Source organism: Tachypleus tridentatus, chromosome 8, assembly GCF_004210375.1.
Source record: "Tachypleus tridentatus isolate NWPU-2018 chromosome 8, ASM421037v1, whole genome shotgun sequence".
Classification (NCBI taxonomy): Eukaryota; Metazoa; Arthropoda; class Merostomata; order Xiphosura; family Limulidae; genus Tachypleus; species Tachypleus tridentatus.
The window spans coordinates 94,069,001-94,213,179 of NC_134832.1; the positions used below are offsets into that span (position 1 = coordinate 94,069,001).

Here is a 144,179-nt window from a genome sequence, read left to right on the forward strand (position 1 = left end):
AATGTGCTAATACCATTTGCCTTTAAAAAAACTATCCTTAGCAAGACCATTTGCATACAGCACCTTAGTAATACAGTTCTATAGAACCTTGATAACAGCATCTCCCTATAGTAACAGGCCCTCTGGTAACAAACTATGATGTCACTACCGACTTTCGTCACTTAACAACCCAGTCTGTGGTAAATAACACTCTAACTATGATGTCGCCCCTACTTTTATCCCCAGAAACCCACACTCTGGTGAATAACTACAATATTACGTGAAATTTACCAGCAATGCACCCTCTAGTGGAATTTCATAAAACCATAGCTTCATCGCCCTCTGATGTCACCTTATTGCACTATGATGTCATCGTATTGCCTCAGGCAGACAGTTAGCACGAGCATCTGGGATACTTTTTAACTACATACTGTGCATTCAGAAAAGCTAAGACACTTATAACCTTAGTATTCTACAAATGTAACTATATTTCACAAGTATGTTTTTCTCTGCATTTGTTGTCTTAGCTCAGCAGACAACACATTATCCCTCGTACTGAAGACGACTCCAACTCCTACTTTAATAGTGTATAAATATTTACAGTTCAAATGAAGCCTACAATATGCATATGATAAAAATCATCACTAGTAGAACTAACCAACTTGTACTTTGTGACTAGTGTGAAGTTTTGGAATTTTGATATATCCAATTGTGTAGCAGTCAGATTCCCTCTCCTCTGAACCAAGAATGTTGTCTCACATTGACTGACTGCCACAAATGATGGGTGAGGAGCGGAGTCGATGACATCCTTGAAGTAGCACCAGGTGACGTAGGTGGGAGAAATGATGTCATAGTTCCTGCCTGTCTCACACAGTTAATAAGAGCAGTGTCACTATAAGAGGACGATGTTACTGGGCACAATGTTTCTATAGATAGACGGAATTGCTATGGACAGTGTTTCTATTGGCAGATTGTGTTACGAAAGATAGCGTTCCCATATGTGGATGGTATTACTAATGACACTGTTTCTATAGGCAGTTTTTACTATAGGCAGGTGATATTAAGATTAGACTGAGAGTTCAATAGAATGTTGACCTCGTCTTAGGTTGTCTCAATTTGAGATTATGTCATCAACATTGTAGTTTTTAATTCAAGATTTATTACATGTACTAAAAGTTGCAGTTGGTAATACTGATCGTGTTTTCACTTTATAATTAATTAAAATCAAAGTTCTGAAGGCTTTACATGTAAAACCAATATTTTATCAAGACAACTATTGTAACATAATTTGTATTACATTTGTCATGCAAAAAGGATTTTATCGCACAAGTTGTCTTGTCCTGAAAGGTCTTTTTCGCACCAAACATTTTGTTTTTATAACTAACATCATTATTTGAGCAAGACAGCTACTTTATTACTCAGTAGCCATTCGTACATTTTATGATTTTTAAGTATCTATTGAGTGTATATTTAACATACTTTAGCATATCATTATAGTTTTAGCTTCTTTACTTAATCTGCTTGTTATACGTTTTTGCATTTTGTGTCATTTTATATGTAAAACAATCATTGCTTATTCATTAGTTTATATTTCCATGGCCTGGCATGGCCAAGCGCGTAAGGCGTGCGACTCGTAATCCGAGGGTCGCGGGTTTGCGCCCGCGTCGCGCCAAACATGCTCGCCCTCCCAGCCGTGGGAGCGTTATAATGTAACGGTCAATCACACTATTCGTTAGTAAAAGAGCAGCCCAAGAATTAGCGGTGGGTGGTGATGACTAGCTGCCTTCCCTCTAGTCTTACACTGCTAAATTAGGGACGGCTAGCACAGATAGCTCTCGAGTAGCTTTGTGCGAAATTCCAAATCAAACAAACAAACAAATTATATTTCCATAATTAATATATTCTGTAATATACACTGTTATATATATTCACCCTCAAAAGGACGTTTATTCAAAAATTTAATGACTATAAAATTATTTAAATTTCATCATTAGTTTACTTGTTTGTTTGTTTTGGAATTTCGCACAAAGCTACTCGAGGGCTATCTGTGCCAGCCGTCCCTAATTTAGCAGTGTAAGACTAGAGGGAAGGCAGCTAGTCATCACCACCCACCGCCAACTCTTGGGCTACTCTTTTACCAACGAATAGAGGGATTGACCGTCACATTATAACGCCCCCACGCCTGAAAGGGCGAGCATGTTTGGTGTGACGGGGATTCGAATATGCATATTAGCTTTTATGTCACAATTGTAGTTATGAATACATATATAGTTTTGTATCACTATGTAGAGTGAAAGACCCAGTAAACTATGTTTACTGAATTTTTTTTAAATCCAGTTTTAAGTTAACAAAATTGAATTTTTTTTTGGCACGAAATAGAAAATGTCGTACACTAACTTTTGTTTGGTTTTAAATTATGTTCATTTGTGCTATTTTAAAAAATACATTGATTCTCTGGTAAATGAAAAAGATTAGTTGTTATCCTGAACTGAAAAACATACAGCAATATAATTTCTGATATGTTAAGAAACATTTAAATGAATATATGTATATTCGAATGTTTATATAATAAAATTATAATCTATTACATTTATGTAAGCATACTTTGTATTTCAAGTATCTTGTTCAACTTTGGTATGCACATCACACTTTAGTCACCTCTTATTTGAAAGTCGACTTGTAAACTTTAACTTATCAGTGGTCTTAAAGTTCGAAAACCAAGATACACTAATTGGTGTTTTAGCCTTAAATTCAAGAACAAGTCAGCTTCATCAACATGCCATCAGGTGTAATGTATCAGATTAAATTAGCAATGAAGTGTCCGCAATGTTTGGAGTTTGTACGTATGACATTTCTCTGGTATACTTTTAATATTTACCACAAACAGAAGCGAAAACACTAATACTTTTAATGGAGATCTGTCAGCATATACATAAAGATTTGTGAAAATATCTGCAAAAGAATAAAAATATCGGTTTAATTTCTAAGATAGTAATGGTTCAGCATAACTATTTACATATATTCTTTAAAACTGAACTTTAGTGGAAAAGATTTATAAATCGACTTGTAAACTAATGGGCCCGGCATGGCCAAGCGTGTTAAGGCGTGCGACTCGTAATCTGAGGTCGCGGGTTCGCATCCCGGTCGTGCCAAACATGCTCGCCCTCCCAGCCGTGGGGGCGTTATAATGTGACGGTCAATCCCGCTATTCGTTGGTAAAAGAGTAGCCCAAGAGTTGGCGGTGGGTGGTGATGACTAGCTGCCTTCCCTCTAGTCTTACACTGCTAAATTAGGGACGGCTGGCACAGATAGCCCTCGAGTAGCTTTGTGCGAAATTCAGAAACAAACAAACAAACAAGATACCTTAAACTCATTATTTACATTTCTAACAATTATGTTTAACCACCCACCTTTCTTTATTTCACAGTTGTTGTTGAGTTGGGTTTCAAAAGCAATAATATAAAGTCTACCTTTTCATCAACTTACTTTGTAAAATACTGTCGAAAATGTATTTTTTGCATATTTTACATTTTCTTTCATTTATATATTATGAACGTGAAAGGATGATGATGAATGATGCATTATTTGTCAGGTTTTTACGTACATGTAGAAAAATTTCTTTATAGTATTTCTTTTTTATCAGCATAAGTAGACTGAAATATATTATATATGTGTGTGTGTGTGTATACACAATTAATAACAGACAACAATGTTATTTGTTAAAATAATGAATATGACTGATATAAAACAATACTATAGAGAAGAAATACGTAAATTAGTAATGCATTTTTTCGAATATCTACAGAAAGTGTAGAATATAATTTTTTATTTTTACAATAAAAATACGTAAACGTAACTATTTATGCAGATTCTTTAAAACTAACCTTTAGCGGAATTATTATATAGACTGATTTATAAACCTAAATGTGAAGTTTAAGTTTATTTGAACTATTTAGAGATTTAAATAAAAATAATTGTTAAATATATACAAATGTTTAAGTTAATATGAGCATCATGCTTCAGATGGTTTAAGAATAGTGTGAGTGTTAAACTGAGTTATTTTTGAAGCGATAGTTTATCAGAAGAATGGTTTTGTAACTGTATACGAATCATAGGTTTTGTGGTTCAACTGACGTGAGTTAACGCTTGTTGTATTATTGCGTCTTGCTACTGCAACCTTTTATGTTTGTCTCAATGTTTTGATTGAGTAATATTGTATCAGAATGTTCTAGGCCTCGTTCAAACTACAAATATGCGTTTAAAGTGTAGTTTGAGATATAATTACTTATATATATGTATATAGCTAAATCTAGACAACATAATGCTGAGTTTAGCCATTAAGAGCATACAATGTCGATGTTTAAAGTAAAATTGTCATTGAGTGTATTGTAATAGCAGAATAGAGAAGAATAATTCGTCTTGTCAATTGTGTTGTAAAGTGACTGAGCCAGCCTGTGTGGATTTTGGACGAAAAAAAGACGATTATTTAAATCTCCGGATAAAATGTGATAATTAACCATGTAACAAACATTTGTATATACATTTGATGTGTTTTGATAAATTATTTTAAAACAGATGGACTGTGTAATGTTTGTTTCTTGCTAAAATTTATCGTCAACAAGTTATAGACACATATTGTAACGAATCTAGCCACTCATGCATAAAAACCCGACAATAATATGCTGAACTTGGTAATCTTGTATGATATATAGAATAGTCTTGTGCCTTCAGATGTCTTGAGGGTCACGGGTTCAAACCCTAGTTCCATCAAATATGCCCTCCCTTTCATATTGGTAAAAGCGTGGTCTAAGAGTTGGCAGTGATTGGTAATGGCTAGATGCCTTTCCACTAGTCATTTACTGACAGATTAGGGGACAAATGGTGTTGATAGCCCTCATGCAGCTTTGAGCGAAAATCAAAACAAATCAATCACATGCAAGTCGTATGTGCTAAGTTTCAAAAATAGTTTCTGATTGCTAAATTCTGAATGAGTGACGTATGCAATCTACTGAGTGCTATTTTGAATTCAAACTATTTGTATACTTACCCATAATGAACATTTTAAACCAAGTAACAGTTTCGTTCGTTTCGAATTTTCACGCAAAATTACACGAGGGCTATCTGCGCTAGCAGTCTCTAATTTAGCAGTGAAAGATAGAGGGAAGGCAGCCAGTCATTACCACCTACCACAAACTTTTGAGCTACTCTTTTTATCAAAAAATAATTTTTGCTTGTTTGTTTTGAATGGAGCACAAAGCTACAATACAGGTATCGAAACCCAGTTTCTCGCGGCGTGAGTCTGCAGACATATCACTGTACCATTGAGGAGCCAAAGAATAGCGAGATTGATAGCCACATTATAATACTTTCACTGCTGAAACAGTGGCACATCAAACAGCATGTTTGATGGGACGGAGATTCGAACCCGTGACCCACAGATTACAAATCGAGCGCACTAACCATCTTCATATGCCAGACCCATAAAAGTTTGGGTTTATCAAAAAATTTTCACTTAACAGCTGAATTTTGTTGTTGTTGTTGTTGTTTTTTAGTAAGAATAACGTGAAGTAACTTTGTGAAACTGATTCATTAAATGGAAAACAAAGTTTCATGACAAATATTTTAAATGCGGTAATACCAAAAAACATTTTTAATACAGACGTTTCGGTACTTCCTTAAATTTTATCACCAGCGTTATTATACTTCAAAAAATAATTCATGATATTCGAACCACAAAAACAATATTAGCGTTGAATGAATTTTCGTATTCGGAAGTTTGGGAAGAACAAATTTAAACGCTAACAGTATTATGGAATGTACGATAAATCGTGCAGTATGCACATATATATAAATATGATAGTACTGTCTGCTGTGTGTTGTATGTCTGTGTTTAATTAATGACATTTTTAAGAAAACAATTATAAGAACTTAAAGATGGAAATTTTTGTTGGGTCTCAGATTAGAAAATTGGCTTCGAATGAATAGTTCGAAAGGACAATGAAAATGTACCTTTAACCTAAAGATGACCTAGAAAGGTCGATACATTGTTCTCTGCTTATCAATAAAAATGTTAATACCCATACCAGCCGTTCTGAGATACATTTTTATTTCAATTGGTTTCTCGTCATCAACAAAGGACAATGAGGAAAGTTAAAAAAAAAAAAGGATTAACTTTAAATACATTATTGACAATTTTTTCTAGAAAACAACAAGAAACCTCATTACGAAAATATTGTCAATAACACGCTTGATAAATTAAAAAATTAGGGTATAATATAAGCTTAAAAGTCCATTTCTTACACTCACATGTTGATTATTTCCTTGAAAATCTCGGTGCTGTCAGTGAGAATAAGAGGAAAGGTTTCTTGAAGAAGTTGAGGAAATGGATAGAAAGTATTAAGGAAATAAAACATCAGCCTGATGGCTGATTACTGTTGGTCATTGAAATGAGATGCTCCAGACATAATATATAAATATTACAATATGTAGTTTTGAGACTAAAATACGTTGATTTCACGCACCCACAAAATCGATGTGAATGAGGATGCATGTTCGTTGGACACAAACACTCTTCTAGTACAGTGGTATGTCTTCGGATTTACAATACTAAAATCAGGCGTTCAACTCCTCTCGGTGGGCTCAGCAGGGAGTCCGATGTGGTTTTGCTATGAGAAAACACACACACACGTTTAAAATTAATGATTTTTTCTTTTTTTCATTTGTGTGTAATTTTGTGTTAACAAATACAATAATAAAAACATTTTTTTTGTGGTAAACGAAATAATAATTTTACTTAAATGATAGTTTATTTTTTCCTTCCCGATTTGTAAAAAATCCTTACGTGATAGAAAACAAAGAATATTATTTTCAAAATTTGCGTGCCTAAATTATGGAAAATTATTAAAAACAAAAACATGTTTTATGAAGTTTAAATTCGCAGACCTATGGATTTGTTACATTTTCTTTTTCGATTCCAAGCCGTGGACTCAGCATATAGCCTGATGTATTATAAGAAAACACAAATACACTTTTTGTGTTTAGTTTTAAAGCTGATGATGGAATTTGAAGAAATACTGAAATTTTGATAACTAAAGTTTTTTTTTGGTTTCACAGTTTTTCTGATAATTCTTATATCTAATATCTATTCTAATATATAAATATTAGGTTACTAATATGATGTGTGGTATTATCGAACTTGAGTGACGTACTGAACTCGTTATTTGGAATGAGGGTATTATATCAAATGTCAGTAGTAAGAGGAATTCTGAATGTACGAGTAACTTGAGAGACAGTGGGTTGTGTTATACATTAGTTATCTGTATTCTTTTGAAAGAACTGCTTGTTTTTATTGAAGGTTATGTTCCACTTCCAGTAGGATTAATTTTACATTAGGTTTTTTTTTTTTTTTTTTGCAACTTAAGCAGTCTTGGTTCATTTGTCCTCTAAATAAGTTAGGTTTAGTCTTGAATGAGTGCAATGCTTGTACTTTTTTAAGTCCAGAGTTTCACCCATACGTTGTAGACTTAGTACATTGAGTTTAACATTTTCATGTAGTTGCATTGTTGCAGACGTTAACAATGCATATACCCTGTATTTTGTAAGACAATTAAATATTTATTTTTCTTAAAGAGGTACTAACTTATTTATCAAATATGTTTTCTAATGTGACTAGGTACAACATTATAAGACAAAGATAAAAAATATAACGTACGCTCAAACTTGCAAAGTTAAATCTTGCAGGGTGGCCCGTAAGTCCTTACCTATCCATATGTTATTATGTTATATTCAATTATGCATGTATCATAAATTTTCTTTTTTTTTCACAGAAATATGGCCGATTAAGCCCATTTACACTTGAAGAACGTATTGTGCATAATATTAGGCAGTGAGAATGAGGGACAGCAGACAGATACACTGGATGCATAAGATATATGGATGGGTAGGGACTTACGGGCCACCCTATAGATCTGTGATTACCTAAACTGGCCTGCCTATATAATGTATTTTTATAACTGTCACTATATTATATGTAATGAACCACCTGAATGTTATTAATAAATTCTTTAAATTTTGAATTTGCTCTCATGATTTGGGGCAAATATATGAAACTTATACCTGAGTATTTTTTGTTCTTAGAAGTTATAATACAGTGTTAGCTTGATGAGGCTTTTCATCTGAGTGTAGTCAAAAATTCATTTTGATATTCTTTGGATCTGTATTTCAAGAAATTTGTCTTTCTCACTACTTGTCTGTGTGGGCCTAATCAATATTTCTGAACTTAATCTCCCATCAGCATCATTATAAGTAGCAGCTGTAATATCATTGTATGGTTTCTTGTTAACATCATCTATCTGATAAAGAAACATATAAAAATGCCAGTTTAAAACATTTTACCCTTGACATGCTGATTGTAACCCATGTAAATTCAACTTCTTGATTATTGTGTTTAATGTCAACAGTTCAAACAGGCTGCAGCTCATCCCCAGTGTTGATGACTGCTCCACATCTTTCTAAAAGTTCATATTTGCAATGCAAGTAAAGCATCTGTGAACATAAAACATTAATCACTTAGTTCATTAACATAGCCCATTAGACTAACATCCACTGATAACCACTATGCTTTGGAACTATAATGTTTTTAAACATGAGAGCTTTTGATACAATGATATACAAGAAAAATATAAATGATAAGAATACACTATTAAATGCCAGAACTATTATCAATTATAAGCTGATAAAAGTCCCTTTGGTTGATGCAGCAGATAGCCCAATGTGGCTTTGCTATAAGAAAATACACAAGCTGATAAAAGTAGCTAAACCATATGACTGATTGCACATTAAATGTTTATAACAGATTGGTCAGATGTTATTTTGCATCAAAAATAACCTTACAAGATTTTAACAGTGCTCTTACAGAATTTTCTTGCTAAAGTATTCTAAGATGATATAGGAAGAAAGTTGAATTTTTGGAAATGGTAACTAAGATGATACATGACTTGGATATGTTGTCATATGAAGGAAGATCAAGGTCTCTGAAATGTTCTGTTAATAAAATAAAAGTTAGAATGGAATCTGATTGAAGTGTTTAAGATTGGCAAAAAAATATTATTTTTTTTAATTACTGGTAAAACTAGGGGATACAAATAACTTGACAGTTTTGGAGTTATCTTCAACTGAGTTTAATTTTCTAATGGTTGTCCTTTGGAGTAGGTTGCCTTAAAATGTGGGAGATGCAATAAGTGTGAGGGAGTTTAAGGTAATGCTTGATTAATATTTAACTGATAAGGACTGGCTTTGAATTTTTGTTTTTATTTTAAAGTTTGTCTCAGTAAATGGAATTGTTGACCTTAAATTACACATTATATAAAATAAACACCAGGTGGCCCACCAAGAAAACATTTAATCCAGTGGTATCTCCATATTAACCCTTTCACAATGGATTACAGGTCAAAGGCCATGCCATTGCATTTGTTGACTTGCATTCAAAATTTTACTGAACTACTATTTTATGAATGCATGTCAAAAAGTGTGATATCAAATTGTAGATTATAATTGAAACTGTAATGTTGTATATGAGGTAATTTCTTAATTTAAAAGTAAATATTAAAATAACATTTAAATCTGGATTTTAGTGAGTCACATGGTACATTGAATGCAGCACCATTTAAAATTAGTTTGTGATGTCGAAATACTTAGTAACTTTGTCATATTTTCAAAATATTGTCATGCATATAAAATGAATGCCCTGAAACGAGTATAATGTATCTGGCTCTCTAACTGATCTAGAAATGGCTTAAATCAGCATTTTCTAAAGTAAATGCCCTTTTCATCATACAATAATTCAAAATTAAGCATTTAAGTATATTTTATATTAATTAAAATAAAAAGTAATTACTCTAATGTAGCATTTTTAATGTCTGTATATTTATATATCATCACTTCAGTCATTCTTTTGCCCATTTTAAAAATACCATATTTATTAACGGGATAACATGGATGACAGATGTTTGGGAAATACTGTTTTCTATAATGTGCTTGGTAAAGCACACAAAGGAAGGGAAATGTAAAATTGTAATTGTAATCTATTAACAAATGTTTGAGAGAATTCATGACAGTTTTTGAAAACAGTATGTCCTGTGAAGGGCATGGCATGTAATCTTCACATTATTGCTTTATCTCCATAAAGCACACTGTGTTTATGCTAGTTGAAGTTTAGGCTGAAAGTATGTTTATGTGTGAAACTTCATGAAAAGTTAAGAGGTTATATAAGAGTAAAACAAAATTGAGAATTATCAATTTGAAGTAAAAAGTGTCATGTAGATTGAATAATATTGAGAATTTATATAAATATTTATTTTTGAAATTTAGAAATTAAATTCTATATAATGTTAAACTGTAATTATTATTTATTGTTATAAAGTGATAAATATGTAGTTTAGTTCAATTTTGAAGGTAATTTTAAAGAGATTGTGATGTACATTTAAAATCACCAGTACTCAGAAGGTTAAAATTGGACTCAGTACAGATTGCACTAGTCCTTCTGCTCGCTTTGTCTTAATTCAAATATTCCATCCTTAATTAAAAGTTTTATTTCTTTCTCTTACAACATTTCATTTACCCTTCTTCACTGGTGTTCTGTAATGACCAATAAGCAATGAAAGAATTATTTCTGCTTCAGTCTCACCCTTACTGGTCCCACTGTAAGCAAGTACTAGATCTCTTAGCTAAACAGCCAATTTGGGAAAAATCTGAGAATTTCATGGTTATGGCTATGGTATCAGATTGTTAGGCTGTCCCACTTTACAGTAAACTTAGAAATGCTAGTGGTTATTTTTAAGAAATGTGACAAACTTTCTGCAATTTTTTAAAGACTGGCATGTGAGAAACTAACCAGAAGCTCAAATAACATGAAAAAGATTTTATTTTGCCAGTTCTCTCAAATTTCATTAATTTAAGGGATCAAAATTCATATATTTTTTCCAACTGAAAATGTTGTAACATCATTCATTTATTCGCAAGCTCTTTTAAGTCACCTGATGAAAGCAGTTCAAAATCTAAAAAACAAAGAAGTTTATTTCTTTAACATTTAGGCATGCTTGAATGTTGTAGTAACTATGAAGGCCTTAGGAAGAGACCATACTAATTTGTCCATTACTACTTAGAAATAATGATTTTCTTGTACAGTTACTAACAAAAATACTTAAGTGAACACACTAACCAATTAACTCTAAGATTATTTTGTTTCCATATTGCCTTAATTATCTATTTTAATAATCTGAATTAGAATATACTAGAGAACTTGACATAAAATGTTTGACACATTTAACAAGATCTAGATTTTTCTGATTTCAATGTAGAATATTCTAGGCTACTTCCAGAAAAACTAATTGATCTTAATATCATATGCTCTTTAGTTGATAAGAGTGTGGTTATTCAGGTATTAATTGGCCTATTCCAGTTAATTTATTTTCATGGATGATAATCAGCATATGATGAACTTCATGTTTTGATTGCTCTAACAGTGGATTTGAATCAACTGTGACATGCTGCATTTGTTGTTGCTGTATTTCAGAGATTATGTAATGGGATTGTAAAGAGGTGTAACTGCACTTTGATGAAAATCATCATTAAATTTTAATTTTTAACACTAAGTACTACATATATATATATGTGCATCGTGTGTGTGTGTGTAATGAATAGAATATTTGTTTTTACATTTTTAATCTGTGAATTATCAGTCTTTCATATTTTAATATATATCTTCATTTAGAGGAGGTTTGTGGATTTATGTTTGGTATGTCTAAGAGACTGGAATTTTTTATTATCTTACATTTAAACCATGCTGTGGTGAGTTAGATATTAGAACCAATATAAGTAAAATTATTTGTTTTATTTTTAATATCAGAATTTCACAAGTTTAAAACTTTTGATACTTTTGGTTGGAACTAATATTTAGTTTACGAAATCTTAAAATGACACTGTCATTTTGATTTTTCTACAGTTTAAATTGTTTGACAGATAGTAGTTTGTGACAAGAAGTATCAAATCAACAGAACAGACAAAACAATGGCATCAGTAGTGCAGAATTCTGAGAAATTTGGTAAGGTTTTGTTTAACTGAAGTTTTACATTTAAATTAATTTGCATAGAAAGATGTAAAACAGGCCACTCATCTGAGAACTTTCTAAATGATGTTTTGTCAGGTCTTATCAATACTGTTCATCAGGTTTTTCTCTCTCTTTTCCAAAGTTCTCATTATGAAAAAAAAAAGAGTTCCAAGTTAAGATATCCTTTTTCATGCTGCAAACATTGACAAAAAAGAAGGGAAAGTCATAAATTCAAAATGTAAGTGTTGCTCTTATAAGTTTTAAATATGGCTGTAATTAGGAATTAGATGGAGAAATGGTTTTCCTTTTTATTATACAATTATATAATGGGAACTGAATCCAATATCAGGGTGGCCATAAATCAGGGAAGTCAGTGAAGTTCTCACACACGTGTTTAGCTATGGTACTTATGAGTATATTTCAACATAATATTGGTCATTCACTTTGTGTTATTTTATCTGGTTACAATTATCTAATTTATTATATGTGATGATAGGTTGGATCATGTACCCTTTTATAGATAAAACTGCAGCATTTTACTCTCCACCATCAAGTGATAGTTTTGTTTTTAAGATGTTGTTTTGTAGTAGAATAGTGGTAAAAAAGTCCATTCTGAAATCTTTATTAAACCTTTTAACCATATCACAGCCAGAATGGTGATAATTAGTTACATTTGTGAGGAAAAATTGAAATCTTTGTCTTGTACAGTTGCATATACAGGTCTGGAAAACCTGTAATTTTGCCTATGAAAACAAGAATCAAAACTTTAAAAAATTGGCCACCCTGAATATATACAGTGTATGAAATATTGGGAATGCATTAACAAATAAATAAAGTGTGAAAAAAGTACCCTAGAAAAAAAATGAAACAAGTTTGCAAGTTTAAGAGAAGTGAGAGTACCACATTCTTCCACTTCACTACTGGTTTCAGTTTGTCTCTATCCTTATAAATCTGTAAAGACCAGAGGTGTTCCATGCTTTTACATTTTGTAATGAAATGAGAAATTTTTAACTTTATTCGTTGGTTTCATATTAATACCTCGGTGTGTTTATGGTTTGATTTTTATTAGATAATTTTACTGTGTGTGTTTTAAATTATAGTGTATAGTTCCTGATCTTGTGTGGTATTTACTTGGAGAATTTTTCCGCTACCTGCTGCACTTTTATTTAATGAAATTGAAGTTTTCTTTACATTAAGAAAATGCGCATGGAATTAGGTATGTACAATTCACAGAGATTCTACCATTCAGAAAACTGGCTCTTTTGCTGCAAAATTAAAATGTGTATTTTAAAGCTTTTGGAATGAGCCACAGATGTTATATGTTGAATAGAAAAGTAACAAGCATGTTAAGTTAATGTACAGTTTTCTAATTATTAATTTTCTCTTAAGGAGAGTGAATGCTTTTATTAATGCTTTTTGTCTTATAATTTCACTAAAGATTTCCTAAAACTGTATCCCAACTAATAAATATGGGAGGCAAATTCTGCTAGCTTTAAAAATAAAAAATAGTGTTTTTATGCATTCTTAATCTTCCTAATTTATAACTTTTTTAATTATTTTAAGTTAGGTTTTGAATTTTAAACCCTTAACTATGAAATCTCTGAAGTTTTCAAGACTGAAAGGAGATAAGATTATAACACATTAATTTAACACTTGTCTGAACTCTGAAAAGCTTTCTCTGAAAGCACGTCAATTTTCAAACTTTTCAGAGCAGACTTGAGGAATGAAACCATGATTATAAAAAAAATAATAATAACTAATCACGCTCCAAAAACTTTATTTCAAACCTTATATTTCATGCTACACATTTTTCAAAGCTTACAGTCACATACAATACAAACTTAATTATAGGAGTTTTAAAAATTACAACTTGATTCCTGTTTTTATTTTAAACTCTTGAGCAAATTCAAAGATATTTGACTCCTTGTATTCATCAGAGAAGTAATACAACTTGAATTCATTAGTAGTTAGTTGTTTTTTTGTTTTGTAGCTACAATCTTGGAAGTAAACCCTATTCTGAGCCTTGACTTGTCTGACAAATTACATTCTACATAAATATATAGTTCTTTTCTTTTTTACCAGAGGTAAAAATGAATGAAAAATCTATGACATAGAGGCCTGATGCATTCTTCAATTCTCTGTACTGTCTACTGTGGACTGTAATTTTTCCTATTCAAGGTTCATCAGCACAGCTATATGGTGATGTAAAACAGATTCAAAACCCCATAAATCACACTGTTCTCCAAAGTCAGTAGTTTCATATATTGACCTTATAACCATAGTTAGCCAGGTTTTCTAATAAAATATCTTCCTAATATTTTTCAAGTAATAAAATTATACCTTTTATAAACAGTTGGTTTATATCCTTATCATAGATTACTTTAACCTCCTAAATTTCTTGAGCCAGAGGGCCCAATAGGTTTATTTGCCTCCGTTTTATAGGATTTCTCTCCTGTTTCTCATTCTCCTGCTTCTTATCAACATCTCTCCTCTTAAAGGGCTGACTGTCATTAATCACACAAGTGACTTACTTTTGTAGTCACCCATGGCTATGATCCAGTGAGGTCTTGGCTCTCCCTCTGTGCACTCTTATGAACTCCCTTTGCAGATGATCTTTGGTTCAGACAAGTGCTTTTCCATGAACTTTTTTTTTTTCCAACTCAACCTCTCTCTTTTTTCTTCTCCAGCTTTCTTTCCACTTCCAGTCCATGTTCTACCTTGGCACCTAGAGAAGCCTTTTAAGGATTACGAACACTATAAATCTGGTCCTCAACTTCTCTTAGGAATTCACTCCCAAAGAAATGAGAAGTCAGTGATCTCTTGTTATTGAATCAATTTCATCTGAGATTTTTGTTCTCTCCTTGGTCCACTTTGTCTATCTGCTCATCACTTTCTCTGATTCATTCACACAAATTGGACTTTCAATTTCAGTGCCTTCTCTTTGGGTATGCTTTTCCACTACAATATAGATGGCTAACATATTCTTGCTGCCAAAGGAGTTTCTCTGACTGCAATCACCACCCTCATCCTTTGGAAGGTGTTTTATTTGGATTGGTTAGTCAAGTTCTACAAATCTGTTTTGACCCCCACTTAGTATATGGCTCATCTAAGAGTCGTTTTTAACTTTGGTGCAAGTTTGGCTCAGCCGTCTTCATTCAAGACCTGGTGCTTTTAGTTATAAAAGTTATTTCTCCTGCTGTTTATGCTTTTGAGAACTCAAATTTGATTCTCATGTTCCAATTTATTTGTTGGTCTGTCATGTTAGAGCATTGAACCTGGTAGTATATTGACTATCTCACTTGAACTGGATCCTTTCCAAGGAGTTGTCTCTCCATCATCTGGTCTTTCTGTGGATTTTTGTCCACAATTTTTGAGTCCTCTGATTGATACCTTTGCAACTTTCACCATCATGGAAGCTTCCTCATTTTACTGGTTACCAATCCTGTATTCTGTTGCTCTATCAGTAGATGCCTTAAACCAGAATTAAGCCAACCTTTTTAAGTCTGTTTTCTTATTTGACATTTTTTTCCAACATTTTATCTTATATCTACAACATCTCTTGCTGGATTCTTCCCATTACTCTTTGGTGAGCTCAGTTGTGATTTCCACTTAGACAGTTTTAAGATTTCAAAGTTACATTTGAAATTCATGATAACATACAAACAAAAGGTTTGGAAGCAAGCAGATTTGCCTACAAAATATGAAAAGTGTTGATTAGTTGCAGTCCAGCATGGCCTGGTGATTAGGGTTCTTGACTTGCAACCTGCAGGTTGTTGATTTATATCCCTGTCACAAAACATGCTCACTATTTCAATAATGAGGATATTATAAATAATGGTCAATTTCACTGTTTATTGGTGAAAGAGTAGCCTATGATTGGAGGTGGGTGGTGTTGACTAGATGCCTTCCCTATAATCTGTTACTGCTAAATTGGGGTTAGCTAGTGCACATGACCTTGTGTAGCTTTGTGCAAAATTCATAACAAAAAACACTTGCTTAGTTATTTTTATGGTTTCAACAAATATGTGGCTAAAGTTCTGAATGTCCTTGAAACAATGTTGAGAATACATAATCTTGCATATAATTCTTCAATCTCCTGCTTTCCACTTGTATCAGAAGGACATACATAAGTTCTGCTTTCTCACCTTAATCCAAATTTGTTTCCTATTCATGAGAAGCATGCCAGTAAGAACTGACTAAAATTTTAAAATCTTGTTGTTTTTTTTTTGATCATTGTTCATCTTTAAGGTTACCAGTTAATAATTTTTTACTCTCCTGCTTTACTTTCATCATTTAATTTTCAGCCAGTGTCTGTGTCATTTGTTTCTTTCTTTTGAATACCCTAACATCAGAGTAAATGAGGTGGGTCATTTTTATCTGTTTATTGACTCTGTTTTATTCCAGATAACTTTCCTGTCCAAACTTTTCAAGGGATGCCTCAAATCATACATTTATTTATGGTAACCTTTGGTTCAACAGATACTTTAATCTTGTCATGTACTTTCTGTTTTTTCTCTTCTTTCTGAGTTCTGAATCAAGAAGTCTTGGATAAGCTTCTGAAAGGAGTAGTAGAAAGTGTTTATCTTGTTTCTCCAGAGTTTTAATTCCACATCTTTATAGCAAAAAAAAAAAGTTTTGAGACCTGTCTCAACTCAATTTTTACCTGGATATACCTCATTTCAAAATGGGAAGGATGTGGATAATATGGATCTACCATCATTAAGGCCATTGGATGATAAAGTAGATGTACAGAATGCTATCTACATGTTCATCCATTTCATTATGTTATTTTATTTTCATTTAGGCCACTGGGGAGTCATTTATCATTTCATTACCCTTCTCTTTGGTTTAGCTTCAGCTTCATGTTTCTTTGTTGATTAGTCAAAGCATTTGTTATTTTTCTCCATTACTTAATTATTCATTTCCATTTTTACATGGATAATTGGTTTAGTTTGACCCTTCCATTAATTTCTTACACTAACTCATTTGACCACTCAACTGACTACATATCTTGATAGATCCACAGCTCCTCATTCCATTTGGTACCAAAATAGTATTTCTTCCATCTGAGATTTTGGATTCATGTAGTTCAAGAAATACCTAGACCATCTCCTATTGTTTTGCAAGTCTGTGAGTCTTATGCTCACTCTGCTCTTTTCCCATACCAATCATCAAAGACATTTCTTTGTTTTGGAGATGATGCCCTCAATTCACAAAGTGATTCACTTACGACATGCTCACATGATTTACCTCCAATGAAACTTTCATGCTTAGTGATGTCTGACATAGGCATGTTATTACAACAGCATAATCTTTTTTTTCTTCTTTCTTCTAGCCTTCAATTTTTTACAGATGCCTTTCTCGAGAATTGGAATACCATGTTGGCAAATACAAAGCTGTCCTATCTACACCATCGGATGCAATGGAAATCATCATTCCCTTTTCTTGCCATTATTCAAAGGCCTCTTCCAAACCTTTTGTCTTTAGCAACTCCAAATTCCTAGGCTTTGTCCTAAATGTTACTTGGGTTTAATATTATTTTTCTTTGATTTGCCTTTCTTTGAAACCTTTGTTACTTGTTTACTTTAACATTTTATTTATTACTGGTATGAGATAGAAAATATTCTGATATCTATACAGTCAATGCTTTTCCTACCTCATTTTGTGAGAAAGCTTTTTCACTGTACACTGTTCGTACCCTCCTACCTAAAAATTTGGCTGTGAGAGAAGATAACTTCTGTGTTTCACGTGGTATATTACTTCAACTGATTGTCATCATTCAGAAGAACACTTATGTCTTGTCAGTGCTTTTTTTTATGCTCTGAGTCTCAGAAGGTTTCCAAAATGGTAAAAGTTGGTTTTGCCTTGAATATTTTGTACTTGGTGCTTTAACAAATAAATTTGTAAGGTTGATCCATTCTCCTCAAGAAAATTCCTGTCCATCTTGTTATTGAATTTATACAACATCTCACTGAAATTCACCCATTGATGAAGTCTTTAGCATCCCAGTTGCAGTACCATTCTGGATTAATACATTAAAGTTTTATTTACATCATTTTGCTTTAGGTTATGATTCTTTAATCCAGTTTCAAATCTCAAACAGGGGAACCATTCTCTGATACCTGTTTCATTAACATATGGGACCACATCTCTTGTTTGTGGTAACCTGGATATTGCTATAAGGCCCAATAGCCATTTGAACCATATTTATAGAGATATCTATAATATCTGTGGATATTTGATAAAATAATGGTCTTATACTATGAGGCTTTTTGTTTCAAAGGATTTGTCCAGTAAGTGTCTTCACATGGTACATACACCTTTCTAATTAACTTTGTTCTGGTGCTTGATGAAAAGTTGATGCCCTTCAGATGTGATCAAAGAATATCATTTAGTTTCTGATGATGATTTTATTGACCACAGTGAACATTGTTTTTATGCTTGTTATATTTGGGTTCTAGAACAATAGATAAGACTCTCACATTGCAAGCAGTGTAGAGAAATCTATAGCCAGTGGTTGTCAACATTTTAAGCATAACAAAATGTGATTGAACTGCAGTGAAAATGATTCACTTACTTAAAAGTACATATGTTTTGTGTGAAAGTCTGTATATGGTGGATAAAAATGGATGTTATTTTCAGATTCAGCATACAGAAATTACTGTAGAACATGCAGAAATCTCAAGATAATAAAACTATTGCAGGCCTGTGTTACCAGTACACTCTTCCAAGGATGTTCCACTGCAGGTACAAAACAATACATTGTGAATGTGATTCTGATCATATGTGACCACACCTGAAGATGTAATGGTTCCATGGGTAAATGCATACTGCCTGAACTCACATTTTAGATATTATTATGAAGGTGGAGAACTATCCCTGCTTAAAAGAATGCATTATTGAATGTTCTTATTCATTCTAGTCTTATGAGTCTGATCAGTACTACTTGTTTTCACATTAATTCTGTCCATTGAACCTACCCTAATACTGGATTCCCTTGAACTTTGCTTGATGACAGCTTTAATTGTTGTGGTCTAGGTTGTTACATTCCTGTCTAATAACTCAAATTTTGGTGATTCAGTATTTCTTAAGACTTTCTCTAGTTCTGTCCTCCCTCTAAGCATGGATATTCTGTTTGTTTGTTTTTTGTGTGTGTTTGAGAGGTCATTCTGTCCATTTTGAATGTAACATTTTTAGAATTAAAACAAAATGTATTTCCTCCCAGCTTCCCAAATTTGGGAGATAAATGTGGTTTTTCATTATGACTGCTACTATGAAATCTGGTTTAGGCTTGGAAAGTAGGGCTTACAGTATGTACCATCCTCCTGATGTACATACAGTAAGTTATACGAAAAATCGAAATATGATGTATGGGCAAGTTGATCTTTGCTCTGCACTTTATCAAGGATGTGTCTTTAGACACATTTTTCTTGACACAATAAAAACAATTGAACAAGGCTTCTTATTTTAGAGGTAAAGACAAATGATTTTTAATCTTAACATAAAAATCTCTTTACACTTGGAGCAGTAACTATTTTGACTCCATATATTAAAACATTAATTTTTAGCAAAGGTATGTTATTATAGTTCTGATTTTTTTCTGTACAAAAGACTTACAATGTTCGCTGAAAGTTTGCCAAATTTTGTGAAGATACATAAATTGTATCAGATGATGCACAATATAATTGTATCATGGCTTCACAATATGATACTCATACTGGATCACTGTATTGTGACACCCCTAGTAAATACTTATTTGAAAACCTTTTAATTCTAAAAATGTAAAATTTGATATTGAGTTTTTCTACTATAACATTTTTTAGAAAAATAAATTAAATGTGTGTGTGTGGATTTATTTTATTTTACTTAAATATAGTTGGTTTTATATAAACACTTTCTAAATTAATGATATAAAGTAATATCTTTTGTTCAATGGTTTTACATATGATCAGAGTGATGAGAGCTATTATGAGATCAAAATTCATATGAGGTATGTTTAGCTTATTTTGAGTTATCAAGAACAAATTTATTGAAGAAATTTCCTGTTCTGATCTATTTTATTATAAATGACGTGCTGAATTACACACCATTTTTAAGCTGTAAAGCGTATTGTTGAATTTTGTTTATAATTAGACAATAAACATCCAAGTATAAAATTTCCAGCTGAGTCTAATTATGTGATTAGGTGGATAGTTTTTTATGTGTAACCATCATAACAGTTTTGAGGTACGTGTATCATAAATCAACTTTTTTAGGTTACGTACTCATTCATATTTAATTTTGTAGAAGCATTAGTTAATGGTGCTTATAGGATGGTGGGCAGTTCTACTTTGTTCCATAAGTAATTAAATGTTTGAAACTCTGTGAGCTTAACAGTTGTAAATCTCAACAACATGTGGCTCTTTATTTAAAAATTATTGTTGCTGCAGGAAGAAATATGTAGATCCATCAACAGGTGGTTTATCAACACAGTAAAATCTCATAACACATCTCATAATTGCTTGCATTATTACCATTGTAGCTGAGTATGAGAAGCATGTTTGGATTAATTAGAATCTGTGCATTGAAAATCTGAAGACTTCATTGGATCAGTAAAATTAATCCTACAAAAACACTTCTTAAACTTGTAAACTTGTGTTAATTCCCCTTTTGAAATGTCATAGGCTGCTAAAAAAATTCTCACAAAAAACCCATCACATGGAGGAAAAGCAGAAACTTGTACATAAAGCTTCAGAAAAATGCGTTTTCATTAAGAATTTTATTTCAATAAGTATAATGATCTCACACAGAATAAAGCAAATAGTTTATTTGGAATTAGCTTGATCACAAGATAAGAGTCTTGTAACTATAATATCTGTTTTAAAAATAGCTTTAGTGAAAAACTCATTTTGAAAATTTTGTGTGTAAGCTTGAAGCAGATTTTTAAATTAATGAATTGTAAACTTTTTATTGCATTAGACTTTATGTTAATTGCATTTCCTGTTAATATATTTCAATACATAATGTAGAGATGATGAAAATATTGATGTGTAACATATTTTCATCATAATCTGCTTAATTTATATGTGATATTGAAACAGTATTCTACAAGACAAGAAATTTGTAAAACTTTTTAATGTTAATAATGTAATAATGACAGTAAAATAATTGAGTGTATTTATTACAATGATTTATTTCGTTCAATTTGAAATTAATGCATCCACTGTGATTAATATTTGGTATCTGAACAATGCCAATGATGATTTAAGCTTTGACATTCATACATCAAATTTGAATGTCTGAGAAAAAGAGAATAAATTAATGATAATTTTCTTCAGGCAATGAAATTTTTACTGACAAATTACAATAAAGTGCAAGAAAGCTAATTACTTTAATTAAGGCAAGTGAAAGGCTTTACAGTGTATTTTTTGCAGCATTATAATTTGTTTAAATGAAAATCAATGTGCTGTATCCAAGTGTATTGCTATAAATGAAGCAAGATGTAATTTTCTTCATGATGTCTTTATTTTTAAACTCTTAAGGTCAAACCTGAGACAAACTAACTTTTTTCTCTATAGAAATATTCTAGATAACCATCACATAATTTGTTTTTCCAGAATGTATTTTTTGTAAACTTAAAGAAGATAATGTGTTCCACTATGGTAAAATATTTCACAGAGAGAAGTTTTCCTTACACTACTACTGTATGGTAAGTTTTATCTTTTAATTTCAGTTAATTTGAGTAAAGAAATTTCTACAACCCAGTGGCTCAGTAATCATCAAGAATGCTTGATGTATTTACTTTCAAATCTGAAAAAAAAGAAAAAAATATGACAACCATATGAAAAATATGAAACTAACCATTTTATCTTTAGGACTTTTTAGTTTTGTGTTTCACAAAAGTTTACAGAAAACACTATCATCATTCATAATTTATTTCCACAAGTAAATTGCTACTATTTTCACTAATCTTCTGTTGTTTTAGGTTGACCTCATTAAAGAATGTTTGAGGTTTTTACTTATTTACAAGCAAATGGTCCAGTATGTCAGTGTTACCAAGTTGAAAAAATGTTTTTTTTTTAATTCAGTATGCATCACTAGTTGTTAATTTCAGTCAGATTGAGGTTTTGTTCATGAGAGATTTGTTCTTATCAGGATATAGTAATAATGTGTTTTATTGGCCATTGAAAAACTGGTATTGGATGATATGAGAAAAGTTAAATGTGATCTAGAATGTGGTTACCAGTTTAGTTTTTATGATGCTGTGATATTTTATATTTAGATATGTCATAACTTTTAAGTTGTTTTTAACTAATGTTTAATAATTGCCTTGTAGTGACACACGTGCCATTTGCTTGCATTTAGTTACATTTTGATGTGAATGCAGTAACTTCTAAGATTTTCAGATACAAAAGCAAGAATCTTAGCCTTCATGTTTATTTTATTTACTTCTTAATAATGCTTTCACACAAAATACATCCAGTTTCCACATGTGCTGTGATAATATTGTAGGTTTGAATAAGAAACTTTATAGATAGCAACAAGGCTTCTGTCAATGAACACCAACTAATCCACTTTTTACCACTGCTTAATAATAACAATACTATTTTTAAACAAACTGTGCATGAATTGAATTATAAAGAGTTCACATTGTATACAGGTGATAAACTAATGTAACAATGTATTTAATGTTGTGTATGCATATAGAGAACAAAACGGGAGTATAATATTTTATAAATAATAAAATTAACCCCTTCACCCAGGTATTCTTTACTATGCATGACAGAAAGTTTCAGTATCTTATATTCAAAATTTGTTAAACTACTATTTATTTATATTATACCTATTAATATGGTATGAACACTTACCAAAAATCCATATTTTAATAGTATAGAAGTTTTAAGTTCTTAACTCTCTAAGGAAGTATTTTTAAAATATTGAACATGTAATGTTACACAGTAACACATTTTCTCTAGGCATCTTCTCTATTTTATCCACCACCCTTTCTGAATGTATAAAATTAGACAGATTGCTCCCTATATCATTATTGCTCAAACAAACCATAATTTTTATGACTTTCAACTTTGTTGGTTACAGAGCTATAAGTAGGAAATCACATCCCTCCTGACACACCTACATGTTGTACTCTTTTTCAGACTGTAATAACCCTTTCATGACAAGCTCTGTATATTATACACAAGTTCATCTACACATTTGCACACATTAAATATTTGCACTATAACATTTCATACAGCAAGTGTATCTTCACAAAGTTAGGTGGACTACTAGAAAAGATTACAAGTTTTTGTACACAATGAAATAAGATTTTTTAATGAAATATTTTTTCTAAAGATTTGTTTGTGAAAATAGAATGTGTTTTGTAACTAATCTGAGTGTAGAGTGATTTCATGTTATGATTAATAAAACTGTTCTTCATCCCAAAATTCTCATATTATTTACATAATCTTAAAAACCTCCTAAATACATTTCAGATATTTGTTTTCAGTAAGATTTTATATTCTTTGATGGATTGTTTAAGCAGAGTATTCATGATGAAACTTTGTAGAATGGATGGCAACTGCCTATTGTGGAGACACAAGTGTGGAGGATGACGGTTTGAAAGCCTTCTGCCTTTCATCTTCAAGTCAGTGTGTATATGTAGTTGTCTGTCTTTTATAGTGTTCTTGTGGATTGTGGAGAGCATGTTATGATTGATTGGATTATCACTGTTTCTGATTGGAAGAAAGATTTCCTGCAGATTCAACCAATGGAAGTCGCAGGTTACTCACCTCTAATCTGGAATTTCTGTTTCGTGAATGTTCAATAGTGTTAATATAAAATGATTTTTTTTATTTTTCTTGTTTTCCAGAATTTGTCTGTGTTGATGATTCTAGTTTTTTCCAGTTTATTATGTGTCCAGTTGATGTGACATGCTCTACAATGGCTGAATTTTGTGTTTTCATGAGTCTTACAGTATCTTTATGTTCTTTTATTCTTGTCATGAGTTTTCTTCCTGTTTCTCCAATGTATGTATCATTGCAGGAACACAGAATTTCATAGAAGATGAACAAAATGGAAAAGATAGTGAGAAAATAGAAATTCCTACTTTATATCAAGTGTTAAGTTAAATGAATACTATCAAATTGTATGCAAAAATGAAGGGAGAAAATGAACTTTATGAAAAGGTCATACAATTGGCATTTTCTTTTAACCGCATGAGAAAGCCCATTAAAAAAACAAAATAGTTGAAATTGGACACTTTCTTCAAATAAATTTGATTAAGATTTTGTGTACTAATGTATATTTTTGTTCTTATTCTAATAAATATAGCATAAACAGTATAATAACTGTATTTACAAACATCTTACTTCCCTTGAGTCAAGCAAGTATAATGTTCTGCTCAAAATTTATATATAATTTAGGAAATGCATGTTCACTGTCTAAGCTGGAAATTTTACTCGGTCCCGTGCAATTCTGCCTTAGACAGGTTTTACTGTATATTATTTTTTATTATATTAACCTTCCAGTCATGCATAGCTAACATTAGATTGCTTGCACTGATGTGATGCACGTACACTTGTATCAAGTCTTCCCTGTCTAAGCTGTATTTTAGGGGACTAGTATTTTGTAATATACAGTCACTTATCAGTTATTGTGTGTATAGATTACTACTATTTAGAAATAAATTATTAAACATACTTTACTTAAAATGTAGAACAATAAATCAAGAAGTAAAGCAAACAGTTGTCTCTTCTTGCTATGACATGTGAATTCAGTTGCTGCTGGACATGGAAGATATCAAATATAGAAAAAAAATTATTTTAGGTTTTATATATACAGTTGAATAACCAGAACATCATAAGTAAGTATAATGATACCATATAATTCCAATATAATTTATTAAGCTTAGTAACTAAATGTATTTAGATTTTAAAATATTAAACTTCAAGCACTCTAAAGACACAACCTACCACCTTGAAATTTTGGTTCTGAAGAATTTGGTAGCCTTTTCACAGATTAAAGTGGCTGAAAAAACAACTAGGGGGGCATTCTGAGTTGCCAATTAGTCATTCACATTCATATTTTGAAGTGTATATAAGGGACTGATTTCAAAAATGGAAAAAAGTGAATGGGACAACTGCATTTTATTCAGTACATAAGCCATATTTCTGCAAAATAAAAAAGATATGAGGTTCTTATTTTATATTCTAGCTTGTTAATATTAGTAATTTAAGTTCCTAATTGGTACAAAACTACTGGCTTAGTATTTTAACATCAGAAACATCTAATTTCAAATAGAGCTGCATTCAACATACCTTGTAACTTATGGTATAAAATCTATATTTAGGTATGTGCTTTTAATATTTACTTTTAAATTAAGAAATTTACTCACACATAGTATTAAAGTTTGAATTATAATCTGCAATTTGATTCCAAACTTATTGACATAAATTCCTGAAATAGTTCAATAAAATTTTAAATGTAAGTCAACAAACAGCATAAAATGGCCTTTGATGCATGATCCATTGCCAAAGGGTTACTAGTTCTCTTTTGTTTATTTATATATTACCTAAAACCAATAAAAAGTCAATGTTTTCATCTATCAAATGATGTATAAAAATGTGTTATGAACATCAGTTTCAGTCAGATAATAAGCTTCATTTCTGTGGGAAAATTACAGCTTGCTACGATGAATAATAAGAAAGCTAGAAGTATTTTGGAAGATAGGAGAAATTGTTTTTTGCATGATATAAGACTATGTTCTTTGGTGTATTATTTAACTGAACAACAATTATTTACTGTGCTACAACAATAAGTATAAATATATAGGCTTAGATATAATTGACAGCAAGAAAAAAGAAAATTGGGTAAGTAATTTATTTCATTTTTTCATATTTATTCTTTATTATTCTAAACATTACTAAAATGCACAAATAGGGCTATTTGTAGGTTAGTTAAGATTATATTGCATAAAATAATAATATAATGATGTTTCATGAGGCATTTGAGCAAACAGTGCATGGGTGATGGAATTCAATAGCATAATGTGAATTGCACAGGCCCCAGTAACTTGTAACTTATTATGGTGCAGTAGTGGTTAGACAAGGTTCACGTATTTGTTATATTATTCTGAAATGATTACTACCTCCACTCACAATTACAGCTGTTCTTTACTTGACTACCATCTAATGTGCAAATTCTTGCTTGTTATTAATCTTGAAACTTCTTAATTCCACATGTATACTACATGTTTTAGCTGTGTTTAAGCATGCAAATCAGTATGTGACATTCCTCCACTAATAGGAGTTCAAAAGACCTTTCTTTCACATCTGACTTCATCTATACAGTTGAACTCAATCTTTACTTCTCAGTTTGGAATAATGGTATTAAAACCTAGTGCTTGATTTCACATATTATTTTTCCTTTAGCAGATTTTGAACATATTTAAGTACTGTTTATAATCTACCATTAAGTTGGATTTTTTTATTTGATTGTGAATTTCATTTCTCACTCAGTTACCAGTAGTCAGTCAGTATTTTATAATTCACTATTTAATATTTTGCCTACATTGGCTATGAATGGCATCAACATTCAACAGCTCATGACAGTGGCTGCAGATGTGGCATTATCAGCTGAGGAAGGGTTGGCCATAGTTTGTAGGGAGATAGCTTCTTTTATACATACCAATCTACAAGTAATTCTTCCATTATCTGAGGAGTTAGATCGGGGCAATACAGACTTGAACAGTTCCACCCTACTCTCTCACTCCTTCCTTTATTGTGCAAGCATGTTTTCAGTCTTTTGAAATACCTAGACCTCAGTCACCATTTCTTAGACTTGATGTCATAAGTGTTTTGTCCTGTTTTTTTCATGTCATTTGATCCTTCCCCTTATTATTTGCAGTATGTAGTTCCAAGGTTTTGTTTTTCTCTTTTGTCTGATATTGTGGTCAGTGCCAAATGTTTTGTAAAAAAATTATGTGCAGGAGTTAGTATACTTTGACCCTACATACTGAGGGGCTCATGCTCTTATATATCATTGTTCATCAAACTTTTAGATCACATGATTTTTTAGGGCTCTCCCTTTTCCCTGTATCTCTTTTTTCATCAAGAGTGCCATTGAACAGATTTCTCTTGTGCTTTTAAGATTGAAATACACAATTTTTAATGTACTACAACCATTAATATAAAATACATAGGCTTAGGTGTAATCGACAGCAAAAAAAAAGGGGGGTGAATAATATATTTGAAATCATTTTATAAAATAAGAAGGGTAATTGTGTTCTTGGTGGTTATATAAAGTTCATCAAATTGACCAGTCCTGTTTTGAACTGGTTAGAGAAAATTACAGAAGAAATAGGTTTTTAGTGGAAAAAAATATTTGAAATGTATTTAGTTTTTTTATACAGTATACAAAGGAAAATGTGATTTTTGAGATGAAGAAAAGTATTTGTCTTTACATGAAAATCAATTTGCACATGGAACTGTTCAAAACAAAACTCAATACATTCATGTACAAATCTTTTAGTGTATAAAAAATATTTCACTAACATTTTTTGTTTGTTTGTGAAAGACTTGCAATGTTTACTGAAAGACATATTTTGTGAAGATATACACACATTATTAAGAGTTAGTAGCATCAAATCTTTTATCTTTGAATGAGCACAAAGAGGTCATGTGGTCAGTCAAATGGACTGAGCCTACATTAAGAGAGTCAAAATTAAGTTTTTTTATTGTTGTTTTTTCATAATATTTAAAATCAAGTTAAACAGTTTGATGTAATTAACAGCTATGTTTAAGGTAGATTTTTACTTTAAACAGCTTTTTTCCAGTGGATTAGTCCAGAGAGGGAAGACTGATAAAGATGGAATTCTTGGGTTTCTTCCTGGTGATATTTTACGAGAAGTTAGAAGAGGAAAGAGATTGGTATAATATTCTCTATTTTTAATTTCCTTGATGCAATTTAGGTAATGTCTTATTATTCTGTAGGACTGTTATTTTAAGCATGTTTGTTTGCTGAGTAGTAGACAGATCTTTTTCTCCAGTTTGATTTTTGTTGTAAATATATATTACATAATAATGACAATATCAAGTTTAAGTAAAGGACATCAACATATAATTTAGAAAAAACAATAATAAAATGTGATAACTTGTATCTGTCTAGTTAAATCAGTTTTAGATTAGAAGCCAAAGCAACAAAATCAACTGCAGCTGCCAGTCTGTAACTTTGAAGCTCTTTGTGGTATTGGGTATTAATCACTTGCATCAAAAACGTATTCATAATGTTACCTTTCTGCAGAAGAAAGAGCTGTTACATCATAACACTACTATGCAGATTTTTACACTTACTACAAACCTAAGAATGTGCTCCTGTTGTTATCATACTTTAATGAAACTTTTGCTTGAATGATAATGAAAAAACGTTTTTTATTATGCAATGTGCAATCCTGAAGTTCACAAAATTTTATCTTGTGTGCATGTAGATATGTAATAGAGGTCAGGATTTTCTTATTTTCCCCCATTTCCTGTCATGGAGAACTTTATTTTTCTCCATTCTCATGATGCAGATATGACATTGTGAAACATCATGCACAGATAAATGCACTGGTGCCATTTATGTGTCCACGTAAATACTTTTTTAGGGTGTGTCATGTATCATGTGTCACCAAAATTGTCATGTATGCTCATTAGGTCTGTGGAGAAATACACAGATATTTTCAGTTTTGCATTTTGTGGTCTTTATGGGGTTTTTTGCCACTACTTCACCCCTGTTGGTGGATCTTCACCAAATTTGGCATGAAGATTTGTTGGGTCTATGAGAGAGATATTCAAATGTACAGTTTCACATTTTGTGATTTTATATATATATAAAGGAAACAACTTTTCATGTCTTAAAATAACCTTTTATTAATCAAGAATATACATAACTTTTATCTAGAATACAAGAAGTACCCCAGCTAGTTTATACTGATGTGTATTGCATCAAGCTATGTAATCATTATTAAGTTATAGCCTTCCACCATTTGGAGGGCAGCACATTCTTCAGCTACACTAGTTTCTCTTCAGCATGTTCAAGTATGTTTCATTTTCAAATGAAGGTATTATTTGTATTGATTTTGTTCTTTAACTGTCAGTTAAATCTTATTATATTATTCATATTGTTTGTACTTAAATATTTATATTGTCAACTCAACTTACTATTACTTACATTGAAAAATAATCTTTTTATGATTTTGATGATAAATTCCCAAATCCACATTTCTTCTATCTTCTGAGGTGCTGTTTCAATGATAACTGCAAGCATTCTGACAGTTGAAATTGCCACCATCATGCTTCAAGTGATAAGTTTTATTCTGCCTTTTTCTTCTCAAATTCAAGTTCCTTGACCTTCTTTTTCTGTTGCTTTTGATGACCCTGCCTTATGTTTTGATGATTTTGACCAATTGTTCCCATCATCTATCTTTGTTTCTAGTTCTTTTCTTCTTTATGATAAACAATCTACTTTTGTCATTTGTTGCTTTGATTACCCAAGAATGTGACATTCTTTTCCAGATGTATTTTATGATCCTCAGGCTAATTTGCTGTATTAACCTCTTCTTCCTGATTATCCCTTTTTTCTTCTAGCATTCATGTTCTCATTAGTATTTTTTGTCACAGTTTCAAACTAACCCCAACAGCCCCATAATCTATGGCTTCTGAATTTCTGTTTTCCAGGAACAAGTTTTTCTACTCTCCTTTAGATTAGTCCCTTGAAACTGCCACTTCTTATAATTTGCCTCTTATTTGTCTTCAGTTTGCTTTTCTTCATCTCTCTCACTGTTTTTCTACATTTCAGCTTTTATCAGAGGACCTTCATCACACTGGTGATACTTTCACACTATGGACATTTTCTCCTACCTGTTTGTCACCTTTCATTTAATCTCTCTCTCTTTCTTTTTTGTTTTAGTGCAGTGTTGCTATTGACTAACTGTTTTGTTTCTGGGATCTGCTTGATTGAGATGCCTTACCTTTATTGGTTGCCTCTCTCACTCTTATCTTAGAGACCTCTGTGGCTCATTTCCTTCAAGACAAGCTTTCTGTGGGTATTCCTTACACTCTGGAAACTCAAACAGCAGGTGCTCATCATCAGCAGTCTTATCTGACTACTTTAGTCTTTTAAATCTCTTAATCCAGAGTGCTCAGTAGGTTTCTTTGCCTCAGGAGTCTTACAGGATTGATTCTTCTCCTAGTTCTTTTCATGTCTGTCCTTCTTTTGAAGGGTTAGATGTCATTGATCACTGTGAGATCTTGGCTCTCCCTCTTTGCACACGTATGATCTCCTTTCACAGATGATCCTTGGGTCACATAAATGCTTTCTCGTAGACTTGCCTTGTTTTTTCATACTCATCCTCTTTTTCTTTTTTCCAGTTGTCTTTTCACCTTCAGTTCCTCTTCTCCCTTGGCACCTAGTGAAGGCTGTGTCTCTTTTAAGGATTATGAACACTATCAAACTGGTTCTCAACCCCACTCAGGAATTTCCTCCCAAGAAGGTAGACTCGTGTCCTGTTAGAGCTCTCTTATTATAGAACCAATTTCTTGTCATTCCTTGACTTGGTACGAGATGTGCGTGTTCTCTACATAGTCAAGTTTGTCTATCTGCTTATCACTTCCTCTGATTTATCCACATAAATTTGATTTTTCAGCTTTAGTCCCTTCTCTTTGGGTCACCATTTCCACTGCAGTATAGACCTATTCTTGCTGCCAAAGGAGTTCTTATGACTGCAACCACTCTCCTCCTTTGGAAGGTGGTTTTTTTGGATTGGTTAGTCAAGCTTTTCAAATATCTTGACCTCCACTTATATATGGCTCACCTGAGAGTCTTTTTTTAACTTTGGTGAGAGTTTGGATCAGCCATCTGCTTCTGACGTAAATATCATGTACTTCTGGTTATAAAAGTTATTTCTCCTACTGTTTATGCTTTTGGGGACTGAAACTTGAGTCTCTTGTTCCTCTCCTACTATATATATGTAGTAACTCAGTTGATCTCACATGACACTAAACCATCCCTCTTTCTCACCTGATCTAGACCTGCATTTATCCACTAATGCCTCACTTTCTTTGGAAGAGGAGCAGTTATAGATACCTTATGCAGGGATTGATCTAGTCTCTTCATATCAACATCGTCAAACTGATTGCTGCTTCTCAAGCGTGCAATCATCTTTGGTCTGATTATATTGTGATGACCTGTTTAGATACACTGTGTTACAATTGACAAGGAAATGCTCAATATTGAGATCTCTGCTTTCTATCCCTGAATTTTCTTTTTTATTATCCCATAACTACCAGATTTGGTTGTTGGTCTGTCGTGTGGGAGCATTGAACCTGGTGGAAGATTGAATGGTGGACTGAATTGTTTCCATGGAGTTGTATTTCTATCTTCTTCTAGTCTTTCAGTAGATTTTTTTTCCCAATTTTGGAGTCATCTTACTGATCCCTTTACAACTCCTCCTGCCACCAGTCTTTCTCTTTTACTGATCACCAATCCTATATTCTGTTACTCTAGCAGTAAGTATTAACTATTTTGTTATTGTTTCTTTTCACAGCTCACCCTTTTCCATTATCATATGTACCATATTATTTTGAATTTAAGACATGCCTCACTTTTAAACAAAGATTTTCAGGAAAATATGTTTTAAAAGAGTTTACTAACAAATCAGAAATGTTAATAATGCATTTAAAATAAAATATACAGGAAATGTAAAATTTTAATTATGGTAATTTTTCTTCTTTCTGTATTTAATCAGAATGCTACTCTGATGTTTCTTCTTACTTGCTTATATTCCAAAGTTGAAGCATCTTCATCACTTGATTCACTATTGTCCCAAAGAATGCCATCTTGCATTCCATCTTCTGCACTGAATAAACAATGTTTTAAAAACAATTTTCCAATAATATTGTCTGACACTTCTTTTAAAATCCACTCCACTATTGTTGATGCTGAAGCCCTTTTTTATTTTGCCATTCAGTGTCAAAGCATGATTGTCTTTCAAAGACTTCAGCCAAGCATCACAATGCTTGCAGATATGATCCTTCAATGGCTTGTTAATGGACATATCAAGAGGTTGTAACTGACCTGTCATTCTGACAGGAATTATAACTAGATCAGTGTTTTTGTTCCTTAACCTACTCTTGATTTTATTGGTGAGATGGCCATAAAATGCATTCAATACAAACATGCTCTATTACTTTAATAATGTACCAGGTCGATATTCCCATACACATCCCACCCACTCTCCCATTAACTCTGATGTTATCCATGAATTTTTTGTGCACGAACTATTACATCTTTGCAAAAATTTTCTTTTGGCAATGTTTTTTTTCTGTTTAATATGACATAGAGTGGTAATTCATTTCCATCTGAAGTTACACATAGCATGACACTAACTCTTAACTTTTCATAACCAGTGGTTTTGATTGTCTTCTGTTTTTCTCCTTTGGCATTTACAGTATAGTTGTGTAGTATGTCAAAGAATCTGCCGTTTAATCTGCATTACCGATTTGATTTAGGGAATATTGATTCCTTTGGTGTAGACCAATAACATAGCATTGGTATTCAGTAAGTTTTGTTTAAAAAATCTGACAGGAATTTATGACTAATTGTTGCCTTTGTTGTAATAATAAATTTTTGACACCAGCTGTGACTAGCCTTGAAAGAAATACCACTATTTCCTGTACATTCTTTTGCTTTTTGCATTAAGACTTTTCCCATTACAGGCAGTCATTTATTTTGTAACTGTTTGAAATACATTAAAACGATGACATCAGTTTCAGAATATCTTCCTTTTCTTGTGCCAGAAAATTATTTTATACTTTTCTTGCAAGGAAAGAACTTGGTTTTCATACCACACCAAAAACATACATTTGCCACTTTTTACCAGCTGTACGATACCCAATCTGTTCAGGGCACAAAATAACTTTAAAATTCTGCATCATATATAAAATGCTTTTTCGTGGGTAAAAAACGCAATAAGAATAAAAACAATAAAATAGCGTCTGAATAAGAGGAAGGTCAGACAGAGACTGAGGATAGTGATAACCAACTACATTGTTAGAGGCACTGACATCGGCAAATTTGACATTTTATGTGTGTTTTTTAGTTTTTCTAAGCTAAGTTCTTTTGAAAATATAGTCCAATCTGTTGGTTAATGCATAATTTTTTCAGAAATTTTGTTTGTGAAACTTTTGAAGAGTGAAAAATAAACCTGGAATTTAAGGTGCACCTTAATTTTCAGTTCGGGAAAGTGCGATAAAAATGTGCATCTTAAATTCAAAGAAATATGGTATATATTAATGTATACATGATAGAGGTAATGTAATCCAACAACTAACTGGTGATGCTTCACAGGGAATATTTATCTTTTTCAAAATCTGCATGAAGAAAGAGTGGTACAGAAAGTGTTGATTCATCTGCCCCTGATCCATGCCCTGTGTTGAGATGTTTGTTGTTCTTTTGCAAGAGTGTGTTAGCAGTGTACAAAGAAATGTATGTATATATTATCTGCCAGGTCATGCCTGCCTGGTACCTGAAGGCTTTAAATAAAGACAACCCATTCCACAATATTACAATGTTGAATCTATGCAAATAAGTGGTGTGTTGTTAAGTTATTCAGCTAGCAGAGAATGGAAGGGAGAACCCTGTTTTCTCTCATCTCAGGCCACTGAGAAGACTTCATTGGATCAATGTAATATCATTGGTGAGGTAAAAGCTCTTTATTATGCAGAGAAATGCACAGCTACCTGAAATAGATATTCAAGTAAGAACAACATTAATTAAAATGCTTCAAACTGCATTCAAAAATAAAAATGTTAATGGCCTTACAAAAAATACTTCTAAACACTGTTTTAAAATAAAAACCCCTCGGTGTGAATTCCGGTACAAGGTGAGGGGACCTCCCAGGGAAGGTTCTGTTCTGTCTGGTTACCTTCTCTGTGATCTAAACATCCACCCACGTGTTTGCCGTGCGTGGCGACCCATGAAGAGGAGGAGAGGATCCTGGTGGTTGAGGGGTCCTACCCCTAACACATCACTTTGGCCTTGAATTCCTGTAGACGGGCAGCCTTTGGGTGGCCCCCCTTGGGTCAATTGGCTAGTCCACTTGGGCTAGAGTCAACCAAGTACCAGTGTTGGAAGTTCTTAAAGGGTATTGTGGACATTGTGCCTGATGCTGGTGTTTGGGTATAGTGCTCACAAAACCCTGGTGTTGCTGCATTGTCCTTGCATGACATTGTAGTACATCCCATTATACGGCTCTATGGTGGAGTGGGGTCAGTGGGTACCGAAATTTTTCTTTTTTCCTATGGATCCTCCTTCAAAAAATTTAAATAAAATAGTGAAAAAACAGTCAATATGTAAACGACCACATCTTGAAGACTCTGAGCTGCAATCTTCAACAGCTGTAACACACGTACCTCATTTTCTTATATTACATTCTCTTTCAGAAAAACCTTTAGGGCAAATGTCCCCTTTTTTATTCAGAATGAACTAAAGGGTCTTGCTGGCTCTCCAAAGTCAGTAAAGAAGCTTCGATCTGTAGACATATTAGTTGAAACATCCACAACCCTACACAGTGAACTCCTCTTGAATTCAACGGCAATTGGGGATATACCTATTGAGGTTACCCCTCATGCTACCTTGAATTCATCACGAGGAGTTATTGTTGAAAGGGTTTTGAAGAACATCCCCGAGTCAGAGATTCTCGCTGGTCTCTCCAATCAAGGAGTTTCTGCAGTGAGGCGCATCTCCACTTATAAAGATGGAGTTACACTGCCAACAAATACCCTCGTTTTGACATTTACATCATCACATGCACCTGCCACCATCAAAGCAGGTTATCTAATTTGCAGGGTACAGCCATACATTCCAAACCCTCTTCAATGTTTCCAATGTCAGAAGTTTGGCTACTCAAAGACATCATGTCGTGGTTCCCTGACATGTGCTCGTTGTGGTGGCAAGGACCACGATGCCTGTGAATGCGACATGGACCCACATTGCGTCAACTGCAATGGTTCTCACCCTTCCTACTTTCGTTCTTGCCCAAAATGGTTGGAGGAAAAAGAGGTGCAGCATTTTAAAACGACTTATAACATTAGTTATCCTGAGGCTTGGAAATTGCTTCCCGCCACTCCATCTGGGACATATGCTGCTGCACTTCCTTCCACAACTACAGTGGGAGTGCAGACAGATCTATCTGTGCCTCCAAGAGAATCATTTTCAAAACAAATGAAAAGCCTTTTGACCTCCATGGTTAAAAGGTTGATGAATCGACTTCCACACCCATCTCTGTTCTTTCCATACAGTCTTCAGTCACTGGAATCCCCTTTCAATAACAAAGACATGCCCAATCAACCCAGGGCAGGATCCATGGAGGTTGAAAGACCTCCTCTGACTAAGGACAGTAAAGAAAAGACTTTCATATCTCGTGTCAGTCGTCGAACAAGAGATATATTGAGCGGCAACTACAAACTGCCCTCAATCGTGTATTTAAGTGGACTATGGGGAATAGCTTTAATTTTTCTCTCTCTAAAACCGTTTGCATGCACTTTTGCTGCCAATGGGGTATTCATCCTGATCCTGATCTTCATATCAGTGAAGTTTTACTGCCAGTGGTTCCTGAGACTTATCTTTGACCGTAAGCTGACCTTTATACCACACTTAAAGCAGCTACGGGTCAAATGCACAAGAGCACTGAAAATTTTCCGTGTCCTCTCTACTGCCAGTTGGGGAGCAGATCGATGTTCTATGTTAAAGGTATATCGTGTTCTTATTCGATCAAAACTCGACTATGGATCAATGGTCTATGGCTCTTAAAGATGCTAGACCCCATTCATCACCAAAGACTTCAACTCTGCACTGGGGCTTTCTGCACCTCTCCAGTTCAAAGCTTATACGTTGAATCTCTGCACCTTCTCCGTTTGCAACTTTTTTTACTATATTCTTTGAAATTTCGTTCCCTACCAAATCATCCCACCTGGGGATGCGTTTTCCTTCCTCAGTGGGCCGTACTTTTTAAGAACAGACGATCTGCCATTGCTCCTTTTGGCCTTCGCATCCAGGCCAAATTATTACAGCCCCAAAATGTGACCTTTCTTTCAGTCACCTGAAAAAGACAGATACTTCAGATTGGAAGTACCGTCTTTTGTTTAATGAACATCTTTCAAACAATCATTCCATTCCAATTTATACAGATGATTCCAAATTCGGTAATTCATTGTGCTCTACTATGGTTTCCTGCAGTTCAGTGGTTGAGCGCAAAATCCCTTCTACAGCTTCTGTGTTTGCTGCTGAACTGTACGCCATATCTCTTGCCCTGGATCATATTGAAGCTGAGCAGTGCTCCAACTGCACTATTTATACTGACTCGCTTAGTTCTCTACTGGCCCAGGAATCGCTACATGTTGGCTCACACCCTGTTCTCGCTGATATTCAAAACCGACTGGCCTATTTCTCATTAACTGCTACTTCTATCCAGTTTTTTCTGGATACCAGGCCATGTTGGTATTCACGAGAACGAGCTTGCAGACACGGCAGCTAAATCTATCTGCTCAGGCACTATTACCCCTGTGCCTTTTCCGTACATGGACTATGGTCCTGTATTCAAGGCTCGGCTCCATGCCAGCTGGCAGTCCACTTGGAGTGAGCAATGCAACAACAAGCTTTTTCAGATAAAACCCTATATTGGGTTTTGGCCATCTAGCTTCCGTAAGGTTCGGGTGGAGGAAGTTGTTCTAACTAGACTATGCATTGGTCACAGTTTTTTAACTCATCATTTTCTTTTATCTGGAACTGTTGCACCAGTGTGTAGTTTGTGTATCACTCAAATCACTATAAGCCACATTTTAGTTTCTTGCCATCGTTACGACTCTCAACGACGGCACTATTTTAAACATGTTTTTTCCCAGGGTTTATCTGTAACATTGGACAGTATTATTGGTGATGGTGACACTGTCCACCTTGATAAAGTTTTTAGTTTTTTAATGGCCATTAATCTTTTTAATCTCATTTAAGTGTTGGATATTTATTCACTACACCTTTTTAATTGTGGTTCCCTTTTCAAAGTTTCCATCTCTTTAGTTCAATTTGAAATTGGAAAATGGCCAGAACATTAAATAACTCGACACCAGGACTGGAAAGGCCAACTTCAGGCGACTAATGCTGCTGTTTGAACTTCCTGTTAGTCGTCCTGGCGAGTTATTATTACAATTTTGCTGCATGTCTTTTAACACTTTTATTGCATTACCTTCTGGTACTGGCCATAATGACACATAACCCAGAACCAGGACTGGAAAGACCAACTACAGGTGACTGATGGTGGTTCTGGTACTTGCCTGTTAGTCTTCCTGGCAGGTTATGATCATTACCATTCTGCTACAAGAAGTCCTTTACAACTTTATAGACTGGATGTTTTATGGAATTTTCTGTTTTTAATTGCTGTTTTGTTTTTACCTTCATTTACTTTTACAAATTTTACTATATTTACTTTACTTTTACCTTTTTACTGGACATTTGGCTACTCATTATTACGATTTTGCTATATGTCTTTTAAAACTTCTATTATTTTACATTTTGATAATGGCTGCTATGACACATAACCCGGAACCAGGACTAGAAAGGCCAACTTCAGGTGACTGATGGTGGTTCTTGAACTTACCTGTTAGTCTTCTTGGCAGGTTATGATCATTACCATTTTTCTAGAATAAGTACTTTACAGCTTTTTTTACTCTGCTTTCTCTCTTAACAGTGTAAACTAGGTGTCAATATTGGTTTTATGCTTTTTCTGTTTTTCAATGATGTTTTGTTTTACCTTCATTTCTTTTTCTGTATTTTACTACATTTAATTTGTTTTTACCTTATTACCAGACGTTTGGCACAAATAGCCTAGCTGCTTTGTGCCATAAAACACTAACTCAATCAATCAATTTAAAATAAATAATATTTGGCAGCATAACTGTAGTAATATTTGTTCTTTTCCACAAATTCAAAGCTATAATTATAGCAAATTTGTGTCATTAGTGAAAATATAAATTCATTGTAGTTTTGCGTAAAATATAATAGAGCAAGATGCTAGTAAGCTTCTTATTTGGAATACTTTTATTTTGCAAGAAATGCTCTTATTGCCGGAAATGTGGAGCTACTGTAGGCTGTTGCTACAATAAGTGCAGGAAAGTATTTCATTTTCCATGTGGTCTCCAGAATGGTTCTCTGAGTCAGTTTTTTGGAAGATTTAAGTGAGTTTTCTTTCATTATAATAGAAATAAATAAGGCCTAGTTCAAGGTAATTAGGAAATATATTCATTGTTAACAAATTTCATAATTTTATTTCCATTAATTAGAAATTGAAAGACAACTTCCCAGAAATGTTAAAAAAAACTTTTATGTTCACTTCAAGGATACTTTAATCATAATTTATGGAAAAAACAAATTTCTATCTTTAATCATGTGTGGAATAAAACTGGAAAGGATTTGAAGTTGACATTATGTCATCCAAGGTTATTGAAATAAAATCATTTATGTCTACAAAACCTGTCAATTCACAAGGGTTGCCATTGATTTCCTTGTTTGGAATTAATCTTAATATATATATATATATATATATGTGTGTGTGTGTGTGCAAAATAGTTTTCAAAAATACAATACCAACAGATAGTGGCAAGCAAATAAAACTTTTCAATCACATGTCTATTGGTAGAATCAAAGTTTACGTCATTATATCTTTTACAGAGGTATCTTCAAAATTTTCATTAAGCAACTTTATTATCAACATATGTCAACAAACTTGGCATTTAAACATATTTTACTGTTCAAATGTTAATATTATATAAATTTTAATTTCTTAATTATGACCTGATGGTTAGGGTGCTTGACTTCTGACATGCAGGTTGTATGTCTGAATCTCATAACTGAACAATACTCACTTTTTCAGCAGTGGGGACATTATAATGTGATAGTCAATTTCACTTTTGGTGGCAGTGGGTGATGTTGACTAGATGTCATTCCTGTAGTCTATCACTTTTAAATTAAATACAGCGAGTGCATATAACCCTTAAGTAGCTTTGCACAAAATTAAGAAAAAACAAAAATAGTTTATTAATTTCAAAGAAATATAGTTAAATAAATTCTAAGTTATTACTTCTTACCTATCATGTAAGACTTATTTGCATCAACTTTTTCAATGAAGATTCTCTCTCCACCACTGTATAATCTAAATTTTCCACAAACTTGCATACACATGGAATAGACATCCTTAAACTAATGTACCCATTGGTAAGTTTTAAAGCTCTTGCTTTGTGAGATATATATACAGTAAAATGAAACATATGCGACACTCTTTCTAACACATCCTGTCATTCAGAAAATGTCAGTAAGTCTCTCTTATATTTCCTATTGTATAGATTTTGATTTTCTGAATGGGGACAAAGTTAGGTGTCATTTACATATTTGCTTTTTAAAAGTCTACTATTAGTTTCATTGTTTACTAGTGTTAGAGTTCTATGTGATCAGTTGTCAAAATTATTTAACCCCTTTATAACTTAGCTAGAAAGCCATTTAAATTATAATAGTTTTAGGACACTTGACCTTTAATCTTTAAAATGTGGTTTTTCTTAGCTGTGTTTCAGAGGACTAATATTTTGTAACATACATTATTACTATTTAGAAATAAGTTATTAAAGTTGTTTTTATTAAAACATAGAATGGTAAATAAAGCAAACAATTCTCTTCTTGCCAGGACCTTTGTATTGGTTGCTGCTTGACGTATGTTGCTAAACCTTTCAAAATTTCACACATGGAGAATGTTAAACAAATTCATTATTTGTAGGTTTTATATATGCAGTTGAATAATCAAAACATAATAAACTGCTATATTGATTCCATAGAATTCCACTATAACTTACCAAGCTTAGTAACCAAGCTGTGTTTTGGTCTAAAAAGTATGAAATTTCCAGCAGACTAAAGACACAATCTACCTACTTGAAATCTTAGTTCAAAAAGACAAAATAGCCTCCTAACACAGGAAAATGGCTGGAAATCCACTAAGGGGCTTTTTAAGCTTTTGATGGGTTACTCAAGTCATATATTGAAGTGAGTGTTTATAAGGGACAATTTTCAAAAATGGGGCCCAGTGTGTTTGATTCAGTACATAAGCTATATATCAGCAAACAGAAAAGATGTAAAGTTCTTATTTTATATTCTAGTTTGTCAGTAGTGGTAATTTAAGTTTCTAATTCATGAAAAACCACAGGCTTGATATTTTGACATCACAAAAACTAATTTAAACTATTGCTTCATTCAAAATTCCATGTGACACACAAAAATTGATGTTTAACTGTGTATTTTTAACATTTACTTTAAAATTTTGAAATTGGATAATTTACACTAAAATTTGGATTATAATCTACAGTTTGATACCAAACTTGACATAAATTCATGAAACAGTAATTCAATAAAATTTGGAATTGAAGTTTAAAAAGGTTGGTTAGTTTGACTGAACTTGAATTCCATGTCAGAGTAGAGAAAATAGCAGGTAAAATATAAGGTTTTACTGAAAACACTGTTGATGTTCATTTAGAATGTTCTTGAGATTATACAAATGAAATATGAAGACTGTAAAGAGAAAATAATAAGTATTTTGAACATGAACTTCACCTTGCACTCAGATTGATTTAGTAAAGACTTCATAAATTCAAAGACCTATCCTTAGTATAAATATCAAATAACTATGAAAGCATACAAACTTTTAGGTTGAATTTACAAAGTATATTTTTCATGTACAACAGACTTATGGTTTACTTAGAGCTTGCCAAATATCATAAAAGTACACTTTGTTAATTCAAGTTAATAGTTTGTACGTTTACTTGGTTGTTAATCAAGAGTTAAGAATTCGTATTGACCATCCATTTTTACTAATGTATGCAAATACCAAATTTCTTATTTTAGTTTTAAATTGGATTTTGGAATAGAACTTAGTACTTTTATGTAGTAGGTGCTAAATTTTGATGGTACACAACAAATCATATTGACTAGTATAAATTCAATGAGAATAATGTTTTAAATTTTTGTTATTGGTTTGTTAAATTCTCCTATCAAAAGTTGAATGTTTCTTCTTGTTACTGTGGATTGTAGCTCGTATTGTGAGGAACATCGTCCTAGACAGAAAGTGTGGGAGGAGAATGGAAAGCAGTCTAAAGGATCTGAATTGATGTGCCCTATATGTTTATACCCTGTGAAAAACAGAGATTCTAATTATGTACTGATAGCTCCTTGTTGCAAATCTTCGTGGTTTCATCGAAACTGTTTGCAGGTAAGAAGTGTGGCACATTTATTAAATTATATAATTTTCTTAACTAAAATTTAGGCAAGTATTACAGTATTAATTATTTCTCCAACAAAGTCTTGGAGACTTTGTTCAGTCTTGGGTTCTTTACCTGAACAAAGACATCAAATTGTTGGAGAAGTTTACTAGAATTGTGCTTGAGATTGAGATGTTTTCATATGAAGAGAGCCCAAAAACCCTCAAATTGTTTTCTTTTTGAAAAAAGAAGAGCTAGGAGGGGATCTAATTGACGTGTTTAAGATTTTAAAGGGAATTGATAGTGTTGATGCATGTTTTTTTTCATATTTAACAGTGAGAACAGTGTAACTAGGGGGCACAAGTATATATTTTGACAGGGTATGAATCATCTTCAATTTAGGTTAACTACAATCTTGGAACTTGTACCTTTTTCCAAATAAAATTGCTTAACTTTATTTTTTATTGGTTGGGTGGCTGTTAATTCTTTACTCAGTTTTTGTTTACTTCAAATATTCAATTTAGAACACAGTAACATCCACAAACAATGCAATGTCCTGTACATAATTTAACTGACTTTGCAATTCAGCTATATCTGGATTCAAATTAAATCTTTAACAACTTGGGCAACTTAGTGATAGCAAAGAACGAAATTTTAGACAATATTTCATAAAGCAAATTCAAATGAGATAGCTTTATAAGTAATCTAATAAGTTTTTTGGCTATAAATAAACTAACAGTAAATATAAGAAAAAAATTATTGCAATTTTTTTAAGAGACAGGATGTGATAAGAGAGCATGGCATGTGCATTTCAGTTTCTAATTTATATCGTAGTTAAGCAAGAACACTGAAGGTTATGAATTTAGTATGTGTCTAAACAATATCTTTATTCTAAAGTGTGTAATTTTTGTTTAACTCAAGAGGTCATTATAGGAATAGAAAGTACGTCAAATGAGCAAATCAAAACAAAGGTCGCATGGTGCAAAGAAGTGAAAATTGAGGACTTTGAATATTGCCTTTAGAAACTATTAAATAACATTAAAATTTGAATAATAAACTAAATTTTGATGCCAAGTTTATTGACATGCATTTGTGACTATTTTTGCTTAAATTTTGATTGTAACTGTAAAAAAGTCATAAAATTGGTTAAAATTACTTTAACCATTGTTAGAAGTTAATAACCATTTTCTCCAATTTTATACCTATTCTGTTGAATTGTTTCAGAGGCAAGCCCTGAGTGCTGGTTATTTTTTCAAGTGTCCTTTGTGCAATAACAAGGAACTGTTTCAGATGGAAATGCTAAAGTATGGGATTCATGTACCAGAACAGTAAGGATGAAAATAAACTTATTTGATTTATAGTTATTTCTAAAGAATTGTTGGGACAGATAAGTCTTAGATTTAAGTCAGTATAATTGTTTTTATTTTTCTCTATTATGTATCTTAACGTATATTCCTACCTTTATAATGAATTAATGAAAATGAGTGTTTGAGGCTTCTGTGTTAGACTTTGTAGATTTCAGAATTACAGTATTTACATAGATATACATTAAACAAATATAAATTAATCTCTACTAAATACATTTTGCTATAATTTACAGTAATAATATGATGACAATGATATATCAATTGTCATTGCTAGTAGTATATATAATCACTAAATCTAATCTTTTTTATTCTTTATAACCAAACATTAATTACTATTTAGGTTTTAACCAGTGATTTATTTGTCATTTTCAGAGAACACCTGAGAAAGACAATTTCTGTTTTATAATGGCAAGGATTTGATCTTGGGTCTCTTATGAAAGTTTGTTGTATTTCCCACCCAACTGGAACTATTAGAATTCAGATCAACTATCTGAATGTTTTCAAGAAGGTTAACTAGGTTTTGATCACGTCTATAATAAGTTGATTGTGTTATCAGACATAATGAAAGTGTAAGTCCAAGGAATTACCAAACAAATTACAAGTTTTTATCAATGTTACTTTCAGAATGTAGAACAGTCAAACACAGTTTTTCAGGTATATTTTAACAATCACAAGCCCACTGTCATAACTAACAAAGAATTTCCTATGACTAAAGACTTTAGCATATAAGGCCACTTGCTTTACAACACTAAACTGATAGATATAGACACTGGTTTTGTCTTTAAAAAAAGTCTTAAGAAATTAAGGAAGATTTTTGAATAAAAACTCTGAATACTGTAACATCATATGGCATTAGTTTTGTTCTTGGGATTATTGACCTTAAAAATTTGTAAATAACAGTTCCAAAAGTAGATTTTTTTTTATAGTTATTATTTTATCTACAACACTTTCCATTTCTTCCTGAATCATTTTTATTAACATTCTGTACACCTGTAAAGGTTAATCCATGTTTTAATTATGTTCTATTTTATTGCTTTATAGATTTTTGACTCATAATAAATGTTAATAAGAAGCAATTTTTGAAATAGTATTTGTTTGAATTTCTATTTGGGTGTGTTTTCTCACCTTCATCATATTCTTCCATGGTTTGTAACCTAAATATATGTCTTTGAAATTTCCATTGTCTAATCACAGATTCTTTTCAATAGGGATTGGTTAGCTTTCACAACCACATGTATAAATACTTGCTATTCATGTGAAAGGTACTTCTTCTTCAAGTGTTTTCATTCTTTCATTTTTATTCCTTTTTTACTACCAAATCGGGCCAATCAAGTGTTCAAAGCACTTGCTTCTGGATCTTTTGAAAATGTCTTTCTCATGCTTGATTCATATCCTATTGTTTTTTGTTATTCCATCTATCTTTTGTTGTCCATCATACTAGAGAAGACAATTATATGATAAATTATAATAATAAAAAAGTAATAGGACACAAACCACACATGATGAAAGATAAAAGAAATTTCTACATCTTTCTAACTAAATAATTCATTCAACCTAGTATAGAAATCAGCAGAATGAATACTGCTTTTGGAAACATTCCCATAGTTAGTCAACTAAAGTCCTAATGGGAAGACCCTAGTCAAGTAAATAATGTATGAGACTTCTATAATAATAAGCAGAAGAAAGACCTGGATTGAATCCAAGCCAGTGCACTGAATAGTCCTTCTATGAACTTTATTGAACGTAGCAGCAGATGAGCAGCCAGAATTTAGGATAAAATCTAGCTTTTATTTAGTATATAATAATAAAAGCAATTAATAATTGTATAATGATAATATAACTGTGACAGCAAATATTCAGTTAATCATTTACAAATCTGTTGTTTAACTTTTTTACCTGTAGCAGCAAATGTATCACAAAACTGTAATTTTCATTCAGTCAGTCCCTCAGTTTTATTAAGTTGTTTTTTTTTCTTGTGTTACTCTTTTTATGTTGGAGATATAACCATATCTTGATCATGCAATAGATAGAAAAACAAACAATATAAATTATTACCAACTCATATCTAATTTGGGTTGAGTTTTGCTTTGAGAGATGTTAAGTTGCTGGTGGGTAGTTTTTTCATTCTGTAGTGTTTTTGTTTGTTTTTTTGGATAATTTGTATGGTTGAAATTATAAAAATTACAATTAGCAAAGTTTTTTTTTGTTTTTATGAAGACCTTAGTTATTTCCTTTTTATTTGAACTTAATTATTAGTACCAAAAATCAAAATAGTATTTCATTATCCATCATTAGGGATGCATCATGGGAACTAGAACAAAATGCCTTCCAAGATCTTTTGGTAAGGTATTGTCATTGTGATGCACCACAGTGTATATGTCCAAAAGGAAGAAATTTCAACTTAAAGGGAAGGTAAAAAGTGTGTGCTTGTTTTCTTTTGTTAATATCATTTTGTTGCAATAAATATATGGTTGGTACCATTAACTTTGTATAGAACTTGTAAACATATTGTGTTTCAATAATTATATATAAGGTAAGATGTAAATAAACCTCAATTTTCAACCACCACTTTCTGAAAAGTTAAATTTCTTAACAAAAGTTGTTGGTTTTTTCTGTGAAAAGTATCACGTGTAAAAGTGTACCCAAACATTACAATGTTATCAGAATGAAGATAACAAGTTTCTGATACCTGGTCGCCTACTTTACTTTCTGCAATATCTTCATACATTGTGTGGGCTAGGTGAGACATTATTGGCAATGTACTTAAACTGTTATTTCAAGGATTCATCATTTAAGCCTTGTTTCCCAAAAGTTTTGATCCCCACTTTTGAGGCCATGGGCAAACTATATATATGAGTGGTTATTAAATTTCACTGTTCCATCCAACAAGAGTTGCTTTCATTATTGTAATAACAAACAAGCTACATTTGCTTCGGTAACATATGAATAACAAAATAGATTAGGAATCATCACTTGCAAGATAATTGCTTCATCAAATCAATATTTTGTTTTTATTAAAAAAAATTTGTAAAGGTTTTGAAAAATATCTCTTTGTTCTTAGTGAATGGGAAATCCAAGTTTGTAGGTCATGTGGATCGCAAGGTTACCATATTCTTTGTAGAAAACCTATGTCTCAGAAATCATACTGGGAGTGTGAAGAATGCCTAGCTGTCTCTAAGAGATGTAAGAGCAACTTATATCTTGAAGCATTCATTGAAATGTAAATTATAATTCTCAGCTTAATAATTTGATAATGAAAGTTTGATAATTGTAAATTTGTAACCCACATTAAAGCAATAAAACTTGGGGATACCAATGCTCCTTGATTTATAAGCTTTAAAGTATAATTTTAATCAAAAAGTTTTCTTATTTTCAACATTGTCAGAAAGTAAGAAAACTTACTGTATATTTCACTCACTTATCTCTGAATGCTACCAAAACTACTACTGTTTAAATACATACATATGTTGTAAATTTTAGTTTTTCTAAAACCATTAAAAATGGTTTTTATTTACTTTTGCTTAGTGTTGAGCTAAATGTTTGTATTTAGGTAACATCTTTTAATTTTAGTTGTCTAAACCTAATTTTTCAAATTTTAACTTAGGTATATATTATGAAAACTACTTAGGATAGACAAATAATATTTGAAGTTACAATTTGAAGTGATTTGAGAAAGGAAAAAAGTGTTGTTTTTTTGGGGACGTAGTTGTTAGGTCTGTCAAATTGAACAGCGTTGTGTGAAGTTAGGATAGAGAAAATAACAGTTAAAATGTAAAGTTTTATTGAAAAAATTTCAAATTTATTTATGCATTTTAGAGATTATGCAAACTTAAGAGATTTTTCAGATGAAGAAAATTATTTTTAATCCTAATATTGTATGTTTTTTGCATGCTCTTTAGCACATTATTTAATTAAATAAAAGTTATCAAATTCACTACTACCATTAGTATAAAAATAAGTAGGGTTAAGTGCCATCAATAGTCAAGAGCAGATGTACTTTATTGTCTTCCATGTTTATTCTTTACTTATTATTATATAGAAGTAGACAAAATATTAAAATAGGGATCTCTCTAGGTTAGATTAAATAAAATAAGTAATAACAATAAGGACATAAGGGTATTTCACAAAGCCTGCGAAGACAGTTTGGAGTAGGTCATGGATAAAATAATTCAATGGTGTAACATAAGCCTACAATCCTCATGATTTACAACTTATTCAGAGATGCCAACCATTACGATTTGAGCGTAATCATTACGATTTTGGTGTATATATTATGACTATATGCTCATACAAACACATATTATGACTTGTTGCAACTCCCAAATTATTATATATTATATAGACCTATACAATAAAGTGATAAACTGTTCCCCCAGGGCTTGAAAGGGGTGAAAAAAAAATTTCTAGTGAGATACAAATAAATTTTGATAATAAATAAAAGACATAGCCCAAACGTCTACTTGCGATAATCATGTTTGTGCTTGAAATAATAATAAATATTTGTATCTCCAATGTCTACCAATAGTTTGAGTGCAGTGCTTCTCCATACTGGGTACGTGGGGGAATCAATAGTTTCATCATCAGTGCTTGTCAGCCAATCAGCGCTTGCATAGATGGGTATTTCTCGTTTTCTAAAAGGCATAGAAACACCAATGTGATCGTTCACAAGATGGAAAAAAAGAGGTCTCGTTCACCAGATTGTCTTGTTTCTGGCAAATCTAAAAGGACTAAAACTGTGAATCAAAAATTTAGGAAAGAGTATAGTGTAAAATATCTGGTCATTGCATCAAAAGTCAGTGACAGTCATGCATTTTGTACAGTTTGTCACATCGATTTTTCTGTGGCGCATGGTGGGATAAACGATTGTTCCAGACATACAAAATCAGCATCTCACCAACAAAAGCCTGAGGTGAAGACAAAAATGATGCAGATAACGACATTTATGAGTAAGAATTCAGAATATGAAAAGAATTTCAAAGAATTTTTTTAATGTATTTATAAATACACAAAACGCACTCATAAATGAGCAATCTATCACAGTAATAAATAATAATATAATAATAATAAACAGCTTAGAGACATTGGTCAGGCCTAGTAGCCACAAATGATAAAGGGCTCTGTCTACAATCATTATGCTCGGTTATTTGAAATAGTTGGCATCTCTACTTATACCAGCATAAATAGTAGTTAGACATAGTTCAAAAGGTAATTAAACAAAATTTAATTATAAATTATATATGCTACTACAAGTTTAAAGCTACTTAGCATAAATGAATGTGGGTTTTTGTTACATTCAAATAGTATGAAAAACAATTATGATTTAGATTTATTATATATTTATAAACGGCTGGAATGAGTAGAGAAGGCACTAATAGAGGAGTGAATGATGTTTCGACTTTCTTTAGTCATTGTCAGATTCACCGAAGAAGATCAAAACGTTGTTCGCTCCTCTCTTAGTGCCTTCTCTACCCATTCCAGCTGTTTTTAAATATATAATTTTTTTACAAGTGGGTTTTCTCATCATCACAAATTTAGATTTATTTTTCTCTTTTTGTTTGATTATGAGGTCAGTCAAATTGGCCAACCAACCACTTATGGTGTTAGGATATGGAAAATAACATAAAATATAAAGTTTTAGTAAAAACTAATATTTGAAATGTAATTCAAAGGTTTTAGATATTGGGTAAATGAAATTTGAGATTTTTTGAGATGAAGAAAAGGATTTTTAACTTTAACATAAAAATCACTTTACACACAGGCTATTCAAAAAACTCAATATATTCATGAACAAATATTTGCTTGAGCTTATTTCAAATATGATTTATTGTATGTAATGTTAGCTGAAAGACTGCCAAATTTCATGGATATACACAATACATTAAAAGTGAGTAATGTCAAAAGATGATGTCGTGGTCAGTCAAATTGACAGAGTCTGTGTTAAGAAAGTTAAAAAGATATATAATATATTGAGTTGCTCATTGTTTCTAGTAAAAATGAATTAAAACTAAATTTTATTATGAAGTTAGCAAACCATCAAAAAGACAATGAGAAAGTAATCTAGATGCAAACATTTATAAAATTTAGGCTGATTTTCATGATCAGTAATGAAATTAAACTGTCTTAGTTAATACATTTAATCTGGAAAAAAAATGTAACACTGACTTTTTCTGCAGTATGTTGCTTGTTAATGCTTCACTCATACTTTAAAATCTTAACTAGCATTTGCTCAAAGTAGCCATGTCAATTAGCAAGTACGTGCAATCATTTACTAATTACCTTTCTGTCTATGGACTGTAAATTTGTCCAACAGTGTGCATATTATTACGTTTTTACAGAGCTACATTCAAAATTTAATTAAACACCTTTATTATCAGAAGGTGTCAATATACTTGATATAAAAATATACTGTATGGTTCAGTTTTTACTGTTATAAAGATTTAATTTCAAAATGAGATGTTTATATTATCAGTCTTCACTTCTCTGTATTACGTGACACTTCTTCACTCCAAATTACCTAATTTAGATTTTCATCTACTTTTATATGATATTTTAAGTTTCCCATGAATAATACACTCATGCTATAGATATTCCCAAACCAAAATGTAAATTTGTAAGTTCTAAACTTCTTGTACTAAGACATACTCAATAAAGTGAAACCCACATGTCAATAATTCTCTAACACTTTCTGAATATTAATTTACTGAATTTTTATGAGGTTAGAGACAAGGTTTGAAAAATTCAGCCTGTTTCATTCATTGCCTTCATTTGAGTTAAGCTCAACCAGCAATTAGGATTATTTTAACACACTTATAACTTAGTTAAACCCATTTATAATGTAGTAGTTTTAGACATTATTTTCTTTTTTGTATGTGAGACCATATTTAGTATTCTAAGTTGCATATATGAATTTATATAAAAAAAACATTTATGATGCAATATTATCAATACTAAGAAGTTGAGTTAGAGTGCATTAGGGACATGGTTCTTATGATGCAAAATGATCATTTATTCGTGTCCTCAGTCGCTGGAATCCTCTTCCAACAACAGAGACCTACCCAATCGATGCAGGGCAGATCCATGGAGGTTGACAGACCTCTCTCAAATAAAGACAGTAAAGAAAAAAAACATGGTTATAAACAGAAAGGTTCTCCACCCAGTTCACTTTCACATAAATAAAAATGGCCATCTTGATACAATGGAACTGTCAAGATTTATGTTCTAATCTGGATGACGTCAAAGCACTGATTGCTTCCTATCATCCTGTGTGTCTTTCCTTACAGGAAACATTTCTGAAACCTGCAGATGCAGTCACCTTTTGGCAGCTTTCTTTGTACACAAATGACAGGCTATTTGATGGACAAGTGCATCGAGAGGTGGCACTGTTGGTTGATCAGTACATCCCCATCCCTGTCTTTGCCACTCAACATAACTTTGGAGGCTATAGCCTTCCATGTTCCCTTGGGTCGTACCATCACTGTTTGTTCTCTCTACCTGTTGACTGGAGAGACCTATGATCAGTCAAACCTTGATGTACTCATTGAACAGCTGGCATCTCCCTTTTTAATCCTGAGGGACTTAAATGGACATCATCCACTTTGGAGAAGTGCTCGTATTGATGTGAGGGGTTGCTCTGTAGAGCATGTGCTTTCTGATCACAACCTTTCTCTTTTCAGTAATGGTTCTTGTATTTATTTTCATGCACCTAGTCTGTCCTTTACTGCTATTGATCTGTCAATTTTCTCCCCTTCACTATTCTTCCATTTTTCATAGAAGGTTGACAATAACACACTAGGCAGTGATCATTTTCTTATAATTTTGAGAGAAACTGGCCGTGGTTGATGCCACCTGACCTGTATGCCCAGGTGAAAGCTGGATCAAGCAAACTAGCCCTCTTTCACTGCTCTCGCAGAACTTGGTTCTGTCATCAATAGACAAATGTGTGGCAGAAGTAACTAACTGTATTATGCAGGCAGCTGCTCAATGTATTCCTAAAACCTCAACAAATTTTCCAAGATAGCCTTGTCAGTGATGGAATCCTGCCTGCCACATGGCACAGAAGGCTCAAAAATGAGCCTGGGATACTTTTCATAGGTATCCCACACTCTTGCACCATATCGTTTTCCAGCAGGCTCATGCACATGCTTAGTGAGTAAGATATCAAAGCCAAAAGGACTCTTAGTTTAAGTTCACAACCAACATATCTTTTACCACCAGTTCCAAAGTCATATGGGACAAGATTTGAAAGGTCAGTGGGCAATATAATTCTGTCCCTTTTTCAATCTTGCTCTCTGATGGCTTGGTGTAGCTGATACTTGGAGCATTGCTGATACTCTAAGTGAAAGCTTTTACCAGGTATCTAGCACTTCTGCTTCATCCTCCACCTTGTTAGCCATCTAGACCCTGGCAGAACAATCACCTCTTTCCTTTCAAGCTGATTGTCTCTATGACTATAATCATCCCTTTACACTGGTGGAACTCAAATTGGCCTTTCATTAGTCTGGCAGTACTTCAGTTGGACCTGATGATGTACACTATAAAATGCTGCACCATCCATCTCCTGCTTTTGCTATTCTTCTGATTATTTTTAACTGGATCTGGCAGGAGAATGCTTTTCCTGATGCCTGGTGCCAGGCTATTGTTCTACCTTTCTCTAAGTGTGGGAAGGATCCCAAGATTCCTTCAAACTACCATCCAATTGCAAAAGGAGGTTCTGCACTGGGGCTTTCTGCACTTTCCCAGTTCAGAGCTTATACACAGAGTCTCATGAACCTCCTTTGCACCTCTGCCATTTGCAACTGTCAAGGTATGCTTTGAAACTTCATTCCTTACCAAAGCATCCTACCTGGAGTTGTGTTTTCCTTCCTCGGTGGGCCGTACTTTTTCAGAACATAGGATCTACCATTGCTACTTTTGGCCTTCGTATCCAGGAGCAGTTGGATGAATTGGGTCTGTTCTTGGATAACATTGCTGTATCTACAGGTCAGCCCATCCCACCATGGCTTATTATAGTCCCCAAATGTGACCTATCTTTAAGTCATCTGAGAAAAGCAGACACATCTGATTGGAAATACTATCTGTTATTTGCTGAACATCTTCTGAACCATCTTCCCATTCCTATTTATACAGATGGTTTGAAATCAGGCAACTCTGTGGGCTCTGCCATGGTTTGTTGTGGTTCAGTGGTTGCGCACATAATCCTCTCTACAGCTTTTGTGTTCACTGCTGAACTGTATGCCATTTCTCTTGCCCTGAATCACATAGAAGGTAGGCAGTACTAAAATTGCACTATTTATACTGACTTGTATAGTTCTCTGCTGACCCTGAAATCATTTCACGTTAGTTCTCACTCTGTTCTAGCCAATACACAAAACTGACTGGCCCATTTCTCTTTAACATCTACTTTTGTCCAGTTTTTCTGGATACCAGTATTCGTGGTATTCGTAGGAACAGGCTCACTGACACCGCAGCTTAATCTGTCTGCTCTGGCACTATAGCTGCTGTGCCTGTTCCGTACATGGGCTATAGTTCTGTATTCAAGGCTCGGCTTTGTGCCAGTTGGCAATCAACATGGAGTGAGCAACGTGAAAACAAGCTTTTCCAAATAAAACATTCTATTCTTGCTTCCTTAAGGATCAGAAAGAGGAAGTAGCTCAAACTACACTATGCATTGGTCACAGTTTTTAACTCATCGTTTTATTTTATCTGGAACTGATGCACCAATGTGTGTCATCTGTGTAACACTCGGATCACAAAAAGCCACATTTTACTTTCTTGCCGTCGTTATGACTCTCAACGACAGCACTATTTTAAACATGTTCTGTCCCAAGGTTTGTCCATAACGTTAGACAGTGTTGTTGGTGATGGTAACACTATCCACCTTAGAAATGTATTTAGTTTTTTAAAGGCAATTAATTTTTTTAATGCTATATAAGTTTTTTTAGTTTATACATTAGACCTTTTTTAATGTGATTCCCTTTTAAGAATCACAGTCCATCTAGTTTGATTTGAAATTAGAAAATAGCTATAATGTCAAATAACTTGAAACCAGGACTGGAAAGGCCAACTTCAGGTGACTAACACTGCTATTTTAACTACCCTTTAGTCATCCTGGTGAATTATAATAATTAAAATTTTGTTACAAGTCTTTTAGAACTTGTATTACATTACTTTCTGAAAATAGCCATGACATCAAATAACTTGAAACCAGGACTGAAAAGGCCAACTTCAGGTAGCTAACAGTGGTTTTTAGTTTACCTGTTAGTCTTCCTGGTGAGTTATGATAATTACAGTTATGCTACAGAAAGTTTTTCACAACTTGTATTACTGTAGTTTTTCTCTTACTGCTATGGACTAGATGCAAAAATTGGATTTAATGCTATTTATGTTTTTAATTCAAAAATTAATCTTTTCCTTGTCTTACCTTAATTTCCTTTTATGAATTTTAATAATTTATTTTTAACTTTTTACCAGATGTTTGGCTCAGATAGCCTAATTGCTTTGCACTATAAAACAAATAGTCAAAAAGGCAGAAATAATATAATTGTTGTATGACACTTTTTGCTTTGTGCATGTACTCTATTCTTATGTGCATTATTTAATTAAATAAAAACTTTAGTGTAATAGTACCATTTGTATAAAAAGCTGGTTCAATTTTCATTAACAGTCAACAGCAAAATAACAAAAAAGGATCCAGTTAAGTACCATATTTCTTTTCTTTTATATTCTTTATTTATTATTTTAAGTATAACTTATTTAAAAATTAGAATTTGGTAAAATTAAACAATGTAATGAAAAATAATAACAATAAAAAATTATTTGCAGGGAATGCTTGCAAGCAGCTTGTCCAATATTTAAGTTGAATACAATAGCATGAGCTGCATATATGCCATGTGATATACAACTGGTGTGGTGGAAGCCAGTAATTAGACATAGTTCAAAGGCAATAAAACAAAATTAAATATAAAAATTGTAATTTCATGTTAACTTTTAAAGACTTTCTAGATAAAAAAGGTAATTTAGATTTATTTTGTATTTTTTGTTATGGAGGTTAAGAAGTCAGTCAATTTGACTGAATGGAGATATAATGATGGTAGAGAAAAGTAACATACAAAATAAAGTTTACTGAAAAGAAACATTTAATATTTATTTTGGAAGTTTCAGAAATTACTCATGAAATTTGCAGCTTTCAGATAAAGAAAAGTATTTTTAAAATTTTAACATGAAAATCACTTTGAACTCAAAGCAATCAACATTTTGACTCCCATATATTTACAGACAAGTTTTTTGTAAAACTACTTAATTAAAAATCAGAATTGTTGTGTACAAAATCTTTGTAGCACATACTGAAATAAAGATTCATAAAGATAAAACAAAACACCTCAAAAGCTATAGTATGGAAACTGAAAAATTTCTATAGAGTCACATACTCGGTTGAATCTATAGAGTCCCTGATGAGAATGTTGGTGTCTTTGCCACTGTTTAAAGTGTTAATTCATGATGCCAGTTTTATTGCTGTATTTTTTTTACTTAGTAGCTTTGTACCAGTCCAGTCATTCTCTCTCCCTGTATATATACATAAATATATATGAGTGAGAGACAATAAGGAGTGCAGAACAGCTGAAAAGTGTAAATGAAAACAAAAGTTATGGCTACCACTGTGCATTGAATGATTAGTATGTACTACTGTAAAGCATAAATAGTATTTAAATTGATTTTCAAGTATATACAATTTATATTTGTGAGTATTTTAAATTTAATATCCATCATCAGTAATGTCATGTTTAGATTATTTTTTGCTGATTGTAAATTTGTAAATGTAGCTGTAGAAGCAGACTGTGTAAGGCTCACTATGGTTTCATTATTGTAATAGTACAAGACTAATGCTGGTTATTCTGATCTATGGCACACAAGCTTTTTTAAACGTTTGTTTTTTATTTCTTGATTAAGATGTTTCTTTTTTGTATTTTACAAAGAAGTAGAAAACAAGGGCTTCAACAGTCATGTGACATCTTGTAATTGAACTTTATAGTAATTGAAAGTCAGTAGAAATTTTTTGTTATTTTTGGATAGGTTATTAAATACAAACTTGTAAAAGGGACCTTTTGGCAGTGACCTACATATGGAGAGTTCTGCATAAAAGATAAAGGATCTAACTTCATGGTAACACCTTTAGACCTTAGCATGAAGTTAAGAACATACGTCAAAGATCTTCATAACTTGTATTTCTTTGTAGTTGATCATGTGTTTTTATGATTTAGTTTAATATTTTTTTTAAATGGCTTACTTAATTTTTCTACTTCAGTGAAGCAAAGATGGTCTGTTACTACACCCAACAAAATGCATGATGATAGCAGTAAATTAGAGGATGTGAGAGTGGAAGATAGCTCTTCAGAAGCTGTCAATCTCAGTAAACTTGTGTCATCAGGGAAAAAAAAGAGAAAATCAGAAAAAACTATTTTACTAGAGAAAGATTCAACTGAAGTCAAAGTATCCAAGAATGAAATAAAGGAACAGACAACACCCTTTGAGTTTGTTAGAGGAGGAGAAAAAATGAACATGCATAAACTAAAATCAGTTTCCTTGGAAGGACTTCTTCACAGTTACCATGGGAATGATACAGTATTGCCTTTGCAAGATGATTCTACCAACAAAAGAACAGAAGTAACTAAAAGTGTTTCACTGTTACCTGAAGAAAGAAAGTCTGAAATTCTTAAGGTCAGTAACAAAGTTATAAATAGTGATAAACATAATGAACATGAAACACTTTGGAAAAATTCATCAAACATGTTTATAGGTAAGAGTGACAGCCTTCAAAAATTTCACAACACAAAAAAGGACTTTAATAGCATAAGTTTAGACTCTGATCCCCCTATTTTTTTTCAGGTCAGCCGTGGAATAAACCCTGACACATATCGTTTGGAAGTATTCATGAAACGAGGTGACGACTTACCTCCAGTTAAACTGGGTTTTCGTAATCTTTCAGTTCCTTCATCACATAACAATCAAGCACAAAAACAGCTGTCAGTAGTAACTTTAGAGCAACTGCTTAATGATTCATTTGAAACCAGTCAGGAGGATCTCCAAGTCAGTTGTGCTGTACCATCTAAAAAATGTACATTTTCAAATAATGATAACCAATTTAAAGAATTTTGCTCCTCAAAGAACAAAGAACACTGTCAAGATTCAACTAGTCAGAAAGCAAGTAAATTACAAGATTCAATGTGTGACCAAGAAGTACCACATAAAATATCTTCACCCACCACAAACAAAATGTACATAAGGTCAAAACAAACAGCACGTAAAAGTTTGTCTAAGCACAGTAGAAAACAAGATGTATATAAAAAATCTGATGCTGTATCTGCTATATCCAGTAACATCCCAAGCAGTTGTCAGACAACAGAGTTAAATACAAATCATAACATCAGAATGCAAGAATGCTGTTCTTCTAAGGAGCTTTCACCAGTTATGGATAAGTCTTCAGGTTCAGAAAACTTATCCAAAGATGCAGCAGTGAACCGTATTTCAGATGCAGGTTTTACATTGGGTAATGGTGATAAAACAGATTGCAGTTATACATCAAGTCCTCAGAGAATGCCTACAAATTTTCCACTTACTGCAAACAAGACTACAGTTTCTGGAAAAAACAATCAAGTAAGTGCAGCTTATGATAAACATCAGTTGTTCATGAGATCACAAGAGATTAGTACTATTCATTCAGAAAATGTTAATGAGCAAGTGACAAAGACAAACAAAGTGGACACGGAGATTACAGATAAATCAATAAATCAGAAAGATTCTTTAAGCTTTGTAGCAAACTATCATACAGGTGGCATTCAACTAATTACTAAACCACAAGAGATCAGCATCATCCAACCTGAAAATGAAACTCAACAGGTTGCAGAAGTAGATAATGAAGATCTTCAAGTAATTATACCAGAAGACATAAATCTTATCCATCCAGTTCAAGAAAATGAGATAGAAAACATGGAAATACAAATTACAAATGTTCATTCCTTAACAAATGTCTCAGAAGATATGGCAGAACTAGGACAAATGATTGAAGATAATTCTAATGGTAGACAGATTGAAGAATCAAGAGCACCAAATCCACGTGACTTGAGAACACCAAGCCCTCCTGTGTTTGAAATCTCCAGTAGTGATGAAAGTGATTGTGTTATTCTTAGTGATTCAAAAGATGTGTAATATCATGGTTTCATAATGTTCTGTACTTTGAGGGACTTTCAAGGCTAGTAAGAAGAGTAACTTTAGTAAAGTATCTTAGTCTAAAGAGGGATGTTATATATATCTATTGTGAAAGAATATTATATAGACATTTTCACAATATTTTTATGTCTTAACAGAATGTTTTGATGAGACAAAAACGTGCAAGTAACATCAATTGAAATATTCTATTAGTTTTTTTTTTCTGAACAACAGTGATAACTGTGAAGAAGAAATTTAAGTTGCATAGTTTAGGTGCTCTGATATAAAGGATGGTCAGCATCTACTTGAGTCAGTTTCAAACTGATATTTAAGGCTTTATCAGTTGTGTATACTAATTGAAAGATGCTGAATTTCATAGATTACATTGTTATAAGATTAACTTTTGTCTAATGAATAACTCGTAAATATAAAATCATTGCATTCTAAATATTTTCCATAAATTTCATCATGAATAAATGAATACTTTTTAAAGAATTAGAGGAATGCCAACTTCTTTTATGCACCAAAATTTATATGGTAGTTTTGAAATTTGTTACAAAAATTTGTCTTGCATTCTTCTTTTTCCTGTCTACATCTCTGTGTTTGTAGCTTTATCCATTTGTGATTTTTTTCATCTACTTTCCTCTTCAGGAAAACATCAGTAATACAGTTGTTTTTCTTTCTTTCTGATCTGTCTGTGTAAAGCTTCATTGTTCCTCCTTTCCAGGAACAGTGTTCTTTCTCTCTGTTTCATGTTTCTGTTTAAAGCTTCATCTATTCATGTTTTTACATCCAGTCTCCTTTCCAGGATAATTAACCTCCATAATATAATCTTAGAAAGAATTAAAACTTCTACCTTTCTAGAACCAAGAACATGAAATCTTCACAGTTACTAAAGCATATTTTCAGATAAAGAAGAATTGTGTTAGGTTTATACAAACATCAGACCAAGAGCAGCTGTTTTTATTACCAAATAAGAATTTTATAAAACTGTGAGATGAAAGAATAGAGCATCAACATTGTCCATGGCATATTTATATGCAAGGGTACTTACTGTTTAGTCTTGTGGGGACATGGATGCTCAGAAACTAATTCAAAAGCAAATGAAATATAATACAAGGAGTTCTATATGCCTCTGTTTTGTATTACAGCTTTGTATTGGAATTGTTTTGAAAGTTTACCCAAAATAATGTGTACATGCCTTTTTTCCATATTTGGATAGTAGAGGTAACTTTATCTTCATTGTCATTTACATCAAGTTATATTAAAATGTTTTAGAAATTTATGTAACTGTAAAAATATTATCGTTTTTGTTATTCTGAATACTAAAATATTACATCTCAGGATATAGTTTTGTGTGTATTTGGGGAAATCAGTTTATTCAATTTTACATCTGTGAGCCATTTTCTAAATCCTACAGGTATGGTATATATGTGGGTTTACGTTAAATCTTTCAGTTGTAAATAATTAGACACGTAATTGGTACTAATGTATTAAATGTTGTAGGAAATATTAAAATGGTTGTCCATATATTTTAAAAAATATGTGGGTGCATGTATGTAAAAAAAAGTTTCTAAAACAAAGTTTAAAGCAGAGCAAATTGTTCTATCAAATGTAATAATATTTTAAACTATTCATCTCCTATCAATCAATTTTGTAGTGTAACAAAGCTTGGTTAATTTGTGTAAATCTGTCTTTTAAGGTTTATTTTTCTGTAATCAATGTTGTTTAATTTTGTTGAAAATAAACTGAGTTCATTTATAAAACTTAAACATGATTAACTTTTGACCATGTTTTGTCCAGACTGAATGAGAAACAGTTTTTATATTTTTATATTATAAAATACAGATGTTAATAAAAATATTTCTGATGTATCAGCATGGCTGTGTGTTAGTTAGTGATTGAAATGAAACGTTTTTCTTTCTCAAATAAAAACATAGGAAAAATATTCTGAGATACAAGAACAAACTGGTTGTTTTTAGTTTTGGTTAAGTATGATACTGTGTCTCTCTTTGGTTTTCTTACGTCAGGTTCACAGTGGATGTGAGAGTACAAAATTTCCTTGTAGCCATAAGATTACAAAACTCTACCTGAGTTTATTGGGTTTTATATTTTTGTGTTAACATTTTGAAATTACTTGCTTTCAAAACAACATGAATTTTGTGTAGCCATATATGTACATACTCACGGTTGTAAAACCAATAGTACTTGATAGACACCACTATAAGTAATGTTGTTGCCATTGTAGGTAGGAAGTTATCCCTCATGTACGTGTTTTTTGGAGTAATCATTCATGAGATAATCTAAGGATTATATACTATACTATACTATAAATTTTATATGACTTTAAAGTTTAGCTAAATTCTTCTTGACTTGTCAGATATTGATATGTTTAGAGCCTTTTTGTTTTTACCCTAGCAGCCACTTTGAGCCCAGTCGAAAGTAGAAGCTGGAAGTATATTGAACCGTTATGAATAAAATTTATTTGTTCTCTTTCAGTGTCTATATACTTTTCAATATATTATACATCTCCCGAATCTGTATGTCAGATATCTGAATACCACATTTGTACAGCCACTTAAAATAAATATGAGTTTACGAGGTCTGTTTCACTGTGTCGGTATTTGGGTATTGATGTTAAATACCCAGGAGGGTCAGGTCATTAGACCTCTTCCTCCCTCCCGAACGATTATAGCGTCTGTATTTAGGGATTTTTTTTATTATTATTTTTATTTTTTTATAGCTTTGGGCCAGAATAAAAGTATAACTTCATACTCAGGCCCATTTCAGGGCTCAGTCCATGCATGGACGAACAAGAAGTTTTTTTGGTTTTTTTTCCTTTTATTATTTCTCTTGTATTTTTTTTTCATTTTGTTTTTTATTTAGTTTTTTGTATTTTCATATATATATATTTTTTGTATTTTTCTCCTTTTTCTTCATAGAGAGAATGCTACTACTACTTGTAGTAACACACACACAAAAAGAAAAAAAAAAAAAAAAAAGGAACAAGGACTAAGTGTCTAGTGCATGGTGGCCAGCTTGTGTTACATTTCTTAAATACATGTTAAAAGGGGAGAGGTATTTAGGACTATTTACATCATGTACGTGATATCTGTCGAGATCACACATTAAGTCATTTTTATGCCAATTCTTATTGAAATATTTTAGAGAATTATGCAAGAGTCTTTCAGATATTGTGTCTATGTTTGCATACTTGTGCATGAATGTGGTTGAGGTGCTACGTGGTACTTTATATGCTGAAGTTAGAACTGAATTTTGTATACGTTGAAGTTTCTGTAAATGTGTGGTTGCTATGTTAATCCAGGCAGGTGATGCATATTCTATTGTTGGTCTAATGTACATTTTGTAGATTTTAAGTATGTTGTCTGGTGATGTTTCTTGGATTTTGCCTGAAAGACTTCTTGCATAAGTTTGCTCTTTTCCAGATTCGTATCAGTACATTTTTAATATGTGGTAGCCACGTTAATTTTGAGTCATAGGTTAGACCTAGAAATTTAGCAGAAGTAACAGTCAGTAAAAGTGATCCATTCATATGGAGCTTTGGTGGATCTTTTTTCAGCTTATTCAGTCTACTGAATAATATGACTTGGGTTTTCGGAATATTGATTTTGATTCTGTATTTCTGGCAGTATTCTTCGATGTTATTTACGACTGGTTGTAGGTTCGTTGCTGCTATTGACGGAGTGGGGGCACTTTTCCAGACTGCTACATCGTCAGCGAACTGTGATGCATAACCTAAATTTAGGTCCGACAGAGGCATATTACTCACGTACATGATAAATAATATATGGCTAACAACCCCTCCCTGCGAGACTCCTGCTTCGGGTGAAAAGGATCCTGAGTGGGCCCCATTCACATTTACTTTATACATTCTGTTATCCAGGAAGTTGGACAGCCAGCGAATAGTTTCCTGGGGTAATGCCATTTCAAGTAATCTATGACGTAATCCATTATGCCACACTGTGTCAAGAGCTTTCTCAATGTCGAGAAAGCAAGCTACAGTACATTCGTTTTTGTTGAAGCTGTCGGTAATTGGTTCTGTAAGTCGAATCAGGTGGTCTGTAGTTTGGCGGTTTTTTCGAAATCCGTTTTGAATTTCTGGTAATTTTGAATAATATGAATGGATCACTTTTACTGACTGCTACTTCTGCTAAATTTCTAGGTCTAACCTATGACTCAAAATTAACGTGGCTACCACATATTAAAAATGTACTGATACGAATCTGGAAAAGAGCAAACTATGCAAGAAGTCTCTCAGGTAAAATACAAGGAACATCACCAGACAACATACTTAAAATCTACAAAACGTACATTAGACCAACAATAGAATATGCATCACCTGCCTGGATTAACATAGCAACCACACATTTACAGAAACTTCAACGTATACAAAATTCAGTTCTAACTTCAGCATATAAAGTACCACGTAGCACCTCAACCACATTCATGCACAAGTATGCAAACATAGATACAATAGCTGAAAGACTCTTGCATAATTCTCTAAAATATTTCAATAAGAATTGGCATAAGAATGACTTAATGTGTGATCTCGACAGATATCACGTACATGATGTAAATAGTCCTAAATACCTCTCCCCTTTTAACATGTATTTAAGAAATGTAACACAAGCTGGCCACTATGCACTAGACACTTAGTCCTTGTTTCTTTTTATTTTTATAATTATTATTTTCTTTTTTAATCATTATTTTTTTATTATTCTATTTTTTTTCTCTTTTTGAATTATTATTCAAGTATTGAATAATAATAATTATTATTACTTTCTTTTCTGTGTGTGTGTTTGTGTTACTACAAGTAGTAGTAGCATTCTCTCAATCGAGAAAAAAAGACAAAAAAAAAAATATATATATATATATATATGAAAATACCAAAAAAAAAAAAAAAAACTTCTTGTTTGTCCATGCATGGACTGAGCCCTGAAATGGACCTGGGTATGATGTCATTCTATTACTCTGGCCCAAAGCTTAAAAAAAAAAAATAAATAAATAAAAAAACCCTGAAGACAGACGTTATAATCGTTCGGGAGGGAGGAAAAGGTCAAATGTACCTGACCCTCCTGGGTATTTAACAACATCAATACACAAATACCGACACAGTGAAACTAATTTTGAATTTTCTTCTAAGTATACTGAGAGACGATTAATAATTATCCTCTCTAATACTTTGCCAATACAACTGGTTAAGCTAATCGGGCGGTAGTTATTTGTTTTATTCGCTGGCTTTCCTTCTTTCTGGAACATTAATATTATTGCTTCCTTCCAAGAAACGGGGATATATCCTGCTGATAGTGATAGATTAAATAACGCTGTTAGGTGTTCATATAATCTCTGAGTGCCTTTTTTTAGGAGGATAGCTTGAATACCATCTTCTCCAGGGGCTTTGTTTTTTGTGTTGTTAATAGCAGTTACGACTTCTGTTACAGTGATATGTTTAATCAGTTGATGAGTGCTCCAGTCTTTTGTTTTTTCTTGGTGTATAATAGTGTTGACTGGAAATTTGGGTGTAAAAATGCTTCTGTTGTAATCTATAAAGTTGTTAACTGTATTATAGAAGTATCTGTTCATGTCTGGTTCATGATGTGTCTTGAACGTGTTTTCTAGGTGTTTTTTAAATATCTCTGCTTTTTCTGTGTTAGTGTATGCTGTTTCTCCATCCAGTTCCAGTGGTGGATATACTGTGTTTGTTGTTCCTGTATTTGTAAATCTTTTCAAGTGTGTCCAGAATTGCTTAGGATCAGTTTTGTGATTTAGATCGGAACAGAAGGTGTCCCAGTTTTCTTGTTTTTGTTGTCTGATTAAGTTTCGTATTTTATTCCTTATTGTGTTTATCTGTGTTTTAAGTGTGGGGTTGCGATTTTGAATGTACTGTCTGCGGAGTATACGTCTGACTTTAATTAAAGTGTATTATGTCTTTATGTGGTTGCCATGAATGAGTTGTTGTGAAGTGTTTTTGTTTCGGTATAGAACTGTTGGCTGCATGTTTTAGACACTCAGAGATGATATGATAGTTTGCATGTATATCTGATGCGTCCGCGGCAATGTGTAGTACTTCGGGAGGTAAGGTTTCATTTAATATAGTTTGGAAAACTGGCCAATTAGCTTTGTTGTAATTCAGTTGGTCTTTAACTATGATTTTAGTTAAGTGGGGGGTGGGATTGAAGATACACCAAACTGGGAGGTGGTCACTATCTATATCGTGATCAACATGAAAGTTTACGAATTTGCGACTCATATTAGACGAACACAGGCATAGGTCCAGTATTTCACTGGTGCCGTGTGCGTACGAGATATGTGTCGGTGTTGCATCGTTTAATAAAGTCATGTTTGATTCATCCAGAAATTGAAAAAGTATATTGCCATTTGCGTTTGTACTTCGACAGTTGAATGCTATATGTTTACTATTTAGGTCGCCGATGATAATAAGATTAGAATTGCTATTATACAATATATTCAAAAGATTTACATCTAACACTACTAGGCGAGCAGTAGATGCCCGCCACAGTAACGTCTGTATGATTTTGCGTTTTTACATTAATAATTATAGATTCATTTCTGGAAGGGATACTAAGTTCAGTCCTATACAATAATAAGATGCCTCTGTTTGGATCTCTATTATCCTTCCTGTCATGCCTTATAATGGAGTAGCCGTTTAATTTGAATCGATGGTAGTTATATAGAAGAGTTTCACTATTTATAATTACATCAGGTTTTATGGAGTTTGTTGTATCTTCAATCTCATGTTTCTTGGAAGCAAGAGCACCCTGGATATTGATGTGTAGTACTGTAGAGTTATCCATGTTTAGTAGAGTTTATGATGGAGGTTAAAATTTGCGGCAAGAATTTATGTATGTTTTTCAATATGATTTTAACTATTATGTCTGTGAGACTGTTGGTGTTTGTAGGTTTGTATATTCTGCCATTATTTCCGAGAAGGTGGAAGTTATGGCAGATGTCAGTGTGGTTTCAATCGTTGTTGGTTGTGTGTTTTGAGGTGGTTTGGGTATTTCGTCTTCACATGGTGATGGTTTTTCCTGTCGGGATGATGAAGTTTTAACCACTGCAGCGTAAGTGTTTGTTTGTGTAGTTGTGCTTTGTGGTGCTGGAGTGGTAGGTGTGGGTTCCTTAATTATTCGTGGTGGTGGCGGCTTGTTCGTATTGGGATTTTTAATTTCGTACAAGTGTTTTAATGGATTTATATTCCTGACATCCTTTATAATTAGCCGTGTGTTCTTCCCCACAATTGCAGCATTTAGGTTTGGGGTTTTGTTTAGTACATTGTGAAATGTGGTGATTCTCCCCACAGCCCACACAACGCGCATTTGCTTGGCATGCTGGTGCTACATGTCCAAATCTTTGGCATTGGTAGCACTGTGTGACAACCACTGCTGGTGTTTTTGTTTGTTCTACTGTGTACCTTTGATACCACATAGTGATACCATTATTAATGAGCTGTGTAATATCCTGGCTGTTGTCTGTGAGTACTTTGATTAGGTTTGTGGGTTTTTTAGTAATGTTTGAAATTATACGGTCTACTGAAATATGTTTTGTGTGCTTAACGCTTCCTTAATGTCTTCTGTGTCTATTGAATTATGAACACCTCGTATCACAAAAGATTTAGGTGTTGGTTTAGTTTCTGGTAGGTATATTGTAATATTTCCTGTTTTGAACGCGTCTGAAGGCCAAGCTTTCAGTAGACTGTTCAAGTCAGCGGGTTCCTTTCCTTGAACCAGAACACCGCCTCTAGGCAGACGCTTAATGTTAGTGATCTTTGTGGTAGGTTTGCACCTGTATATTTCTTTAGCTAATTGTGGTTGGTTGAAACTACCAGGAACTCCTTGGATTATAATTGCGTGCTTAGGTAATTTTGGTGCGAGTTGAGTATGTGTGTCTGTGTTGGTTGTCCTTTGTTTAATTTGTTTTTTCTGACTACGAGTCTGCACAAGCGTGAAGCCTTCGTCATCAGAAAGAACTTCGTCTTTGTCTGAATTTGTTTTTGTGGAATATCCAGGGTGGGGTTTGGGTTGCTTAAACTGCTAGTTGTTGGGTTATTATTGTCTATTTCCGTAATATTAGCTACATTATCTTCAGATGTTGAAAGTATAATATCCTTAACTAGTTTTCTTTTTTTTTCTAGTCCTAACAGTATTTTCTTTAATAGGCGTTAACTTGGCTTTTAATTCTTTTTCTGCTATAAACATTAATGATTTTAATTTTACATTTTCATTTTCTATTTGGCCACCGTCACTAGACTTACTTTTTTGTCCCTGATATAGACGGGCTTGCTCCCTCAGTTTCAGACGCTATATCGTTTTCCCTGGTGTCTGACCGCTCCGACTCCCCGGCCGTCATGACGCCTCGTTGTTTAGCGAAGTTGAACTTGCTGTCTCGGGCTAATTCAAAAGGTAATAAGGTATGTCTCTGTATCTACTGGCGTGAAACTCGAAGTGAATAGTAAGAACTCGACAAAATATGAAGCGAAATATAGGTTGTATACACGTAGAATTCAAGAGCCTTTCAGAGGTATATCCTATCTCTATCCTCTCCAAGCGCAGAATCTTACGAGGTCTGTTCAAAAAATACGCGGACTGTTTGAATTGCGCGGCTCCAGTTGGTTCCAGGGAAATCCGCTTGGTGTCGCTAGGTTCGCACAGATCAGCTGATTACGACGCCATTTCCCGATTGCAGATATCTTCATTAGTGTATTAGCTACGCGGTTTTAAGTGAAGTGCGATTTTTTCGTTTGGCGGATTTCAGAATGAATGACCTGAAGGAGCAACGACTTGCTGTGAAATTTTGTGTTAAAGTTGGAAAATCTGCGACTGAAACTTTTGCTATGCTTAACACGGCTTACGGTGATGTTGCTATGAAGCGTGCGGCATGTTTCAAGTGGCATGAACGTTTTAAGGATGGTCGACAGTCCATTGAAGATGATGAGCGTCCTGGACGTCCTTCCACGTCAACTGACGATCCACTCGTCGACGAAATCAACACCCTGGTGCGGGCAAATCGACGTCTGACTGTCAGGGAGCTTGCTGAAGAGTGTGGGATATCAATAGGATCTTGTTACGAGATTTTGACCGAAAAATTGAAGATGCACCGCGTTGCTGCGAAATTTGTGCCTCAGAACTTGTGAGTTTTTGGCCAAACACTCGATCACTGTTCTTTCCCACCCCCTACTCGCCTGACCTTGCTCCTTGCGATTTTTTCTTGTTCTCCAAACTCAAAAAAACCTTGAAAGGAAGAAGATTTGAGACAATTCCCGAGAGTAAGGCAAATGCGACGAAGGAGATGGAGGACATTACAAAAGAAGCGTACCAGGACTGTTTCAACAAGTGGAAACACCGTTGGGATAAGTGTGTGCGTTAGGGAGGAGAGTACTTTGAAGGGGTCCTGTCCGCGTATTTTTTGAAAAGCCCTCGTATAGTTGGTACGACAGGACTCAACCCAAGGTTCAAACCAAGTGTAAGTTCTAATAAACAGCTATCGCGGTACGAATTTTTTATCAAGGCTAGAGAATTATTGCAGGTTTACGACCTCCAAAGTTCTGGTTTACAAGCCGTTAGCTACATATAGAACACCTTCGAAAATGTAGAAGAAAATTAATACAACAGAAAAATAGATATTCTTCAAAAACTACGGAAAAGGCAAATTTGAGCAATTTCATCACCATCACTCTGTTTTTTTGTTTTTCATCAGGTTTTCCAAATTCAGATTTTTAAAATTAAATGATAAAATATCTAACTAAACATCATTAAAGTTGAATTTTTTTGTAGTAGCCTGATTATTCTGCACACATGATACTATGATAGTTATACAGTAAAGGAAAAATTGATTTATGAACAAGGGCTCCGACAAAACCTAAAATGAGCCAAACACAATCAAATTAGGTAAAATGCAAAGTTAAACCGTATTTTTAAATACATATTACTGTATTATACTAAAACTTGAATGTGATAGTCACAAAATTAAATGCAATAGATCGAAACTTAATACAAAAGTCATAAATGTTTCAATAAATAGTATACAAATCGTTTGAGAATCTAACAATTGTCATTTTAGTTGTTTGTGTACTTCTCTTGCAGCTTTGTTTTGTTTTGGTATTTTTTATAGCAATTCTATGAATAACCAATGGTCTCTACTTTCTGTTAAAATTTTATTTTTCCTACTTGTTTAATTTTTATATAGGTCATGGGCATGGCATCTATAAACTTTCAGTATAGCAATTTCCTAATAGCTACAACTTTTACAAGAATTAAAACCACAATCGCGAAGTTGCTAAATGTAATTCTTTCTTTGGACGATGCGCCCGGCATGGGAAGGTGGTTAAGGCGCAAAACTCGTAATCTGAGGGTCGCGGGTCCGAATCCTGTCACACCAAACATACTCGCCCTTTCAGCCGTTGGGTTGTTATAACGTTACGGTGAATCCCATTTTTCATTGATAAAAGAGTTTGCGGTGAGTGGTAATGATTTTCAGCTGTGGGGGCGTTATAATGTGATGGTCAACCCTATTATTCGTTGGTAAAAGTTGGCGGTGGGTGGTGATGACTAGCTGCTAGCCCTCTTGTCTCAGACTGCTAAATTAAGGACAGTTAGCGCAGATAGCCCTCGTGTAGCTCTGCGTGAAATTCGAAAACCTTTGGATTATAGACAAGTGTATAAAGCTGCCAAAGTGTTGATTAAATCATGTATATTTAATTCTTATTTCACTGCTTGTTCAAAGATTATCCTTGTCTTATCTTAGAATTGATAATTTATTGATACTCTTGTTTGCTTATAAGATAATACTTGTATGAAGTATATATTTGCATTTTAGAAATCGTCGGACATCTATCTGTAGATATATAACGCCATCTCCTGATGACGAAAACCCATTTGAAATTAAAATGTGTTTTAAAAACGGCTGGTATGCGTATTAAAACTTTAATTAGAATAAAGTGCAGAACAGTGTTTGGACACTCTTTTTATTAACCTGAAAGTGACTAAGAAGGTTGAAACGTTATTTTGTACATTAAGTTTTAATACCCATACCAGCCGTTTTTAAAATACATTGTAGCACCATCTGTTAGGTTGTTTGTTTGTTTGTTTGTTTTTAATTTCGCGCAAAGCTACACAAGGGCTATCTGCGCTAGCTGTCCCTAATTTTGCAGTGTAAGACTAGGAGGAAGGTAGCCAGTCATCACCACCCACCGTCTTGGGCTACTCTTTTACCAACGAATAGGGGGATTGACCGTAACATTATAACGCCCCTCACGGCTGAAAGGGCGAGCATGTTTGGTGCTACGGGGATTCGAACCCGCAACCCCCAGATTACGAGTCGAAAGCCTTAACCCACCTGGCCATGCTGGGCTTCTGTTAGGTTGAAAGTATATTTAAGTATGTGCATTATACGCTTGTCACTTATAAAAAAAAAATCTTTATACATTTATCAGAATATTAAAAGCAGATATCTACAGCCCAACCCACTTGTGATAGTCCAAAACGTCGGGTAGTAGCCACGCTGATGTGTGTTTGTTTTTTCTTATAGCAAAGCCACATTAGGCTATCTGTTGAGACCACCGAAGAGAATCGAACCCCTGATTTTAGCGTTGTAAATCCTAAGACTTACAGCTGTACCAGCGGGGAACTCCGGTGACTTTATCAAGTGGGTATTATTCGAAAAATAGAAGCCCAGCATGGCGAAGCGTGTTAAGGCGTTCGACTCGTAATCCGATGGTCACATGTTTGAATCCCGGTCGCACCAAATATGCTCGCCCTTTCAGCGGTGGGTGCGTTATATTGTGACGTTGGTAAAAGAGTAGCCCAAGAGTTGGCGGTGGGTGGTGATGACTAGCTGCCTTCCCTCTAGTCTTACATTGCTAAATTAGGGACGGCAAGCGTAGATCGTCCTCGAGTAGCTTTGTGCGAAATTCAAAAAAAAAAAAAACAATCGAAAAATAGCTGTTTAAGAAAATTTTTGAATTGTTATACCAAAAATGATAACAATCTTTTTAGCGTATTATTGATGAGTATTCGCATAATATGTCGCAACCAATATTTTAATAGTTGGTTTTTCATTAAGGAGCCTAGTAGGGTGGTTTTTCGGCGCGTGAATTATTTGAAAACTTTGTCGATCCCGACAATCAAATACTATCGTACTGAATAAACTCAGCAAGTATGTCATATTTATTCTGACATTCATAATACTATGACATCTAATGTACATTCCCTTATTTTTCCAAGATTGATCAAAATATAGAAAATGTAACGTTGATTCACCATCACACTATTTGTGGATACTTTTTACGTCATACCACTAATGTGACAGCGTGGGTCATTAGATTTCATAATTAAAACTCTAATAATAGCATAATATGAACACCGTACATGCTCGTTCATATCATATATTTACGTTTATATAGTTGTGCTTTATGTGGGTTACAGGAATGACATTATAATGTATGTATGTATTTCTTCCTTTATCCACGTCGTCAGTAATTGTTTGTTTTGAATTTCGCGCAAAGCTACCCGAGGGCTACCAGCTAGAAGGTAAGCACAAATCCATATAATACCTTGGTGTCATCTAGTCTTTGTATTATCGAGAACCTAGACAATATCTTCTGTAAAACTTTGGAGACAACTATCTGCACCACATTTGGAGAAATGTGGCTTAATGTTTTATCGTGATGGTGTAACACACTTTACAGTGCTTGCCTAACCATATAAGTATCCCAAGTTACGTGCATCCATCCTATATTCTTCTTTCTTTGTCACATAGTATCTGCATTTGGAAGCCATGAAAGTATTGCTGGTGTACGCGATTATTCTCTTACATTCTGTAAAAGCAATAACATTGGATTAATTCTATTGTCACTGTCATTGGTATTAATAAGAACATACTATCTTGTTGAAGATAGGGTAGCATTGGAGCATCCATTAAAACAAATGCTCATCATTCTATCCAAAGTGTTTCTCAACATTTATAAGATCAGTTAATGATACTGCACCCTTGGAGAGGTTTGCCAGTATAACAATGCAAAACCAATGCACTATGTTTCAGATGAGTCCACAGAAGCTCCACCTATTCTTACACTGTGAGCTGGAAATTACACTTTAATGCACATGAGGAAACATAGTCCAAGTTACCAGATTCATTACATTGGTGAAAAAGCATTACGTGAGATTCATACAACTCATCTCTTTTGATAAAAGCAGTCCCATGTGTGCTCTTGTCTTCCAGTTCGACTTGCTAGTATCATGATGCGATTTCTGATGTGTTGAATTGATAGGAACGTTCTAATGCACTCACACATTTATTTGTTTGCAGTAAAAGGAAAATGAGAACGTGAAATACCTCATTTCCTTATATAAAATAAACAAAGACCCTGAAATAACTTTGTCCTTTCTGATAATCACATCTGAAACGTCCAAACGCTCTCAAAAAATTATATTACTCCAGCCTTCAGCATCTGCTGTATTTCAGTTATAGTAAATTATTTAGTGTTCTAGAGAAGCCAGCAAAGTGATTTTCTTATCAGACACGTGCCACTTATGTGTATACTACACTGAGACATCATTATTTAGTCCAATCAGCTCTTTGATCCTTTAGATAAACATAATCAACCAGCAGGTCACTGAGTTGCTTATATTACATATATTCTAGTCCTTTGCACAATCCTGAACAAACAGCTTAAAAGTTTGATAGTCATGTACCTACTTTTTTGTGATAATATAATGTAAGTAACTCTACCATTGGCACTTACAGCAGTTACTTATACTTTTATTACCGCATCTCTAACCATTCCAACATACAGATGAAAAGCCAGTTGCCCAGAATTATAAAATAACATCAGGATTTCACCCCTTTTTAGCCAAACAACTGTCTGAAATAATGCCGCCTCTGTACTGAATAGAAAACAGTTATTTTCATACATTGCACCTATAACTGCTTTATTCAGTGCCAATACACTAGAATTTATTTGCAGTAATCCACAAAATGCTACTCGTGTATATGAAATAACTATTATTTCCTCCGCTCAATACAATCATGCAATCAATTGTTCGTGAATTCAGTGTGGTCAACATCACTTTAGCCATTGATAAGATGAAACTGACACATAATTTCCAAAGTACATCTCAGGGATACCAACATCATACCTGAAGTTGGAGAAGACTATATTCATTTGGTGAGTGACCTGAAGATTTACCTGTCTTTATAACATATAATCAAGAGATCAAGCAATGGCAAGTATGCACATCAGAAAAGACACAAAACTCCACTATCAATCCTATAGTCACAACATACAAATTTCTCCTTCCTAGTTACTCTTTAGAGTTCTTAAGGTAATGTGTTTTTTGCACAAGTATTAGATAAATCCACTTTGTGCCGAAAGATTTACATTTAAGCTAAAAAAATAAGTGCGCTTGACACATGTTTTAACGCGTAAAACAATCTTTATTTCAAATGCAAAAGTAAAGGCATAACAATAACTTTTGTACCAGAACAGTGAATCAGTTATATTCTTCGAGTTGACTTTCTTTTGATTGGTTCATGTCTCAAACCAAGTAGAACTTTTTGTATTCTTATAAAAACCAATGCTTCGCACCAAAGAGGAAACCTTGGTTTTTACCCATACGTGACAAGTGTTTCCATGTAAGTTGTTACTCTCTTACAACATACGGAGCTTTATAGTTTCTAGATATCATCTACTTGACTAGTGAAAGATAATGTCGTCATTAACCTATTCTACACAACGTATGAAGTTACAGCAATATCTTGACAGGCTAAGTAGGTACTATCTGCTAGACGACAAAATAACAGTTTTTAGGGCCATTTCTTTGTGTCAAATCGACATAGAATCAGACTAAATAAAAAAATTAATTTTTATATTGATAAAAGATGGAGGAAAATACATGCTATGACAGCTTATTATACTGCTGCCTAGATATTAAGTGGAGCCAATATTTAATATTCAATTCACTTTTATTCTGAAAACTAGTCCCCCGATGCCTCAACAATAAATCTAAGAGCTTATAACACTAACATTTAGATTTTGTCATGTGCAATGGCTTTACAGGCTTATGTTCTTTGTGTGGTGTTACTCGTGAAACTATTGAACATTTGTTTTTCCAGTGTTCCAGCGTACTCCATATGTGAACTTTATTTTTTTAGTTTGTTTAAGATAGTTTTAGGACGTACGTTAACGAATCATGATAAAAATATAAGTGGCTTTGGTTGAATTTTTACTTCATCTTAGGTTGTTACGCTTGTGCACGTGTGTAGAAAAGTTTGCGATTTATTCTGCTCGTGGTTAGGTGCGGAGTTGGTGTTCATTTTATGAATATTTTAAAACTCAACATAAAGCTAAAATTTATTTCAGTTTCTTATGGTTTCGGTTAATAGACAGATTGTCAGACTTGTACAGCATCTATAGTGACTCTTGGTATTTAGTAAGTGAGAATAAACATGGTTATGTACTATGTAGGGGTTTGAGTGATATTTTTTGTTTTTCAGGTTAGATCATGTTGAATGCTTAGTTTTTATCGTTATTTGTTATTCTTTAAAGTGTATTATATCTTGAATTCTTTTTAACTTTTTACTTGTGTTTGTTATATCTAATTTTGTGTTTAGGTACTATAAGTAATTATTCTTATCTATATTTTTATTATCCAGGTATGTACAGTAATTTTCACGAGAAGTCTTGTATTGTAGTTTATAAGAGTAGATTAATAAAAAAAAAAAAAATGTGGACATGGGTTGGTCCCAGGGCCGCCTTTAGCAAGTGCAAGACCTAAGACAAGGTCTGGCCAAAAGAAAAATTATAGATAATCTTTATTTCAGTTGAACATAATAAATTGACTAATTGGTAGCATATGGATATAATCATAAATAGCTCTTTGGTAAAAAATGACAGTCTGTAGAAAAACTTATAATAACAAATTAAAGAAAATTAATGGACAGGAAAAAAACGAACTATATCAGTGAAAACTTTCGCGACTTTGCTAAAGCCATTTGAAAGTGAATAAGAATCACATTTTCAACTAAATGTTTATTATTGAAAAGATAGTCAATGATACCAAACATTATACTCTCACTATACTTAGATAATATCTTATTAGTTTCAGCTTGGAGAATCTACGTTCTACAGATGCTATTGACAGGGGTATTGCTTTAAGAATTTGAAAAACAATGACAGTATTAAGATAAACGTCCATATACTCATGTTCAATAATAAACTTGGAGACTTCATGAGGGTGATAATGATCTGTGAACTGCTTCAAGCATAGTCACCCTCAAGCTTATTAATTCTTCACACAATGTTTTTCCGTTATCTCTATTTGTATCGGTCAAAACCTTCTCTCAATTCTCGCACTTACTCTTCAATTCATCTTTGTCCACAGCATCAGCTTTGAACAAATATTAAAAAAATCTTATAATAGACTTTGAGTTGTACCAATGCAGTATTCAATACGCAATTAAAAAATTCAGTTTCAATTCCATTTTTCCATTACAGATTGGCTCTTCATTTCCTTCTTGAAAGACTCGCCTTTTTTTCCGATGAATCCTTTTCTATATAAATACAAGTGAGATGTCATTTTCATCTTCTAGCATACGATACATATGAATAAGATCAATTATTTCATTTCTTCTATACTCTTCAAACTATAATTCAGTGCACTGCATCAAACCAATAGCTTGGGTAACTTCAACAGTTTCTCTTTGCAGTTCTTTGCTCAGAACATTAACCCGATATAAAATTTCATACCAGAATGTAACAGCTACAAGAAAATCGTACGTTTGCATCTCTTACAAAAAAAAAAAAATCAGCTTCAGTACGAGCTGGAGCATCATTCTTTATGAATTTCGCTAAGTCTTTATGTGCAACATAGATTTCTGTGAGTTGATAGTGAATGGTTTGTACTGCATCAATGCACGCTTCCCACCTTGTTTCACTGAGAGGCTTCACAGTGAGACCTTTCAGAAGTCGTCTTGAAATTGACCATCGTCCCACAGACTCAGAAAATATAACATACAGTCTCTGTATAACATCAAAGAAAGACATTGCTTTTACAAAGCATCTTACCATATCACTTAATAGTAAATTCCATGAATGACATCCTCACGAAATATAAAATGCACGTTTGTTAAGATCCAGAATACGTTTCTGAATACCCAAATCTCTCCCTCTTTTGTTGAAACTATTGTTGTATCCTTGATTCTGCATATCATCTACTGATAACTGCATTTTTTAGAACAGCAACTCAATAATTACTTATGCTGTTGGAGAAAGGTAGTAAAATTTTCAAAGACACTACAGAGTATAATACTCATCTGTTCTTGATGGGAAGCATCTGGTGTGAAATCAAGTAAAATTGAATAATACTTTGCTGATTTTATACGATTAATGATTTTTTGCAAACATGATTATTCAGGAGTATTATCAGTTCTTTCTGGAAGAGTGGACCAAAGTAATGGTCTACCAGCTTACCCTCTTGTGCATGTTGAATATGTTCTTCCATAATGCGGCAAGATTTCTCAAAACCCTGCACGAAACTTAAAAAAATCCCATTATTAGATGTGGACAGTTTATCACTGTCTCTGTGAAATGTCATGTTATGTTGTGCCATATAAGTAATGATGTTTACAATGCATTTTCCAATGACATTTTGTGTTTTTTAATAATATGACTATAAATTTAATTAATAGTCTTTCCTTTTTTAAATCTTTTATACAGTTCAATCCAATTCATCATAGCATCAATGTGGTATTTCCCTTGTTCATGTTGGGAAAATTCTGCACTTATTTTTTTTCACTCACGAATGCATTCTTTGCCAATACACTGCTGGTAGCTGTAGGTAAAGTGAAAAGTTTACAAGCAAAACAATACACAGCACCGGCTGAATTGGAATACGTCAACCATCGCCGATGAATCAATTCACTAATTGACAATTTACGTTTAAATTATTCTGTACCGAAGTATCTACCAGCTTCGTTAGTGAGGGAATGCACAGCATCACATTTAATAGGATCTATTTCAACTAAATGGTAATCATATTATGGTTCAGAGTAAGTGGCCAAAGTGTAGGATCACTTCTAGAAATTGCTGGCTACCTGAACTTACTTGAATGGTTGTAAATAGCTTATGTTTTTCTTGCATACTCGTAGTACTCCTTCCACTATTTTTACTTTTACATCTCTTTTTCAAGACCAACTGGAATGGTAATTAGATTTTTCTCTGTTACTTGAAAATGACTAACTTTTGTAGCTTTTTCTTCTTGTCCTTTTACATCACTACTGCTAAATTTAATACATTTCAGCATCTATTGGACCTGTATTCTGGATTTCACATACAACTTTTGTAGCCTTATTTTGTTTACGATCACCAGATGTGTGTTTTCGTCCTACATCACGCTGAAGCTTAGGACCAGTGAAACGTCATTTTTTAAAAGTGCAAGACATTTTGTTTGTTTGTTTGTTTGTTTTGGAATTTCGCACAAAGCTACTCGAGGGCTATCTGTGCTAGCCGTCCCTAATTTAGCAGTGTAAGACTAGAGGGAAGGTAGCTAGTCATCACCACCCACCGCCAACTCTTGGGCTACTCTTTTACCAACGAATAGTGGGATTGACCGTCACATTATAACGCCCCCCACGGCTGGGAGGGCGAGCATGTTTGGCGCGACTCGGGCACGAACCCGCGACCCTCAGATTACGAAGCGCACGCCTTAACGCGCTAGGCCATGCCAGGCCCCAGTGCAAGACATTATTAGGTCTGAAAAAAAATCTTATAAATATATATTATAATATAAATTATGTAAATCTATTGTATATAAATTACAAAAAAAATTAACAGTTACGATATTTAAACTAAGTAAAGAAATATTATTTAATAATTAAAAGTGGAATTGAAGCAATAATATGTATTATCCTTAATCAATAGCATGCGTAGTTGCAATGATCATAATTATCAAGATATTAATTCTAAAAATATTCACATATAATAATGATGATTGAGTCAGCAAGGAATACAGTATCATATATATTTCAAGAATGATTTGATATTCCTTTAGAATAAATGAAACTTAAAAACAAATAAAAGTTAAATAACATAAAATATTAAATGCAGGCCTAATCAGATTAAAAATCAGTAAGCGGAATCACAATTGTGACATATATAAGTGAATTAGTGACCAGGAGTGCAGCCATTCTGTTGTTGTTGTTGTTTTAAATTAAGCACAAAGATACACAATGGGTTATCTGTGCTCTGCCCACCACGGGTATCGAAACCTAGTTTTTAACGTTGTAAGTCCGCAGACATACCGCTGAGCCAGCCACAGGGGGACGCAGCCATTATGAGCCCACAATTTACATTCAGAACATACATTCATTCACATTCTGACATATGAGCTAGGCAGTATGCTCCCATAAGTCGAAAAACCTCTATTTTAGCCCAAAAATATATTCAAACTATTTTACGAGGTCTGTTCAAAAAATACGCGGACTGTTTGAATTGCGTGGCTCCAGTTGGTTCCAGGGGACTCCGCTTGGTGTTCCCAGGATTCGCACCGATCATCTGATTACGACGCCATTTCCCGATTGCAGATATCTTCATTTGTGTTTTAGCTACGCGGTTTTAAGTGAAGTGTGATTTTTTCTTTTGGCGGATTTCAGAATGAATGACCTGAAGGAGCAACGACTCGCTGTGAAATTTTGTGTTAAACTTGGAAAATCTGCGACTGAAACTTTTGCTATGCTTAACACGGCTTACGGTGATTTTGCTATGAAGCGTACGGCATGTTTCAAGTGGCATGAACGTTTTAAGGGTGGTCGACAGTCCATTGAAGATGATGAGCATTCCTGGACGTCCTTCCACGTCAACTGACGACCCACACGTCGACAAGATCAACACACTGGTGCGGGCAAATCGACGTCTGACTGTCAGGGAGCTTGCTGAAGAGTGTGGGATATCAATAGGATCTTGTTACGAGATTTTGACCGAAAAATTGAAGATGCACCGCGTTTCTGGGAAATTTGTGCCTCAGAACTCGTGAGTTTTTTGGCCAAACACTCGATCACTGTTCTTCCCTACCTGACCTTGCTCCTTGCAATTTTTTCTTGTTCCCCAAACTCAAAAGACCCTTGAAAGGAAGAAGATTTGAGACGATTCCTGAGATTAAGGCAAATGCGACGAAGGAGCTGGAGGATATTACAAAAGAAGCGTACGAGGACTGTTTCAACAAGTGGAAACACCGTTGGGATAAGTGTGTGCGTTGGGGAGGAGAGTACTTTGAAGGGGTCCCAGACCTGCAACTTCTAAATAAAGTACATTTTGTTTTATGACGTCAGTCCGCGTAATTTTTGAACAGCCCTCGTATATCAGCAATAAGATAACACTTTATTAAATATCACAACTTAAACTATATAAAATATAAATCATGCATTATTTGTAGTACTGGGGGTGGTTGTCACATGATATTGAACTATCACAGTTGTCATAACTGAGAGATAATGTATTGGTTTCGTGAGGATGAGAAACCTACTTGAAGTAAAAATGTATCAGTCGACTTAAGAAGGTCGAAACGTTGTTCCTTGCTTTATTAGTAAAAGTGTAAATACCCATGCCAGCCGTCCTGAGATACAATGTATTGATTTACCTTGAATTGTTTACGTTTGTTTCCTCACGGAGAGTTTAATTTATTTGTTATCTTAGTGCACTGGATAGCCATTTAATCAAAACTGGGAAACACTAAACTTGTATTAAGTATATTCGGAATAGTGTTAAATTTACTATAGACAAATAAAAATACTACATACACCTGTGAAATCAAAATGGCAAACTGACTTCACCTCAGGCTTATCTCAAGGTAAATATGAACTACTAGTACCCTCTAATTATTATAAAAGCAAGGGGCGAGGTTCCTCTGAGCGCAGGGCAGCTGCTTCGCCTAACTTACCCTAAAGCCAGTTCTGGACTTGTTCCTGTGATTTCGGATCTAGCAAGCCAAGTTAGAATTTCTGTTATAGCACATAGTAGTCCCGCATTTTAAGCTGTGAGTGCATTATAAAAGTGACAATAAATTCTTTAGCCTGGGTGATGCCACCTACTAGACATCTCCCTCTGATTAGCAGTTTAAAATTAGGGACGGTAGTAAATAGTCTTAATAGATTTGACATAAATAAAAATACAGAAAAATTACCCTCCAGGTTCTGTTAGTCCATGTGTTGCTTAATTAAAGATTATCAGGAATAAGTATGCAGCAACACATGGACTAATAGAACCTGAAGGACAATTTGATTGGTCTAAATATTTAATTTCCGCACTTTGCTCGAGAAAACACATTAGAAAATGCTACATGTCTATTTCTATAGGTCAGCTCTTTCCCCCAAGTGGCACAGCGACATGTCTGCTGAATTACAACTCCAGAAACCGGGTTTCGTTACTCGTGATAGGCAGGGCACAGATATTCTATTGTATAGCTTTGCGCTTAACAACAAACAAACAACTCTGTCACTAAACCTCTGAAGGAGCTTATTATACTTTTCAGCTAAAACATGAAGATATTAGAGGGACGAGCTTAAACTTTGTTTTATGAAAATGCTGAATTTTTATGTAATATAGTTTGTTTTTTTAAATATAAACATATATTTAAAACAACAACAACTTTACTTTGTAAATTTAGTCTTCATTTTTATTCTTAATGTTAATAGTTTTTGTCTATTTGTTTCGCGCAAAGCTACGTTGGTCTATTTATTGTTTGTTTTGTTTTTTGAATTTTGCGCAAAGCTACTCGAGGGCTATCTGCACTAGCCGTCCATAATTTTGTAGTGTAAGACTAGAGATAAGACAGTTAGTCATCACCATCCACCGCCAACTCTTGGGCTACTCTTTTATCAACGAATAGTTGGATTGACCGTCACATTATAACGCCCCCACAGCTGAAAGGACGAGCATGTTTGGCGTGACGGGGATACGAACCCACGACCCTCAAATTACGAGTTGCACGCCTTAACCCATTTGGCCATGCCAGGTCATACCCTATCTGTTGTACCTCTGCAGGGTATTGAGCCCTGAATTTTACCGTTGTAACATCGTAATCTTACCGCTGACCAATAGAGGGACATTTTAATATCATATAAATATATATATTAGCCATTTCTCTTTACTAAATCTAACAATTTTATCTAATTTGTGATAAACTTATCAAAAAATAACATCTAAGTAAAAACATATTCATACACACGTTTTAAACACCAGATAACGCTCTCGGTCGTGTATATGGAATTTAATTCTCCAAGTTTATTGATATTACTTTTCTTTATTGATCGCTATTTGAGAAATAATGGCATGTCTTTGCAGTATGTTATACTGTTTGAAATTTCATAATTAAATTATAATATTTTATGTAAGTATTTGTAATGAAACTATTGTGAGTTATTTACATTTATAAGTTGTAGAATTAGCGGTGTGTAACGCCGGTTAGAATTCTACTCTAGTTCTAATTACTGGTACTAATATTACTATTAGGAAGTATATATCGCAATGTAATGCAAATACTGTCATTATGAAGAAATGTTTGATATTTTTGTATAGACTTTATAGTGTTGAGACATCATCTTTCCCCACTTAATCATAATGCAGAAAAAATCAACAATACAATTTGATGACAAAATATATATAATGTAAAATATATTTTATTCTCCTCTACAGATAATTGAAGTATTAATATGGGGTTTTTTCATAACTAGTATTTGTTAGAACTTTACATTTTATAAATTAAACAAAATGTACTCACAATTTGAAAAGCCAGGCCCAGATATTCACACATAACACTACTGAACTTGCTTCCATTCTGATTTAACGATATGTCATTAACACAAGAAGTTAGGAAAAAGACCAAAAAGAAATAACCTAAGTTTATAAGTTGGCACAAAATCTACATAATAATACAACACTTAAAAAATATTTGATTAATTTTAATTTGCAACATTTATAAACTTTAACGATGTCCAGTTTAAAAATTCATGTTCCTGAGAATCTGCTAAATCAGTTTTTAGTTTTCTTTTTCACTTTTATTTGATACCAGATGATGAGATTACACTTTACTGTGGGATGATTATTGGCTAATGACTAAGTATCTGATTATGTTATCTGCACAGTGACAATCTGATTTACATATGACCATAGTTATAGTGACAAAAACCTCAGTGCCACCTAGTTTATGTGTCATTTTAACACAAAATAATTACCATCTTGGTTAAATGTAGAAAAAATAAGGAATCATTTGGTCTTTTAAGTTTGTCCTTACCCACCTATTTCTAAGGAAAATAGAACCTACTCTTTCATTTACCAGAGTTGAGGGCTGCAGCAATTTGTTCCGTAAGCTAACCACTCTTATTAGAAAAATAAAACTCTTAACTAGAGTATACTCTGTGTTTTACAAATTTTATGGGTGTATCCTCTCATTCTTTTATTTTCAGAAATTAACACAAAGAAGTCAGGGTTTTTTATCCTGTTGATCTTCATGGATAATCTTGTAAACTTTAATAAGATCACCTCTCACTCTTCTTTTCTCAAAATGAGTTAAGAGATTTTAACCTGTACCAATAAGATAACCTTTACATTTCCTTAATATGTGATGATCTAGTTCTGTAAGCATAACATGGTGAATAGGTAGTCTACAGTGCTTCAACTAGCTCAATAAAGATGCATCTAGTAATCCTAGAATTGTTTTAGTTCATTAAAGCAAATTACACAGAATAATTCATAAATACAAGGCAAGAGACAGTCACATGCTGAGTGATAAATCCAGTCAGGAAGTTGTAGGTTGCCACCTGTATAAGCATTATTAATGAAAAACTATCAATATAAAAGTCTTTAGCTAATTTAGAAATTAAGTATCTGTATATTGCAGCTCAACATGTGTTTGTGTCACACCTATACATTAATTAATGTAATTATACATTGTAAACCAAAACTATGAAGAGGAAACTTTTAACTTAATATTAATAGAAATTATGTACTTGTAATTTAAAATGGGTGTAGTGATGTGGTAATGCATCATTTAATGATTATCTACCAACAGATGCCTGTATCTGAAAGCAGAAATAATGCTAACATAATTCCTCACAAACCATTCTAGTTGCCCTTTGAACTATTTCCAGTAAGTAAATATCCTTTCTTAAATAAGGAAACCAAAACTGTACTTATTATGCTTCAAGGGAGGCCTTTTTAATGATTTTTGTAGAAAAAGTATAATCTCTTTTGACTTCTAAGTACACCCTAAAATTCTATTAAGTATACTACTAGGAACAGAACACTGCTTCAGTGGTTTGAACAGCTTATCCACCACTATTCTAATATTCTGTTTTTCAATCTTGATACTGAAATAGTTTCTGTGTATATTAATGTAAGAGTAAGAAGCATGAAAAATTCCCCTTAAATTTGTTTGAAATTTCTCACAAACTCCTAAGTAAGGGAAAACAGAATATATATTTTGTTTCTGTGATAACCAGTCTCCTTTGGGTGAAGATAAGTGAATAAGGATATCTATTAGGTGACTTATTTTACATGTTAAGAATTCTAAATGTTTAGCTTTTAACTGCCCTCCATTATAGTACTAAATGATCAGCTTTAGTATGCAGTTTCTATGATCAAGATAGTTTCATCTAAGTGACAAAAAATAATAGTCACTCAGTTAATTATTTATTATTGTTTCAATAAGAATTTTGTCTAAATGCACTTAGAAATTAAAATTAACCATGGACATTTAGAAAAGGCAGGTTGTTCCTTGTAGCTTAAATTAATCATGTTTATAAATAATTGTATGTATCAGACAAAAAGGCCATATTTAAGTTGTGTTAAAAGTTTGAAAAATGAAAGTGACCCTGAGCATTAACAACAATTAGTGTACTCCATCTTTTTAACAAGTACCTCTTGTGGATAGAAGATTGCATCAGGATTTGCAGACCATTTCTGAGACATGCCATTTGATATCATGACTGACACATGGAAGCTATCAGCTTTGATTTCTTTTATTTCATCATGTCATAGTGTGTATTCAAAATCCATAAAACAGTTCCCAGTCCTAACTTTGCATGGTTCCTGATGTATGAAAATATACATGTTTAATTCAGGATCTCTGTTTAATGTTTTCTCAACTTTAAAATGTGATTTAAGCAGTATCTGTATTGAGTGATAATTAATTACTTTTTCTTTTACCATCTTAATGAATTTATATTCTGAAAAACTATGGACACAGTTTTTACTTTCAAACACTTCAGACAAATTGAAAGACCCATATCTCTTCCTAATTTAAGAAGTAATTTGCCTCTACAATTTTAACCTTACAAGAATATTCAGCTGCAGTAACAAAGCATTTGACACTGTTAATCGAATGCTTTTTTACTCTTTACTATACTCCGTACCTGCTGCTTGACTACAGAATGTATACTTTCCACTGATCTCTTTGAGCACAAGTTTTCAAAGAATTTCTATGAGATTAAAATATGGAATATAGTGTAAAAATTATTTTCCTTCATTTGCTTAGGTTTAATCCAGAAATAAATTCAAATGCACTCATTTATGAACAGGAAAAGGAATTAGTTATAGATAGAATAATAATTTGGTGCTGCCCTCTACACATTTGTATAATAATTACCGTATTTTCCGGTTAATAAGCCGAATAAGCCGAGGCCAATTTTCAGCTCTGAAAATGAGGGTTTTTGCTTATTACCGCCCAATAAGCCGAAGCCATTTTTAAGAAGTGACAAGTTTCTTCAAAATGATTTCTTAGTCTCGTTTCAGCATCAGCATGCATGTTGTGTGTGATCATTGGCGTTCTGTAGTAAAGCAGAACGTGTCGTATTGAGACAGAGATGGAATCAATATGTCATTCGTTATTGGCTCAACTCACTGTAATTATGTAACCAATAAAATTCCAGAAACAACGTTTCACTGTAGTCTTAACGTGCTTTGCTGATGGGACAAAATTACCGCCTATGGTAATTTTCAAAAGAAAAACATTTCCTAAGAAGAAGAAATTTCCGAAAGTAGTGATCAGCCAATAAGCCGACCCCCAAAAATCAGGTCCAAAATTTAGGGCCAGAAATTCGGCTTATTAGGCAGAAAATACGGTAGTTGAAACTAATCACAATAATAATATCATACCTCATGGAATGTGCAGACATAGTCATTATGTACATCAAGGAAATATGATTAAAATTACTTCTGACTCTACGACTCTTATTTCATGTGACTCATGCTAAATACATTCAGTGTTCTCTCCTACTGTTCTGGTGAACTTGATATACACTGTAGCTAATATGAGTATTTATATATAAAGTACCAGTAGTAGAATGAAAGTAATAGGTAACAGCTTTAATTAATTTGTGCATCTTTTGCTAGATGAAAAATATTGTCTTGATGACTTGTATTACATGTACCATTGTAACAAGCTATAAGAGCATTTCCATTGCAACAAGCTATAAGAGCATTTGTTGGTCATAATTAAAATAGAAGATAACAAATTTTAATGTTAATTAGTTCATGGTTTGAGCAATTATTTTAACCTCAGCTTTTAAGAAAAACTGAATGAGAATAAGGAGATAAAGGCATCTAATTATTCAGGTACTAATTGACTTAAATTTGGTAACTGATACTTAATAATTGAAGGTTGCAATAAAAAGTAACTGTATCAACCATCAATTCAAATTAACTTTTGTATTAACAGTTTATACAGACATTATCTAGAAAGGTCAAAAGCACATTTTAACATTTTTCTTGCCTTTAATGTGTTAAAAAAACGTCCTGCTGTTACATTTAACTTTCTCTTCCAGCTTTTCTTCATAAACCTCTCTGGATTTTCCTATCAACCAAATATTTCATACATTTATGGTTGTACAAATTTCTGAATCTGTCTGTGAATTTAAACTTGTGACCAACTTCTGGTACCCATTGATGAAACAATGAATAGTTTATATGTATAAAGAAGAATGTGAAAACAAAAGAATATTTAATTGCTGTAGTACTTGATAAGTTGACTCTCAGGTCTGAATTATCTAGGTAGCATGCTTTCATCAGAACTTAATAATCAATGTTATATTCAGATAGATGAAAACTCACACTGTAGCATGACTGAAGAAATGATCAATTCATAGTGGTAGATCAGTTGCTCAAACCATTGAGCTAGTTCCCTGTTACTAGCAGAAAAGTTAATAGAGTTTTTGGATTTTATTACAGACATATTGACTAAAGATCAGAAGAGGTAATTACTTTATTTACACTTGCATTGGCTAAGCCATTTCTCACTAGAAACATTGTGTGCAGTTTTGTTTGGTCTCTATATTTAAGAAACTTACTTTGTCTTGAGAAAGGAAGGGTTAGGGGTAATCTTATTACAGTATTATTCAAGGGATCAATAGGATAAAAGCTTCTGATTTCTTTGTGCTGTATTCTGAAGTCAATAGGATGAGGTGACACAAATTTAATGTTTGGAAAAGGCATGTAATATTATAGTTAAGGGTGTTTTTTTTAACATGATAATTCATTTGTGGAATGATTTGCCATACAGGTTTTGAAGAGTGACATGTTACAGTGTTCTGATATGATTACTTACCTCCTTCACAGTTACAGCTTGTCTTAACCTGACTGCCCTCTACAGCACAAGCGTTTGCTCATCACTAGACTTGAAGTTCCACCTAATTCCACATGTATACAATGTGGCTCACCTGCATTTAAGCATACAAATTAACATGCAACAATCTTCCACCAATAGGAGTGTGACACACCCTCCTACTGCAGATGACTTCATCCATGCAGTTGAACACAATCTCTACTTCTGAATTTGACATGACAGTGTTAACACTTAATGCTTGATTTCAAACTTTTTTATTTGATTTTATGCATTTTTAACAAATTCAAAGTATTGTTTATAATCACTATTGAGTTAGAATTCTTTATTTGATTGTAAATTATATTTTACACCCAATCACCAGTTGTCAGTCAATATTTTTGAATTCACAGTTTACAATTATGGCTACAATGGCTACTAACAGTACTGGCATTCAACAGCTCATGACAACAACTACAGTTGTGGTAATATTGGCAGAGGAAGTATTGGCTGTAGTTCATTGAGAAATGATTCAAAATTCTGTTTTCTGCCAGTGTGTCACAGAAATTATTCAAGGCCTTCTGATCAAGGGTGCCATTGAAAGGTTTTTCCTGTGCATCCATGATTTTATTCCCCACTTTTTGTTATCTCCAAGAAGACCTGATATTGGCATCCTGTTTTTTTATCTCTCCAATCAGAATCACTTCCTTGATTTACTTTGATTCACCATGGAATTCTACTTGTTTCTCAGATGGACTTTTTTTTTTAGGGCTTTGGATGAGGAGGTTTAATTTCTGTGATGCTTATCTTCACATTCCTGTTGCTTAGGCTTGACATCATTATCTGCATTTTGTCTATACATTTTCACAGGCTCACTTTCTATCTTCATTTGGATGTCTGGCTTCTTCTGGCTCCTTTCTTTGCAGTGTCTTTTTCATTCACCCAACTTCTAATCTGAGAAGTTGTTTGGGTGGGTTGGATTATCTAGGTGGAGAAGTCCATTATCCACTCTACACAGTATCTCATTTGAGATACCTAACCTTCTCCTGTCTGTCTGTGAGCTATGAAATTTTGATTCATAGAGCAATGTCATCACCTTCTCTCCCTGCATGAGAGGTTATGTTTCATTTGAATACTTGAGCATTGCTGGAAGCTCTTATTCCTCTGGGGAAGGATATGACAGTGGAGTTACTTATTCCTTCTACGTGGTCAGATGGTCAAGTATTCACAGGTATCCTGTTGTGAGGATGGGGTGTGTACTGCATTACACAGAAGGTCTTGTATCATTGGTCTCGGGAGGAGTTAGGTCTACACATTAATCTTTTGGTACTCCTTGTGGGTGATGATTTATTTTCTGTTATCTCTGTGGTGCATGACATTTATGATTTATTTCATCAACTTGATGGCTGTGTTTTCCATCACCAGTTAAGGAGGCACTTGATCCAGGTGCTGATGTTCCTGCATTATAAATCTCCTCTTATGGACTCACAGCTGTCAGGTTGGTTTTCTGGTTTTTTACATACCTGGTGTCCTCATTCTTGGTGTGAATCATCTGTCCAGTCTCAACAAGATTTTTCCCACGGTGTGGTCTTTTGACCTAAAGTATTCTGAAAGCTATGTTTTCAGTTATGTGCTCCTGAACTTTCTCTCTATTGGTCCTCAATTCCACATCATTTGGCTTTGACCATGAACATATTCAGCTAGGATTGGAAGGACCTTTTCTATATGCATACCCTAACATCCATTTTCTACCCCAAGTAATTCCCCTCATCTAGTCCACTTTGTGTTGGGTCCTTCTTGACTAGCTCAATCATGTTTTCTGCCCCTGTACAATTACAACCTCTATTATTTCTCCCTTTGTCTTTTCACTCAGGGGTGCTTCATCCCTCCATTCCCTCACTCAAACTTCATGTATTGCCTTTGTCTAGTTCCTTGTTAAAGGATTGGGGCTATCCACACGTATAGCACCACTGCTGTCTCGCATTGTCCATTCTTTACCCATGTATGGATATCAACATAAGTGGAGGATATTCTATCTTTAATCTATCCAGCTAAGATTCTTCTCTTCTTCAGATATCTGTTTTCACATGGTGACAAAGGTCTGTCATTTTGAACTATCTTAAGCTATAAGGTATCCCCATTATTTCCCTTACAACTATATCTCATAATTTCTCCCACTGTGATCAGAATGTTTCAATTGTCCAATCTGTGCTTTATGGTATTATGTGTTGCTCACAGCATCCTTTCAATGTATCTTGCTTCCATTTATTTATCCATTGGAACCTGTTCATTTCTAGGGATGTTTCTTTCATCACTATTACAGATTGGGTTTGTCCAGTTATGTATATTGCTCTCTTTCTCTTAAATCTTACCAAATATTCTGTATATTGTCACATCTGATACATCACCTCCCAGTATTTTTGGCTGCTTGTTTCCATCATTTTTTGAAGTAATTTATCCAGATCAGTAAAAGGACTACTCTCTACATCATGGTGTTGTGCTACTTGCACCATCTGGCAGTTTTCTGCTCAGCTGCTCAGCTTCTTTGATAACCATTCTCTATATGTCAGTACAACTCTGAGTGGGAAAATTGTTTTTTTTTTTTTTTTTCAGGTGCCTACTTAATGTACTATGAATCCTGTTCTGTGGCAAGTGGTGCCTGTTCAGTTATACTGATAACCAACTTCCTCACCTTGAGATCTATAAGATGTATCATGCTTATGTCATATCATAAGTGCATTCATATTGTACTGTACACCCATGGACAAACGTAAGTAAAGCAGAAAGAGATTTCTACCCATCTCTAACTTTCTTTAAACTGCTGGAATTGGAAAGGGTCTGTTTTTCAAAATAAGAGTTTCATGGTCACCTATTGCACTTTCTTTGGTGATGCATACATCTAGAGTCTCTAGTGCATTTTTTCTCCCCCTTGTTTCAGTGGAGTTTGGAAGTTCTTACCACTTTTCAGCTCCTAGCCACTGCAATGGTGGATCATGGAGTAATCCTCCCGAGTATGCATAGTTCCACTCTGTTAAGAGTAAGATGATGGCATTCTGCCTGAGTAATAGATATGACAATCTTCTTACTATGGGTATGGTGTTTTGTTCAATGTGCTACTAGTCTGGACTGGATATTTCTGTCTATTTTCCAATTCTTCCATCTTGTTGGGAACTATTCCTCCTACCATCATCTGGATGTTGGCTCCTTGGTTTGGTTGGAGCTAAAACAGCCAACATAAGTCTTCATATGTACGTGGACTGGAAACTTCTTCCTACCATGGACAGAATATTACATTCTCAATGTTAATTGGTTTTGAACTTGCATTGACTCTCCATGTTGCATTTCCACTTTCCTGATGTTGTCAAGATGTACACTCTCTGTGTTTGTTGTTCCAGGGTGTCTTGGATTTGAGCACATGTTGGCTAAGGTTCTTGGAATGGAAGGTCTTCTTTTTTTTACAGTTTCTACACCAGTTTAGATCCTTTTGGTGCAGCTAGTATGGACTAAAGTTGACCTCCTGATTACAATCAATCATGCTTTAGCAGTCTACACACATTTCTCTTCCTTTTAGATATGGGATAAATGTTCTGCCCTTTTATTGTAACACAACACTAGTTGGCTTCATTTAGGTGAAGAGTATACCTGGTTCAGATATATTGTGGTCTCCAATGGGTGTGTTTCCTCTACATAGAAGTAGGGTGCTTTTCAGACACTTTTGAAGGGTGTTCATCTAACTTTTTACACAGTTCCCTCCACCTGTCGGATGTAGGATTCCATCTGTGACTGTAGAAAGGCATAAGTCATCGTATAGAAGTTAATATTTTCCGACATTGAAAGTATATTTCCAAGATACTTATTTCTGATCACACTTTCCACCCATCCTTATCATGTCCAGTGTTGTTTTTCATGTCTAATCTCAAAATAAATATTAGATTCAAAAGAGGGAGATCCAGCTGCAATAGGAGGATGTATTGTGCTCCTATTGCCATAGGGTTCTCACATGCTTAAACACAGCTGAAGCACATGGTATACATCTGGAATTAGGAGAGAGCTCAAGTCTAGTGGTGAGTAAAAATTTACATGGTAGAGAGCAGTCAAATGAAGAATAGCTGTAACTGAGAGAAGAGGTAAGTATCTGTCAGAAATATACTTTCAGCATATGAAAATATTAATATTAACCTTTATAACTATAAAAACCAGGCTTTGAAGAATTGACTCTTAAGTGTAAGTTTTGGGCACTGAACCATTTTACAGATTAGCCACTTAAGTAATGATATACATTTCAACTTCATATTTTAACTGAAAAACAATCTCTAAAATTTATTAGATTTTATAAATATATTTTAATTAGTGTTCAGTTGCTGAAATAAAATGAAAAGGAAAGATAAGTGTTGATTGATATGCGTGGTGTAAACAACAATTGTCAGGCAAGAGCTAGATTAAAACTTCATGTCAATGAATAGATCAATAATGTATAATCTTCCTGTCTTTTTAATAATGGAAAATGTTGAAGTAGAAAGTTCTTACAAGTAGTCATACATGTAGATGAAAATCTGATGGTAGTGGGGGGTATAATTATCACATGGCCTTCAAATGTCAGTTATTGAGTACAACTGTTCTTATTATATATGTAAAAACAGCTCCTTTGGGTTGAGAAAATTTTTTACGTAGAGGAGTGAACAATGTTTCAGCCTTCTTCAGTCATCGTCAGGTTCACAATCTTATAACTATAAAAACCAGGCTGTGAAGAATTGACTCTTAAGAAGGTCAAAATGTTGTTCGCTCCTCTACGTAATAAATGTTCTCAACCCAAATGAACCATTTTTACATATATATTTCTCTACAAGCGGGTTTTCTCGACATCACTGATAACTGTTCTTATTGTTATTAGAGTATTACAAATATTTGATATGTTCCATTCTCTGTTAAGTAAATTGATTTTTTTCTTCCTTTATTTGTTTAACAATTTTCCCATTTTTTTCAGTTGTGCATAGCATATTTAGATATATTGAATCTTCAATTTCATTCAAAGTTTCTGCAGTTATCAGTTGTGGAAAAATGTCTGATAAAGAAAGGTGAGTTTTTCAAACTTAAAGTATTTATGGAGTTTGTGAATTGTTATATTTGTTTTAGAGCTTATATAGTTGCAACTTAAGATAACATCACTGTTGTATTATTTTGTAAAATGAATTTATTTTATGAAATTTTGTAGATTAAAATACAATCTATGGAAATATAGTGTATAGAAAGTATTATTGATTTTACCAATTTATTTTTAGCAGTAATTGTTTACAGTAAGATATTAATAAGATTGTGTAATATTAATTTACCTTCATAAAGTACATGATGTACTAGTGTACTAACCTTCTCAAAATAGAATTAATCTATCTAGGTACTTAATAGAAGTTCACACATAGGTGGCATATTACAGGAATGAATATGGATGATAAAAGGTATATGTGTGGTATACATTTTCTGAAACGTAAAATGGGATAAGCTTTAAAAAGAAGCAATGATAGTTTGTTAAATATGAGGAAGAGATTATATGTATTTACTGTTATGGAGCTATGATATTATAACCTATACATTTAAGTATTTTGATGCTCATTTCAAAGAATATTTCATACCCTTATACTGCAAACCAAAAAGCCTATTGTTAAATGACAGTTAAAACTGATTGATATTTGTAATATTTTAGCTATGACAAGATACAAGTACAATGTACATGTATTATCACTATTGCAAAATCATGCCAATCACCCTTCTCAGCTTATACTTTTAAAAATTAGGCATCTGATGTTTCATGTTTCACCTGAAATGAAAATGATTGGTCAGTCATCCTACATTTATGCTTATAAATTAACATTTAGTAGAGGTATTTTACACTTTTACAGTTTATAACATTTTACCCCAGTCTGGAGTAATGTCACAAGCAACAACAGGAGCAGCCTGGCACTGGTATTGCAAGCTAAAAATCAGAGGTGTCTTCCTCCATCCCTCTAAAACTGTTTGTAGGGCATCTATAGTGTTTGAACTTTTTGGAGAGGTATAAGTAATCTCCTTAAACTATATCATACATGTTCAGTGGGATTGAAACTGATTAGTATGTAGACTACTCTGTTTAATTCTTTTTTTCTTCAGTGAATTTGTCATCCAGTTTAGAAATGTGAGGACAGACATTTTTAGTAGTTGAGATCCAGGCCATTTGGATTAGCACATGGATTTGTTTCCTAATGTTTATGACATTAATGGTACAATTTCCCAGGATGTAGAACTGAGTATATTCCACCAGTGCTTACTTTATAGACACCATACTTTTGCTACTGCAATATACTTCACTTTTTAGTGTGAAAATGTAGTTAGATCTGTTTCTGCATTTTTTCTAATGAGTGTACTCTCTGTTATCTGATTGTGAACTGAAGCACAAAAATCTGTAAAAGTACTTGTTTTACATGCCATTGGTCCACTGGATGGAATACACTGCATTTGGGGCCTGGAGTACATGCAAGTTTTGTGAAGTATGTTTTTAACTACCTCTATGCTACTCATTGTTCATTTGTAGCTGCAGACATCTGATTCAGTTTTAGATCCAGTTCTTCTGTTGCAGATGGTGATTTACTTTACATAGGAATTCAAGAAATGGTACTATTGATTTTGAAAGCAACTCCATATCATGCTAATGGTATTTATAGAAATTTAAAACATCATGCTTTTATGGGCTAGTGTCATTTTTCTGATAACTTTCTGCATAAGTAACATATCTAAATGTTTTCTTTGAGGCCTAAATGAATGAGGTTTGAATGACACTTTTTTACAACCTCGGTTATACTTTATCATAGCATTAATATTACAAATACCAGTTTGTTTTTCATTATTTTGTACATTGTTTAGAAATGGCATAAAATATCCAAATATATATAAAGAACTTTATTAATACAAAATAAAAAGTAAATTACTAATATTTCATGTCACTGAAACAATTTAAATATATGCTATAGCAGGTTTGTTTTTTAATATATTTACAATTCATTTAGAAATATTTAAAGTTCTCTCAGAAATTGAGACTGTTTGGGCTAGTGTGCCATAGTTATATTAGTAAAATTATTTCATTTTATTATCTTTTATGAGCAGCACAGAACCTCAAACCAATTGGCTCCATGCATTCTATGACCCATTAGCCACACTTTATACATTCTCATCTTGTATATGTCTGGCTGACATACATGGTGATGGAGATTTCAAACTGATTATTGCAGACCTTGGAACAGGAACTTACAACATGAAGCTTAAAGTATACAAAGGTGATTTTAGTTTGCTATTTTTCTTCTATTCACATATATTTGGCTTCCTACAAAAAATATAACAACTTCTGGATATCTATATTTTGAATGCAAATCAAATAACATGGTAGTATCAAAGCCAAAAGGAAAAGAATAAATGAAATTACTTTATTTTTTTCTGTTCACATAGTTTCCTCATTATAAGTAATATTATGTACTTACTTCCTTAGAATTACAAATGGCAAATGTTTTGTTTTATCCTGAACATTATGCACCTCTAGAAGCTGTCTGCAAAATTGTATTCACCACTTTCAACTGATTTATTCTAGAGCCAAATAAAGTTTTCAATGCTTCTGTTGTGGATGATTGTCTACCCCACCTATGTGTCCTAGAATTTGTATGATTGGTTTAGAAATATTTCCAGATCGAACTTTTCAGTATCTCCAGTATATTTTCACCAGTTAATAAGATATTGCAACTATTTTCTGTCTTTGTGATATGAATGTGAAGAGGAAAGTCACTGTGCACACTTTTGAAAAGTTTGATTATAAATATTTTAAAATCTTCTTTAAAATATGTTTTGAAATAACCTGTATTTTCCCATCTTTTTCAACTAAATGAAACATCGTCTGCTGGGGAAAATGGTAAGTTTAAGGACAGGGTTCCAATTCGATACTTACCTTCTTTCACAAGAATAACTATTGTTGTTCAGTGCTGCCCTTAATTTTGATTAGAATGCTTTATTGATGAGGCCAAACCCAATAAGGAAAGGATTGCAATATTTCATATTTAAGACTACCTTATTTAAACTGTAAAAATAATAGTATTTTTTACCCACAATAAAATGCTTATTTTTCTTAATCTATAACATATATTTTTATTGTGTAACATTCTTTTAAAATTAATTAAAAATAAAATTCAACCTTAAGTGGAATTATAACTCCCAGTAGTCAGAGAAGCTTTTAATACAGATGGAGCATCTTGGTTCATTACACATTTCACATGTCTCAAAGTCCCTAAGTCATGAAAGACTTTTTTAAAAAAATGTTACTACATTTTTAAAACTATTTGTAAAAGCAATGTTAGTTGTAAAACTCTAATTCAGATTAGTAGCTACCAGTATAATTTTTGGAATTGATACATCTTTGTTTAATATGTGTATTGTCTCTTCAACAAAGAAGATAATGATAATTTTACTACTCTTTGTTTTAATCTAACTAAAGATTTGAAGATGCTGTTTTGAATATGATGTAAAGATAATAAGTAGTTAATGATCTCAGGTTGTTGTTCAGTACTAAATCACTCTCTCTAATGCTTCCTGTTACTGAATTTACATCTAACATCTTATACAGTACTTACCTTCTTTGACAACATTAACTATTTGTTTCTAGTACTGACCTCTATATGCATACGTTTTCTTTATATATGTCACAAGCCTTCTGCTCCCCCCTTTTTGAGGTTGCTACATGATACATGTGACTCCCTCTGCATTCCTCTATCAAACCTTCACTTCTTATTTGACAGTTTTTGAGTACAGATTCTTATGTATGACAGTTGCTTCAGTTTTCAATAAAAGTGGTTCATTTTTATCTTTAATTTCTTTTTTCTCAGTTTATTCTCATCACTGTATTTCTGCACTCAACAGTCTTGAGCAGATTTATTGAGTGATGAATTCCAAAGTTTGTGTTACCACTTTGGAGGTCACATCAATGACCAGTGTGTTGTCTCAGGCCTCAGGTGCAATGATGAGATGGTGGATCTTTCTTCCTTTATATGTTGGAAGATTGAATGCTACATTGGTCAATCTTTGTTCCCAAACATCACCCAAGCTCCTCCTAAGTCTGCTGCATTTATTCAGAATGTTAGAGATTTGATTGTCTTTTCCCTGTTCAGAGTTTGCCATTCCTTCTCAATTACAGCCTGTGGTGCACGGTATTTGTGTCTCAGGTTTTTGGTGTTTTATTGCTTACCCATAATTCTTATTTCCCTTGTCCTTTCTAGTTACATGAGCAGTCTTCTCATGTGGCATGCTGATTCCGTCACATAATTGTGAAACATGTTAATCCACAAGGACTTGAATATTATGGGAAGGAGGAAATAGTAAATATGGCTGAGAAGATTGCATGTGTAGTAAGGAAAAACAAGAGTAAAAATAGGGAAAAGGGATAAAACATAATAAACCTGAAACACAAATTCTGTGAAGACCGAGTTAGGCCTAGGAGATTCCTGAGGCTGTAACTAAGAAAAAATAACAAACTCTGAAGGGAGGAAAAAACAATCAAAATCTCTATCATTCTGAATAAATGCAGCAGATTCAGGAAGAGCCTAGGTAATGTCTAGGGACAAAAGTTGACCAACATAACAATCTTTCAATGTCTAAAAGCAGAAAGATCCATCATTTGGTCACACTCATTTGAGCCCTGAGACAATACAGTGGTCATTGGTGTAACCCACAAAGTGGTAATGTGAACTTTGGAATTCATAACTCAATAAATCTACTCAAAATTGTGGAGTGCAGAAATAGAGCAACAAAAAAAAACTGGGATAAAAGAAATTAAAGGTATAAAGGAACCACTTCTATTAAAAATTGAAATAACTGTCATGCAGGAAGCTATAAGCACACCAGATCAGAATCTGAAATGCTGCTAAATGAGAAGTGAAGATTTGGTAGAGGGAGTCATATGAGCATGTTATGCCACTATTGGTTAAGAGAGGACGCATCATGCTTTACATGAGAGACATGCTGGAATATAGTAATTTCAAAAAGGGGGGAGCACTAGGTTTGTGGCACATGTGAAGGAAAGGTTTTAATATAGAGGATAGCACTAAACAAGATTAGCTAATCTTGAGAACAGAGGTAAGTACCTATTGGAAATACATTTTCAGTATAGAAAAATAACAACATTCAATTCTCTGAACTGTATGCAGTAAAGAGCTCAAGTTTGCTTTGCTTTGAAACAAACCAAAAACCAAAAGAAGCAACTTCAGAAAATTAAACAAACCAAGTGCAGTAGCAAATGCTGGATTGAACATTTGCAATGCAATCACCCAATGATAAAGACTAGTAGGTCCTTCATTATCTCTTGCACATTTTATGATATATGCTAATTTTAACAGTGGTACCTTGAAGCAATAAATTTAATCTTTCACCTACTTAATGGAGGCATTTATCTACTTTTTTTAGATGTACGTAAATATCTATTCTTAGAAGCAGGCTACATTAATGGTGAATGAGAAAGAACATTGATCAAAAAATAAAAGTTACCCTCCTCTTATTCATCTGATGTCACTGTTTCTTCATGTTGTCACTGTGAAGTGTAATTATTTGACATTGTATGTAATATTAGCAACACCCTGTTCAACATATTACTACTTATGTCAGTTGCTGCTCTTTAAAAGAGTGGCTGAACAATAGTGATTACACTGTCTTAAGTTGATGTAACACTAAAATATGTGAGAGCCATCTAAACACATTTAAGCAAAATAAAACAAAAACTAAAAATTGCAGTTCAAATAATAGACGATGAAGATCTTTTAAACACGGCAAAATAAAGCAGCATGGCATTACTTGTGTTCTACCATTTTATTGATGGGCTTTTGAATTGAATTTAAATTAAGTTTAACTACTAAATATATTTATTTTGTTATCCTTATAAGTATTATTTATTGTTTGAGCTAAAGCAGAACAATGGATTTTTTCTTTAAGTATGTTTTGGTGAATATTATAGTGTTTATACAGTGTTAGTAAATATTTTCTCGAGTGCATCAAAGCAGACTATGTTATTGATTCACAGCTGTGTGAATAAATCATGTTTACTTTTATTTTTGTTAATAACTGTATTAATGTAATGATTTGTTTTTGAATTATAATATAAGAAAATTAAAAAAATCCATATTTTCTTTTATTTTTGTAAAATCTAAAAAAATATGAATGAAAATGCTGTTTAAATGTGTATATCAAATAATTAATTTAAATTTTATGAAGAATTTTTACTACTAAATGTTCAAACTTGAAGAAATTGCCTGTTAGAACCTTCTTTGGTAGGTTTTATAGTAGGAACTTGAATCTCAAGAGTTAAATTCTTAAAGCCCTTACCAACACTTTTTTGACAAAGTTATTTCTCTCTTAGAGTTATATACCTTTCTATGATGATGTAATGTGTATGTTTTTTCTTTATGTTTGTTCAGACTTTCATGAGCTTTATACTTCTAAATGGATCCAAAAGGCTATGTTAAATAATAAGTAAATTGACTGATTTTTTAATCTAACTGCTTCATAGGAACACACCTATTGTCAGAACATACAGTCATTGACTTACCCACAGGTGTGGTAGCATTTCAGATGGACACCTGTGATCCAAAAGTTTCAGGTTTGTTTTTGATAAGTGCTATATCAACTAAGCAAATTAATAATAAAACTGATAATTTTTGTTCCACCTTTACCTTATGATAACCACCTTCTTAATAATGTACAACATATTGATATTTATGAAAACTGTTATTATAAAATGTAAAATTGCTACTTATTTTTCCAAAATTAATGATTTTCATTTTTGTGTACAGTAGCAAAGTGAGTAAAATGATTTGAATATCTTCTGAATTGACTGATGATAGCAACAAGCCTATTGTTGTTGTTATCTCTTCAAAGCCAATTATTAATTATCTCTTCAAAGCCTAATGTTAATGTTAACTCATCAAAGTATGTTATTAATGTTATATCTTGTCTCTCAAAGTTGATAATTCAAAATAGTACATAACTGTGATCATTTATTGAAATTTCTTCAGTAACTATTCTAAAAAATAATGTTTTTAATTGTTTCTTAAATATGACCTGTGTTCAGATACCAAAGTAAAATACATGGAATGGTGACATGCTTGCTATATATGTATATGTATAGATATGCTCCATTAAGTAACAAAGTAATCATTGTAAGATATGTGTGGTGTATCATTGTGAAAAATATGGTGCAAATTAATAGTTTTCATAAATTTAAAAATGTAGATACTATTGTTAACTATTATATGTGGAAAAACCTAATAATCATAGTATTTTTGTATGAGAGCTCTTCCTTACTCAGTAGTGAAACAAAAAAGTATAATAAAGTAGTACTTGTTTTTTAACATAAAATTCATGAAACTTCATCACCACTCTACTAAATTTAAACTTTAAATACTGTGAATGCCATTTTTAGAAGTTACCAAGATTTAAATAGTGACTGATGAAAGTTCAGTTATGTATTCTTGGGCACTTTCTTTAATTTTTTTATTGTAAATCTGAATTAGTGCTTAAAATTTAAATTTTAAATTTTCTTTCATAATGGTTTGGTAAAATATATTGTACATTAAATTATCTTTACTTTTTTTTGTATAGCAATTGCTGTAGCCTCTGGGGGTCACATTTATGTTTACAAAAATATGCGTCCATTTTATAAATTTACTTTGCCTACTTTGAACATTGAACCAGCTGAGTTAGAGGTTTGGAATCAAGCTAAGGAGGTGTGTCAATTTCTGTTTGAATATCTAGCCAACCTAAATGTGTGTATTATTAAATTGTATATTTTTTATATATCTTTTATGTATATAACATTGTAATGTCCTTCTGGTATAAGGGAATTGTTCTTTCGTGATGTTGATGAAAGCTGTTCAGAAAACAAGTAAGAAAATTTTTGGTGGAACTTCTGCTGTTACTGTCCCAAAGAAAAGACAGTCATGTATCTAATTCTTTGACCATCCCTCTGTGATTTTTAATTTGTTGGTAGATTATCAATATCCTATCCATCATAGGAAACAGTTATTAATAATACATCTTTGTAAACAATGTAATATTCCCTGAGTTAATTTTCATTTTTCCTTCTCATCAGATTTATATCAAATACATGATGAAATTTACTTCACTCAGTGTAATTGTTTCTCAGTTTTCAGCATGTGTATCTCATTGTTTAATATGAAGGGAAAGCAAGTTGATACATATATTGTTTTCTTTTAATTGAAACAAATTTCTTCATGGATTATTTCTTTCTGTAAAGGCATAATTTTCTGGACATGTCACAAGATTTTACTGAGTTACATTCAAAATTTAAAGCATTTTAATTTCATGGTATATGAATACACTTGGTATAAAAATGTAGCTAATAACTCAAATTTTAATCTTATATAAATTTTGATTTCATGAGACAATATTTTAAAAAATCCTAAGTTTTGCTGAGTATGAGCATTGTAACATTTGCTTTCAAGGTATTCCATCACCTCTATGATATTTACCACTCTCCTCACACATTAGCTGTATCCTGAGAAAAGGTTTTCTTCTTTGCTCATCTAAGCAATTGTATGAATTCTACTTTGCTTGTTCCAGTATTTATACCCCACTATATTGCCTCTAGTAAGTTTAATTTTGTAACTTTCTCAATCTGTGTCAAAGTACCTTCTATACCTGATCCATATATAAGCTCCCTGTTAGTCTTTCTCATTTGCCTTTTCTTAGCAGCAAAAACTATGTAGGTAGTCTCATACTTTGTGTTTGAGCATTATTACTAAACTTGCATTGTTTTCATTCAATTATTTTAGATCCTTTTCATGGGGCTTGGATAGATTGTTTATTTTCTTGATTGTCCATGAAAAAACAATTTTTTTGAGATGATTTTTAAATATGAGTACTCACATTCACATCTTGGACACAACAGTCATCTGGCTTGGGAGGGGGGGTCATGTTTGTAATGTTTTGAGTACTTGCCTTGTCCTCCTTGTTTATTGGATCAACACACCTTTGGCTTTCCATCACCTGATGAATTTTTAGTTGGACTCTCGAAGATCAGATTATGTTCTACCTATTTGGTGCTCTAGACAAAATGCCACTGTTTATCTTGAAATATCTCACTCTTCCAGAATTTTCTATAGCTTACAACAGTTCTCCATTTTTATCATCCTTTCAGCTGTTGTCTATGGCCTATTACCTATTCCCTGCTCAAATTGTGGGGGATCTTAGTCATTTATTTATTTCTACTTTGGCTTCTGCTCTCTCCTTAGTATCTTAATTGGTTTGTTGCTGGGATCCTTTGGAGAGAGATTCTTTACTGTAGGGAGCCTGGCTTTCTGTGTTAGCAGACAGCATATTTTTGCAGAAATTCCAGAATCCAGGAAATCAAGAGTTTATGTTGCCTGTCTTTCATCTTCATCTTATACACTGGCTTTTCAACTGTTCCAAAGTTCTTCTGCAGGATAATTTACTACATCTCCCATTCATGTTTCTAGATATGCTTTGGCACCACAATTCTTTGGAACACAAGGGTGATTTCAACCTTACCAGTGAGGATACTACTCCAGAGTGTAGTGCAAATTTTGGCATTAGTAATTACCTTATGGGGTTATGTCCTGTGAAGCCTCAGAGGGTTTGTATATTGTGTGGGAGACATTCACAACATATCATTGGGTCATTAAACTTCTTGGGAAGGAAACTGCTTCATTTAGACAATTCCACAATAATCTCATCCTTATGAAAGCAACTGGGCACTCACTCAAGATCTCTAAAGTTTTGAACAGTGAGTCTTCTTCCTTGGGCAAACAAACACCAGTTGTTCTTGTTTTTTGTCATTTTCAAGGAGTAATGAATCTAACAGCCAGTTAGTCACAACAGAGCTCTTCCTGCAGAATGGATGCTTCTCCATCAAATGTTTTGTTGAATCTGCTTTTGTCTTGAAACACCACAGATTGAGGCTTTTATCACATGTTGGAATGCTCAGCTCTGGGAGTAGAAGCTCTTAACCAGGATATTCATCTTTATGTCCTCCCTCCAAATCATCTGTTCTTCATGGTTCAGGCACTGATTCACTCCATGTCCTGTCAAGTTTTTCTGGTGGCACCATTTGACTAAGTCAGCTCTGGTATCCTATTTTCCCAGTATCTTTAAGAATTTTAACCTCTTCCCCATTCTCTCTGGCCATCTCTGTTATGTCGGCCTTGGTCAGACTTTTTTCTGAGGCAGTTATTGTTATTCATCAGGTGGGAAGCCAGTCCAGCCTAGGCAGGAGTATCCTCATAATTTAAGTTCACTTCACTTCACTATATGGTTGTGTGACTTGTCCTTTCTTTTTGGCCATTCTCTTACTTTCCATGATTGTGGAAGAGGGCACTCAACTCCTCATAATTCTACATGATGAGCATCATGTGTACCAGCCATTGATTGAACTTTGTTTGTTCTGTAGTTGAGGAGATAGGATTTTGGTTCATAATCCCAGGCAGGATGATTTTTGTTTCTCCTATTTGAGTGAGATGTGAATTGGCTTTATATTTCCAAGTTCATTTTGTAATATTCTGAGCTTCTTCAGGTTAGGGGAAGACTTGTCCAGTTGGATGTCACTTGCCTTCCCTTTGTAATATCAGTGGTTCACAGTCAGCATTCTGTACTTTCAGTTTGGGTACCTGGGCCCATAATATCAAGTTCAGTTTGTTGCATTTTGCGCTTCTCCAGGTTGGAGAGAAGGTTTGTCCACATTGGTATAGCTTGTCTTCTTTACATAACTCCAGTAGCTTGACATACAACTTCCTTTAACATTCAGGTTGGATTCCTTTTATATCATATTTCTATGATCCACTCAGACCATTTTATAGTCATTTCTAATATCAGCTGTGAAGGTAATACTCCCTGTGGGGATCTTTTCTTCTAACTGTTCTGTTTTTATCTTTCTCATATCAGGTGCATCTGATTACTTATCATATCCTAAAGCTTTGAATTTTAAGGCAGATTAACTCTCTCAACCAGACAGGTAAATGGTTGTTTTTTTCTTTAACTATTAAACTGTTCTATTTACTTCTCAAAACTTACTCAATGGCCAGTTTTGCCTCACTGGATATATTTACTGTCCTTAATCCCAATTGAATCAGGAATAAAATAAAGTTTTAAACTCATTCACCAAGAATCCTAAACATACTTATTGTCTATTCTAAATTGTATTTTCCTTGGACTATCATAAAGAAAAAGTCAGTAGCAACAGTGTCTGGCTACTTTCATGGTTTGCTCATACCAGTTCTTCAGATCAGGTTTTTGCAGTAACTTGTAGTGATTAGGTCAAATCAGGTCCTGGCTCCACTTTGGTGTTTTTTCAACCTAAATTCCTCTCTCTCCAGTTACCAAATGGAACAGGAGACCCCAGATCCTAACTGTTGGGTTGGTCAGTTTGAAGAGTTCCTCACCAGTTGTGAGATCCTCAGGAAAGATTCTAAATGGGCATCACAATGTGGTAGTGGGTGGGGCAGGGACACCTATGTCTGTATAATGTGTGCCATCCTATATTATATAATATGTCCAATTTACTGGTGGTTTGGTCAACTAGATGGGGTAAAGTCTTTTGCATACACAATGAGAAGAATTATTTTCCATTCTTGTATGTGTGGGGAGTAGATTGTGTAACAGAACACTTACCAAACTGTATATTCTGATAATTGCCCTAACCACATTACACTTCATGTCTGACTGAACCATTGTGTACAAATACATGATTGGTCCTGTCTTTTTCTGTTCATCTTTATGGTACATAGGCTTATTTTACCTTTCTTCTTTCACACTTCCATGAAGTGATGCAGCCTCCTACAAGTGTTACAGCTCTGGGAAGATACTGTGTGAAGAGAGGTAACCCTTTTATTTCAGAATTTAACATTTTCATTACCTCCAAAAATTATTTAGATAAATATAAACCTTTCTTCACATCTTCCTACCCTTTTTCCCATTGCTATTGCATGCAATTCATGCTTCATCTAAATTCTTTTGGTGATCTGCTATACATGAAAGATATATCACCCTCCTGTTGGTGGAAGGCTGTTTTTGCATGATTATTAAATCATGCACTAGTATAGTTTGTGTTAAAATGTCTTGTTTTAAACTGATGTACAAACTCTCAAAGACAGAATAGCTCCTGTGTGCAGAGAGGTAAATATTTATCAGAAATTTATTTTAAAGTAAGGAAAATGTTAGCTTTAACTCTTTTTAGATAATAGAGCACCTTTCAGGTATTGAGTGCACACTTGCCTATCTAATTTTAATATTTAAATAAAAATTATAATTTTGTTTTAACAAATTCTAATCATTTTTAAGTTGAATATTCAAATCAGATAGAAATCTGAAAATTTCTTATTGTTGAATTTGAACTCTTATTGTTAACAAAATAGGTAATTTGAAAGCATATCTTTTATCTATAGTTATCTCATTCCTCATATTTTTATCAGTTACTGGTCATGATAAGTTGATCCAATTGTACAGTTTTTCTTATTGCTCTACCCTGATCTACCTTTCTCACATTTATATCATAGAAATCATATTTCATTACATGCAGAAAAATGTTGCAAAACCATTTATTTACTCATGAATGGTAATGTTATATTAGGAGTCATTTTTCGAATGTTATACGTTTTTTCTCTAGAGTGAAAACTGTTGATGTACTTTTTGATAATGCTGGTTATCACTGTCATTGAAAATTGATTTTTGGTTAGATAATATTTGATGATTTTTACCTTTCTTCTGATTAGTTCTATGTTACTGGTAGCTTTATGGGCTCTGTATAACGAAATTCTAACAAGATTTTCTTTGAATATCATTTGTATAACACCATTATAGTTGAAACAAAAATCCAAATACATAGATTTATAGTAGACTTCAGTTTCAAACTTCCTATCTTTTTTATAACTGAGGTGTACAAGAACAGCAAATGAAGTTTTTATTTTATCTCAGTAAATTTTATATTTTTATGTTGTTTATTTAAGAAATCAAAACGTATTCGCATGTTTTTCATTCTCAAGTACTATAAGTGTATCCTCTACGTATATTTCATACACTGATGGTTTAAATTAGTTAGGACATTCTTTTATCCAAATTTTTTCATGGTAATGCAAAAACAAATTTGCTAATATAGAAGCTAAAATGGACACCATACTAACTACATCTATTTGTTTATATACCTTTCCATTGAACAAAAGATCCTATTATTTTGTTGCTACTTCACACAATTTTTAAATACTTTTTTGGGTGTATCATCAGTGTTTGGTTTGGTTTGTTTTCAATTTCCCCATAAACTTACAATGAGAGCTATCTGCTCTAGCCGCCCCTCATTTAGCAGTGTAAGACTAGAGGGAAGGCAGCTAGTCATCACCACCCACCAACAACTCTTAGACTACTTTTACCACAGAATAGTGGGATTGACCATCACATTATAATGCCTCCATAGCTGAAAGGGAGAGCATGTTCGGTTCAAACCCACAATCCTCAGATTACGAGTCGAGTGCCTTAACCACCTGGCCATACCGGGCAAATCATCAGTGTTACCTCCATTATTGTAAATCATATTTAAGCATAAATAAATGGTCTTATCCAATGGCATATTAGTAAATATAGATTCAACATAAAATCTAGCAATTACTATGCTGTGTTCAAAATTTAACTTTGATGTTATTAACAAACTTGGATTTATCTTATAGGGTATACTAATTGTATACAAATTCCTTTAAACCATTACTTAAAAATTGGGCTAGTTCATATAACACATTTGATATGACTTACTGATTAAACATTTATACTGTGAGAAGGAAAAGTCAGGGGATATTGGTGATGCCATATTAATCTGAAAAGAGGTAATAATGGCTTTATAAGTCACTGGCATATTTTTTTCTAATTTTATATATTTATAACATAGTATTGTGCACAAATACTAGTAAAGCTCGTACAACAGAGCAAACTAAAAAATGCACACAAAGATGAAGTAACAATCTGATATATAAATTCATGTAGTTTTCTTTAACTTTATAACTTTTACTAATCATTGATGGAAAGTTATATTCAAATTATACAAACTTCTTGATATCAGTTCTTAAATCTGTTTCACACACGGAGTAGTTAAACTCTAAACATTTTGCTTCATAATTATATTGAGTTCTTTAACATGGTCCAGCATGGCCAGGTGGTTAAGATGCTCAAATAGTAATCTGAGGTTCGGGGTTCGAATCCCCATCACACCAAATATACTTGCCCTTTTAGTTGTGGGGGCATTATAATTCAATAGTCAATCCTACAATTCGTTGGTAAAAGAATACCCCAAGAGATGGCAGTGGGTGATGATGACTAGCTGCCTTCCCTCTAGGCCAGTGGTTCCCAACCTTTTTTATGCCCTGCACCCATAAAAAATGTTAATATGTTCTCACACCCCTCACAGTAATTATTAAATTTTTTTTAATAAAGGTGAAGGTGGCCAAAACAAATGTTATCTCGCACCCCAACAACAAACAAACATTTCTTTAATAAGCTTATTTACTATGAAATATTTTTTGTAGACTTTATTAATTTTACTAAAAAACTCATATTCACATAGTAATTTTAATAACATTAGGACAAGATTGATTTATCAAGTATGAAAGAAGTCTTGGAAAGCATTAGGTAAGTAGATCTCACATTTTTTTATTATTATTTTCACCTTACAGGTGTATATATCAACAATATTTATGTATACACTGTATATCTGTCTCATATCTTTTTTTTAACTAACTTCAGGATAAATGAAGGAGGCACAGTAATGATTTTGATAATGACATGATTTTCATCAAAGACTGTTTTTCAGAAGTTTTAATTTATTATATTGCATCCATTTAAGTTGTACAAATTATTTGTATGCCATAAAGAGGTTGTTCATGGTTTGTTTAATGAGATAATATATGAACAAAGAGGTGCAATTAGTGTGGGATCTAGTTTAGAGCTGATTGTGGCCAATGTCTTTATGTGCCATTTTGAAAAAGAAAGTAGTTGAATGAAAGTCCAAGTAATTTGAAACAATTACTGTGTTAAAATATGTGTTTGAAACATTTTTATGTTTCTGAGAAACAAACATTAACTCTTTTGCAATGGGCTTGGTATAACACACACAAGTTCATATACACAATTGTAAGTGTTAAGAATTTATACTATAACTTTTGGTATAATATATGTATCTTCACAAAATTTGGCAGATGTTTAGTGACAATTGCAATTGTTTTGCACACAAAAAATTCAGATTTCTTAATGTTTGTGAAAGTATCAAGTTTTTCGTTACTAGTCTAACTGCAAAGTGATTTTTATGTTATGATTAGAAAACTATTTTTGTCCCAAAGCCTGAAATATTATTTGTGCAATCTCTAAAACCTTCTAAATACATTTTAAATGTTTGTTTTCATTAAGACTTTGTATTTTCTTCACTTTATGTGGGGTCTGTAAATTTGACTAACCTTGTAACCAACAAGAAAAAAAAGGAAATAAATATAAATTATGTTTTTATTCCTTCTAGAAGATAACAGATTATAACTTAAAAATACAAATGCTTAGTCTAAATAGCTTACATCTCATAATGTTATGTATTTATTTGTTTTTTTTTATCTTATATTGACCTACCAGTTGTGCCTGGCTAATGTTACAAAACTTGTTTTAACAAGGAGCGCGTGCACTCATTATATTATCCAATAACATAAAATTCATCTCTAGTCTTTACAATGTGACCTTGTCTTGGCTGTGTTTTAGTAAACTTGTATTTTGTTATGTATAGTCACATTTCAATTATATAGATTATTACTACTTAGAAATAAGTTATTAAACTTATTTTTTGTGAAGTAAAGAACTGTAAATAAAGAAGTAAGGCAGACAGTTATCTTTTTAGCTATGACCCTTGTATTCAATTATTGCTTGATGAAGGCTGAATTGCTTTTTAAAATTTTGTATCTGGAGGATATGAAACAAAATTTATTTATTTTTTTTACATTTTATGTATTTACAGATGAATAACCAAAATATCATAAATTACTATATTGATACCATAGAATTCCACTATATTTTATCAAGCTTAGTAAGTAAGCTGTATTTAGGTTTTAAAAAAAACATGAAATTTTGAACAGAGTAAAGCCACAACCTATCTCCTTTAAATCTTATTTCAAAAGAAGGAGATGGTCTTCTAAAATGTTAAAATGGTTGAGAAACCATTAGGGAAAAATTCTAAGCTGTTGATTGGTTATTCACATGTTATATATTGAAGTAAGTGTATTTAAGGGACCATTTCCAAAATAGAAAGAGTTGAATGGAGCCACAGTTGAACAGTGTAATTAAAAGTGTATCAGCAAATTCAGTTAAAGTTTATTTTAAAATCAGTCACAATAATTAACAACTTTTTTTTGTTTCAAGAACAGGATTACTCTGCTCAATTATACCAAGATGTTATACAGTTATGAGTGTCCTGTTTGAAAAGATATATATTTGTTGTTCATATGTAACTCATGGAGAATGTATTGTAAAGTATTTTGATAACAGAAACAAAAAAAAGTATAACAAAGTATTATCACACAGCTATGATTGAAATATAACAACTGCTCAGTTTTCAGTTATTGATTCAGTGGAAAATAAATATCAACTAAGGATCTAAGAAAGTTTGATGATTAATAACCTGAAACTTCAAGTAACTTATACTTCTATGGTGTTGAATAAATATCTATATGTTATTGATATCTAGTGATGACATTGGGGTGGGTATAAGAATTTAATTCAATCACAGAGATTTAATTAGAAGAACCAAATATGTGTAAGGTATGTTATATGGACAGGCATACAGTGCATAGGGTTATATGAATGATGTGTATATACTAATTTAATGGTGAATCTGTGGAGATATAAGCCTTAGTGCAATGACAACATATTTATCATTTGTGTATGTGGTTCTTTACAAGTTACTGACCCATTGAAAATGCAGAGCTGCCATCTGTATACCTATAACTGTAGGAATATGTGACAGTCCCTTTTGAGGAAGGATGCTTGTATAGGCAAGATTGTTAAATGATGCAGAATACAGTGTTATACAGTAGAGCATATAGGATAACACTGAGGTCCAAAACTACATCCAAGCCCACACTGGGACAGTACCCCTCATCCATGAATTGAATACAACAGGTTTGAAAGGGCACTCTCAATACCAGCCAGCCACTGCAGTAAAACTGGGTACCATGAACGAGACAATAAACAAGGATTTGAAGTTTATGAAGTTATAAAGTTCACAACCATACAGTCACACTTCAAAATCAAAGGCTATTTTCATGAGAAAGATTTACAAAGAAATTGAAATTATGACAACCCTGTTTCAGCACATGCCTATTACATCCTTTAATTCTGCCACAGTGGATAATTATGATGTTTTATTTACTTAAGAATTGCATTGGAAGTTAACATGTACAGTGAAGGGTTTGTGGAATGTTTGTTTACAGATGTAGTCTAAATTCTGGGTTACAGTTCATTGTGGAAGCTCATTACATCCAAAACTGCTTTTCCAGGCAACAGTATGTACTTCTAGCCTTGATAGTGATCAAGAGCAATACGTCTATTTTATGTACCTACAGAAAAGTTTGTTTTGTCTGGTGAATACATGAAATTGCTTTTGTGTGTTTTATTGATTTGTTGCTGTGTTTTTTTTTCATATATAGAGGGTGGAACACTTTATATTAAAATAATTTTTAATATGTGACAACTACAACTGATGTAAAGTTATAATGGAATAGCATGTATTGGAACTACATATTAATGTTGTATAGTATTTTGTAGGTAGTGTGATACTACTGAAAATCAGTTTCTGTTGAGAAGGGTATCCAACAGCCCTTTGCAATACAAATTATTCAATCAGATCGTAAAGATGTATTCAGATCAGGGACTTAGAATTTCCAAATTTGGAATATCTATTGTACTTAATGACATTGGAAAACAAAGGAATGTGGGTGAATGTGGAGACCAGAACAACCCAGAAACAGGCCTGAATTAAGTCGTAACCCAGTCATTGTAAACAAACTGTAATATCTTTTAATAGGTAAGAATCCACAAAAATAAGAAGTAAAGGCAGAAGATGGCCACACATCTTAGGCAAAGTATGCAGTTATATCAAGAAGGATTTCCATATGAAAAGGTGACATAGCATGTATACATAAGTTACTTCTACAACATATCCACTGAAGGAGAACCAACTTTAGAAACTATATGAATAGGAAAATGGCAATACAAGGTGACACCTGATGAAACATGTACACCTTGATAACTGTAACAAGACTTCTGTAAGCCAATGGATGAAACAATTTTCCAAAAGTATTGTTCCCATACTGTGAAAGTTTTTCAAAGGGATTCACGATGATTACTGTGACAGGTGCAAGTTAGAGACCATCATAAATCATATGGAGAAATAAATATGTATTCATTGTATTTCATAAGAAGACATACTGTTCAAGTCACCCATACATTTCTGTGTAGTCTGACTGTTGGGACAAGCATTGTAAAACCATCATACTTGAACACTAGATTAATTTTGTAAAGCTTGCAGCAAAGAGTTGTGTACTTTTCATACAACACATTTGCAATAGAGTGTTTAGCAATGGAAATTATACTGCAGAGCTGTTGTCAGGGTGCATGTTAGTCAGATAGATCATGACTGAACCTCATAACGTGGATTTTGACAGCTTCATAATCATCTGGACATAATTACATGACTCTCTGTATATATTATCACTTTTTTAACTGACATTTATTTTCAAATGTAGTGGCAAATTTATTGTTGTCAATTCTTGAATGATCATTGTTTCGTAAGATGTAAGAAGAAAGTCTTGAAGGAAAGATAATAAAGATGAAGCTAACACATATAAATTTAATTTTTATCAAGATCTTTTTGTGAAACATTTTGGACAGGCATTCTTCATCAAGCAGTAAAGACAATATTGCAATAGAAGTAGGCTCTTTCTGCACCTAATTTCATTGTAACATAGATTTTACTGCTTGATACAGTGTATGCCTGAAACATTGGATAAAACAAAATTTTCGTTTAAACATGTCAATTTATGTCTGTTTTCAGGTATGTGTTTCAATAAACATTGTTTATTAGTTACCTTTGTCTTCTACAGTTTGTACTAACAGCACATGATGGCTTAAATATACATTTTTTTTATGAAAAATTAAATGTTGATTATTGAAACTAGTAGAAAAATAAGTTGAGAGTGATTCTAGTTGTTAAAAAGACCAAGCATTTAATTTTCCTCTCTTTTATTAGAACTGAAGTAGGTGAATCCAACCTAAGCAGCAGGTCACAGAGGTAAAGTTTCTGTAATATATTGTCACTTTACAAGTGGTTTTTATCTCTCAGTATTAATAACATGCAAAACTAATTTAAGTGTTGTTTTTCAATAATTTCCTTGGATACCATGTTTTTAATGCTTGTTACATTCAAAATTATTTTCTTTCCTAAAAACTATGGAGGACTCAAGACCAAACTATGTCACTAAAATGATTTCAAGCTGTAATTTGTGATATAATATGTGTACATTTTCCATTGAGTAAACATACAAAGCATGAAGAATTTAAATATTCTTAAGCATGAAAAGTTTTATAACGGTTATACAAAATTTACCATTCTAATGTTGAAAAGTTTCAAAATGGTCAATATAATTGCCTTCAGTTTTTTTTGTTTGTTTTTTTTTGCTCCATACTAACATTGTATTACTGTTGAAATGCTATTTACATTAAATAGAATTATCAAGAAAATTATGTTTAGTAAATATTTGAAGTTTGAATAGCAGAAAAGATTATTTGTATTTTAAAACAATTCAAATGTGTGATATATTCTTGTCATTTGAAAATAAGGTTTACTGAATGTATACTTTTGTACAGCTTTGATCAGATATCAGAGTTTAATAGTATTCATGCTATTTAATCTCTTTGTACTTTTTGATATACATTAATGGATGATTACTAATACGGTGCAGATGGAAATAAGGTTTCAGAATCATTAAAATACTTGTACAACAGTTGTTATTTTGTGAGTTCTCAGTTTGATTCATTCTAGGTTTTTCATGTTAATCAGTTTCTGTAAACTTTTCAAAATATGTTGATATAAGATTACTAATATAATCCACACTGAAGTCAGTTTCAAAATTATTAATAAGACTTGGACATCAGTTGATATTTTATTAGGTCTCACAGTTCAAATTATTGTAGATTCCTCATGTTGGAACCAGAAGAATTAGAAGAGTTTGTTCAAGTACACAAACAGTTTCCACTCAAAAGACAAGTATGTGAGCTAAGGATTTCATACATTTCATTTATTTAGTGTAAAACATAGGAAATAAAATAATCTGGTGTTACACATACTAATAATATATTTTTATATTGTAGGATATATTTGCTTGTGTTTTTATATACATTGCTGGCCAAAATCTTAAGGCCAATAAACATAAAGAAAAAATATGCATTTTACGTTGTTAGACTCAACCACTTATTTGAGTAGAGCTTCAAAAGATGAAAATAAGAAAAGGGAAAATAAAAATAAAAAACTTTTTTAGCATTTAGTAGGGAAAATGTGACCACTATGAAATTAGCCTAAATACTAGCTGGTCAAAAGTTTAAGACCATACTGAAACAAAGCATTAATCGGTAAACACATAACAAAATTTAGTCATATGTGTTCAAGCATTAGCATTGTCAACATCTCCCACTGACACCTCCTGTGTTACATTGGGTAAAAACATGGCAAAGGCTAAAACGTTGACAGAGTTTGAACGTGGGAGAATTGTTGAGTTGCAAAAGCAAGGTCTCTCTCGACGTGTCATCGCTACTGAGATTTGGTGAAGTAAAATTGGTGTTGCAAATTTCTTAAAAGAACATGAGGGGTACAGAATGAGAATTTCAAATGCTCAGCCCAAGAAAATTTTATCGGCATTGAGCAGGAGGATTCAATGGGTTGTCTGGCAAAACATCAGCCGATTGTCAAATCAGATTAAGGCCCTTACAGACACTAAATGCAACTCGAGAACAGTAAGATGGCATCTACAAGAGAAAGGCTTTAAAAACCATAAACGTCTTCAAAGGCCACATCTCCATCCACACCATGAAACAACTTGGTTAATCTTTGCTGAGAAGCACCAAACATGGGACATAGAAATGTGGAAGAAGGTTTTGTTTTCTGATGAGAAAAAATTTAACCTGGATGGTCCAGATGGCTTCCAACGTTACTGGTATGATAAGGATATCCCACCGGAAACATTTTGCACACAACACAGTGGAGGAGGTTCATCATGATCTGGGGTGCTTTCTCATTCCATGGAACAATGGAGCTTCAGGCTGTATAGGGGCATCAAATAGCAGCTGGCTACATTGGCATGTTGGAGAGAGCATCCTTATTAACCGAAGACCCTCGCTTGTTTGGAAATGACTGAATCTTTCAGCAGGAAAATGCTGCAATCCACAATGCCTGTATGACAAAGGACTTTTTCATGGCGAATAACGTGATTCTTTTGGACTATCCAGAGTGTTTGCCCAAACTGAATTCCATTGAAAATATTTGGGGGTGGATGGCAAGGGAGGTCTATAGAAATTGATGTCAATTCCAAACAGTGCATGATCTTTGTGAAGCCATCTTCAGTACTTGGAATAACATTCCAGCCAGCTTTCTGCATACACTTATATTAACTATGCCAAGGCGAATGTTTGCAGTTATTTGCAGTGACAGCCATGCAACTCACTACTGAGAACTCTTGTTGGGCATTTCCTACCCTGTTTAGTACTTCTTTTTGGTATGGTCTTCAACTTTTGACCAGCTAGTATTTTGGCTAATTTCATACTGTTCACATTTTCCCTATTAAATGTCAAAAAAGTTTGTTTTTTTTTATTTTTCCTTTTCTTGTTTTCATCTTTCAAAGCTCTACTCAAATAAATGGTTGAGTCTAACAATGCAAAATGTATATTTTTTCTTTATGTTCATTGGCCATAAGATTTTGGCCAGCAGTGTATCTAAAGAAAGAACATGCTTTGTATTATTAAATAAAACTTGATTAATTTTGTTTTCTTTATTCTATGTTGCAAGTGTTAAAGTTAGGAGCAATAATCTGATACTTATATATTGCTATCAGTATTCCATATAGCCGACTTGATGTATGTGTAAGGAATTTTGTGAATTTACGTTTATTAGAAATATATAGTTACTAATTATCTCTCTTTTGTTTCTTGATTTACTTTGTGTTTCTTTTTAGCATCTGCTTGATAATTGTTTTACTTATTTTACTGCAGACTGTGGTTACTTGTCTCAGTACTATGAAGAAGTCCATGGCTGAAGATGATGCAGTCAGCTGTCTTGTTTTGGGTACAGAAAACAAAGATGTTTATGTACTAGAACCTGATGCTTTTACCATACTTGCTGCTGTAAGTGTTAAAACAGTGATTTGTTTTATCCAATAAAAATTGGAATTATCATAAAAAGTGTTTACATAAACATTATGAAATCTTCATAAGACACAGTGAAAATAGTAAAAATGAACATAATTTTGTGGGAAAATGTAAATATCACCCCTCAATTTTTGTTAAATATTTGTTTTGTATATTTTTTTCATGTGAAACTAAAATCAACAGAGTAGAGGATAATAAGTGACGAGCAAAGCAACATTAAAAACTCACATAACACAGGTAATTTTACTTGTAGCTTTCTCTATACATTATAAATTATTGTTTCAAAAAACCTTCTATGAAAAAGCTGTTAGTTATAGAAACTGCTGAAAGGTGCACCTGATGTCTTGAAATTTTTGGCTACATGCACAATTAATACTGGTTGTAAAGTACAATTTTGTAGTGAGTTAGGAGTATAGTGCAGTTTAGTGATGAAAACAGTACTTCAACTTACTCAACTTCACTATGTCATGGACTTGGAAATTCATATTTCCCGATGTATGGATGAACATTTATCTTTATTCTATATTGTTGTTGTTTTCACATTGTATGTTATACTTTATGTAGATTTTTAGATAGCTCTTCATGTTCCTGATAGATTCTGAATTGTAGAAGTCCAGAATATAACATATGAATATTTAATAATGTATACCTCCAAATTTCAAAACAAAATTTGTTTACAAATATACATATTTTAATATCCAAACTCTTAATCACACATACACACATGTGAAAACAGAAATGTACACAAATTAATGCAACTATGTGCTTAGGAAGGTATAAATGTCAACTCTAGGAAGAATATTTTTGCAAAATAAAAATTACAAAAACTTTTAACTATTATATGTATTAAATATTATTTTGGTTCTTGTCAAGATTAATATAAATTATAACTTCTTAACCAGTTTGTGCATGAGGTATTGTTCATGCTCTGTTGTAAAATCTTTACAACTATTTTTTTAAATAACAGTATTAAATAAAGGAACAATTATGTAAATGAAGAACTTAAATGCAAATTGTGGTATATATAAATGAGCTGCCGGTGGTGTTTTTTAAAGAAATGTGCTGCATTTTGAATAGGCTTATAGAAATAAAATGTTTTGTCCAAAAATAAAATTTCTTTGTCAAATTTGAAATAAATAATTGAGGTAGAAATGTTTTAGTATAGTAACTTCCAATGATTGTGTTTAATAAATATCTCACTTTTAATTTCATAGCATTTTTTGTGAAAGCTACAGGAAGAAAGGAAGTTTTAGGGCAAGATTTCCACCCTCCACTTTTTATTCCCATATTTTATTGTCATACCCAAGAAGACCAGGGATTGACACCCTGTCAGTAATGTATTGTTCTTCAACTTGAATCAGAGTTGATGGTTTTCTTGGTCTGTGATCGTTGTTCACTCCTAAGCTATAGTTGACGGAAGGTGATGTTTCTGATGCAATATTTTATCTCCATTGCCATGTGTATAGATGCTGTCGCTCTCTATGCAAAATTGTTTTGCATGTTACAAGCCATGAAATTCCTACCTACCTCACAGTTCATGTGGTTCACAGTATGTTTGCATGTAAATCATTGCGCAATGACTTTCCACCTATAGGGATACAACACAGCCTCCTGATACATGTGACTCCCTCTATTTAATTTTGCTTTTCATTTCTCATTTGCCAGTTACTGAGTGCAGATATGTTTAACATTGTGTTGTTCTTCAAGAAATATCTTCTTTAACTTTGTGAAGTGTTCCTTTAACATATTTTGTTCAATTTCTATAATTTGTTTACTGTAGTTTTTGTCATTTTTGTTTGACTTCATTTCAGGTTTTTGAAGTTCATGTTTATTCTATTAATTTGCCTGTAACCTATTAATTTTTTTTTTTTTCACTTTATTACTTTTCTTCCAGGGGAACATTCCTTTTATGTCTATGTTCCAATTCAATGATGAAAACTGCCTGACTAGATATGCTATTTATCTAATCAAATTCCACACTGCATGGCCAACTAGCAAACTATGTAGTGGGTCCTGGAAGTTGATGTTGCACAGTTCCAGATTTAATCATCCTATGGACTATGGTTACACGGGCATGTGAAGTATGAGAATCTTTGTCACTTTCTAGTTCTGAGTCATTAAGATGTTGGACCATGGAGGCATTCTCCTGAGTGTGATCACCTCCATTCAGTAGAAAGTAGGGAAGTAGTGTTCTATTGGTGTAAATGGTGTTTATCCTCCAATCATGTGCTCCACTTCCTTGCTGTGGGTCCTGAAGGTCCCAGCTTCTGTGTAGTTCTATTTTTTTGGAGGGTAAGGTTGCATATTTTTTTAGAGGTGATCCATTTCTGTGGGATAAGACCTGGAGGTCAGCATTCCTTTCCAGCTTCTGTGTGGTCCTATCTAGGGTATGGTGTTACACATAGTTCACAAATATATTCCACCTCTGTGTGGTGGGTCTTGGAGGCTGATGGAACATCCAACTACTGTGCAGTTCTATCCAAAGGGTGAGGTTACAGATCTTTTACCAAGACACCTGCTTCCATGTGGTGGGACCTTGAGGTTGTTGACATTCACTTCAGCATCTATGCAGTTCTATCTGGAGAATGATGTTGCTTTCAAGTAGGTCTTTCACACTGCAGTTCACCAATCTGATGAGATCCCTCATCCTACTATCACTGGTATGTCAGTTTCCAGTGAGTGGTTTTGGATTAGATCTTGACTAATCAACATAAATCCATACACGTGTTGATCATGATTCCTTATTTGACCTTAGTCTAGGGTTTTTGCTGCATGCACTCCTCTTTGCAGTAAGTCCTGTGGGACAATGTTGTGCTTCAGCTGTTTTGTGGTTTTATCCATGAGATGTTGTTGCATATCTTACCAATGTACATTTCACCTTTGTGCAGTGGGTCCCAGAAAATGAGTTTGCATGCACATGCATCATAACTGCACAGTCCTATCAGGATGATTATGTTTAAAATGGCAAATGTTGCCCTCTGACACTTCACCTCAAGAAGTTTCTTACCTGAGGATGATGTTGCACTGTGTGGAATAAATCTGAATGATTTTAGGTTTTGCCTGCACCACCACATTGGCACATATCTTCTTACCATTATTTGTATCTCTAGTTCCCAGATGACTTATTGTGGTTGTTGGTTTGCACACATGTGCCCTATTGTTATATTGGTATGGAAATTGCCTCCTTCTGTTCTACTCCACTTGAGGTGAATACAGAGTGCACCTTCCTCCCACCATGGATTGGATGATGTATACTCATTTCCATCTGGTTTTGTACTAGAATTGAATTTCCAGGTATGGAATGACATGCTTATTCTTAATTAATAATTTGAAATATTTAGCATTTTTATTATATTTTCTAGATGACAGTTCCTAGTGTTCCTGTGTTTCTAAACGTGACTGGTTTATTTGATGTAGAATATAGAATCATTGTTGCTTGCCGAGATGGAACACTTTATATTTTGAAAAGGTAAACACTAAGTAGCTGATAAATATTAAAATTTGTATATTTATTTATTTGTGATGGTCAAACAGAAGATGTTAGACTACACTTTTTCAGCAATTGAAAATGGAAATGTATGAACTTTCCATGAAATGCTTAAAATGTACATGTTTACCAGTTGATTGTTTTATTATAGCGACTTGACAGAAAATGTTTTAAAAAAATAAGCATTTGGTAAACTGATAATGGTGTTGTTGGAACTTGAAATAATTTATATGTAAAAAAATATAATCAATCTGTAACTGATATTTATGTAGACACTTTATGTATTTGACAGAATACAGTTTCAGAAATTAAGCATTCATTACTGATAACGGCAGTGTAGAAAATTGTTTTATCAGATTATATTAGTTGATAATAGGTAAATAACCTTCATATAAATATGGTAGCTAGTAGTTGATATTGGCAATATAGAACCTTGATATTACACATAGTATGTAGCCAGTAGTTTATAATGATAACATAGAATTTTGATATTAACCCTATGTATATTGGGGCAGTTCCATTGGATCATTCCCATATACTGTTGAATTAATGAGTACTATTATTCCTGACTTACAAAATTCACAAAATTTAGTAAACTTGAAAAGTACATTGTTAAAAAAAATTCTACTGAAGATTTGTGTGAGAATCTACTGATTCAGTCTGTATGAAATGTGAATTTTGTGACAAGTATAAAAATACATACCTTCATTTTAAACTTTTATTTGCATAATCTCTAAAACCTTCTAAATGAATATCAAAAGTATTCTTTATCTGTAGGGATCTATAAATAAATATACTTTATTCCAGGATCTGTAGAGAATCCATCATACTTTATTCCGAGATCCATAGAGAAATCTAAGTTTGATAAAGATAAAAAGTCGAAAAAACATGTAATGAGCTAAGTAACACAGTTGTGTTTCTTTTCAATACTGACAATGCAGTTACAAATTACTTATATTAATAGTTTAAACTCTTATTTGTTTATTAAACATGTTTTTTATTGTGTTTATATTTTTTATATGGAGCAGTAATCTCCCCAAACATGAGCCATTATTCTGTTTCTGGTAAATCATAACACCTACTTTGAAATGCATGCAAATGTAACAAAGCTCTTAGTTATTTCTTGGTAAAGCAATAAGTCTGGAGGAGAAATGACATTATGACTTAGCAATATCTATAGTATAAGTAATTTGTGCCAAACCCAAAAGATCAAGGAGTAGAAGGAAAAATCTAAAATAGTCAATTTGGCCTACATATTCAGTAGAGACATTTATAATTATACAGCAAAACTGGTCTACAAAATACAAATCTGTAATTAATTTACATACACATCTTTTAATTCTTCATAAAAACCCATTAGAATAGTAATGTTTTTCTTACATGTATAATTTCAAGTCTTATCTTTTCTCTTATAGTTTATTTTTAATTTTCCTTTCAAATTCTTTGTGGATTATCATTTATGCACATACATTAACTTGATACATGTGGAGCTTTATGAAGGTGTTTTGGCAGATTCCCAGTAAAGATGTGTTGTTGTAACAAGACGATACTCATACACACCTTTCAAAATCCAGACAAGTTAAAGTTATAAATATAATTAAATTATTCAAATATGATTTTTAAGATAAACATAATATATAATTAACTAGAATATAAAAGTAAGACCTAAATACAATTTAACTGTCTCTCTAACTATAGCATATTTAGGTAAGAAACCACCATACATGCTATAGTTGATCAAGCAGACAACAATATGAGTGGAAGTTACATGTACACAATAATGAAAGCTGCACTCCAATTTGAAATTAGCCCTTGGTAGTGCATCATGTAAACTGAGTTCTTTCTAACAAGTTTATACACTTGTATCAGTGTTGTAGATCTCAAGGCAAAATATAGAAAGTGAATGTGACAACCATCAGTAATTGGAAAATTTATATCTGTTTCCAAGACAACACAGCTTGCAGAATTTAGATCTCACATGACAATTAGATCAAACGTACACACTTAGTGTGTAGAAACACCTGCACTTGCCAGCTTGTGCATCTTAGAAAGATATGGTCTGATGTTGAGATTTTTCGAAACTCATGGATCATGTGACACAAAACCTGCAATTTGAGTATTTTTTAAAGGTTTTCTTTAAAGCAAAATAATTAAATTTAGATAAGCTAAAAATTCAGAATATACAATATAATATTAATGTACAATATAATGTTAATTTCTTTTTCATATATTGAGAGTAAAATGGTTTAATTAAGTTTTAAATGTAATGCAGTGCTATACACAGAAAGGAATTTAAAAATGGTGCTTGAGACCAGAGGGTTAAAGGGCAAAGAAAATGAGTAATTGATGATGGTGATATGGAATCTTATATTAAATAGGGTATGCAGCCTTTACTTAATTATGACACTGTAGAAACTTGATATTAAACCAGATAAGTATCCATTAATTAACTGACACCATAGAACCTTGATATTAACATTCACCATGGGCAGGTTAAAGTTCTCATGTCATTACTTTTAAGAGAGTTACTTTCAAAATTTAGTTAAAGTACTTTATTATCATTGTATACAAATAAACTGGACATAAAAAAGAACAACCTATATGATAAATCAATTTTTAATATTATATAACTTTTAAGTTCTTAATTCTATAAGGAAATATTTAATAAATTCCCCAATCTTCTTTAGTGTGAAAATTATAACATTTGTTCTCTAGTCTTCTCTCTCTAATTTATTTACCACCCTTCCAAGAAGTACAGAATTTAATGAAAATTACTAATTATTATTAGTTAATAATCACCTGCAGCATAAATAACTGTAGTTTACTATTACAGTTTGTAGTAGAATTCTAGAAAGAAAACCAAAAAGATAAATTTTGATTTATTTCATATTTTTTATGGTGCTTAAGAGGTCAGTCAAATTGACTGAGTGTGTATTGGTAGGGTAGAGAAAATAATAGATAAGATATAAAGTTTTAATGAAAAAACAAACAACATATAATACTTGTATTTTTTTAGGTATTATGCAAATGAAATTTGACAATTTTCTAGTAAAGAGAATTATCTTTAATCTTAAACATGAAAATCATTTTGCCCTGGAGCAAGCAACACTTTGACTCTATGCAATCCTGTTTAGTAAAATTACTTCATTACAAATTTTGATTTTTTTGTACAAAAGATTTATAATGTTTACTGAAATTTTGTGCAGATATATAAAATATATTAAAGGTTGTGGTACAGAAATCTTAAAGAGCAATTTGGGGTCACAGGTATGATTGAATCAACTGAGCCTATAGCAAAAGAGTTGAATAAGGTAGGCAACCATTAGTTTTTGTTGCATGTTCAAAGATGATATTGAACAAGACATACAGTCAGTACTTGGTGGTAGAGACCTTGATAGTAAACAAGATAGATAGTTGGTTTGTGATGATATTAATATAAAACCTTGATAATAAACAAGATATGCAAGTAGTTGATGAAAATTGATATAAAAGTATAATATTAGGAAGGATTAGCAGCCAGTAATTGATGATGGGGATGTAGAATCTAAGTTTTAAACAAGGTAGGTTGGTAGTAGTTGATGGTGATATACAACCTTGGTCTTAAACAAAGTAGGAAGTCAATAGTTAGTGATATAGAACATTGATATTAAATATGGTGAGTAGCCAGTAAATGATTCTGGTGATATAGAACCTTGATGTTAAAACAAAACACTTACAACCAGTAGTTGATGACAATGATACAGTTAAACAAGGTTGGCAGGCAATAGTTGATGATGAATGTAGAACCTTAATATAAAGAAGGTAAGTCACCAGTAGTTGATAATAGATGTAGAATCTTAACATGACACACTACATTCTCAAAAGTTCTAAAGATTTCTAAATTTAATTTCCACACTTGAAAATTATTAAACTAAAATGTCATCATCAAGATACTTTTAACACTTTTAACGTGAAATGTTTGAATGTTGAAAACAATTATTTTAACTACTATTTATCACTTTTAAATTAGAGATAGCTAGCACAGATAATCTCTGAGTAGATCTGTATGAAACCTGACAGAAATATAATGATGGAGTATGTCTCTGTGTATATGTGTCAAAAATGTTAAGCTTATTCATTTTTCTTCTATTCATGCTGTTCATTTACTATCTTTACTATGGCATAGTCATAACCAGAAACATCAGATATAGAATTATGTAATTGAATTTTTATGAATCAGAAAGATGTAATCCCTAGATATGTTTAAACTTTTCAACAAGAAATAGGTATAAAGAATCATGTATTTCATAGATTTGTTGTGAAAAAATAAACATTAGGTCATTACTCATGTTAGTCAAGTAAGCATTTCACTGGTTATCAATTTGTGGAGTTTATGATATTTGATTGTCATGCTATTTCAAGTTTGTGAGACAACTTAGATCACTCTTTGTTTATATCATACCAGTTATGATAGCACAAAATTCTAGCTACTAATCTATATTTTAATAGTATATAACTTATAAGTTCTTAATTCTATAAAGCAGTATTAAAAACAATTCTGAATTTCCTCTGCTGTGTGTGGCACATTTTCTTTAGGCATCTTCTTTTTTCTATTTTATCCCCATTGCTCCATAAAGTATGAAGTTAAATGCAAATTACTCACTATAAAATCGTTATTTCTCAGACAAACTGTACTTTTTATAGTCTTTCATTTTGTTTGGTTACAGAACTATCAAATAGCAAATCAGACCCCTCCTGCCAAAACCACCTGTCACATCCTCTCTTTAAGGATTTGTTAATAGCTTTTTCGTACATTCAATTATATATTACCTATAACCAATAAAAAGCCAAGGTTTTCTTATTTCAAGTGGCATATTGTACAGTGTTGTGTTCTGGACAGATAAATATCTATTTCACTCAGAGTACATGCTCCATTCCTATGGGAGAGCTAACAGTTAGCTTGAATGAATTTTAAATGGCTATTTTTACATATTTATAAAGGGAAAACAGTTTTGTATGTTAGGAGAAGTTGTCTATTTCTGTATGTTATTAGTGTGTGTTCTTTCATGCATTATTTAACTAATTTTCTCAACATGGACTCAATCAATTTAACTGACCACATGACCTCTTTGTATTCATTTAAAGTCTTTTTAGCCTTAATACTTCTAACTTTAAATGTATATGTATATCATAATAAAATTGAAAGTCTTTCCCATACAATAAATCATACTTTTTTTAGTGAAGTATTTTAATAAGCTCAAATAAAGATTTGTCCAGGAATATATTGAGTATTTGTTTTGAATAGTCTGTGTGCAAAGTAATTTTCATGTTAAGATTAAAAATACTTTTCCTTATCTCAAAAATCTTAAATATCATTTATTTAATCCCTAAAAAACCTTCTAAATACTCTTCAAACATTTATTTTCAGTAGAACTTTATGATTAATCTGTTGCTTTCTTTACTGTATCTCAAAATGGGATTAGTCAATTTGACTAAACTTGTAACCACTAAAAAAAATCAAAGTAATCCTAAAATTACTATTTTTTTTCTTTCTAGAATAATTTCAGATTGTAACATGAAACTACATTAATTTATTATAAGTAGCCTTAAGCTGGTAATATTATACATGTATTTATAATTATATTTTATTTTTTATTGCTCTTTGAACCATATCTAACTACTGTCTACACCATTATAAATTGTAAATCACTCAGGGAAAGTGCAGCTTAAGTTATGCTATCTAATTGCATTACCTACAAGTTGCTCATGCACATGTCTCATAAAACATTTTTATTATATGGTTATTATTTAACCCAAAAATATCTCAATTTTTACATTTTAGTTACTTATAAAATAATAAGTAAGGAATAAAATACTTACTCAGTCTTCTTTCTTTCTTACTGTTAATTATCAAGGATAATTAAGCTTACTTTTTATACCAATAGTAATAATGCACCAAATAATTTTTATTTAATACTCTTGTCCAGAGTATCCTTTACTGTGCATGACCCAAAGCTTTAGTATCTTATGTTTAAAATTTTATTAAATTACTTTTTGTTTATGTTATAACAAAGTAAACATAAATTGCTCTCTATAATATTGTCATTGCTCAGACAAACCATTATTTTTGTAGCTTTCAACTCTGTTTGGTTACAGAGCTATAAATAGAATATTGCACTTTTCCTGAAAAACTTATTGCATCCTCTTTTTTTAGGCTTTGTTAATAGTTTTTACTTTTAATTATGTATTATCTATAATCAATAGAGAGTCAAAGTTTTCATCTGTGGAATGACACTGCCCTCAGTGACACAGTTGTGTGTCCACTAGAAACCAGGTTTCAATACTGGGCAGAGCACAGATAGTTCATTGTGTAGCTTTGTGTTTAACTTCAAAATAAACAAATGACATATTGTATAACCTTGTGTTCTGAACACATGATAGTCAGTTGTACTTAGATCACAAATGTTGTTCCTGTGAGAAACTTAATAACTAGCTCAGATGAATGTTTAACAGTTCTTTTTGCATAATTAAAAATCCAGAATAATCATAGAGTTAAAGGATATTGCTTGCTTTTTTGCAGATTATTAGTCTATGTTCTTTGGTGCATTATAATTAAATAAAAATAATTTGGTGCATTACTACCATTAATATGAAAATGTATCCTTAACAATTGATAGTAAGAAGAAAAGAAGATTGGCTTAGTACTTCATTTCAATTTTCATGTTGATTCTATACTTATTATAAAAGTAGCTAAAATGTAAAAATAGGGATTTTTTGAGTTAATATTAAATTAGGTAAAATTAATAATAATAATATAAATAAAATGTTTCACGAAACACACTTATAAGCAGCTTGTAGTAGCTAGTAGGTAGTGTAATTTGATGAGGGTCATAGAAAAGCATGATATGTTAAACTGCACTCATAAATTGGGAATTTAGTACTTATGGTGATATAGAAACTTGGTGTAAAGAACTCAAACAAAAGTTGTTAAGTATGTAGTGAGGGTAAGATAGAAACTTGGTGTGATAGACAACACTCTTAAAAGATAGCTGTTCTGTAACTGATGATGTTAAAGTATTAATTAGACACAAGAGAATACACTTTTAAAAGACAGATGTCCAATAATTGGTAAAGGAGATGCAACTGGATACAACAAAGTGCACATTATAGAGACGAATGTTCAGAATTTGATAGAGGTAATGTGGTAAATGGATGTTACATTATGCACTCTCAAAGGACAGACATTCAGTAATGTAGAAACTTGAAATGATAGAATACAGTTTTATAATGTAGGCATCCAGTAGTTAATAATGATTATATACTACCTGACCTTGACAGTATGCAGTCTCTAAAGATGAGTTTTCATTTATTGATAATAATGCTACAGAAATATAACATAAGACACGAAAAAGTAATTTTCAGCAGTAAATAATGATGTATATTTTAAAAAGGTAGATATTCAGTGGTTCATAATTGTGGTATCTAAACTTCACATAACAGGCTCTGAACTTTAAAGTTACAATGACAGTGTAGAAACATGGCATGAAACAGTCAAATACAGGTTTCCAGTGATTGAGGATGGTTTGGAAATTTACTGTTAAATATTTTAGCTGCTTAAGGTGGAAGATTTTAGTTTCAAAAGTTAGGTATTCACTAGATTAAGCTATTGTAGTTGCTTGCAATAAAATAATTCAGTTTCTAAAAGTTAATTTTTCAGTATTTGAAGTTATTGTTTTGCTGGAGAGGAAATATTTCAGTTTCAAAATGTTATGGGCTCAGTGATTGAAATGTGAATTATTCCAATGAAATAGTTCATTTTCAATAAGTTGATGTTATTGTAAGTATTGAGATGAAAGATTCCAGTATCATAAATTATGTGTTCAATCGTTGAAACTATGAAAGACTTCAGTTTTAAAATGTTAAATGTTATATAGTTGCTTGAGAAGAAAGATTTTAGTTCAGCTACTGAACACCTAAAGTTATGTATATAGTTGATGAATGATTTCATCTTGAATAAAATTGTTTACTGTAGTTCCTTGAGATGAGAGACTTAAGTTAAGATACAATATCTTACCTCTTCTGCTAAAAAAATATTTCTCGATTGACACTGTCCTCATTGCAAACTTTTGCTTGACACTATCCTCGATACTCTCACTTACTCTAAAATATGGTAATGTGAGATATTTGTGTACTAACAAGCAAAGGATTATACAGCGACCTTCCACCAAAAGTATTTCATCACTACCCCTATTATATCTAGAGCAGTTTCTAATGTCACAGCTGTTAATCCCTTTGAGACTGGTCAAACCAAACCACACTGGAAGTGGGAATGATGGGTGGGAAGTGTGAGGGGAGGTACGTATCTATTGTAAATACATTTTCAGTTGAGGAAAATGTTAACTTTCAATACGATATCTTACATCAGTTCATGAAAAGCTAGAATCCCATTTTGAACAGGTAGAGGCTGGAGTCTGGTCTTTATCAACCCTGACCTGAGTTCATAGTCCAAGAAGTAGAAGTGCAAGACACGAGGATGGGAACAGATCAATAGGATAAATGAGAGGCCATGAATGATTTGGAAATTTGCAAATGGATTGACTTAGTCCTTGTCTCCAATGGGTCAGGAATACTCTTGATGCAAAAAGGGTGCCATAAAAAGTCATTCAACAATATAGAAGATAAACAGATCCTAGACAAAATGGTATCTACACCTAGTATATCCCCACAACTGAGCAGCTATGTCCATAATGGCAGTAGCAAAGGAGATTTCAAGTATCATCTGAAAACCCTTCAGGGCAGTGATGAACAGCTTGAGACAAATAGTGAAAGAAAGATAAGGAACAAAGAAGGGGTGTTCAGGGTAAGAAGAATACAAGAAAATATGTTGAGAAAATGTAACCAAAGGGATAAGTGACTTAAAACACTGTGGACTAAATAATGGTAGTTGAAACAATGATAAACAGAAGCACAATTGTTGATAGTACTTGGAGGTAGAGGCATGTTGACCCTCAAACACAATTGTTCCCCCAAATAACTTGCATAAACTTCAATATCCAGAAAAGGATTAAATAGTAAATATCGACCCAGTTGCTCATCCTTGAGTAGGGAAAGGGTGGAACCATAGGAAACAGTAGATAAAGACAACACATAACATACAGGGTTAATCAATTTCCTAAAAGGTGAAGGTAGTTTGGGCAATTTCCTGAGGTGTGTGAGATGAATATTCAGGAGAGAGGGAAATAAGGCTGTCCATATTCTCTATTTCCTGATCAATCAAACTCTTAGCAGGAATGATAGGACCATCATTACTATGTTCTGAATGTTGCTTAAAATTAGCCATTTCCAAACACACCAGAACCATCAATAACTCATGCTCTGATAATTGTGGTTTTGACCCCATACATGTGATCAGTAAATTAGTTGCAGCAGTCACAACAGTTGTGGTCATGATCACTTGAAACTGAGAATTCACAACTTTCCAACTAAAGCAGAAAAAGCAGAACAAAAACAGGAAATAGTAAAACTGACTTATATAGAAAGGAAGTCTAAAAAGTAGGAAAGTAAAAACTTGCATATGTTAACCTTGAGTGAAAAACACACGTACACAAGAAGGCTGTCAACCGAGAGGTGGTTAACAGCTCTAAGATTAGAGATGGTGCTAGTTATGATAGGGGTAGCATTGCCCTTCTATTAGTGGAGGGTTTTTGTGTAACCATTTACATGTTAGTATGCTGATATTTCATGTTAGCATATGTGACGGTAAATGGAAGTGTCAGAGTTAGTGGTGAGTGAAAATTTGTGCTGATAAAGTGCAGCATGAGTTTAGGAAAAAAATTTTGGGAACAGGGGTATCTGTTGGAAATACATTTTCAGTTTAGGAAACTGTTAACTTTTAAAAAGTTAAGTGTTCAATAGTTGAAATTATTTTAGGTGCTTGAGATGAAATATTCCAGTTTCAATAATCTAGAAGTTGAGTAATTGTAATATCTTGAAGTGAAAGATTTAATTTTTGAAAACTAGGTGTTCACTATATAAAGTTATTGTAAATACTTGAGATGAAAAAATATAATTTTCAGATAGTACATGAAGTTATACAAAGTATTGTAATACCTGAGTTTAAAAGAGTTTTCAAAAATAGAGAAATGGGATTTGATAATATACAAAAACCTGAGATAAAGTATAACATTTACAAGTTCACATTCAGCATTTTATGAGTAATTTTGTTTCTTTTTTTTTGCATTATTTAAAAACTTATTCTAACAAAGTTATACATTTCAGTTATTGTACTTAGATTTTAAAATGCAAATTGAAGACAATAACTTATCATTTTAAATATAAAAGTTATGTGAATGTGAATATTGCATTTATTATCTCTGAGCTTCATAGAAGTTCTGGATTTTAAGGATGTGTTTTTTAATACCTTTTAAAGTTTAATAATACAACCACAAATATAATGTGAAACTTCAAGCCTACTTTGTTGAAACATTACCACAGAGAGTGGTAGTGATATGAAATAATATGCAGAAGTTATTTGTTTTCATTAGGGTATAATGTATACAATGTTATAAATTTTGTGTTGCAGAGGCTTCAAAACAGGACGTCTCTGTGTAGAGCTTTTATCTCAGCCAGTAGGTTTACTGAGAATTAAGAACACTGTTGTTGTGGGCTGTATGGATCAAACACTGAGCTGTTTCTCCATGAAGGTGAGCTAAGAAAGTTTATTTCTCCATAGTGCCTACCAAACCATGTAATGGTTATCATGCCCTTATTTGACAGAATGGGTTATCAGTGTATACTTACTTTTTGTCAGATTATCCAGCAACATATAAATAAAAGTTATCTTAAATGAATTAAACCAAGCATGTCAGGTAATGGTAAACTTGCTAACAGATGCAAAAAAAAAAAAAAATAGAAATTTCTGTAAAACAAAAATTATATTATAAATAACATAAAATCTTAATGAAACCTATTTGTACCAGTAAGGATATTAATAAACAGAATGTATACTAAAGTTAAAAGTCTTCAATTTAAAACATATTCTGAAAACACCTGCAATGAAACAAAACTCAAATCTCTAAAAACTAAAAATAATTCAATTTCTGTTCAGCCTATAATTAAGTTTACTTATTAAAACACTTGCTTATCAGTCCTTTCTCACATTTTTTGTAGTTGGGATAAATTTCATTGGAAATTGTGATTTCAGTAATATTAGTACTATTTCTGTTACATAACAGTTTCTCAAGACTTTTAGGATGATAATAAGTAACTTGAGTTTCCAGTGTAATTCCAAATAGAATTTACATTGTTAAAACTAACACAAAAAGATATAGTTGATACTTGAAATATTTGCTATTTGGTAAAACTCCATAATTATAGAATTATGTAAAAACAGGATTTAATGATTCCTTTACTGGAATAATCATGGTCTTGAATAAATGATGTATTTTTGAAACACAGTTGTTTTGTTTTTCCTCAATTCTGTAACACAAAAAAATTAAATACAAATAGCAGTATATTTTTTAATTTTTATTATGCTACTGTTAATAAAGCATTGTGAACAATACATTAGCATTGAAAATATTTTAGCTCTTTTTTTTTTAGTCAGCATGGTTTCACTAAAGGAAAATCTTCCCTTACAAATCTTTTAACATTCTCTGAAAAGGTTATTGCTTATGTAGATAAGGGTAGGGACATGGATTTATTATATTTGAATTTTCACAAAGTATTTGACAAGGAGGTATCACATTAAAAAAAAATTGTTAAAAATTACCTCCTTAGGTAGAGAGGATGGGTTAGATCAATGAATAAAACATTGGCTGGATATAAAAAAGCAGAGAGTAATTATAAGTGTAATTTTTCAATCTGAATTATATGCTACAGATGGAGTACTTTAGGGCTCTGTGTTAACACATTTGTTGTTTTTTTTATTTACATCAGTGGTATAGATAAAAGAATAGTTATAAACTAAGAAAATTTGTTGATGGTATTAAAGTTTTGGATGTTGCTTGCCATGAGGAAAATGCTGCTGTTTTACAAAAGGATTTGGTTATTTGTTGAAGTTAGAAAGACAATTGGTAGATAACATTTAATTATAAAAAATGCACATTAGTACATGTAGGATGTAACAATTTGAATTATGAGTATAAATATGAGGGGAATAATCTTAACAATGTTAAGGAAAAAAGGGAGCTTGGTTTCTAGTTGATAAATCTTTTGAACAATGTATTATTGCTAGAGCAGGGCAAATATGATATTAGATTGTATCTACAGAAATATGAATACAAGTCTAAAGAGGTTCTAATTTTATTTTACAAACCAATGGTTAGACCAGATTGGAAGCACTGCATTCAGTTTTGGATCTTTACCATAGGAAAGACATTGAATTGTTGCAACAAATTCAAAGGAAGTTCACTAGAATGATACCTTGGATGTAAAAGTATAAGAACAGGTTAAGATCTCTGAAATTACTTTCTTTTAAAAAAAGAAAAGTTAGAGTGGATTTGAGTGAGGTATTTAAGATTCTTAATGGAACTGATGGTTGTTGGTATATCATCTTTTCTTCATACTTAATGGTTAGAATGGTATGGCTCATGGGTGTAGTATCTCTACCCTCACACACACACACACAGTATTTCATTTATCAGCAAAATTCCAATTTGCTGTGAAAATCTTTTGTTAATTTTTTTGAGAAAATATTAGAAGAAAAATAAATAATTTCCTGGTGGGACAATTTTTTAGCAAACATTGAAAATTCTGAGAAACTTTTGGTAAATATTCAGTAAAAGGGGATAAAATTCATAATAGGATAATGCTACATGCAGCAGCCTGTTGATAGTTTCAATAATTTTAGTACTTTATTTGTTTAAGAATATCTGGAAATTCCAGTTATCTTTTTATTCAGGGTGTCCTATCTTGTTGGCAGAATTCAGTCATGCACCTTCCACTCCCCAGGTATAGGGATTTTACTTCATCTTGGTAAGACTAGGGAACACAAATATACATTTTGGCCAGGTAGGAGTAATCTTTCATTACAGTGGATTTATTTTTCTCACAGGGTTACTGACTTTTGACATGGGTTGCCTTCATACGTGACGGAAGCAGTTAATTGTAAGGAATGCAAGGGGAGTGCAGATTAATATTTGAATGATAAGGACTGGCTTTGTATATTTTACTTTCATTTTAAAATGTGGTTAATAGATGGGATGGCCTAGGTGGACCAACAATTCCTTTGTGATTCTGAAATTAAATGTTACAGGCAAAAGTACCCAGCCCTCAGTGGTAGGAAATGCTTAAGTTAATCTATCAATTTAAATTATTTCATGAACTTTGGGAGCTGGTGAGCTAGGTTCAAATCCATATAATACCATAAAATATCTCCCACACTTTAAGTTGTGGGTATGTTATAAGAGCAACAGTCAATCGCTTAACATGGGTGGCAGAGTGCTGCTGACTGATTGCATTCCCATTGGTTGGTGGTTTAATATTATCAATGATGACAAGTAGCCTTAGAAGTTTTGCATTAAAAACAAAACTTTTTTTTAAATTAAAATATTTTTCAGTGACAATCTGAATAAATTTGCAAGTTGCATTAAAAGAAAATTTTGTAATGGATTGAGCTATTAACCCTTTTGTTCAACTCAACTTGTAAGATTTTTATAGAAATTATTGGAATGTTATAACCATTTGTAGTTTATTTTATCCTCAGGGGAGAAATTTGTGGACCATCAGGCTAGAATCTAGTATTGCTGCTATGGAAATGATAGATATCACTTACCTAGGAATTCAGCTGATTGTTGTTGCACTAAACAATGGGCTTATACAACTTTATCAAGACAAGTACTTGGTTGATGTAGTGCCAGCAGAGGACATAGTGACAGGAATCAAATTTGGTCGCTATGGCAGGGAAGAAAACACTCTTATTATGACCACTCGAGGTTTGTGTTAACATGGGAAAACAACATCTTTATGTTTTGGTTGACTATTTGTCACTTAAATTCATCAAAACAATTTGTGCTAAGATGAAAAAATCATCCTTTCAGTTTGAAAAACATGATTTTCTTACATTTATTTGATAATTAGATTCATCAGATTAGTTTGTGCTAATTTTTATAATGTATAAAAATTTGTCTTTAAATTTTGGAAAAAAACAGACACAATGTATTCAATATAGTACCTTAAATACTCTAATCCATTGCTGCCCTCTTTATATAAAAACAAACCTTGAAATTCTCACCTACTCCACAATCAATATGGTTCACAGCATCTTACATGTAAACAATCATGTGACAACTCTCACCAGTAGGAGTGCAATACACCATCTTTATGCATGTGTCTCCATCTGTTCAATTCTACACCTAACCATCACTTTTTGTTAAGCTTTTTCTCACAGTCAGTTATTAACTTGAAATTTAGTGTCATGACTTTAGCTACAGTTAGAACTGTTTTGATTGTTGTGACACAGGCTTCAGATGTGGGGTCTCAGCTGAGGAATCTTCAGCTGTCATTTACAGGGAGTTTGAATTTTACATGTTTTGTCCCTCTTTTCCCAGCAATGTCTGGGATCTTCCTGGCTCTGTGGTACCTGTTCATGTTAAGGATGATTTTACCATTTTTATTCAATGCCTGTCCTTCTTCTGTGGAACTTATTAGGTCTACCTCACCCTTTTCTAAAATTTATGTTTTTTCTGCATTCTTAGTTTCATGGACAGGATTTTATTAATTTAGAGTACATGCTATACATTTTATTTCACAAGTGAGAAGTGGTATAAGTATGTCTTTTATTTCACCACTGGCTTCTGTTTATCTGTGTGTTAGCTTACTTTTGTGCCTTAATTCCTTTCTTAACTTCCAGCAGCTGGAATCTTTTCCTTTGTGCTGTACATTTATCCCAAGTCCAATCTTCCTGCTTCTTTCTTCACCTTACATCTCTCCTTCACACACATCTTTGTGACCTGTGGGGGTTCTGTTTCTCCATAGTCTCATTTTAAAGATATTCCTGAATCTTTGGAATCACATATGGAATCTGCAAAACTCGTCCCTTTCTTCCTTGGCTACTCATTTGTCTCAGCCTGCTTCTGTATCTTACCCTATAGCTGTTCTTCACCCTTTCAGCCTTTGCCTCCTCCTTAAACTGAGGATCAGATGGACTGTCATTTGACTTGCAAACATACACATTGCTTCCAACAGTGACTATTCAATGATATTTGACCAAGTAGGGACACATTTAACCAGTATTTATTACCTGTGGTGGGAGTTCACTCCTGACCCATGGGTGACCATGACTTTGTCAAATATATATTTTCTTTGTTTTCTCTATCCTCCTCCTCTGTGTGTAGATTCAATTTTCTTCCCATTTCCTTGGGATCCTGCTACCAGTCATATTCTATCCAAATTTGTTCACACTCTTCCCTCACAGCATGCTATTGAACATGTCAGCCAGCCTTACCCAGGTTTTTGCTCCAGACTTTTTGTCCTTCCCTAGAACACTGGAAATTGGTATTCTATGACCAATCTGTCCCACCTCAATCAATTTCTGGATCTTTCTCACTTTACCATGGAATATTTTCTCACCCTTTGATGGGCTTTTTTTCGAGGTCTTTAGATGACCAAGGTAAACATCTCAGATGCTTACTCCACATTCCAATTTCTTTCAGTGCTGCCTTCAGTTTATCTATGAAAGGGTTGCATTTCAGTTTTGTGCTTTACCTTTCAGGCTTTTATAAGCACTGTATGTGAGTGGTCAAAGACTGTTCAGCTTATACTCGAGGGTTCAACTTCCACCACTACATGGATGACCAGCTTCTCTTAGATTCTTCTGAACTGGATTCTTTTCAATAGACTCATCTGCTATTGACAAAAGCAGCCTGTGTTTGTTGATTTTTCAAGATTGAGAAGTCTTTCCTGATTACTACCCAACATCTTGACCACTTGGGTGTGTTTTCCAGCACTAACCTCTGTTAGTCCCAACCTTCTTCATTTTGCATGTGTTCAGTGGAGCTTTCAATTCTTCACATCATTTCTTCTTCCTCTTTTCTGAATGCAAGGTTCAGTCACCTTCAGGGACTTCAGCTTCCATGAAAGCCGTACTCCCCTTGAGTCATTCATATATGTATTCTCTTTAGTGGACATTGCACAACTAATGGAATTTTACTTAGAATCTCTTAGATTCCCCAACAAGGACAACATTATGGCAAGGTTACTGCTGCTTCCTCCTTATCCATATTTGCATCTGTTCACTCATACATGTTCACTCTGGGGTTGAGCCACTTGAGTCGATCAGCAGGAGAATTCCAGGCAGTGGTCTCAGTTATAAATGTCTTTATCTGTCAACATGCTCTGAATAATTTTTCCCTAGTACGTAGAACAGACTTTTCATGATCCATTCAGGAAATTCTACCATTGTATCTGATATCACTCATCAATCACCAATGAGGCATCTGTTCTCATTTCCTTTTGGCAAACATTAGACTACTTTAATGGGTCTACAAACTGCAGCTATGTCCTGTAGAATGTCATGTTTCAGTTGATTTCAACTTTGTAGTGGATGGTCTTTCTTGACACAATCATACTTACTCAACAGACCCCTAAACCCAAAAATTTCTTTCAGGTGTCTTTGCAATCATCTAGATGCTTTTGCTACTTTCCTCAACACCAAGTTACCTCCTTTTTTGGTCTTTGGTTCCTTATTCACAAGCTCTGGCAGTGGATGCTGTTAATGAGTTCTGGACCAACCAGTATTTTTATGCCTGTACTCCTATCCATCTCTTTCCCATGGTGACTTTAGTCGTTCTTTCTACTCTATGTCAGATTCTTCTGACTACTACTAACTGGCAGACACAACCGTAGTTTTCTCTGACTGTCAGGGAGCTTGCTGAAGAGTGTGGGATATCAGTTGGATCTTGTTACGTCTGTTAGATTTTGACCAAAAATTTGAAGATGCTGATTACGACGCCATTTCCTGATTGCAGATATCTTCAAATTTGTGCCACGCATGATGACGGATGAACAAAATCCCCCAGACCCAGAAAAGCTTGCCAAGTTCGATCCAAGGTCAAGGTGATGCTGACAGTTTCTTCGATGCTAAGGGTGGTCGACAGTGTTGTTCACCACCCACACGACAAAATCAACACACTGTACCTCAGTTGGATCTTGTTACGAGATTTTGACCGAAAAATTGAAGATTAACAGCGTTGCAGCGAAATTTGTGCCACGCCTGGCTCCACAGTGAACCAGACTTACTACATTGAAGTTTTGAAACGTCTGAGGGACGCCATCCGTCGCAAAAGGCCAGAAATGTGGAGGTGTGGCGACTGGTTTTTCCATCACGACAACGCTCCAGCCCATTCAGCCCTCAGAACTCGTGAGTTTTGGCCAAACACTCGATCACTGTTCTTCCCCACTCCCCCTACTCACCTGACCTTGCTCCTTGCGATTTTTTCTTGTTCCCCAAACTCAAAAGACCCTTGAAAGGAAGAAGATTTGAGACGATTCCCGAGATTAAGGCAAATGCGACGAAGGAGCTGGAGGACATTACAAAAGAAGCGTACCAGGACTGTTTCAACAAGTGGAAACACCGTTGGGATAAGTGTGTGCGTTGGGAGGAGAGTACTTTGAAGGGGTTCCAGACCTGAACTTCTAAATAAAGTACATTTTGTTTTATGACGTCAGTCTGCGCATTTTTTGAACAGACCTCGTAAGTCATACCACTTACCAAAGTAAGTGACTTTGTCACTCAACCTCTCTATTGCTTCCCAGAGGCTGATGTTATTTGGTCCTGGCTCTTTGCTGGTGATACATTAGCACCAATTTCTATGCAGTCCTTTCTGGAGGATGATGTTGTGTGGATTACACATGGCTACTTCTGATGTTTCACCCCAGTGGGTTTGGGCTCTAGAGGATGATGTTCCTTGGTATAGTTTGTTAAGGGTTGCATAGGATGTCCCACTGCAATTGTCTTCAGGTGGAGGCTAATCCCACTAATCTTAGTGTATATCCATGGCCAATAATGCACACTGTCAAGAAGAGGTGTTCTACAAGGTCACTAGTAGGTTTTTCTCACGATATTTTGCTTCATATACATTAACATTTCAGAATCTACTAACCCATGTACTTTTGTGGGTAAAACAGAAATAAATTGCTGTCAGTTTGACTGAATAAATAAGGAGCAGTTTACTTTTCAGAATAGGGTTTTCATAGTCACCTATTTCTTTTAGTGGAGTATAAGAGTACTGCCATGTTACAACTCCTAGCTTCTAGGGTTTTAGACCATATAGGCAACATAATGAATATGCTAACTTTTATTAGTTAGATAGTATGGTGGTGGTGTTCTGCTAATAGAGATGGCATAGATCCTCTACTTGTGCATCCTGTCTCTTTAAGGTAAGTGTTGCACATGCACTCCAGCTTCTGTGAGGTCCTATGCGAGGGATGATGTTGCACATATGTTATGATAGTCTAGTCCATAAATTCAACTACATCTGCTACATTGCAGTTCACCCCTATGAATAGGATTCCATGTCCAACCATCAACTGAGTATCAGTTTCAAGTGAGTGGTTTAGGATTAAATCTGTACCAATTGACATAAATCCTTACATGTATTGGCCTTGGTTCTTCATCCAACCTCAGTCATGTATTTTTGTTTCTTGCTCTACACCTCTGTGTGGTTGGTTCTGAAAGTTTATTGCATGGATCTGATTCAATTCACCACAGATCTGTGGAAGATTGAGGTGTTAGCTAGTCATCTATGTATATAGTACTCCAGAGGATAATGTTGCACAGGGTGAATGTATGTTTCCTCTGGAACTCCACCTTGAGTACCTAAGGCAGATGTTGCACAAAATGTAATCAGTCCAGTTGGTATAGGATTTCAAGTGAACTACATTTGCACTTCCCTTCCTACCATCATTTGGATGTTGGTTATGGGTTTCCACACTTTTGCCCTGTTTAAGTCAACCAGTATGTAATTTTCCTCTTTTCATTCTACTGAACTTGAGGTGAAGATGGTGTGGACCCTCCTCCTACCTGGGGTCAGATTATGTATGCCCTATCCGACTTGAGGTTTGACTGGAGTTGTCCTGTCAAATAAGGTCTGATGTACCCTAGCCACTCTACACCAAGGTGCATATCAATTTGAGTTTTTTCTACCATTGATCTTTGGCTGGGAAGCTTATAATCATTCTTATCCTGCACTGTGATTGCACTTATTTCAATGGGATGTGGGGTCAGAACCTCCCAGATTTTTTCTCTCAATTTCCACCAATACATGCAATATCTACTACCAAACTGGCTAAAGAGTATGCCTGATACAGAAGTGATGCAGCCTCCCATGTGTATTCCTCTCCCAGCATGGGTGCACACTCCATGAGTGTTCTTTCACATTGGTCCCTCCACCTTTTCAGTGTGGGATTTTAGCTATTATGTGAGTAGAGGTAAGGAGCCATAACAGAAACTATAATTTTTCTACACTTAAAATATATATCCAGTAAGTACTTACCTCTTCTCATGATTCCTCCCTACTTAAAGCTAGTGCTTGTTTTCTGCTTAATCTTGAAGTGGTGGTTAGGTAGAATTAAATATATAGAGAGTCACATGTTAGGAGGGTGTATTGCACTCCTACTGATGGAAGATTATTGCATTATAATTTACATGTGAAGATGCAGTGAACCATGTTGATTGTGGGGTAGGGAAGAGTTTCAAAGCTTGAGACATGAAAAAACAATTTACATATGGAGAGAAACACTGAATAAGAATAGCCATTATATGACAGAGGTAAAGTACTATGCTAGAAATATATTTTCGAGTAGGAAAATAATAATTTTTGTGTAATTTTGTTTTGACACTTATATTCATCAAATAAGTTTGTGTTAATATAGAAAAAGAAATTGTCTTTAAGTTTTGAAACAACAAGCAACTGTTTTGTTTAATTTTATTTGATACATAGATTCACGAGATTAATTATATCTCTACAACATGAATATATGTATATATGGTGTTGGAAAAACTAAATTATCAGGCTAAAATACAAACTTCAGCTTTTCCTTGTCATACAGAGATGAGGATTTTCTGGCAATCTGCAGTTAGTTTTTCAAATATGCTTCCAGCCATTCACAAGATAGCTACAACTGTTATGAGAAAAACTTGGAGTATTGGAATGAATGCATAATTTTGTGTTTTCCATAGAAAACCTTTGTTCCTTGTATTGAAAGTAATCACTGGAGTCCTAAAGTCTGCTTGTATAATAGCATACAGTCGTTCTAAATCATTGTCTCTGTTCTGTAAACCAGCACAACATTAAGAATAGCTCTTGTATGTTTTTGTGAATTTCGTTTCAAGATGAGTATGGAAAACTATTCATACAATTATATTTAATAGTTGTCAATTTTATGTTTTAATACAGTGTGTAACAATAATAGATATTATTTACTCATCAAAAATTCTGGGTTTAATTAATATGTCTGCTCATCTCATGTTATACTGTGTTAAAGCAAATTAGAAACAGTACACACATCTAACAAATATTTTTATTGAACAATTATACAAATTTCTGTCCACTTGAATATTCTTTTATAGTAGCACTTTCTTATTTTAGGTGGTGGGCTGATAATAAAAATTCTAAAGCGAACAGCAAAGTTTGACCCTAAAAACCTTACTCCAGGACCACCTGCGGCTCAACATATGAAGCTTAGCATTCCAAAGAAAACTAAGTTGTTTGTAGATCAAACCATGCATGAGAGAGAAAATGCAGTGAGTAAGTATGGCTCAGTTTCATTTCTTAACTATCATTTCTCTTGGACAAAACAACTTGTAAAATCATATAAGCTTTCATTAAACATGTATGTCTAATAGACAAAATCAAAACCTGAAGGCAGTAATTTGTTCTATGAAGAAATATGTAATCTCAACTTGTTATTAATTTATAGATGAATCATTGTTGGTCAATAAGAAACATCTATTGAATTGTCACAAAAGCTGGTACTTTAGCTACTTTTACTTAGTTTGCCTGTTAGTTTTATCTTTCTGTATCAAATTATTTTAAAATAATTGAGTTTCAATTTTTACATTTTTCAAAAACCTATGTAAAGTTTAGTCTTAAGTTTACCATCACCCATATTCAGAAGCTATGTTTTACCAATTAGAAGTCAAAGCTTGAAAATTATAAAAAGTAGGTTGATATATTTATATAATTTAGTTTTTAGTGTCATTCAGAAGAACCTTAAAGCTATAAGATTTTATTATACACAGTAATGGGATTCAGGGGAACCCAAAAGGTTATGAAATTTTATACACAATAAAGTAATTCAAAAGAACCCAAAAGCTGTAAAAATTGTAAACACAATAACATGATTCAGAAGAATCTAAAACCTGTAAAAGTTTAAAACGTAATACTATGATTCAAAAGAACCCAAATTGTTTTGAAATCTCAGACAAAGTAAGTGATTCAAAATAACCCAAATATAAAATTATTAAAATCTACTAGTATTATATTTGATGATACAAATGGTGATTTATTACATTTTTTTAGTTTTTAGAATTCATAGGAAATAATGTATGTCTATATAGTCTTCATAAGTGTTTTTAACTTTAATTTTCATATATTGAAGATTTTGCACCTTTCAAACATGAGGTATGGCCTCAGTAGCCATGGCACTTGAAATTCTTTTTAGGCTTGATTGGAGCAAATTTATCTTTGGGATATCTTTGGAAACTTTTGAAGTTCTAAATAATTAAAACATTTATGAATGAGGAAAAAAATAATCATCTGCTGGCTTAAAATTACATATTTTGTGGGGAAAACATGTCAGTATTACAACTTTTAAGGTACTACTTTAAATTAATTTTGTTAGGAGGTGAAGAAACATTTCAAACCTATTCTCTATATTTAACACAACTGTATCTTTCTCAAGCCAGTGGTTAAAATTGACGTGTGAGTTGAGAGCACTATATAGTGCCTAATCCATTATGTAATTTCTTTTAGATAACTAAAGACATCAGCATATCAAGTACAATATTTTATTAAGTATATTATTGTATATTAAAGATAAAAAAGTGCCAAAGTGCAAACAAAATGACACAAATACATAATCCTTGCTCTTTGACATTCTTAGATTTGTCTGAAATCTTTAAAAGATATTTACAACAATTTCCAAAGAAACCTTAATAGTAATGATTCCACATTCACCTTGTTTTGAACAGCCAGCTGCAATTTCAATCACACCTTAAGAAGACTAGTTTTTAGGTACAATTGTATGTTGCTTAGTGTTGTTCCTCCACAAACCTTCACTTATATCATAAAAATGTTTTAGCTCCCTCTCGTTTACAAAGCTGGACTTTCTTTAACCAATATCTGAAACATAGTTATAAGATTACTAGTTATAGCTAAGGAAATTAATGAAGTACATGACATTATGTAACATTAAGATATTAATAAAAAGTGAACATTGCAAACCTCTAGGAATGCACAGAAGTTTCCAGCATGACTTGTACCGCTTGCGACTTAACACAGCTAGATCTTATGTTAAAGTTCTTACATCAAGTTTAACTCCTGTTTCTACTGGAGGAAGTGACCCTCTGAAGCTTTCAGCTCAAGTTAGTTGTCATCATCTATTTATAACATCCTAACCTTTTTCTAAACTGTAAACAATCTTGTTAATATTACTGAACAAATAGTTTTATCAGTTTTTTTTGTCATACTAGGTTAGTGGTTTACAAAAATATTTTTTAAATTAATTTTTAAAAGTATGCTGTGATTGTGTGTATCTTCCATAGTTCAGTGGCTGAAGTATACACATCAACTTTTGTTGAATAAATACATGAAGAAGAAAGAGCAGCTAAAATAAAGAAACTTGAATGTTTGTTCTATGCTTGCACATAAGTAATATTTTTGTAATTTTTACAGAATGTGTCTACTTTATTAGTAATTAGCTTCATTAACAAAATTAGTTCTTCAGAACTGTGTGCAAGTAAAGTATAAACATACCTAATTAACATTTTTGTTTCCTACTTGTACATTGGTTTTTGTTGTTTTTTTTAGTTTTGATATTATTTATTTTTTTTACAGATCCAAGGACTAGGACCTGTCTTTCGTTTGAGATTAGAAATCCAAAACACCTCCACTGATAAACCCTCTACCAATTTGTTTTTTACATTTCATTGTGATGTTCGCATATACAGGGTAGACAAAACTTTTATTCCGGTAAATTCTTCCTTTCTGTTTATTGTACAACGAGTTCAAGCTAATCACCTAATAATGTGTTCATTTTTAATGTTTCTTACATTATCAAGCGACATTCTAAGTTATTGTACAACGAGTTCAAGCTAATCACCTAATAATGTGTTCATTTTAATGTTTCTTACATTATCAAGTGACATTCTAAGTTATTGTACAACGAGTTCAAGCTAATCACCTAATAATGTGTTCATTTTTTAATGTTTCTTACATTATCAAGTGACATTCTAAGTTATTGTACAACGAGTTCAAGCTAATCACCTAATAATGTGTTCATTTTAATGTTTCTTACATTATCAAGTGACATTCTAAGTTATTGTACAACGAGTTCAAGCTAATCACCTAATAATGTGTTCATTTTTAATGTTTCTTACATTATCAAGTGACATTCTAAGTTATTGTACAACGAGTTCAAGCTAATCACCTAATAATGTGTTCATTTTTAATGTTTCTTACATTATCAAGTGACATTCTAAGTTATTGTACAACGAGTTCAAGCTAATCACCTAATAATGTGTTCATTTTTAATGTTTCTTACATTATCAAGCGACATTCTAAGTTATTGTACAACGAGTTCAAGCTAATCACCTAATAATGTGTTCATTTTTAATGTTACTTACATTATCAAGTGACATTCTACGTTATTGTACAACGAGTTCAAGCTAATCACCTAATAATGTGTTCATTTTAATGTTTCTTACATTATCAGTTTACATTCTAAGTTATTGTACAACGAGTTCAAGCTAATCACCTAATAATGTGTTCATTTTAATGTTTCTTACATTATCAAGTTTACATTCTAAGTTATTGTACAACGAGTTCAAGCTAATCACCTAATAATGTGTTCATTTTAATGTTTCTTACATTATCAAGTGACATTCTAAGTTATTGTACAACGAGTTCAAGCTAATCACCTAATAATGTGTTCATTTTTAATGTTTCTTACATTATCAAGTGACATTCTACGTTATTGTACAACGAGTTCAAGCTAATCACCTAATAATGTGTTCATTTTTAATGTTTCTTACATTATCAAGCGACATTCTAAGTTATTGTACAACGAGTTCAAGCTAATCACCTAATAATGTGTTCATTTTTAATGTTTCTTACATTATCAAGCGACATTCTAAGTTATTGTACAACGAGTTCAAGCTAATCACCTAATAATGTGTTCATTTTTAATGTTTCTTACATTATCAAGTGACATTCTAAGTTATTGTACAACGAGTTCAAGCTAATCACCTAATAATGTGTTCATTTTAATGTTTCTTACATTATCAAGCGACATTCTAAGTTATTGTACAACGAGTTCAAGCTAATCACCTAATAATGTGTTCATTTTTAATGTTTCTTACATTATCAAGTGACATTCTAAGTTATTGTACAACGAGTTCAAGCTAATCACCTAATAATGTGTTCATTTTTAATGTTTCTTACATTATCAAGCGACATTCTAAGTTATTGTACAACGAGTTCAAGCTAATCACCTAATAATGTGTTCATTTTTAATGTTTCTTACATTATCAAGTGACATTCTACGCTATTGTACAACGAGTTCAAGCTAATCACCTAATAATGTGTTCATTTTAATGTTTCTTACATTATCGTTTACATTCTAAGTTATTGTACAACGAGTTCAAGCTAATCACCTAATAATGTGTTCATTTTTAATGTTTCTTACATTATCAAGTGACATTCTACGTTATTGTACAACGAGTTCAAGCTAATCACCTAATAATGTGTTCATTTTTAATGTTTCTTACATTATCAGCGACATTCTAAGTTATTGTACAACGAGTTCAAGCTAATCACCTAATAATGTGTTCATTTTAATGTTTCTTACATTATCGTTTACATTCTAAGTTATTGTACAACGAGTTCAAGCTAATCACCTAATAATGTGTTCATTTTTAATGTTTCTTACATTATCAAGCGACATTCTAAGTTATTGTACAATGAGTTCAAGCTAATCACCTAATAATGTGTTCATTTTTAATGTTTCTTACATTATCAAGTGACATTCTAAGTTATTGTACAACGAGTTCAAGCTAATCACCTAATAATGTGTTCATTTTTAATGTTTCTTACATTATCAAGTGACATTCTAAGTTATTGTACAATGAGTTCAAGCTAATCACCTAATAATGTGTTCATTTTTAATGTTACTTACATTATCAAGCGACATTCTAAGTTGAAGTTTCCCAGAACCAATATCTTTAGTACAAGCCATTCAGCTTTCTCCTTAGAGTTAGTTTCTTGTGAGTGAGTAAAGCTCTCTGTCAGTTATCAGACAAAATCTCCAACCTAGTTGTGAACAAAAGGTTATAAAAAATCTGCTATTGTGAAAATACTTGTTAAATATCAATAACAATATTTTTAGTTTTTTCTTATGGGCATCTTTTACACACCTGTTTCTATAAAAGAATCAGTAAAACGGAATCTCTTGATTAAAGTCAGACACCTAAGTGTGTAACAAAACGCAGTACAAGATAAATTTGAATCATAACCAAATGATCCATTTGAAAACATATTCATTATTAATAAAGGTAACCATTTAGTGTTTTAATTTCAAATGTTAAAGTACATTCTTTAGTAAATTCCAGAACTATTCACCTGGATTTCTAAATTGTCTTTATATGGCTTACCGAGTTATGTTTGTTTTTCTTTCTTGTAAATGGTGCCATTTCTACACTATGCATGAAAATTGTCTTGGCCTTTGTGTATGCCACATGATTCATTCACCTGGTTTTAGGAAGTTCTGTATTATGAAAGGAACTATGTAATGTAATTTTTCATAATTGTAGGAATTACTCATATTTTAGATGTTTGACATTTTAATTGTATGATTATAATAAATAAATTCAGAGCTACAGATTTCACTGAAATTTAACAATAACAAATTAGGATTTAGTTTGCATCTCCATATTAACAAAAAGGACAACATTGATTGTGAGTAGGTTTACCATTACACACAAGCTGAGATGGTGTAATTGGTGAATTCGGTTTCTGTCTACTTTACTGCACCATTGGACAAATTTTCAACAATTTTTTTTTCCATTGAAAACTGTACCATATATACAGCCCACTTGCAATTAACTGCTGGAGGCAGATTGTACCCCATACAGTAAACCAGCAGTCAATGGGTTAATGAAACATTTTACATTTGAATGCACTGAAAAAAAAGAAAGAAGTCTTAAGCAATAGAATTGACAAAACTCGATGAAAAATGTTGTAAACAATGACTAGAAAAATAGTTCAAGTTTCGTTGTTGATAATTTATTGAAGTGTTTATTTATTCATGGTTATTTAAATACTTAATGGAAAGTATTTTGTTTTTGATTTTGGAATCATTAATAATAAAATTATATGTGTGTGTGTGCATGTTTATCATATAAAAATATTTAAGTGCTTTCTTAAGAGATATCGTACCACAAACATTAATTGACTAAAATAGTGACAAACATGCTAGATTGGAGGACGTATTTGTTTTGGTGTTAATAATATCTGAACCAAGACAATAACATTATGTTTCAATGTTGGATCATGAAAATAAATAGCGGTACAGTTTTCTGTTAAGTTTCTTTTGTTTATATTTTGATTATATTATAATCAAGATTACATATTTTGTAGCAGTTTCTTTCTCATAAAATTCCTTCCAAATACTTGTTTGAATTGCAAAACTGGAAAATTTTGTATCTGATAATGATTTATTTTAATATGTCATAGATTTCTTTCCTTGCTCCTGGTTTACTATATTCATTTGCAACTAAAGTAGAATGTGTTAGTGAGCTGGGAATTTCTGATGTAATCAAGGTAAGATAAAATCATTCAACATTCTTCAACTTTTCTGGATGGTGTTTTAATACATGTTAGAAGTTCCTTTAGAAACGTAATTTTTGTACTGTTAAGTCAATATGGTTCTCTTGGATGTCAATACTGCTCATTTATATGGTAATAATAGAACCATTTTTCATAAACAAATCCAGCATTTACTAAAAGCTTTGATGAATTTATTTATTTGTAATATTAAACTGACTTTATTTTTTATAATTTTCATTAACAGTGAACTTGGTTACCCTTAAAATGTTATAAAATTTGGAATGATTTTGAATGCTATACTTCAAATTATTAAATTTGACACCAAAACAGTTAAATTTTAAATAAAACAAAAGCATGTATGTAATAAGACTGCAGCAACAATGATAGGTAAATACTGAAAATTATGATATATTTTTATTTTGACAAGAATTGCTTATTGAAAATGAATAGTTTGTGGGAACATGTTTGTTTCTTTTAACTAAATAGTAATTAAAATTACCATACATTGAGTAGTATACTTATTTCTTTCTTAACATTCTGATTGGCAGGTCTTTGTCCTCAGAGAAAATGAAGGGGTCCCACTAATCACAGCAATTATCAACATGCCAATTAGTGAGGGAATGATATCATCTTACTAGCTCTCATTAGATATGATATATTCACCAAGTTGAAAATTGCATCAAAATATATTTTATAATTTATTTTAAATTTAGGTTTTAATATATTTTGTAACATAAAAGAGAATGACCAAAATTGTCCATTGTGTCACTTTAAAATTAAACTTCCTGTTTAATTTTTGGAAGTTCACCTCAACAGAATGCATTTTTATCTAAACTATTATTTGGGTCTACTGTATAGTAAATGAGTAGACTAAGATAAAAGTAACTAAAAAATAATAATATTTTTCTCTGTAAAGTAGTTGTTTTAATTACTATTTGCACAAACATGAATTTGGAGAATATAACTCAGTATATGGAGTTATGCCATTACAGGTATTATAGAGTGATTAATTGCAATATTTTTGTGCTTGTAAAATATAGAAAACTAATTTTTCTTAGTAGTGCACCATTAAAATATTTATAATGAATGAACATATTTTGGAGCTATGAAATAATTTTTTTCTCCTCATCTTCATAACTTGCAAGAAAATAATAATAATGGAGGACTTCTAAACAAGTTTATTCTTAATCTTTCTCAAATAATCTTAAAATTTCCACATATACACTGTGAAAAATTACATGTTAGAAATTTATGTGTTGTTTATGCCTATGAATCTCTCAAAATATTCAAGCTCATATTATAAAATTATGTTACATTTTAACAAGATTACAATCAATCCTATAATTATTATGACAGAAAAACAGTATTTGGAAGTAACATTAACCTCGTGTTGCTTTTACCATGAAGCTGTTCAGAATAAAGCTGGACTTTTATTTTTAGAATACAAATCACCTGTCAACAAGCAGAACACTAATTTTTATCAACATTTTATTTGAAGTGAAATTCATAAAATAAAGAAATATATTTTCCTAATTACTTCATTATTTTTTATAGTTGTGAATTTAAAAAATCAGATTCA

At 32.7% G+C, this 144,179-nt stretch overlaps 2 protein-coding genes across 31 annotated transcripts; both read left to right on the top strand.

Annotated features, from left to right (window-relative positions):
* The first annotated feature begins 6,962 nt into the window (after positions 1-6,962).
* Positions 6,963-59,453, top strand: LOC143222967 (uncharacterized). Of its 28 annotated transcripts, none has more exons than XM_076450220.1 (12): positions 6,963-7,270; positions 7,806-12,079; positions 12,228-12,323; positions 13,186-13,301; positions 21,682-21,773; positions 27,886-27,990; positions 38,204-38,328; positions 41,222-41,399; positions 42,613-42,716; positions 45,051-45,167; positions 45,817-45,938; positions 55,057-59,453. In XM_076450220.1, the coding sequence occupies exons 4-12, from the start codon at positions 13,286-13,288 to the stop codon at positions 56,955-56,957; spliced, it is 2,760 nt and encodes a 919-aa protein (XP_076306335.1). In that variant the 5' UTR covers positions 6,963-7,270; positions 7,806-12,079; positions 12,228-12,323; positions 13,186-13,285; the 3' UTR covers positions 56,958-59,453. The 28 variants fall into 28 exon arrangements, with proteins under 28 accessions (XP_076306335.1, XP_076306353.1, XP_076306336.1 ...); XM_076450231.1 differs by lacking the exon at positions 13,186-13,301 and adding an exon at positions 18,728-18,832 and having other exon boundaries at positions 6,964-7,270; XM_076450236.1 differs by lacking the exon at positions 13,186-13,301 and having other exon boundaries at positions 7,230-7,249; positions 7,806-7,918; positions 55,057-55,469; positions 55,638-59,453.
* A 19,772-nt stretch (positions 59,454-79,225) lies between these two features.
* Positions 79,226-143,695, top strand: BBS1 (Bardet-Biedl syndrome 1). Of its 3 annotated transcripts, none has more exons than XM_076450244.1 (17): positions 79,226-79,375; positions 89,575-89,655; positions 91,712-91,881; positions 96,141-96,230; positions 97,232-97,356; positions 104,226-104,272; positions 108,924-108,965; positions 109,868-109,940; positions 111,935-112,066; positions 115,453-115,559; positions 126,139-126,259; positions 129,262-129,490; positions 136,145-136,303; positions 138,008-138,141; positions 138,614-138,748; positions 142,508-142,594; positions 143,149-143,695. In XM_076450244.1, exons 2-17 carry the CDS (start codon positions 89,639-89,641, stop codon positions 143,236-143,238), a joined length of 1,758 nt encoding a protein of 585 aa, XP_076306359.1. In that variant the 5' UTR covers positions 79,226-79,375; positions 89,575-89,638; the 3' UTR covers positions 143,239-143,695. The 3 variants fall into 3 exon arrangements, with proteins under 3 accessions (XP_076306359.1, XP_076306361.1, XP_076306360.1); XM_076450246.1 differs by having other exon boundaries at positions 79,233-79,274; positions 89,574-89,655; XM_076450245.1 differs by having other exon boundaries at positions 79,234-79,375; positions 89,565-89,655.
* The last annotated feature ends 484 nt before the right edge of the window (positions 143,696-144,179 follow it).

Coding starts and splice junctions, on each gene's coding strand:
- LOC143222967 (XM_076450213.1), top strand. CDS start 12,046: ATGGCATCAGTAGTGCAGAATTCTGAGAAATTTG. Junction 21,774..27,885: donor CCTTACACTACTACTGTATG/GTAAGTTTTATC, acceptor TACTTTAAACAG/CTTTTTTCCAGTGGATTAGT. Junction 38,329..41,221: donor CAGTTTTTTGGAAGATTTAA/GTGAGTTTTCTT, acceptor TGTGGATTGTAG/CTCGTATTGTGAGGAACATC.
- BBS1 (XM_076450244.1), top strand. Junction 108,966..109,867: donor CTAAGCAGCAGGTCACAGAG/GTAAAGTTTCTG, acceptor AAATTATTGTAG/ATTCCTCATGTTGGAACCAG. Junction 138,142..138,613: donor CTCTGAAGCTTTCAGCTCAA/GTTAGTTGTCAT, acceptor TTTTTTTTACAG/ATCCAAGGACTAGGACCTGT.